General features: G+C 37.4%; 3 protein-coding genes across 10 annotated transcripts; 1 reads left to right on the top strand and 2 right to left on the bottom strand.

Annotated features, from left to right (window-relative positions):
- Positions 1 to 2,597: 2,597 nt before the first annotated feature.
- LOC141401484 (alpha-soluble NSF attachment protein) lies at positions 2,598 to 6,781 on the bottom strand. Its single transcript, XM_073981748.1, has 5 exons — positions 6,522 to 6,781; positions 5,827 to 6,010; positions 5,489 to 5,767; positions 3,221 to 3,394; positions 2,598 to 3,158 (listed from the first exon to the last, which is right to left on the bottom strand). Exons 1-5 carry the CDS (start codon positions 6,611 to 6,613, stop codon positions 3,009 to 3,011), a joined length of 879 nt encoding a protein of 292 aa, XP_073837849.1. The 5' UTR covers positions 6,614 to 6,781; the 3' UTR covers positions 2,598 to 3,008.
- Positions 6,782 to 9,623: 2,842 nt separating this feature from the next.
- On the top strand, positions 9,624 to 119,989 carry Atg1 (serine/threonine-protein kinase unc-51-like protein Atg1). Its single transcript, XM_073987122.1, has 13 exons — positions 9,624 to 10,606; positions 47,419 to 47,592; positions 103,156 to 103,243; positions 103,316 to 103,441; positions 109,031 to 109,104; positions 109,176 to 109,336; positions 109,627 to 109,763; positions 109,832 to 110,026; positions 110,848 to 111,019; positions 111,095 to 112,203; positions 112,261 to 112,397; positions 112,470 to 112,605; positions 119,776 to 119,989. The coding sequence occupies exons 1-13, from the start codon at positions 10,517 to 10,519 to the stop codon at positions 119,850 to 119,852; spliced, it is 2,676 nt and encodes an 891-aa protein (XP_073843223.1). The 5' UTR covers positions 9,624 to 10,516; the 3' UTR covers positions 119,853 to 119,989.
- On the bottom strand, positions 59,280 to 85,964 carry LOC141400737 (uncharacterized). 8 transcript variants are annotated; one of them, XM_073980185.1, is made up of 8 exons: positions 85,872 to 85,964; positions 79,197 to 79,440; positions 62,799 to 63,025; positions 62,462 to 62,718; positions 62,120 to 62,395; positions 61,097 to 61,442; positions 60,821 to 61,015; positions 59,280 to 60,762 (listed from the first exon to the last, which is right to left on the bottom strand). In XM_073980185.1, the coding sequence occupies exons 2-8, from the start codon at positions 79,247 to 79,249 to the stop codon at positions 60,596 to 60,598; spliced, it is 1,521 nt and encodes a 506-aa protein (XP_073836286.1). In that variant the 5' UTR covers positions 79,250 to 79,440; positions 85,872 to 85,964; the 3' UTR covers positions 59,280 to 60,595. The 8 variants fall into 8 exon arrangements, with proteins under 8 accessions (XP_073836286.1, XP_073836287.1, XP_073836289.1 ...); XM_073980186.1 differs by having other exon boundaries at positions 85,450 to 85,943; XM_073980188.1 differs by having other exon boundaries at positions 79,197 to 79,458; positions 85,872 to 85,899.
- Positions 119,990 to 121,896: the final 1,907 nt, after the last annotated feature.

Genomic DNA, 121,896 nt, shown 5'->3' on the forward strand with positions numbered 1-121,896 from the left:
TACTATGGAATATGCGAAGGCACGATTCGATGCCTGCGTAGAAAATTCAAATAATATTGAAGACGCCAACGGCTTATTCTGGGACGAGTTACATTTTCCATATTAAATAAATGCTGGGTTGCTATCTCATAATATCTTGTCCAAACTATGTTTAAAGGCCTGCGTACATAAGCTGCCTTGCCTGATTGCCTTGCTTTTCTGCTTCATTTCTGACATAATAAAAATAAAAGAATAAAGAAGGCCGAGCAAATTTCGAACTGGGTTGCCCATTTCTTATTTATTCTTTTATCAGAAGGTAAGCAGGTAAGGCAGCTTATGTACCCAGGCCTTAAGTCATATGAATTAATTTGTTCAAGTATTATTAGTATATTATTTACTCGTAATTAATTGAAATCGTTCATTTCCGTTTTTCAGATTCAAAAGAAGACATTATGAATGCAATATCAATCAATATCATCCTGGAACGTCATCAGTTTTGCGTCCTGGAACTCCAATTTCCACTCCACTCAATATCAATCCTGGAACGTCATCATCAGTTGTCCCTCGCGGAACGCCATCATCACTTTTGCGTCCTGGAACGCCAACTTCCTCTCGTGGAACGCCAATTTCCACTCCACTCAATACCAATCCTGGAACGTCATCATCAGATGTCCCTCACTCAATATCAATCCTGAAACGTCATCATCAGTTGTCTCTCGTGGAACGTCATCTTCACTTTTGCGTCCTGCAACGTCATCATTTGTTGTCCCTCGTGGAACGTCATCATCAATTTTGCGTCCTGGAACGTCAATTTCCTCTCCTGGAACGCCAGCTTCCTCTCCTGGAACGCCAACTTCCTCTCGTGGAACGCCAATTTCCACTCCACTCAATATCAATCCTGGAACGTCATCATCAGTTGTCCCTCGTGGAACGTCATCATCACTTTTGCGTCCTGGAACGTCAATTTCCTCTCGTGGTATGTTCGTAAGTGATACGGATGAAATTTTTGAACGAAATCCGCAAGCGAAATAACAATAACGGTGCACAAAAAAAACGAAATATCAGTAAAAAAAACGGCGAGGGGGTTACTCAAAAGAAACACTGCAAAAATGCATAGAAAAGTGCTTGACTCGGGAAATGAGTTCCATCATGTGTGAACAAGAATATGGTGTACCTGCTAGGACAATAAGGTCGAAAGTTAAAAAATACGAGAAATGCAAACTCTTGAAAATAAGGCTCCAAGCTCATCAATTACAGGCTAAAAGCCTGTTGATTACGGCGTAGAAGCTGTAATCAAGCACTGATTCAAACGTTTGTTTTTCCCCCTCTGAATAAATAAGTAGTTGTTGTGGTAATGTGGATACCACTACTACTTTAAAGAGTCCAGCTACTCCCCATAGAATGTCTATGAACCTATCTACTTCGTAGTATATGGCCAGTGAACACATCCTTTCCACAGTAGGTTGTTTGGGGAAAAGGTCTTCTATGGCCTGAAAACATTTTAAAGAATTTCTATGGCCTGAATACCTTCCAAAGGGTTTCTATGAGCTATTTAACAAATGGAAGACCCTTCAAAGATGAGGGTCTTCTATAGACAAAAGCCGTTTTCTACAGATAAAAGTCCCTTCTATGGGGCATTCTAAATATTCAGATAGAGGTCTCTTGAAAGGGGGTCTTCTACAGATAAAAATCTTCTACAGATAGAAGCCTCTACCAAGGAGTCCTTTTCTACACATTCTACAGATAGAAGCGTCTTCAAAGCGGTCTTTCACAGATAGAATACCCATTTAATTGATTTCTACAGATAAAAGTCCCTTCAAGGGGATGTTCTAAATATAGAAGGCTTTCCCAAGTGGTCTTTTACAGATAAGTCTCTTGAAAGAGGACTTCCACGGATAGAATTCTTTTGAAAGGGATCTTCTACAGATAGAAACTATTTTGAAGGGAATTTTCTAAAGATAGAAGCCTCTACCAAAGGGATTTTTTACAGATAGAAGTCTCTTCAAAGGGCACTTCTACAGATAGAAGACCCTCCAAAGGCGTCTTCTATAGATAGAAGTGTTTTCAAGGCGGCCTTCTTCAAAGTGAATTCTAATTCCTCCTGAAGTCCTTCAAAAGTCTATAGATTTTTGAGGGGAAGTCCACACTTCCCGAGATATGGGTGTTGTCTTTTAGGAAATCTTTTACTTTTTCATCATCACGTGGCTTAAGGGCTCCCCTCGGATCGATTTGAAATCGTTCTTGTTGTCATCACAACAATATATAGTTTTCTGGGAGAAGAATTCACAGTTCCCGAGATATGGGTCTTGCCCTTTAAAAAATGTTTTACTTCTAACACCATTGCATTGTTTAGGAACACCCTGGGTTCGGTTTGAAATTAGTATCATAGGTAGGCCATGTTATGCTGATCACAACGGGGGAGAACTTCCCATTCCATTAGTTTAGTCATGTTTACTATTTTTACTTTATAAAAATTACCTTTAAAACCAAGCTAAAAATGAATATTTTTTGTTATATTATGCTTATAATAAAAAGCTTTATTATCTACTAAAAATTAATTCACTGAATTATCATTTTATATGCTACTCTATTGTTTTTAGTTCTATATCCATAAATACGTTGTGCGTTTTTTAATTTATTTATTACGATTTTTGTGTAAAAAGTGTAAAAACAATTATACCACATATTTTGTTTTATTCAATAATACATATCAAAAAAGTAATAACAAAAACAAATTAGGAAAAAATAATAAAATTACATTTACCGTTTAGCAATTTTTGAGTAATTGTGTCTTCTTCTGGATATTATTTATTTTTTAAAAAAAGTTAATATAAACTAGTTAGTACCTCTTTTATGGTCTTCATTTACTATAAATGAATATTTCTGTTTTAAATGTTTGTTGTTTTTGTGTTTTCTCTGGCTACAAATAGTTAAAAGGAGGATAAAGAGAATGGAGAACAGCATCATAGATAGACCTTAACAAATAATGAAAAAGAAAGAAACACAGACTATCCCCCTCATCGGGCTTTTTATCGTAGATCAGGACTATCATCTGCGGCCTTTTTAATACGCAACAATATTGTGGTATACCATTGGTCCAAACGTGAGATGCTATCGTAATCCTTAACGGCATCGGTGAAACCATCAATGTTTTGATCTTCCAAATGTTCGCAAAGGACCTGCAATGGAAATTGGAAAGAATTTAAATCAAGCTTTGGGAGTTGCCAATTCTTTTACTGACCTTAATCAATTTATATTCGCGACAATCTTGAAAAGCTGGATATTGTTGACAGTATTTTTCAATGGCATGTTGGGCATTCAACAAGTCAATGCTTAAGTGACACAAGGCGGCACGGAAAAAGTATTCTTTAGCACTGTATTTGAGCAATGAACTATCCAAGGAAGTGGCGGCGACCTAAAAGAAAAATAAATTTGATTATGGGTTTCTTGGATTAGACAGGATTTTCAAGACACGCGTTCAGAGGTTATATTTCAGAGAGTAGATGGGCTCAGAGATGTGGCAGATGGGCTAAAAATTCATCAGTAGAGTGGCATCTTCTCTACAGTAAATGGGCTGAGATGCCATCTTCTCTACAGTAAATGGGATCAGGGGCTATCTTCTCTACAGTAAATGGGCTCAGAGGCCGCCTACTCTACAGTTGATGGGCTCAGAGGCCGCATATTCTACAACAGATGGGCTCAGATGTCGTATAATCGACAGTGGATGGGGTCAGCGGCCATCTACTCCATAGTAGATGGACTCAAAGGCCGTCAACTCAAGAGTAGGTGGGCTCAGAGGCCATCTACTATTTAGTAGATGGGCTCAGCGGCCATCTACTCTATAGTAGATGGGCTCAGAGGCCATCTACTCTGCTATATATACAGGCATGTCACAGAAACGAATTCCGATCGAAAGTGGAATTGATTCCGTATTTAGCTTCTTCAGAAAACGAAAAACGAAGAATTTTTCGGAATGAAACCACTTTTGATTTTTAAAACGGAATTGTATTTTTATTTTGTTTAAATCTGCCACTTTAAAACACTCTAAAAACACTTAGAAATAATTAAAATGTTGTTTTATTAACAAATTTACATTTAATTTCGCATTTAAAATAAATAATTAAGTTTTTTGACTTCACAAAATCGATCGGAATCTAAAGAAGCTAAGACAAAAACGATCGAAATGAAATTTCGGAATTGCAACCATTCCGATCGGAATCTGTGACATGCCTGATAGACTCTAGATGACATCTAGTCTAGAGTAGATGGGCTCAAAGGTCATCTACTACCCAGTAGATGCGCTCAGAGGGCATCTACTATTCAGTAGATGGGCTCAGAGGTCATCTACTCCTCAGTAGATGGGTTCAGAGGGCATCTACTACTCAGTATATGGGCTCAGAGGCCATCTACTCTTTAGTAAATGGGCTCAGAGACCATTTACTGTTTTGTAGATGGGCTCAGAGGCCATCTACTCTGCTATAGATAGACTCTAGATGACATCTAGTATAGAGTAGATGGGCTCAAAGGCCATCTACTACCCAGTAGATGCGCTCAGAGGGCATCTACTACTTAGTAGATGGGCTCAGAGGTCATCTACTCCTCAGTAGATGTGTTCAGAGGGCATCTACTAATCAGTAGATGGGCTCAGAGGCCATCTGCTACTCAGTAGATGGGCTAGGAGGGCATCTACTACTCAATAGATGCGCTCAACGGGCATCATCTACTCAGTAGATGGGCTAGGAGGGCATCTACTACTCAGTAAATGCGCTCAGAGGGCATCTACTACTCAGTAGATGCGCTAAGAGGGCATATACTACTCAGTAGATGCGCTCAGATGTGATCTACTCTAGAGTAGATGGGCTCAGAGGGAATTTACTCTACAATAGATGGGCTCGGAGGGCATTTACTCTACAATAGATGGACTCAAGATGCCATCTACTCCTCAGTAGATAGACTCAGATGCTATCTTCTCTACAGTAAATGGGCTCAAAGGCCATCTACTCTACAGTAAATGTGTTCAGAGGGCATTTACTTTACAGTAGATGGGCTCAGAGGTCATCTACTCTACATGGGCTCAGAGGGCATCTACTACTCAGTAGATGGGCTAGGAGGGCATCTACTACTCAGTAAATGCGCTCAGAGGGCATCTACTACTCAGTAGATGCGCTCAGAAGTCATCTACTCTAAAGAAGATGGGCTCAGAGGGCATTTACTCTACAATAGATGGACTCAAGATGCCATTTACACCTTATGGCATTTACTTTACAGTGGATGGGCTCAGAGGTCATCTACTCTACAGTAAATGGGCTCCGAGGTAATCTACTCTACAGTAGATGGGCTCCGGGGTATCCACTCCTCAGTAGATGGTCTCAGAGGGCATCTACTCTTCAGTAGATGGACTCGCAGGCCACCTACTCTTCATTACATATTCTCAGAGGTCAGAATAGTTTTCAAACTTCTTCTATAGACCTTAACAAATCACAATATAATTCATATTTCAATTCCTTACTTGCTCATAAATATTAATGGCCTTCTCGTAATCCTCCAGTTGAGCAGCATATTGGGCCACCTTCAGCATACATTTGTTAGCCGAACTGGTCGATTCTTCACCCTTAAAGTAATCTGCGGCCTTTTCATATTGTTCGATGGCTTGAGCCAAGGTATTCGGATCACTTTCATACATTTCAGCAATGCTTTGATGGTATTTGGCAGCCATTGTAAATCTACCCATATCGGTATAAATATCAATCGCCTTCAGAAGACATGCCACGGCACTTTCAACATCGACCTAAAAGCAAAGATAACAGATTACTATTTTTCACAATAATTTCGATGGGTAACACTTACCTTCTTATAACAATTGGAGGCATCTACATAGGCAATGCCAGCATCATGACGACTTCCACCACGAGAATGCAAATTGGCGGCTTCACAGAAACACTCACCGGCCTTTGTCCAGTTTTTAGACATTTTAAACATGTTTCCAGCACGTTGATAACATTCGATGGCTTCCTCGACTTTGTTGGAGCCACTGGAAAAAAGAGATAAGAAGGTGTTAATAAATACAGAGGATGGGTTTGAGATAAATATTAGGAATAATATATGCCATTAACGCCTACAATCGTATTTTACTAAGAAAGGTTTACATTTGAAAAATACTTTTTTACTAAACTCTTTTGACCTTTGGCTATATCCAATAATAAATATTCAATAGCCAATAATATTTGTGTAACCAATTGAACATTATTGGGCAAACAGCGCCGTCTTATTTGCATTACAACAATAAATACACCTAATAATGTATGAACTCATATTATCTACCCCCTTCCACCTATTAGTATGACATTTCCTCACAGACAACGAAACCAGACTACATTGTTTCGGGTCATCACTTTGTCTTGCATAAAACCGACAAGTAATTACAACAAATATCCCAATCAATCCCATCTTTTAATACTATATAGAATAATTATTAATCAATAACAAAGCTAATTAAAACATGAATACGACGATAACAAGGGGATAGCAAGTAGTATACAAACCCAAATAACATTCCAAAGAAACTCTTCTGTTGTGTTAATTTCTTTCCAGCCTCGGCCATTAGCTGCAGAGCTTTCTCCTCATTGTCTCCCATTTTTGTTGATTTAAATAGTTATGAATTTTTCTTGATGTAGGCTTTAAAAAATATAAAAATTAAACTTCTTTTTCGACGTTGACGATGACGTTTTTTTCTGGTCTCTACTTGCGAAATATCTTTGTTTTTCTTTTCTCCTCTTTTTGATAGCTGTCAAATAGTTTTCTCATGGTTACTTGGTTATGTGTAATCATTACGGATAGTTAATATGGGTGTTCACATTGATAGGTATTTGGAACAGAAGAGACTTGTTGGATATGCCAATTCTACCATTTGTGAAGGAATTTAATGTGACACTTTTCTAAGATTTGACGTTTAGGTTTAATGAGAATGTGCTATTATTACATAATATGCTGTTTATATTAGAGCTTATTGCAGGGTTAACCTTCTTTATGAAGATTTATTTGAAATATAAGCAATGGAATTGACATTTAAAACCCAGTCGGTTTGTTAAATCCGGTTATATATAAACGGGGTATAAGGCAATGTTTATATTATAGCTTTTTGCAGGATTAACCTTCGTTATGAGGGTTTGTTTGAAATATAAGGCCATGTTTATATTATAGTCTTCTGCAGGGTTAACCTTCTTAATGTGGATTTATTTGACGTATACTCAAAGGAATTGACATTTGAAACCCAGTGGGTTTTTCTAATCAGGTTAAATATAAACGTACTATAAGCAATGAAATTGACATTTGAAAGCCAGTGGGTGTGTTAAATTAATGAATTTTTCCCCCACACCTGTGTTTTACCCGCCAGCGGAAAATACTAGGCGTTTACACCAGACAGTTTGTCTTCAAATACAACTCTGATTTACTAACACATACACACATGTGTCGGCTGTCCATAATTTTGCCACAGACAGTCGGGTTAACAAGTTTTTGACATTTTTGTAAAAATAAGTGAGACAATAATTAAAATTTTTTGAAAACTTTTTATTATTATTGGTATTGTTGAAAACAAAAGAACATGAACAAAAACTAAATATATGAAGGTAAACAAAAACAAATCGACGATATTCATTCATTATTTTACAACTGTTTTAGCAGTTGTATGGACGCCTAATAACATGTTTACATTTACGAAATCCACTCGATTTCAACTGTCAATTCCATTGCTCAAACGTCAAATGAAATCCAATCGAATTCGGATGAGTTCTCATTTGACGTATACGCAAAGGAATTGGCAGTTAAACTCCAGTGGTTTTGGTAAATGTAAACCAAGCATTAAAGGCCTGCGTACATAAGCTGCCTTGCCTGATTGCCTTGCTTTCCTGCTTCATTTCTGACATAATAAAAATAAAAGAATAAAGGAGGCCGAGCAAATTTCGAACTGGGTTGCCCTTTTATTTTTTATTCTTTTATCAGAAGCAGCAAGGCAGCTTATGTACTCACCCCTTAATGTCGATAAAATAATAGCTCTATTCCTTTACGTGCAAGAAACTTCAAGTGTTCCTTTACTTCAGACACCACAATTCATATGAGAGCAGTTTACAATTGTTACTAAATTAGAGGTAGTTTACACTATCTATCAATGTCATATGACATGAAATAAATACTTTCCATATTTACTCACGGAGGCAATGTGGAGACGTAGTTTTTCACATTTTTGCTGGTGTGGACGCACAGAGTAAAGGGCGTAAGGAAAATCTCCAATATTACACATATTAGCGAATATATAACGATGGAAAATTTCATGTCATATGACATTTACATATAGTGTAAACTACCCCTTAGCAGCATGGTACAATAATTTGGAAGGTAGGTCAGGTTGGAACAAATTGTAAGGCCTGGGTGTATGTATTTGCTTATTTTGTCAGAATTACCATAACTGAATACGTAACAGGATGTACTGTTTATTTGATATGTTGGATCATTAACTAAAAACGCGAAAAATGAATGAGAGGCTAATGCTTGATTTACATTTACGAAATCCACTCGATTTGAACTGTCAGTTCCATTGCTTGAACGTCAAATGAAATCCAATGGATTTCATATGGATTTTCATTTGACGTATACGCAAAGGAATTGACAGCTGAAATCGAGTGGATTTCGTAAAAATAAACCAAGCATAAGTTTTCTTTACAGAGTCTGTATATGTTCAAAAGTTTGTTTCATGACAATGTCCCAATTTACATTAGGCGAGTTTACTTGCGGCAATTGTCAGTTTGATGGTGAGAAAGGGGGCTGAGAGGCAAAGGGTTACCATATGCCTCACCTCTCTCTCCATCAAACTGACAATTGCCGCAAGTAAACTCGCCTAATGTAAATTGGGACAATGTTGTAATAAATATTAATAATAAATGTTGTAATAACAATTTTCATTTCGACTGAATTTTAATATGTATAAAATAGTTTGTCATATTTTTCAAAACCATACTCATACATACTCAATTTGTGTATACTGATTTGAAAGAATAAGCAAACCAATAGAAAAAATTGTAATCATTATTATATATTTGCTATGCCCTACCTGGTAATGATTCTACCATGCCTTAGCAGTTTACAACTTTTAATACTTTTGCCGGATTTGCCATTTTCAAAAGTAAAGGAACGGACCAAATCATGGTGGAATAAGAAGGTGTTACATCAAATCATACCAAACGTCAAAAATGTTCACAATAACGTATTACTGTGAATTGCTTGATTACATTCTGCATGTGAATGCATTTTGACAACTAGTGTGATAATCAGCTGTTTTTCCCGTTGGTCCCGGTCCACACTAGAGTGAATTCATTGAAAAAATTGCATGAAATTATGCGTCTCTAGATCGACCTCCATAGTAGAGTAAAATCATAAAATTGCTGTAGTGGGGAATTCGATTTAAGAACACCTAATTTCATGAAATTTTTTAATGTGGACCGGGACTTGTACTTGTATAATTGTACCATGGACCAAATGCATTATTTCAATAAATTTTTGTTTGTAACATATTTTCCAATGGGATCACTCCTACCTTTCATACAAATAAACTCCATTCTATTAGGTTGCACTTGTCTGTCAATATTCCTATTGTCAAAAACGAAAAAGAAATAAGAAGAAGAATGAGAAGTCATCTCATTCACAGGCAAATCAGTCTGTGAGCAATTAATTTATTAAAGTGGAAAGTTAATAACAATAAAACGCAACGCTCGGAAGAAACAAAGAATAATACTTCAACACAAAAAGAAAAATTGAAGTAAATTGTTGTTTTCGGAACGGCAAATGATTTAAATTTTTTAAGTATATTTGATCACGACAAACGAAAGAATCAATAATAGAAAAAAAGTAGACGAAACGAAGTATAAAAAATTACGTAGAAAGAAAAAAGTGTTTTCCAAACAAAAATAATTTATTACAACAAATTACACATAAAGAGAATAGATATTTTTCTACAATTTCATACAATACGTGAAGAAGCTTTCCATAAAAAATTAATCTAAAAACAAAGAAGAAAAAATATATTTTGTATATCATTTCCTTGGCTTATGGTTGGTGGATAACGAACCCTTGAAAATTGATTTTCCCCAACTAACCAACCAAGCAAAGCAACAACAGCTGTAATAGCGAGAAATAAATATAATACATATATACCGACCAACCAATATATAAAGTGTGTGTGCATGTGATTGTGTGTTTTGCTGTTGACGTCCATTCTCATCTGTGTATAGCTCGGGAGTTTATAGTGCATTTGTTTGTTTGCAGAGCTTCTCCAAGCAAAAGAAAATATAGACAACAAAGGCTCCAAAGTAAAAGTGGGGAATTTACAAATAATTTATAATTTTTATTAATAATACATTAGTAAAAAATAAGAATTTTTAACAAAGAAGCAAAAGAATTTGTGTAATATTGAACTGCTGTTGCTGCTGACCGCGACGTTGCTGTCTACTTCTCTGCCAATCACTGTAATTTTCAGTCATATGCAATGAATATTGTCGGCGATTATGAGTATAGTTCGAAGGATATGCTGGGCCATGGCGCCTTTGCTGTTGTCTACAAAGGACGTCATCGCAAGGTAAATAGAAGAAAATGCATAACACTTGTACTCGCTCTACCTTGTCTTCCTTTTTTTCGTCATATTTAGACCCTCTTTAATGTTTCTCCCTCACTAATGAATCCACTCCACTGCATTTTATGTGGTGGAGCTGTTGTTTTTCTTTTCTTTATCGTTTGTATTTTGCCTTGAATATTTGCAAAAATAACTGTAAATTGTTGCTGGGTATTTTATGTATGCAGTTTGCTATTGTTTTTTTTGGTTTGTTAGTTTGTAATGCAAACTTTGCATTGCAATGGGAAAGCTAGACACCTGAATATTGTTTCTTTTGCGAGCTTGCAAGTCATTTGGCTAAATGTCAAAATGCGGCTTATTTGAAGAAAAAATATTAGTTTTTAATTATTTTAGACTGGAATAACAAAATATCAAAAATCCAAGCATTATTGATTGAATTCCATAAAATATGACATGATGATATATGCATCCACCTGATTTATGTAGTTGTTGTGCGTTCTGTAAGAAATAATGGTTCTCTTTGCAAGTCATTAGATAAATGGATTACCTAATGATTACACATGCAAGTAACTTGCAGACAGTTGTGTATACATATTATAGTCGAAACTTCATTTTTTTCGAACTGACACTTGCATGTGTAAACGTTCGGAAAAAAATTGAAGTTACCCAGCAAACCAATCGTACCGAAATCTTAACGAAATCGGAACAAAATTCGGACGATACGTCCGATGTCTGATCCGAAATCGTAACGATATCTTAACGAAAGTTGTATGAAGTGGTTGACATAATTTCGGAACGAAATGTCGGAGCGACATCGTATCGATTTCGATCCGATTTCGTATCGAAATCTGAAGAAAATCCTTGGGAAATTCGGAAAGGAAATTTCCTTCCGACATTCGTTCCGAAATCGAAACGAAATCGGTACAAAATCTGAACTATTTCCGCTCCGAAAAATCGTTTAGAAATCGGAACGAAATCTGAACGACGTTGCTTCCGAAATTGTTCAGACGTGTCGGACATCCGACATTTGGTTTGTTGGGTACTTTCAAAGCACTTACATTGATTACTGACAAGGAAATTTTGTCGGCAGTGAGATTGTTAGTTGGTGTGGCAGTGAATATGTGTGAGTGTATTGGTATTTTTCGAACTGTCACTTGCATGTGTAAACGGGGGGTTAGATAAATGTCAAAATATTGCATTGTCGGTGGGAAATATTCATAGTTTTTAACAATTTTTTAATAGATAAGATGCATATTCCTAAAATATTGATGGAATTTTGATTAAAATGAGAACAAATTGCAATAAATTCACTCACATGTGATGTACAAGTTATGTTTTCTGTTCTCTCTCTCTCTCTCTCTCTTTGCAAGGCTGTAGGCGCCAAATGTCAAAAGCATCTTTGGATGAAATAATTGATAGATTTTACATATTATAGAAAAGAAAACTCTATATTCATATAAATTGGATCAAAGTTTCAACTAAAATGTTATAAGCATCCACGAGAAATTAATAACATAAGAAGTTGCAGATATTTTTTTAATTGAAGGTTCTCTCTGCAAGACTGACTTTTGTAAAATGTCAAAAGTTGGGATTGATGAAAGGCATTTTAACAGATTTTAAGCTCTTTAGACATGAACAACCAGAAAACTTCACATATTAGACAAGGAATGTAACTAAAATTGAGAAAATACTATACAGATCCAAGGGAGATAAGAAAAAATTGTTTTTATGGAATAAAACCAGGTTTTTGCTTGCTTAATCATTGAGAGGAGGGACTTACTACTTACTTAGCTGGCCTTTTACAGAACATTTGTTCCATAAGCCGAACTAAGAAAAAATCTCCAATCCTCTCTGTTTGCTGCTGTATTTTCCCAATCTGGGATATGTAGCTTTGTGATATCTCGTTTCACTTGTTCGCTCCAACGAAGCTTTGGCCTTCCAGATCTGCGAGAACCTCCATGCGGCCCGTATTTGTACGCCTTTTTAGCGGGTTCATCATCACTCATTCTTATAACATGGCCTAGCCATCGCAATCGTTGTATCTCGATTCGTTCAACTATATTAATGTCATTGTATAGTTGATACAGCTCGATGTTCATACGACGCCGATATTCGCCGTCAACACAGATTGGCCCGTAGATCTTTCGAAGAATTTTTCTCTCAAACACACAAAGCACTGCCTTATCTGCTTGAGCAAGTACCCATGCTTCGGAACCATACATTAGCACAGGTAGTATCAGTGTTTTGTACAGTGTTATTTTTGTTTGACGAGAGGTGGCTTTATTCCTAAACTGCTTACTCAGCCCAAAGTAGCATCTGTTAGCCAACACTATTCTTCTTCGTATTTCACAACTGATGTTATTTGTTGTGTTTATGGCGGTGCCGAGGTAGACGAAGTCCTTTACTACCTCAAAATTATAGGTACCAACATTCACAGATGGTGCGGTGTTTATGGACATATTACGCGTCGATACCATCAACTTGGTTTTTACGCCGTTTACTGCCAGACCAACTTTAGCAGATTCTCTTTCGACTTTTGCAAAGGTGTCAGTTAGTTACTACCGATCGACCCATGATGTCAATGTCGTCGGCATAAGCCATAAGGGACTATTGCCCGAAAACTGCATTTCAGGTGACGATTTGTGGAAGAAATTTAGCAGTGTCACAAGTTTAGATATAAAATTATCAAGGTTTATATAAAATGGAATAAAATTACAAAAAAAAAAAAAAAAATAAGAAACCACTCGATTTATCCGGAGATAAGTGTTAGTTATGTTTTATGTGAAAATTATTTATTTTCTTTGCAATTCATTGAGTTTATCATACATAGGTAAATGCCAAAAGGCAGCATCATTGTAAAAAATTTATCGATTTCATGGATTTTTTTTATAAAACTGTATTTCAATTCCTTCAACTTGGTCCGAGAGTATAATAAAAATGGGGAACAAATTGAGTATTCTACCAGCTGGCTGAAAAAATCTGATTTTTTTTTAAATTGTAAGTTTTTTTAAGTAGACGGCATTCGGCCGGGGATTTAAAACTTTCTCCTATGGACAGGAGCCAATTTAGCGCACGGGAACAACATTTCTTTAATTTAATTTTTTTTCTTACGTTAACAAGGGAATTTTTGGAACTTCAGAGGCCCATATCTCGGGAAGTATGGACTTCCCCCCAACAAACTTTATATTTTTGAAATCAGGACGTAAAGATCTACCTGTGGTAAACATATCAGATTTTTCCGCCAGCTGTAGAGTATTCAATTTATGCCAAAAATGGGATTGACCCCAAAGTTAAAATTGAAGCAAGCATTAGGAGCAATGGCCTGCATCAATCAAAAGTTTTGGGAATTAATATGTGAGTGATGCATTTATCGTCCGCCAAAGATCACTATGAAGTAAGTCTATCAATCTAAGCAATTTTATTTTATAATGATTTCCTTATTTTGTAGAAAAGGATGTTTGCGGTTATTCTGCATGGCGTATTAAAAAAACATGTTAAATCAAAACATCCATTAAAAGCAGCAATGAAAATTTATAAGTAAGTTGCGACCACATAACAAGCACGCAACATATCGCTGCTTAATGTACGTCCAAAGAGACACATACATATGTAGGAGGTTAAGGGAGGTGCAGCCACCCAATAATAAGAGACTTTAGAGAATTTATTCGAAGACCTTTTGTTCCATTGTGGTCATACCGGTTATATTTGAAAATAATGGAGAACAGATTTCTTGCTTTTGCTTAGAGACACTTAATGGGCTCAAACATAGAAGGAGAATTTACGTCTGAGTAGACCATCCAACTGCCTATCATCAGCATGTTTTCTCGTAAGCAGCACATAACGACAACAGCGCTGCACGCCATCTTCACACATATTAATTTAATTTAATTTATTTCAATTCTCTTATGCCCAGTCTTTCGACCTTAAGGCTGTACACTACAATATAATGCCATTATAATTTAAAATTAAGTAATTTAAGGGAGGGATAACAATACTACTCCAAAACTCAATTACTATGTATAAAAATATATGTAGTAATTATAATTAATCTATATTGAATATAAAACATTTTGATTGATTGAATTATTATACTCCAGGAAATGAAAGGGATGTTAAACTACTCCATATTAGTCGTTGACTCGACTTCTAAACTCCTATTGGGCAAGGATCGACTTGCAAAATATCTGCTCTGCATGCGGAACATGCCCGCACAACACACGACACATTTTCAATCGAGCAAACATGGTCTAAGGAATTTGTATTGAAAAATGATTTCTAGCGAAGTACCACACACTCAACCACTATGCTACGATCGTTTCGCTGGTGGTTTAGCGTTCTAAGCCACTGCCAACCTATCATATCAACACTTCTTGGTATGATATCAACAAAAACTTCCGAAATGGAGGGCATTACAATTCATGAAGGAAACCCACCTTCGATTGTACATTTGCATGTATTGAGAAAATGATTCCTAGACAATACACTAAGGTGACTTGATATAGAAAAAGACTTCAGAAAATACTTCATATCTACAAATTTCTAAAAATGGTTGTATAAATAGAAGTTATCAAAATTAGCCTTTGTCTTCTAGCCATTTACATTCAAAATATGCCTGATGAGCTGTCCTAAACCAGCAGCGAAACGGTCGGTTGAATGTATGGTACTTCGCTAGAATTAATTTTTCAATACAAATTCCTTAGGCCATGTTGGCTCGATTAATTTAAATAATTAAAAATAAATAATAAATAAAAACTCAGCTTACTGCAGTGAATCTGTGGTTGCATCCAATCGTAGCAACCACATTCCTGGAACTGGAGATTGACCCAGAGCCAGATAAAGCTGAAAAACGAACACACAAACATACAGTAATAAACACAGTTACAACAACAAACCATAGTCAATCTATTGTCTATAGAAGGCCTCAAGATGACTTCGGTTGTCTTCAGAAGACCTCAAGAGACCTTAGAAAATTGTATTTTATCTATTGAAGACCTCAAGATGTCTTCTGTTGCCTATAGAAGACCTGAGATATCTTCTCTTGACTATAAAACGCTGAAGACGTCTTCTTTTACCTTTAGAAGACTTTATGTTGTATGATTTTGTCTATAGAAGACCTCAAAAGTTCTTTGAAGCCCTCAAGTGTTTTTTATTTTTTCTATGGAAGCCCTCAACGTGTCTTCTGTTGTCTATAGATTTTAAAATTTCTTTTTGTTTGTCTGCAGAAGGACTCAAGATGTTTTCTCTTGTCTATAGAATACCCCAAGACGTCAGCTTTTGTCTTTAGAAGATTTCATATTGTATGCTGTTGAAGATCTCAAACGTTCTTTGTTTGTCTATAGAAGACCCCAAGTGTTCCCCTTTGGCTACAGAAGACCTCAGTAGATCTTTTGCTGTCTATAGCAGACCACAATATGTCTTCTATCTTCTATAGGAGTCATCAAAATGTCTTCTATTGCTTATAGAAGACCTTAAGAGGTCTTCTGCTGTATAATGAAGAACTCAAGAGATCTCCTTTCGTCTTTCTTTATACCCTCCGCATATATGCTAAGGAGGGTATATACACTTTCATACGGGCCAAATGTGCCTCATCGAAATAATGGTTTTAGACCCCAAGTATAATTGGAAGAAATGTGTTTCAGACAATTTGGAGTTGATTTAGCAATATCCGTCCGTCTGTCTGTCTGGCTGGCTGGCTGGAGCGCACGATAACTCTCGAACGGATCAACCGATTCGATCCAAAATTTGGCTTTCGTAATATATTTTCCAAACTTAGTTTAAGTTCGAAGACCGTCCACTCTTTCCGGTACTTCCCCCACAAAAGTTTGAAAATTTTCGGAAAATTTGTACGTACGATAACTCTTGAAGAGAGTAACCAATTTTGTCCATACTTTGCAAATCGTGAAATGTCTACCAGGCTTAGATGAGGTTCCAATATGGACACAATCAGCCCACTCCTTCAGGTACCTCCCACACAAAATTTCGGATAAGTTCACTTTAAGACCTGATCTCGAATCGCTTTGATTTTTGGTGCAACAACTTGTATTCACTGCCCCCATACGAAGCTATAAAATTCATCAAGGGCAAGTCCATACTTCTTGAGAAAATAGACTGAAATGTACAAAAAATCCCTCTGACACCGTGTGTAGTGGTTGCAGCGCAAGATAACTCTCGAACGGATCTGCCGATTCGGTCCAAAATGTGGCCTTCGTAATATTTTGCCCAAACTAAGTTTAAGTTCGAAGATAAGCCATATCGGTCCACTCCTTCAGGTACCTTCCCAACAAAAGTTCAAAAATTTTCGGAAAAGTTGTGCGCACGATAACCCTTGAAGGGAGTGACCGGTTTGGTCCATACTTTACACATCCTAATATATCTACCAGATATAGATCAGGTTGGTACTTTTGGTACCTCCCACACACATTTTCGGATAAGTTCACTTTAACACCTGCTCTCGAATCATATTGATTTTTGTTGAAGCAACTTGCATAGGCTGCCTCAATTACGACAGTAAAAGTTTTTTCAGGGGCAAGTCCATACTTCTTGAGAAAACAGCCCGAAAATTGTAAAAAAAACCTCTATGGCACCATATGTAGTGGGTGGAGAGCTCGAACCAAATACTGCTTTCGTCCACACTTTGGATATTATATTTCTTCGAATATTAGACATAGCAACCGATTTGGCCCAAACTTTGTATCTCTAAATATTGTCGAAAATTAGTTTATGTTCAAATTTGGGCCCTATCTGCCCAATGCATATGTTACCATCCACACAAATTTTTGTGTGGTTAGGGGTATGTTCGAGGATCCTTTGGACATTTTTAACAAAGGTTTTCCTAGTGGGCCTGTTTACAGCAATATTATGTTTTTCGTAGGCTAGAGTGATAAAAAAGTCCTATCTATCTTTATCCCCGCAAATTTTTGAGCTTTAATCTTATCCATGCTTTTGTCGGTTCATACGCCCAATATTTTGAAAACCCCCCTAAATAGGTACATACGTTTTTTTTTTTTTTTGGGAAAAAAAGTCCTATCTATCTTTATCCCCGCAAATTTTTGAGCTTTAATCTTATCCATGCTTTTGTCGGTTCATACGCCCAATATTTTGAAAACTCCCCTAAATAGGTACATACGTTTTTTTTGGGAAAAATATTTCAATCCACACAGGCTGAGAGTATATCTCTGTCGGCAAAGCCGACTGATACTTTTTTACTTGTTTTATCTATAGAAGACCTCAATAGGTCTTCACTAGTCTAAAGAAGATTTTAGAGGACTTCTGTTGTCTTAAGGAGCGAGCCATCCATGGTTTTTGGTGTCAATAGAATACCCCAAAAATCGTTTGTTTACTACAGAGATTTCAGGAGGCGACTTTTGCCTATTAAATACCTTAACAGGCCTTATGTTGTCTATAGAAGACCTTAAAACGTTTTATCCAAGAGGTCTATTAGATATCTCAAGGGATCCTTTTTGCGGCAAATAATTCCTATGAACCCTCAAATGAATAACCGATATTGTCCCAGCTTCGATTTAGTGAAACAAAGATGGACTAAATCGCATCATTCCTGGCAACATCGACAAAAAGGTCGAAAATTGTTAACGTATGTGAAATTTAAGGACCTTTCTCAAATCCTTCAGAAAATTTTAGCAGAAATCCAGTTTACTGCTCGATTTACTTAATTAAGTAATTTATTTTTTGGGTCGACATTTACCAAGATAATGAATTTCGATTAAAAACTATCAACATTTTACATTTAGGTTAGAATTCTGTAGTGCGATTCTGCAATTCATTTTTTGAGTTACCGACAAAAATCGGTAAAATAAAAATGCTTATAATTTCGGTAATTAACGATATTTTTCGGTAAGTTAGCGACCAATAAAAAGTTGTCGTAAATTTCTACCGACAGCAAAAGTGTTGTCAACTTTTAATTGAACTTTTCATTACAATTTTGCATTTTAATTTTACCGACATTTGTCGGTAACTCAAAAAATGAGTTAGATAATCGCACTACTGAACCTATATACCAAATAGTCGATGAAAATTTTCGAATTTTGATGAAATTTTCATATTACAACTACAATTCTTTAAATTCAAATATTTGTTCTGTTCCAGTACTGCAAGAATCTACTACTTTTTACTATTTTTTTTCGATAACATAAAAAAAGTCTTATTGTAGTAAAAAATAGTAGCTTCTTGCAGGTTCTGGAACAGAGCAACTGTGGTCGATTTCTAACCTTCCGCAAACTGTTCTATTTCGCTTCCGAAACGTATAACTTGTTAATTGTTTTGAATAATAGCGACATTGCATTTGATTATAGTTTACGTTAATTATGATTCATTATTATTCCGCCCGTTCCTTGATTCGCTAAAAATTGCGCATTTAACCCAAGAGACATTTAAAAGCAAAACAAAAATACACGTTTATTTTTACGCATTCATTTTATTCTTATCTAAATTGCCAATAGTTCACCTTAAATTTATGTCATACTTTTATTTTCTTTAATTAGAATGAATTTTTTGTTTATTTTTATAGTTTAAGGAAAACAAAACAGATTTCTTTACTAATTTTTGTTTTCATTCAATTCATTTTTGATTTTTGTTTATTTTTCTTCTACATTTTTGTTAAACAGTTTCTTTATTGTGTTTGTTTTTTATTATTTTGATTTTTTTTTGTATTACGCTTTGTGATACAAATTCTAAATATTTGCATGAATTAAAAAAGTATATAGAGGTAGAGGTAGATACAATATACTTTTTTATATACATATGTATGTATCTATACCTATACATAATCATGGATACACTGCATGGCTTATGTGGAGGAATATGAATAACCGATTAGAATCCATTTTTTAAGTATAAACAAACAATACTACTTACAACAACAAAAGGCTTTATGTTTGTTATTTTTTTTTTTTTCAAGTGGCATAGCATTCAATAGCAGCGAATGTTTTCTAACCAATCCCAATCTGGCCCGCCAATTGATCGGTTTCTTTATATGGATAAAGCCTGGTGTAGGTGTTACTATGATATAGCAGAGTTTCGTTGAGGTTTGCAAAATACAAATACACCAACAACAAAATTACTTAACGTAATGAATATTAAATAACTATTTGTTGTTAATGAATGTAATTTCAAAAAAGAGTTGTTCCATAAATGGTTAGTAAATAAGCCGGGTATACTTTCATTCGTAATTAATACGCCCTGCGGTTGGTATTCTTGTATATGAGGTATTATTATTTAATAATGTATTAGTTAAAAAAAAAAAACTCTTTGCAAATTATGTAAATTTTGTGGACATTGTATTGGAAGCTTAGAAAACAACGTAAAGAACGTTAAGTTAGGTTATATACTGTCATTTGTTACAGACATGTTCTTTTCTTCACGGTCCATTGTATTGTATTCATACTGAGAAGATAAAAGAAGAGAAAGACAAGTGCAAGAGCAATGTAAATGAATGTTGAGAGAAAAGCTATAGATGATAGTTGGAACTTGAACATTTGAATTTCTTTCATTTAAAGATTATCTGCCAGATTAACCCCATTGTCATTTAAGGTTCCTACAAAAGCAATGTCCTTCATCAATCAATCATTATTGAGGAATAAGACAAAGTCTTAAGACAAATGCCAATCTCTATGCCTTAGATTGGCATTTGATCTAATAATGAATGCCTTTTTTTTTGGCAGTTTTGAATGTTGTTCCACTGCGTAGAACTAACATTTGCGTACTTAGAGACCGAACTATAGCGTTATATGTGGTCAACAAGGTTTCTTTATCTGCAATCCTAGGGACTTGGGAATCGTATTTTTATACCCTCAGCCTTTAGGCTAGAAAGGGTATATACACTTTCATACGGGCAAAATGTGCCTCATCGAAATAATGGTTTTAGCACCAAGTATGTTTGGACAAAATGTGTTTCAGACAATTTGGAGTTTATTTAGCAATGTCCGTCGGTCTGTCTGTCTGGCTGGCTGGTGCGCACGATAACTCTCGAACGGATGAACCGATTCGGTTAAAATTTTGGCTTTCGTAATATTTTGCCCAAACTTAGTTTAAGTTCGTAGATGAGCTATGTCGGTCCACTCCTTCCGGTACCTCCCCCACAAATGTTCCAAAATGTTCGGAAAAATTTTGCGCACGATAACTCTTGAAGGGAGCGACCGATGTAATCCATACTTTGCACATCCTAATATATCTACCAGATATATATGAGGTTCGAATTTCGACTATAAATAAATAATAATATTTGTCGACCCCTTCTGGTACCTCTCACACAAAATTCCGGATAAGTTTACTTTAAGACCTGCTCTCGAATCACTTTGATTTTTGTTAAAGCGATTTGCATTCGCTACCTTCATTACGACGGTAAAAGTTTTTTTCAGGGGCAAGTCCATATTTCTTGGGAAAACAGCCCGAAAGGTGTAAAAATCCCCTATGTCACCATATGTGGCGGTCGGAGAGCACGATAACTCTCGAACTGTTCAACCGATTTGGTCCAACATTTGGCCTTCATCATATTATATCCAAACTTAGTTTCGTGGACAATACCGGTCCACAACCTTCGGTACTTCTCCCCAATATTTTAAAAATGTCACTAAAATGCTAGGACGATATCACTTGAATGGGGCAACCAATTTGGTCCAAACTTTGGATCTCCTAATATTTTAACAAAATTTAGTTTAACTTCTAAAATGGCCCATATCGGTCCTCCCTAAGGGTCCCTGCCCTACAAAAGTTCAATATTTTTTGTCTTAGTGCAGTTATTTCCTAATCCACATTTTTGTCGGCAAGTTCGAATGCTCAAAAAAGGGCAACAAAATTCTGAAGAGACCTTAAATACAATCGATCTGTCCGGATTCATATTAGCTCATTGGGACCTACAGTTTATCGCCGAGTCCGAACGGCGTGTCTAAGACACCACTTTTGTAGAGAAGTTTTATATGGCTGAAATACTCAGGAAATGTCGCCAACATTACTAAGGGGTATTTTGCCACCGTTGAAAAGTGTTTTGATGTTGCCTGGTCGGGGAATCGAACCCACGGCCCTATGTGTGCAAGGCGGGTGTGCATACCATTGCACCACGGTGGCACCCAACTATAGAAATCTCAAAATGTTTCCTTTTGTCTATAGAAGACCTCATAATGTCTTCTTTTGTCTATAAAAGACCTCAGGAGGTCTTCTTTTGTCTATAGGAGACCTCAGGAGGTCTTCTTTTGTCTATAGGAGACCTCAGGAGGTCTTCTTTTGTCTATAGGAGACCTCAGGAAGTCTTCTTTTACCTATAGAAGACCTCAGGAAGTCTTCTTTTGTTTATAGGGGACCTCAAGATGTCTTCTTTTGCCTATAGAGGACCTCAGGAAGTCTTCTTTTGTTTATAGGAGACCTCAGGAGGTCTTCTTTTGTCTATAGAAGACCTCAGGTGGTCTTCTTTTGTCTATAGAAGACCTAAGGAGGTCTTCTTTTGTGTATAGAAGACCTCAAAATGTCTTCTTTTGTCTATAGAAGACCTCAGGATGTCTTCTTTTGCCTATAGAAGACCACAGGAAATGTTCTTTTGTTTATAGGAGACCTCAGGAGGTCTTCTTTTGTCTATAGAAGACCTCAGTTGGTCTTCTTTTGTTTATAGAAGACCTCAGGAGGTCTTGTTTTGTCTATAGAAGACCTCAAGATGTCTCCGTTTGTCTATAGAAGACCTCAATATGTCTCCGTTTGTCTATAGAAAACCTCAATATATCTTCTGTTGTCTATAGAAAAACTCAGAAGATCTTCTTTTATCTGTAGAAATCCTCTAGAGGTCTTTTTTTTTGTCTATAGAAGGCCTCAAGAGGTCTTTTTTTGTCTTTAGAAGATGTCAAGAGACATTCGTTTGTCTATACAAGACATCATGATGTCTTCTGTTGTCTATAGAAAACCTCAATAGTTCTTCTTTTGTTTGTAGAAGACTTCAATATGTCTTCGGTTGTCTATAGAAAACCTCAAGATGTCTTCTTTTACCTATAGAATACCTCTAGAGGTCTTCTTTTGGCTGTAGAAAACCTCAAGAGGTCTTTATTTGTCTATGGAAGACATCAAGAGGTCTTATTTGGTCTACAGAAGACGTCAAGACACCTTCGTTTGTCTATAGAAGAACTCAAGAGACTTTCTTTTGTCTGTAGAAAACCTCATTATGACTTCTGTTGTCTATAGAAGACCTGAAGAGATCTCCGTTTGTCTATTGAAAACCTCAATATGTTTTCTGTTGTCTATAAAAAAAATCCTCAAGCGGTCCTCTTCTGTCTGTAGAAGACCTCAAGAAGCCTCCTTTTATTTATAGAAGACCTCAATAGGTTTTCTTTTGTCTACAGGAGACCTCAAGATGTTTTCTGTTGTCTACGTAGAAATCATAGGATCCTCTTTAACTAGAGGTCATATGATGTTTATATGAGATTTCAAGAGGTCGAATTTTGTCTATTAAAGGCCTCAAGGGGGGATCCCTTTTGTGTCTATAGACGATCTCAAGTGGCCTTCTTTTATCTACCGAAGACCAGGTTTTATTTTGTCTATTGAGGGCCTTTGGAGGCCTTTTTTCTATAGAAGACAACAAGAGCCTCTTGCCAAGAGGTCTCCTTTTGTTTATAGAACTTGGCTGGAGTGTAGTCTGTTCGGTGTCCTCAAACAGTGGAGAGTGCTTGTTGTTGTTGTTATTGTAGCAGCATAGACCCCTACGTAGATGCAGAGGTTTGATGATAGGTTTGATGCTGGGTTGCCAGCCACTGTCCGAAACACTATGGTTTCGGGTCAATCCGGTAGGATAAAAACCGCTGCTGTTGGATTAAGTGGGAAGTGATTGACAGTATCAAAGGTTGAGCGTCACCAACACTGTCCTACCTGGTTGACAGGGTGCCCAAATCTACAGTGGACCATCTACATGAGGAGGCAAAGATTCTTCCAGTACGACAACACAATGAGATGCTATCGTTGCAGTACTTGCTCGGGTGTTACCGTGAGAGCCATCACAATCACCATCTGCTGGCCACCGATACACCCAGGCATATCAAGAAGGATATTCATGCTCTAGAGACGACGGTCCCCCATCTATCGCAGCTGAAGAGCGTCAGCTGCCATGACAACCCAGACTAGTTTTGGCTCAATTACGCTCGGGATATTGCAGTCGCCTAAATTCCTATTGGGCGGGAATCGATCGCACCGTGCAAGGCATCTGCCCTGTATGCGGCATGGGCCCGCACGATACTAAGCACCTATTCAACTGTCCCGCCAAGCCTACTCATCTGACTCCAGTGGATCTTTGGTTACATCCCATCGAAGTAGCCAACTTTCTGGAACTGGAGATAGACCCAGAGCCAGATTGAACAGGAGAACGGACATACAAACATAATAATAAAACACTGTTACAACAACAACAACCTGGTTGAATCCTCGACTAATATGTGTGGAGAAAGCATGTAACTATGTTGTTCTGCTGCTTACGAACTTTTATGGAAAAGGTACCTTAAGCAACTTGAACTAGCTCGGATATTCCCCTCGATAGTTATCGTGTTATCCAACCAGACAGACGGATGGGTCGACCACTGGTCTAACATTTGGAACATTTTAGATCGCAACAAAGTGTATGGGCTCGATTTATAAAAATGTACTATTTTTAAAAAGATGCCCGCCAAGTTCTTTGTAGGTATTTTACTCCACAAATATATTATACGTGGTTGGACCTTTTTCTCTACAATGGCACCTAATACATAACAATTTGTTTCTCCGATTTACTTTGCCAAAAATTCCAGCACCCATCCTCGTACGATTGTGTATCCAATCGACATGTAAACGACATGCTGCTGATTATGCGTAAAGAAGAAAACAAGTTACCAATTTGAAATGTAAACAAAAAACAAAAACAAACCGAAAAAAGAAACCTGGCCATAACAGAGTATCTGGTAGCTGCTGCTGATTATTGCAGCCACATTAAAATACCAACCAACAAATTGTGTTCAGTCACATATGGATGGATGGAAAGGCAAACAGAAGAAAAACTAAAGAAACAGCTGATGATGAACTTGAACAAAGATACGCTCGTTGTTGATCACAACCAAAAACGAGCACCAACAAGTAAATCAATACAAAAAAAAAACAGCAATAAACAAAATGAAACTAAAGACAACAGGAAAATGAACAAGAAAAAGGTTGTATGAAAGTAAAATTTAAAACAGCTGATGAAATTTGTCAACAAAATTAAAACATGTTTTTGGATAAGAAAAAATCTGTAGTATTTTCAGTTTTTTTTTTAAGAAGAAAAGGGAAGAATGAAATATGAGATCTCTTTGTTCGTATATGAGGTGCTTGCTATTGGAAATATTTTTAGATTGTGGTTATGTGTCTTACACTCGGCCAAATATTACAAGCAAAATGTAAAAAATGTGTGAATTATTATAATGAGGGACACTGGTTCACTTTTATCGTACTTCTTCATAAATATCCAGCTTAACCAAAAATATGTACCCTTTAACGCAAATTTAATCCTTTACATTTATGTATTCAAATCAAGTTCAGTAGCTCTTCCAGCATTGGATGTGTTACATTGTGGAAACTTCTAAACTATCCCCCTTTCTACCTTCATGAGCATATCCATCGTCCTCCAAATAGAATAACTATTTGAAGTACTTACAAAGTACTTAGATAACCCTCATCATCGCCATCATTCAAAGTATGCTGCTGCTATACTGCGGTAGTGGTAAACAGGTTCTTTTAAGAGTAAACAAGTTTTGTTTTCTAATGTTTCATTTTCTTTGGTGGTTTGTTTGACAAGATAGAGGGAAAACTTGACACAAGTTTCTCTTTGACTGCAATCATTAATATCTGTGCAGTCATTTATTTGAAAATTAAATAGAACATTGGTGGCGTTTATTTAATTGGGATAGCTGTTACAATTTTGATTTTTCAAAATAGTCTGGCTTAATCCCTTTTGTTGTTTTAATATTTAAAACAACAAGTTTATTAGTGGAGAAGGTTTGGCACTGTTCGCCAAGGGGTAAGGCAAGGAAGACTAGTTTCGATCCACGCCACTGGATCTCATGGGATTAAGCCAGACTATTTTGAAAAATCAAAATTGTAACAGCTATCCCAATTAAATAAACGCCACCAATGTTCTATTTAATTTTCAAATAAATGACTGCACAGATATTAATGATTGCAGTCAAAGAGAAACTTGTGTCAAGTTTTCCCTCTATCTTGTCAAACAAACCACCAAAGAAAATGAAACATTAGAAAACAAAACTTGAGCCAGACTATTTTGAAAAATCAAAATTGAAAATTAAAAAACTATTTGAAAAATCAATAATTAATGCACCAGTTTCAAAAAGCAGGAAATGATGGAAAGCGAATACATAAAGGTTCAAAAGAAATGTATTGCTTTAATCAGGGAAAAACAATGTACTTAAGACTTAAACTGATTCAAAAAGTATAGCAAGTTTCTTTAAGACTCAAATTCGTTCGAAATCAAATATTTTTCAAAAAACAGTGCTTTGGTAGTACTCTGAACGAAATTTATCCGAATCGTCTTATTGAAACTGAATTTAAGTTAAGGGTTGGGTTCGGCAGAAGACTTTTAGAGATTGACTCGTATGTTCACCATAATTCGCAGAATAGCCAGCCACCCTGACTCAGACGTAGGGCCAACGTCTGCTCCAGTATCTCTAGGAGTTCCCGGCTTTGCTTTGTCAAACTGTCAGTGACAGCTCCTAGACAGGCTACCTTATGTTCGTCCCCTCTCGACACTATGAGTTAGAAGAATTAACCTTAGGCACTGCAGTGTTGTCATCAATTGGATTTGTTTTAAGTTTTTTATTTTTTTTTATTTTTGTTCTCCATACGTCACAGATTTAATGGGGGAAGTGAGGTCCACCATGGCATAGCCCTCCTGTACCATGGCAAGGACTTGACAACTAAGTCATTACTGCGTTAGATGCCCAGGTATCAAGGAGGCTCGGTTCTGATACAGTTGGTACCCTAACTGCAAACCTTGATACACCGATGGGCACGAGTTCGCCTGACACCCCGGCGTTAGGGGGTCTCTAATAAGTAGTAGACCGCTACTTGGATAACATTTGGTCGGTCCCAGTTCCCCAACTCAACACTTCCAGAGTGTTGAGTGTGGTAACTGTGACCTTAATCCCCCGCATCGCGCCGGGATTGTTATCCCTGGCACAAGTGTTGACTCCGATCTGCAACGCGCTATTTCATTGGCTATTTCATTTCCTTCGATGTTGCAATGGCCCGGGACCCATGCCTGTGAAGTTATATTGGACATTATATTGGAAAAATTAATTTTTAGCAAAGGCGCAAACCATTCACAGGGTGACTCAGAGAAAACATATTTAACTAAAATTGGAGAACAAATTGAATCGCAAATTATAATTTATGGTCATAACTATTAAAATAACGGTAAAGTATAAACAATTCTGAACAAAATGAATGAAGGAGGCATAAATACGTGTTTAATATATATCAAAGAGCTGTATTGAAAAAGACACTGAACAGAACAGCCCATTGTGCCAAAACTATAAAAGATGGGCGGACGAAACTTGGCTTAAATTAAAGGTCTCTTGAATAGCTATCAGCCAATATATAGATTTTATCCGAAATCAATTTCAGAGATCTGCATTTATGCGATCTACCTTGGGCCCACCTATGAAAAAGACACTAAACAGAACAGCCCATTGTGCAAAAACTATAAAAGATGGGCGGACGAAACTTGGCTTAAATTAAAGGCCTCTTGAATAGCTATCAGCCCATATATAGGTTTTATCCGAAATCAATTTCAGAGATCTGCATTTTGCGATCTACCTTGGGCCCACCTATGAAATATATACTGAACATAATAGCCCACTGTTCCAAAACTATAAAAGATGGGCGGACGAAACTTGGCTTAAATTAAAGGCCTCTTGAATAGCTATCAGCCCATGTATAGGTTTTATCCGAAATCAATTTCAGAGATCTGCATTTTTGCGATCTACCTTGGGCCCACCTATGAAAAAGACACTAAACAGAACAGCCCATTGTGCAAAAACTATAAAAGATGGGCGGACGAAACTTGGCTTAAATTAAAGGCCTCTTGAATAGCTATCAGCCAATATATAGATTTTATCCGAAATCAATTTCAGAGATCTGCATTTTTGCGATCTACCTTGGGCCCACCTATGAAATATATACTGAACATAATAGCCCACTGTTCCAAAACTATAAAAGATGGGCGGACGAAACTTGGCTTAAATTAAAGGCCTCTTGAATAGCTATCAGCCAATATATAGATTTTATCCGAAATCAATTTCAGAGATCTGCATTTTGCGATCTACCTTGGGCCCACCTATGAAAAAGACACTAAACAGAACAGCCCATTGTGCAAAAACTATAAAAGATGGGCGGACGAAACTTGGCTTAAATTAAAGGCCTCTTGAATAGCTATCAGCCAATATATAGATTTTATCCGAAATCAATTTCAGAGATCTGCGTTTTGCGATTTACCTTAGGGCCCACCTATGAAAAAGACACTAAACAGAACAGCCCATTGTGCAAAAACTATAAAAGATGGGCGGACGAAACTTGGCTTAAATTAAAGGCCTCTTGAATAGCTATCAGCCCATATATAGGTTTTATCCGAAATCAATTTCAGAGATCTGCATTTTGCGATTTACCTTGGGCCCACCTCTGAAATATACACTTGACATAATAGCCCACTGTGCCAAAACTATAAAAGATGGGCGGACGAAACTTGGCTTAAATTATATTTCAGAGGTGGGCCCAAGGTAAATCGCAAAATGCAGATCTCTGAAATTGATTTCGGATAAAATCTATATATTGGCTGATAGCTATTCAAGAGGCCTTTAATTTAAGCCAAGTTTCGTCCGCCCATCTTTTATAGTTTTTGCACAATGGGCTGTTCTGTTTAGTGTCTTTTTCATAGGTGGGCCCAAGGTAGATCGCAAAATGCAGATCTCTGAAATTGATTTCGGATAAAATCTATATATTGGCTGATAGCTATTCAAGAGGCCTTTAATTTAAGCCAAGTTTCGTCCGCCCATCTTTTATAGTTTTGGCACAATGGGCTGTTCTGTTCAGTGTCTTTTTCAATACAGCTCTTTGATATATATTAAACACGTATTTATGCCTCCTTCATTCATTTTGTTCAGAATTGTTTATACTTTACCGTTATTTTAATAGTTATGACCATAAATTATAATTTGCGATTCAATTTGTTCTCCAATTTTAGTTAAATATGTTTTCTCTGAGTCACCCTGTGAATGGTTTGCGCCTTTGCTAAAAATTAATTTTTCCAATATAATTTCCAATATAACTTCACAGGCATCCGGGACCCCGGCACTAGGTAACAATTGATTATAGTGTCTCCTAGGCGTTCTTGCCTACTAAACTAACTCCAGTAGTTTTGAGGTTATAACACATTGAAGCAGCCACAACCCTGGACCTGACGAAAAAATTTTTGATTAAGTGCAGTTTAAGGGCTGTTCTTAAAAGCTTTTCGAATTCCTATTAAAGTCAGTCCTTGTTGTCCTGATAACAATGATACCCACTTTTCGTGGGCAAGTTCCTACTTCCTGATATAATGCCACAAAAGTACGAACACTATCTAAAATGACTGATGAGCCTACGAAAACTTACAACAACACTTTTTCAACTGCCCCGCCAAACCTACTCATCTAAAACTCCAGTGGATCTGTGGTTACATCCCATCGAAGCAGCCACTTTCTTAGAACTGGAGATATTACCAGAGCCAGATTGAACAGAAGAACGAACATACAAACAAAATAATAAACACTGTTACAACAACAACAACGATAACTTACCAATTGTGTATTCGGTTTAGCCGAAAATTGGCAAATCGTTGTGTTTCATCCAAACGTACATCAAGAAGGTTATATCGGACAAATCCCTCTAATATATCCCCCACAAAAGTTCACAATTGTTGGCTTCAGTGCAGTTTATGGGTTTTCGAGGGAAAGTCCCTGCTTTCTGACAGGATGACACGAAAGTTCTAAAAAATACTAAGGTGAGCAACTAAAATGGTTAGTGGGCAAGCTATCTATTGAAACAAATGTCTCTCGAAGGTAGATAATGTTCCAAGATGGACTATGAGGTCAATTCCTTCAGGTAACTCAACCATCCATGGAAAACAGGAGACTACTGCCAACAGAAGACCTCTTGAGATCACCTACAGACAGCAGAACATAGCTTGAGATCTTATATAGCCCACAGAAGAACTCCTGAGATCATCTGTAGACAAAAAGAAGACTTTTTGTGGTCATCCGTAGACACCCTGAGGACATCTATAGACCTCTTGTGGTCTTCTATAAGCAAAATAAGGCTTTTTGAGGTCATCTATACACAGCAGAAGTCATCTTGTGGCCATATATGGACAAAAGAATACCTCTTGAGGTCTTCTATAGACAACAGAAGATCTTTGAAGTCTTCTATAGATAAAACTGAGCACTTTTATGGACTAGTAAGCCCTCTTGAGGTCTTCCATAAACAAAAGAAGACCTTTTGAGATCGTCTATAAACCACAGAAGAACTCCTGATGTCATATGTAGACAAAAATAAACATTTTTGAGGTCACCGTAGACATCTTGAGGCCATTTATAGACCTCTTGTGGTATTCTATAAGCAAAAGAAGAATTTTTGAGGTCATCTATACACAATAGAAGTCATCTTGAGGCCATCTATAGACAAAAGAATACCTCTTGAGGTCTTCTATAGACAACAGAAGATCTTTGAGGTTTTCTATAGGCAACCAAAGATCTTTGAGGTCTTCTATAGATAAAACTGAGCACTTTTATGAACAAGTAAGTCCTCTTGATGTCTTCCAAAAATAAAAGAAGACCTTTTGAGACCTTCTATAAACCAAAGAAGAACTTCTGAGGTCATATGTAGACAAATAGAAGCATTTTTGAGGTTATCCCTACACACCCTGAGGACATCTATAGACCTCTTGTGGTCTTCTATAAGCAAAAGAAGGCTTTTTGAGGCCATCTATAGATAACAGAAGTCATCTTGAGGCCATATATGAACAAAAGAATACCTCTTGAGGCCATCTATAGACAAGCGAAGACATCTTGAGGTCATCTATAGACAACAGAAGATCTCTTTAGCGCTTCTATAGGCAAAAGAATTCCGCTAGGTCTTCTGTAGACAAAAGAAGATCTTTTGAGGTTACCTGTAGTTACCTAACCTAACCTAGCCAGAAGACCTATTGAAATCGTATACAGACAAGAGAAGACCTCCTGAGATTTTTTACAGACAACAGAAGGCCTCTTAAAGTCTTCTATAAACAAAAGAAGACATTTTAGTGTCATCTATAGACAACATAAGACATCTTGAGGCCATCTATTGTCAATAAAAGACCTCTTGAGGCCGACTATAGACAAAATAATACCTCTTGAGGTCTTCTATGGACGAAAAAAAGATCTCTGAGTACTTCTTTAGACAAAATAATTACTTTTTAGGTAATCCATAGACAACAGAAAGCTTCTATATATAAAATAAGACTTCTTGATGTCTTCTATAGAAAATAGAAAGCCTTGTGACATCATCTACAGGCAACAGATGGTCTCTTATGGTCTTCTGAAGACAATTAAAGACCTATTGAGGTGTTCTAAGACGTTTTGTCATCGATAGACAACAATAGAGACCTTCTATAAACAAAAGAATATCTCTTGAGGCCTTCTATAGGCAACAAAACACCTATGGAGATCTTCTATAGACAACAGAAAATCACTTGAGTACTTCTATAGACAAAACAAGTAAAAAAGTATCAGTCGGCTTTGCCGACAGAGATATACCCTCAGCCTGTGTAAATTGAAACAGTTTTTTTTTTCAAAAAAAAAAAAAAAAAAAAAAACATATTTATTTCAAAATTTTGGGCGTATGAACCGACAAAAATGACGATTAGGATTAAAGTTCAAAAGTTTTGCGGAGGAAGTACTTAAAGGAATGGACCTACATAGACCATTGGGGTGCCATAGGGGGTTTTTACAACCTTCGGACTGTTTTCTCAAGAAGTATGGACTTTCCCCTGAAAAAAAACGTTTACCATCGTAATTGAGGCAGCGAACGTAAGTTGCTTAAACAAAAATCAAAGTGATTCGATAGCAGGTCTTAAAGTGAACTTATCCGAAATATTGTGTGGGGGTTTTTTGAACTTTCAGGCTATTTTCTCAGGAAGTATGGACTTGCCCCTAATAAAACTTGTACCTTCGTATGGGGGACAGTGAATGCAAGCTGCTACTATAAAAACCAAGGCGATTCGAGAGCAGGTCCTTAACTGAACATTTCCGAAATTTTGTGTGGGAGGTACCCGAAAGAGTTTACTGATTGAGTCCATATTGGAGAGGTTTCACTATGTGCCTTCTTCTGACAACAGAACACCTCTTGAGGCCTTCTACTGACAACAGAAGAACTCCTGAGGCCTTCTAATGACAACAGAAGACCTCGTGAGTTCTTCTACAGGAAACAGAAGGCCACTTATGATCTTCTGTAGACAACAATAGACCTCTTGAGGCCTTCTATAAACAAAGTAAGACTTCTTGAGGTCTACTATAGACAATAAAAGACCTTTTGAGGTCTTCTATAGACAACAGCAGATCCCTTGAGTACTTCTATAGAAAAAAGGTCTTCTATAGATGACGTCAAGGCCTTCTATAGATAAAATAAGACAACTTGAGGCCTTCTATAGATAAAATAAGACCACTTGAGGTCTTCAATAGCCAACAGAAGAACTTTTGAGATCTTTTATAGACATTAGAAGGCCTTCTGTTTACAACAATATACCTCTTGAGGTCTTCTATAGACTACAGAACACCTCTTGAGATCATCTACAGACAACAGAAACTTGTGAGATCTTCTGCAGGCAACAAAAAGCCTCGTAAAATACCTCTTGAGGTCTTCTATAAGCAACAAAGGGCATTTTAGGGGCATCTATGGAAAATAATACCCCTGTTTAGGCCTTTTGTATACAAAATAATACCTCTTGAGGGATTTAGGCGCATCTATATACAATAAACCCCCTGTTGAGGCCTTCTATGGACAAAACTACCTCTTGAGGTATTCCATAGATAACAAAAGACTTCTATCTTTAGTCATAGGCGAAGAGAATTTATTCTTTTCAAAATTCTTGGTCTTCTAGAAAACAGTAGTAATACTATTTCTAAAGTATCCAATTACTTCCTTAAAATTTGTCCATGGATTACAATATGCCCCCATAAAAAATGTATTCCATAGACATGTGTGCACCACTCAAATGACAAATATCCATCTGTCCCTCTGTTTGCACGTGCGAAGAGAGTGAATGAGTGCGGGTTAATGCAAATATAAATTACTTTCAGCACTCATTAAAACAATACATTATGCCCTCGAGATTGCAATGCACACATTCCGTCTGACTGACAGACTGTCGCTCTACGTGTCGTTCCGTATCATATGGAAAGCAACAAATGCGATACCAAGTACTATGGCTCCGTTCAGTTTACTTGCTCGCCACTCGAATGTGTGTATGTATTTTTAAAACGCAAAAAAAAAACAAATAGTTTGTAGACATTATAGTTCACCAGTGTTTTTGTTGTTATTGTTTCGAACACGTGGAGGCTCTTAACAGAATGCGGCGGCGGCACCCTACAACTAACTCTGGCTATGATGCTATGCCATGTGTCTGGTGGCATGTCTGCAGGAATCACAGCGCCACACAATCTATGGGATCCTAATAATAAATATAAGGAAGATGTTTGTCTGTCAGGGTGTCTGTGCATCTTTGAAAAAGATGAATATTTTTAGACAACAACAAAAATCTGTGGCCCATAAATGTTGAAAGCGATGAAGAAGATGGAGAATGTGAAATATAGTATTGAAGGAGTATCTCTTTATTCGTTTTTAAAGTAAAGATCCTTCTTTTGTTTATGGCATCATACAGATAGTGATCTTTGTGTATGCAATACTGTTAAGCTATTTATAACAAATGCTGCTGCTTAAGCTTTTTATAGCTTCTTAGATATTTGTTTTATGGTTGAAATACCCTCCTCCTGGCTATATTTACACTTGCTACTTTGAGGAATTGTTACTCATTGCCAGGCTATTCGTAATGCATTTAAAAGTATGTATTCAACACATGTTGGTTACCCCGCATGTAATTTGGATCTGGTCTGGCAACTTACTTGCATTCATTTGTTGAATATTATTGATAACTATTTTCTTTCAAACACATGACAAAAGACAATGGAGTGACTCGGAAAATTTATGTGAAACAAGTATTTCGAAATCTTATTATTCCAATAAAGCCTACAATAGATTTCTTAATCATACTTCGTCTAGACCTCCTCTATAATTAACCCAGCAAAATAAATTGGAAGTAGTGCAATGTAGACTAGTTCTTTCACGGCATGTTTTTATGCAGTTCAAATCGAGTCGTGAAAAAGGCACTCCATTCCTCACATTTTAACCGCATTTGGATGCAATCCAATGAATCACATCCATTTGTCACATTTTAACAACATCCGGAGGCAGTTCAACGGAGTCGTGAAAAAGGCACTCCAATTCCTCACAATTTAACAGTATCCGGATGCAGTGCAAACGGAGTCGTGAAAAAGGCACACCGTTCACTACATTTTATTAGCAGTTGTTAGAGATCCCTACGTGTACATAAATCAGTTTGTACATCTCTACAGGCAGAGCTAAAAGATATATGGTCTGTTCCTTTACTTTTAAAAGTGGTAACAATGGCAGAAAATGGTAAAAGTGGTGAACTGTTCTCATATAAATTGTATGCTTTTAAAAGTAAGGGAACACTTTGCGGGTAAAAAGTGGTAAAAACTGGTAACCTCTGGCACGTAAAGGAACACGACTATAATCGTGTTAACATTTCCAAACATTTGTTAATACAAACTAAATAATATTTAATTTGTGAACATTTTTCCGGTAACTCACGAGAAGAAAATTCCCCAATGGAGTGCTGTTGGAGTACATGTCGAAATCTTAACTGGTGATGGAAAGACAATATCAAACCCATTTAGCAGATGAAGCAAAAGCACTTAAGCTTGGATTAAATGAAGAGCGGAGGAAACACACATGTTTGCGATTGAATTCAATAGAGAATTTTCATAATTTGTGTTAATTTAATAAAGGTATTAATATTTTTGTTTTACACAAATAATAAATGCATTTTATGTTGTTATTCAAAACACGTGCTCTGGACTGCCTCCTATTCTACCCCAAAGGGTCAGTTAAAATGCAATGCCAAAGGGTCAGTTAAAATGCAATGCCAAAGGATCAGTTAAAATGCAGTGCCAAAGGTTCAGTTAAAATGCAATGCCAAAGGGTCAGTTAAAATGCGGTGCAATGGAGTGCCTCTTTCCGGGGTCACTCCCTTGTAAAAATCATGAGTGAAAATTCATAATTTGATGCACTTCCAAATCACTTGTACATATCATTTAACTGCCTCTTTGGAGGCAAACTTTTCGCTGGGTAACCCCATGTATGACTCTCTTCCACTTCCACTGATTAAATTTGTTAGCTTTGCTTCCACTTTCCATTAGTTCTCCTCTTCTGGCTCCATTACATTGCCATTGAAACAATTAAAATGAAAGTGTTTTGAAAAATAAAAATCTCTCCTTATCAGTTGGAAAAAATATGATTCCCAATGCAAACAATTGCTTCCCATTGTTATCGTCAAATGCCGGTTAAGGCAGCGCCATTACACATTGACCGCGAGGGGGAGTTCAACTAGATTGTTGTGTTGTAGCCTCTGCATCAGTCTGTTGTGATGGCCTCTAGCAAATAAAATCTCTTTCCATGCTTTGCCATCATAAATTCTTATACACAAAGAAAAGATTAGGGTCTTAGTTCACTAGACAACATATAGCACAGGGCTTTTTTTTAGACAAAATAAGAAGACATACAGAGGTCAATAATTTTTCTCTTGTCCATAGAAGACCTCAATAGATTTTCGGCTGTCTACAAAAGACCTCAAGAGATTTTTTTTGTCTATAGAAGACTTCCAGAGAACCTGTTTTTGCTAACAGAAGAACTCAAGATGCCTTCTGTTGTCAATAAAAGACCTCAAGAGGTTTTTTTGTCTATAGATGGTCTTAATTTGTCTATAGAAGACTTCAAGAGGTCTTCTTTTGTCAATAGAAAGCCTCAAGAGGTCTCCTGTTGTCAATAGAAGGCATTAAGAGGTCTTCTGTTGTCTATTGAAGACCTCAAGATGTCTTCTGACTTCATATGAGGCTTTCTGTAGGTCACAGGAGAGGTCTTATGTTGTCTTTAGAAGGCCTCAAGAAGACTTCTGTTGTCAATAGAAGGCCTCAAGAGGTCTTATGTTGTCAATAGAAGGCCTCAAGAGGTCTTCTGTTGTCAATAGAAGGTATCAAGAGGTCTTCTGTTGTCAATCGAAGACCTCAAGGGATCTCCTGTTGTCAATAGAAGGCATTAAGAGGTCTTCTGTTGTCTATTGAAGACCTCAAGATGTCTTGTGACTTCATATGAGGCTTTCTGTAGGTCACAAGAGAGGTCTTATGTTGTCTTTAGAAGGCCTCAAGAAGATTTCTGTTGTCAGTAGAAGGCCTCAAGGGGTTTTCTTTTGTCTATAGAATATCTCAAGAGGTCTTCTGTTGTCAATAGAAGACCTCAAGACATCTCCTGTGGCCTGTAGAAACCCTTTTTTCTTTAGACGACATACATAACTCTTCTTCAGTCTATGGAAAACCTAAAGGGAACTTCTCTTGTCTTTAAAACAATTCAAGAGGTTTTCTGATGTATATAGAAGACCTCAAGAGGTCGTCTTTTGTCTATAGAAGACCTATAGAGGTCTTCTTTGGTATATAGAAGAACTACAGAGGGCTTCTTTGGTATATAGAACACCTACTGAGGTCTTTTTTGGTCTATAGAAGACCTACAGGGGTCTTCTTTGGTATATAGAATAACTCAAAATGTCTCCAGAGGTTTTCTGTTGTGAATAGGATACCTCCAAAGGTCATTTTTTGTCTATAGCAGACTGAAAGAGGGTTTCTTTTGTCTATATTTTTTTCAAAAGACCTCAAGAAGTCTTCTTTTAGCTATAGAAGTCTTCAAGAGGTCTTTCGTTGTCTATAGATGGCCTCAAGAAGTCTTTTGTTGTCTTTAGCAGACTTCAAGAGGTTTTCTGTGCTTTATAGAAGACCTCAAGGGATTTTCTTTTGTCTATAGAAGACATTAAGAGGTCATCTTTTGTCTATAGAAGACATTAAGAGGTCTCATTTTCTCTGTAGAAGGCCTCAAGAGGTCTTCTGTGGTCTGCAGAAAGCCTGCAGAGTTTTTTTAAAGACCTCAAGAGGTCTTCTGTTGTCAATAGAAGATCCCAAGAGGACTTCTTTTGTCTACTATTTTGTTTTCAAAAGACCTCAAGAAGTCTTCTTTTAACTATAGAAGACCTCAAGAGGTCTTTTGTTGTCTATAGAAGGCCTCAAGAAGCCTTTTGTTGTCTTTATCAGACCTCAAGAGGTTTTCTGTGCTCTATAGAAGACCTCAAGGGGATTTCTTTTGTCTATAGAAGACATTAAGAGGTCTTCCTTTGTCGGCAGAAGGCCTGCAGAGGTTTTTTTTCTAAAGAAGAGCTCAAGAGGTCTTCTGTTGTCAATAGAAAATCCCAAGAGGACTTCTTTTGTCTACTGAAGACCTCAAGATGTCTTCTGACTTCATATGAGGTTTTCTATAGATCACAGAAGACCTTCTATAGACGAAAGAAGACTTCTTGAGGTCTTCTATAGACAAAAGAATAAAATTTGAGATTTTCTATTAACAACAGAAGACTCCTTCAGATCTTTGTGATCATAAAATACCTAAAGAGCTCTTCTGTGGTCTATAGAAGACCTGCAGAGTTTTTCTGTGGTTTGTAGAAGTCTTCAAGAAGAGGTCTTTTGTGGTATATAGACGATCTCAAGAGTACATCTGTGGTCTATAAAATACTTGTAGTGGTCTTCTGTGGTCTATAGAAGACTTCTATAGGTCTTATGTTGTCTTTAGAAGGCATCAATAGGTCTTCTGTTGTCTATAAAAAGATTCAAGAAATCTTCTGTGGTCTATTCAAGAAATCTATAGAGGTCTTCTGTTGTCTTTAGAAAGCCTCAATATGTCTTCTGTGGTCTGTAGAAGACTGCAAGAGGTCTTTTGTGGTCTATAGAAGTCCTCAAGAGGTCTTCTGTGGCCTATAAAAGACCTCAAGAACTCTTCTGTGGTCTATAGAAGACCTGCAGAGTTTTTCTGTGGTCTGTAGTGTGGTCTGTATAAAAAAAACGTCTAGAGGCCTTCGGTGGTCTATAGAAGACCTGCAGAGGTATTTTGGTCTATAGAAGACTTCTAGAGGTCTTTTGTGGTATATAGACGATCTCAAGAGGTCTTCTGTGGTCTATAGAAGTCTTGTAGCGGTCTTCTGTGGTCTATAGAAGACTTCTATAGGTCTTATGTTGTCTTTAGAAGGCACTAATGGGTCTTCTGTTGTCTATAAAAAGCTTCAAAAAATCTTCTGCGGTCTATAGAAGACTTCTAGAGGTCTTCTGTTGTCTTTAGAAAGTCTTAATATGTCTTCTGTGGTCTGTAGAAGACTTCTAGAGGTCTTCTGTTGTCTTGAGAAAGTCTTAATATGTCTTCTGTGGTCTGTAGAAGACTTCTAGAGGTCTTCTGTTGTCTTTAGAAAGCCTCAAGAGGTCTTTTGTGGTCGGTCTATAGAAGTCCTCAAGAGGTCTTCTGTGGCCTATAAAAGGTCTCAAGAAATCTTCTGTGGTCTATAGAAGACTTCTAGAGGTCTTCTGTTGCCTTTAGAAAGCCTCAATAGGTCGTCTGTGGTCTGTAGAAGACCTCAAGAGGTCTTTTGTGGTCTATAGAAGTCCTCAAGAGGTCTTCTGTGGCCTATAAAAGGTCTCAAGAAATCTTCTGTGGTCTATAGAAGACTTCTAGAGGTCTTCTGTTGTCTTTAGGTGGCCCCAATAGGTCTTCTGTGGCCTATAAAAGGCCTCAAGAAATCTTCTTTGGTCTATAGAAGACTTCTAGAGGTCTTCTGTTGCCTTTAGAAAGCCTCAATAGGTCGTCTGTGGTCTGTAGAAGACCTCAAGAGGTCTTTTGTGGTCTATAGAAGTCCTCAAGAGGTCTTCTGTGGCCTATAAAAGGCCTCAAGAAATCTTCTGTGGTCTATAGAAGACTTCTAGAGGTCTTCTGTTGCCTTTAGAAAGCCTCAATAGGTCGTCTGTGGCCTGTAGAAGACCTCAAGAAGTCTTTTGTGGTCTATAGAAGTCCTCAAGAGTTCTTCTGTGGCCTATAAAAGACCTCAAGAAAACTTCTGTGGTCTATAGAAGACTTCTAGATGTCTTCTGTTGCCTTTAGAAAGCCTCAATAGGTCGTCTGTGGTCTGTAGAAGACCTCAAGAGGTCTTTTGTGGTCTATAGAAGCCCTCAAGAGGTCTTCTGTGGCCTATAAAAGGAATCAAGAAATATTCTGTGGCCTATAGAAGACTTCTAGAGGTCTTCTGTTGTCTTTAGGTGGCCCCAATATGTCTTCTGTGGCCTATAAAAGGCCTCAAGAAATCTTCTGTGGTCTATAGAAGACTTCTAGAGGTCTTCTGTTGCCTTCAGAAATCCTCAATAGGTCCTCTGTGGTCTGTAGAAGACCTCAAGATGTCTTTTGTGGTCTATAGAAGCCCTCAAGAGGTCTTCTGTGGCCTATAAAAGGCCTCAAGAAATCTTCTGTGGTCTATAGAAGACTTCTAGAGGTCTTCCGTTGTCTTTAGGTTGCCCCAATAGGTCTTCTGCGGTCTAAAGAAGACCTGCAGAGGTCTTCTGTGTTCTGAAGCAGTCCTCAAGAAATCTTCTGTGGCTATAAAAAGAGACGTCTAGAGGTCCTCTGTGGTCTGTAGAAGACCTCAAGAGGTCTTCTTTGGTCTATAGAAGATTTCAAGAGGTCTTCTTTGGTCTATAGAAGACCTCAAGGGGTCTTCTTTTATCTACAGAAGACCTCAAGAGGTCTTCTTTCATCTATAGAAGACATCAAGTGACCTCCTTTTGTCTATAGAAGACCTCCAAAGGTCTTTTTTTCTGTGGTCTATATATGACCACAAAAGGTCTTCAGTTGTTAACAAAAGGCTTCGAAGGGTTTTCTGCGGTGTGTAGAAAGCCTTCAGATCTGCTCTTTTGTCTATAGAAGACCTGCAGAGGTCTTCTGTGGTCTGTAGAAGACCTCAAGAAGTCTTCGGTGGCCTATAGAAGACCTCAAGAGGTCTTTTTTCTATAGCAGATTTCAAGAGGTATTTTTTTGTCTTTTGTTTGTAGAAGACCTCAAGAGGTCTTATGTTGTCTATAGAAGGCCTCAACAGGTTTTCTGTGACCTCAAAGGGTCTTCTTTTGTCTATAAAAGATTCCAAAAGGACTTTTATATACGGAAAACTTCATGAAGTCTTCTGTGGTCTCTAGAAGACCAGAGGTCTTTTGTCCTCAGAAGAGGTTAGCTTTTGTCTATAAAAATCGCAAGAGGTCTTCTGTTGTCTATAGAAGAACTCTAAAGGTCTTCTTTTCATTGTAGTCTTCAAGAGGACTTGTGTGGTCTATATAATACCTCTAGAGGTCTCCTGTGATCTATAGCAAACCTCAAAAAGTTCCTCTTTTGTCTATAGAAGATCTCAAGAGGTTTTCTGTTGTCTATAGAAGAACTCTAGAAGACTTTTTGTCTATTGAAAACTTCATGATATCTTCTGTTGTAAATAGAAGACATCTAAAGGTCTTCTGTTGTCTATGGAATACCCCAAGATACCTTCTATTGTTGTTGTAGAAATCATCATGAGCACTTGATGTATTCTATGGACAGCAGAAAACCTTTTGTGAGGTCTTCTATAGACAGAAGATAATCTGCTGAGGGCAGAAGACCTCTGAGGTATTTGCTGAGGTATCCTATAGACAACATATGACCTCTTGATGTCTTCTATGGACAACGGAAGACCCTTTATGGTCTACTACAGTTAATAGAATGCCTCTTGAGGTCTTATATGGACAACAGAAGCTTCCCGAGGTCTTTTATTGATAACACAAGAACTCTTCAGGTTATCTGTGGACAGCAGAAGACCTATTGTTCTATACAGTCAAAAGAAGACCTCTTGGGGGTTTTTTGTGAACAACTGATGACAACTTAAAGGTCGTGCATGTCCAACAATAGACCTCTTAAGGGCTTCTATGACCAACAGAAGACCATTTGAGGTCTTCTATAGACAACAGAAGATCTCTTAATGTCTTCTACAGATCACATGAGTCATCTAGAGGTCTTCTATAAACAACAGAAGACCTTTTCATTTCTTCTATAGACAACACAAGATCTCAGGAGTCTATATAGACAGATGAAAACATTCTGAGGTCTTCTAAATAGGCAAAAGAATAGCTTCTGACGTCTTCTTTAGGCAAAAGAAGACCTTTTGAGGACTTCTATATAAGGAAATGAAGGCCTTCTGACGTCTTCTTTAGGCAGAAGAAGACCTTCTGAAGTCTTCCTTAGGCAGAAGAAGACCTTCTGAGGTCTTCTATAGGCAGAAGAAGAACCACAGACATCTTCTATATGCATAGAAACATCTCTTGATTTTTTCTACAAATCACAGTAGTTCTCTTGAGGTATTATGTGGACAACAGACGACTTTTTGAGATCTTCTATAGGCAAAAGAAGAGTTCTGAGGTCTTTTATAGGCAAAATGAGACTTCTCAGATCTTCTATTGGCAGAATAAGACTTCTGAGGCTTGTATAGGCAGAAGAAACCCTTCTGAGGTCTTCTACATGCCATAAAAACATCTGATTAGGTTTGCTATAGAAAACAGAAACCCTCTTTAAGACGTTTTAATTTCTTTCAAAATCAACCTCCACGTTTATGCCTACTATAGGGTTCAGTTGCAACTATTTTATTCACCCGCTAATGCGTAAATTGTAATTTTAAAATTAAACATTTGTAAACAGCCATTGAGTAATTTACAATACAACAGGGGGACGACGGACATGTCATTAGACAAAAACCAACAACAACATTGACTACAACAAAATGATGATAAACTAATGAAATTTTTTCCTTGTGTGTTTTTTCGCAATTTCTCATTTTCTGTAGTCCGGTTGCCATTACTTGGCGGAGTGATTGGTGGTTTTGTTCCTATTTCTTCTGCATTGTACATACATATATTCCTACCTATTTACATTACTACGTACATATACATATACTTACGACGCACAGTGGTTCAGAAATTGATTTTCCTGGCCAAAACCTCCATTTTTTGTCGTCACCGATTGTTAATTTCTATATGGGATTCGATAGTAAACATATTGAAACTAGGGAAAACAAAAAATTAGATCAAACTATTGGAAGGTGTGGGCGTGGCTTGCTCCTAAAGCCGAAAAATATTTCCCAATTTTGGAAAATAGGTAATTTTTGCAAATTTCTGAAGAAAGAAACAGCTATTTCTCAGAACTTATAACAGATATTGTGTTCATTGCTTTTTGTTAGGTAGGTAGGTAAGATTGTTGCCTTTAAGAAACGTTTTAATAAGTTACCGTGGCATTTACACGAAGTGAGCTATTTTATTTTTCTTCAGGTATTAAATTTTAGTGAAATTCCAAGTTTAGTGGACTAGAACTTTTAGGGAACAGCTTGGAACAAAGTTTCGTTTTCAAAGAATGATGCCGAGAGAGTCCTCTTTTTTTAATTTTTTTGAAATTACATGGATAAAAATGTGTGTTTTTTCCATACCGATTCCCATATAAATTATAGTTTATTCACACAAATGGACTTTTTTAGTATATGAGCATTTATAAGAGTTTTATGAAAAAACAAAGTATTTTTTCAATTTTGGAAAAAATTTAAATTTTTTTAACAAAAAATTTTGAAACAAATATTCAAAAATATTTAAAAAAAAAAAAAATATTTTTTTTTGTATTTTTGTGGTTTGTTTATTTGGGGTTTGGCCTTTTTTAAATAGTTAGAACATATGAAAAACTCTAAAACGCTCATAATAAAATTTTTAACTTTGACCTTGAATTCCTCTGCAACCGCTAGACCGAATTTGGTGGCATTTAATATGTCGGAAAGCTAAAAGAATTATGAAAATATCTCTATCCATTCAAAAGTTACAGATTTTCTACCAAGAAAAAACGATTCTGAACCACTGTGCGACGTACTCTTTGCTAAACTGTAATTAACAAAAACAAAAAAAGAAAGGTAACCGCGAACAAAGAAAACTGAGACAGAAAAAACGTAGCAAAACGTACTATGTAATAAGTTAAGACAACAAATGGCCAACAATCTCTGACGTCCATCCGCGCAGTAATGGTGCGGTTATAATTTAACATTTAAGCGAATGGAAGATAGGTTAGTTTAATATGTGGGACATGAGAGCAAGTAGAAAGTACAGGTGGAACAAAATTAATATTTTTAAATATCATACTCGTACATGAGTCATCAACAATTCCCGGGTGGTACAATAAATCAAAGAGAAGGCCAAAGTACCAACAAAATTATAAAGAACGGGTTGGTGGAGTGATATCCAATTGTGTTAGAAAAGTTTCTGTAAACTAAATTCATACTTTTTTAATTTGAAGTGAGTCAACAGCAATTTTCTGGTGGAAACACAACTTAGAGGGACGGCTTAAGTGAGTTAGGGAGGTAATATGCGGATATAAGGAACCTGCAAAATGGTTATTGTAGGAAGAAATTACATGAAACTTGATACCGATGAAACTTGATAACAATGTTCCTTATAAACGAAATTTGTCAAGTGAACTTATAAAGTAGCAACTGTTTACGTTAGCCATATCTTACTCTAATTGTTCACATTACCAACAACTTATTGTGCGGCTGGCAAAATAATAACAGAAAATTAATTAGATCTACAATCGACTTATTTTAATAAAAAAAAAGCTCAAATAAATTGCATTAATTTTGTTTGTCGTGCCCATACCCAATACCACCACCGTACCCATACCATTACCCACCATATTTCATTACACTTGACCCACTAACAATGAAACCGATCGAATAAAAGGTTCGGTGCGCTCCTATCAACAATGTTTTGCCACGCCAGCTCGCTTGCACTCTACACACTTGAAAATATGATTCTAAATGAGCAAACATGACGAAATAATGAAAACAAAACAAAATAGACAATGGATGAATTAGTGCGAATATGACAGACGGACAGATAGAATGGTTGACAAAGCAGATTTATAACCGTCTGTCTGGCCCGGCTGTTTTGTTTATTTGGGTGCCTGCCTGTCAATTGTAAAAATAATTGACATGGCAAAAAATGAAACGAAACGAAATGAAACTGAATGCAAAACAATGAAAATGATATGTGATAAAGGTGTGTCCATGAATTCTCTGTCTATCATCATTTTGAAATGTTATCTATTTTGGTTGCATGTTTCAGATTACACATACAAATCGGGGGTTTCACCGAGATCTCTGAAGATGAAAGCTGATATTCAATATACTCCATGAAAATGAAACCTAAATAGATATGATGATTCAGGTGAAGATGATAGTAGTAGATGATTTACGAGCTATTCTGAGAAGCCCCAAGGTTAATCTATCTTCAATACACGAACATAACATCTAGCTATTCTCTATAGCTGACACGGAGGTTAATCTATTCTGCAAAAGATGGTGTTGAGGTACATCTATTCTATAATAGATGACATTGGGGTCAACCTGTTCTATAATAGACAAACCCGGGGTCCACATATTTTGCAGCAGATGACTCCTGGGGGTCTATCTATTCTATAGTGGATGACCCTGTGGTCAATCCGTTCTATTATATATGACCATGGGGTCAATCTATTCTATAAAAGAGGCTTTCTTTTTATACAATTCCTGTTGTCTACAGAAGACCTTAAAAGATCGCCTTTTGTCTGTAGAACTCTTTAAAAGGTCGTCTTTTGTCTACAGAATCCCTGAAGAGATCAACTTTCCTCTATAAAAGACTTCAATAAGTAGGCCTCCGTTTGTCTACAGAAAACATTAAGAGGGCCACGAGAAATTTTGTGTTGTTTATAGAAGACCTCAAGATGTCTTCTGCTGTCTATAGAAGACGCCAGGATGTCTTCTTTTGTCTATAGAAGACCTCAACATGTCTTCTGTGTCTATAGCAGGCCCCAAAAGTCTTCTCTTGTAAATAAAAGACCTCAAAAGGTCTTCGTTGCTCTATAGAACACCTCAAGAGGGCTTATGTTGGCAATAAAAGACTTCTGTTGCCTATAGGAGACCTCTTGAGGTCTTCTGTTATCTATAGAAGACTTCAGGAGATCTTCTGTTGTCCATAGGAAACCTCTAGAAGTCTTCTGTAGGAGACCTCTAGAGGTCTTCTGTTGCCTTTAGAAGGCCTCTAGAGGTATCCTGTTGTCTATATGAGGAGGTCTTCTGTTGTCTATAGAAGACCTCAGGAGGTCTTCTGTTGCCTATAGAAGACCTCAGGAGGTCTTCTGTTGTCCATGGGAGACCTCTAGAGGTCTTCTGTTGCCTTTAGAAGACCTCTAGAGGTCTTCTGTTGTCTATATGAGACCTCAGGAGGTCTTCTGTTGTCCATGGGAGACCGCTGGAGGTCTTCTGTTGTCCATGGGAGACCTCTAGAGGTCTTCTGTTACCTATAGAAGGAGGAGGTCTTCTGTTGTCCATAGGAAACCTCTAGAAATCTTCTGTTGCCTATAGAAGACCTCAGGAGGTCTTCTGTTGTCCATAGGAGACCTCTACAGGTCTTCTGTTGTCCAGAGAAGACCTCAGAAGGTCTTATGTTGTCCAGAGAAGACCTCAGAAGGTCTTCTGTTGTCCCTAGGAAACCTCTAGAGGTCTTCTGTTGTCTATATGAGACCTCAGGAGGTCTTCTGTTGTCCATGGGAGACCTCTGGAGGTCTTCTGTTGCCTATAGAAGACCTCAGGAGGTCTTCTGTTGTCCCTAGGAAACCTGCAGAGGTCTTCTGTTGTCTATATGAGACCTCAGGAGGTCTTCTGTTGTCCATGGAAGACCTCAAGATGTCTTCTGTTGTCCATAGAAGACATCAGGAGGTCTTCTGTTGTCCATAGAAGACCTCCAGAAATCTTCTGTTGCCTATAGAAGACCTCAGGAGGTCTTCTGTTGCCTAAAGCAGACCTCAGGAGGTCTGCTGTTGGCTATAGCAGACCTCAGGAGGTCTTCTGTTGTGCATATTAGACCTCTAGAGGTCTTCTGTGATCTATAGAAGACCTCAGGAGGTCTTCTGTTGTCCATAGGAGACCTCAGGAGGTCTTCTGTTGTCCATAGGAGACCCCAAGAGGTATTCTGTTGTCCTTAGAAAACCTTTAGAGGTCTTCTGATTCCTATTGAAGACCTCAGGAGGTCTTCTGTTGTCCATAGGAGACCTCAAGAAGTCTTTTATTGTCTTTAGAAGATCTCAAGAGGTCATCTGTAGTCTTTAAGAGACCTCTAGTGGTCTTCTGTTGTCCATAGGATACCTCTGGAAGTCTTCTGTTGTCCATAGGAGACCTATAGAGATCTTCGGTTGTCTATAGAAGGTCTCATGTTGCCTCAAGAGGCTTTCAGTTTTCTATAGAAGACTCCTGGAGGCCTTCTGGTGCCTATAGGAGAAATCAAGAAGCCGTTTTTTACGGAAGACCTCTCTTCTCCATTGGAGACATCTTGAGGCCTTATGTTGTCTATTGGAGACCTCAAGAGGTTGTCCATTGTGCATAGAACATCACAAGAGGTCCTGTGCTGTCTATAGGAGACCTCAGGAGGCCTTCGTGTTTGTGCGTAGAAGACTTCAAGAGGCCTTCTGCTTTCTTCAAGCGTTCTGCTTTTGCCTAAAGATAACCGAAACGGTCTTCTTTTGTCAATAGAAAACCTCGAGAGGAAGCTTCCTTTTGTCTGTAAAAGACCTCAAGAGGTTTTTTGTGGGTTATAGAAGACCTCAGGAGGTCTTCTGTTGTCTAAAGAAGACATCGGGAGATCTTCTGGTCTTTATATGTGACCTCAGGAGGCCTTACGTTGTCTATAGAAGACATTAATAGGTATTTTGATGGCTATAAGAGACCTCAGGAGGTCTTCTGTTGTCTATAGAGAAGACCTCGGGAGGTCTTCTTTTGTCTAGAGGAGACCTCAAGATGTCTTCGTTTGTCTAAAGAAAAACTCAAGAGGCTTTCTGTTGTTTGAAGACGATCCCAAGAGCTTCTTAACTGTTCCCTATATAACACTTTCGGCATAAACTGAATATTCTCCCAGCTGGCGGAAAAATTTGACATTTTTACCACAGGTAGATCTTTTGGTGCTGATTACAAAAATATATAGTTCGTTGGTGGAAATCCATACTTCTCGAGATGTGGGCCTTTGAAGTTCCAAAAATTTCCTTGTGTAAAGGCCTGCTACTTGGAAAAAAATGACAATTTCAAAGAATATTTTTTCCCGCACGCGAATATTGTATCTGTCCATAGGAAAATGTCTTAAAACCTCAGCCGAAGGCCGGCTACTTAAAAAATGCAATTTAAACAAATGCAAATTTTTCCGCCAACTGCGAGATTATTCAATTTGTACCTGAAAGCCTTTAGATCCCTTCGATTTTATCTACTGGCCTTTTGAGGGTGTCCAGTATATTGAAAACCTTTTGAGAATCGTCGGTCTTGATAGAAGTTACCCTTGTACTCTTATTTCATATCTATAGAAAATCTTCTGTTTCTGTTTTCATTACTGGCCGTTAAGGAGTATTCTATGGTGCCATTCGTTCTTTTTTGTGCTCATATTTATTTTTATTATTTTCTTTTTCTCTCTTTTTAGAAACATTTCCCGGTCGCCATAAAATGCATTACCAAAAAAGGTCTAATAAAAACTCAAAACCTTTTGGGTAAGGAGATTAAAATTCTAAAAGAACTGACAGAGTTGCATCATGAAAATGTGGTGGCATTGCTGGACTGCAAGGAGTCACAGGATTGTGTCAATTTGGTTATGGAGGTAAGTAGAAAGATTGAACAGATAAAACTATAGCAAGAAGAAAACTATGTAGAAGAAGAACATTTGTATAAGATAAAGAGCAAGTCAAAGCAAAGAGGTGATTCCTTAGATAATCTTAAGGCTACACACATATGGTCTTTTCCAGAACAGCAAGAATCTACACATTTTTACTATTTCTTTGATAACAAGAGACAAATTGTTATTGTAGTAAAAATGTGCAGATTCTTTCAGGTTCTGGATCAGGCATATGTTATTGGTTTTCTCGCATACGACAGTGGACGGATGGCTTGAAATATAAAAGAGTAAATGATTGCCAGATTTGCATTAAGACGGAGACACATATTCTTGCTTAATTCTTTACGGGCAAAAGGATAAAGAAATGTCGAACCAAATTCGAACTAGGTTACGCTTTGCTTTTTATTCTTTTACCATAAATGACTTAGGCCAGAATACCAGTTCATGGTTCAGTTTTATTCTTTTCCACTACAATTTAGCCAATATCATTTGCAACATAGCCAATCGTTTTATGTGTCTCAGCCTTTAGAGCTGAAGTAGCATTCTTAGATGAGAATTAATTTTGTTTAGAGAATATTTCTTGCTCTGATGACCCAGTTCATTGCATTTTTATTGATCTACGTCATTTATATGTCGGTTATTTACCCAAGGAATAGATAAAATGCGAACACATGTTCTGCTGTAACCCTCTTCTTTCTCTTCTTCCTCTATTATGATTCACTTAAAGTAATTTAACAATAAGTAATTAATTAACAACCACACAATTTTCTTACTGTGGGGATTATTTCATTCACAAAGACGACGACGTTGACGACAACGACGAAGAAGAGGTCTGCAACCATTTTGCCCGCTGCATTCATTGTCTTATCGAAATAAACACATCAAGATATACCCATTTTTTTGGTGATTGTTGGCGTATTTCTAGAATTTCATCATATGTGTATAGACCTACTGCATTGTCCATGGAACAACAACTACTCCATATGCAAAGTCTTTGCATTTGTATTGGTTTTCGAAAGATAAATAAACAATTTCGATGCAACAACGACAACGGTGAAAACAGAAGAAGATACACATTTGAAATTCGAAGTGCTTCCAAGTTCGTTGACTTCCTTAAAACCAAAAGGCCATGATACGTTTCTGTTGTTGTTGTTGTTATTATTCTTTATCGTTCACCTCAATTTAAATAAATACAACAAATATCACAAATTTTTAAGTATTCAAATATTGGTACACACAAATTTGTGGTTGGATACATTTCTACTTCTTTGTAAATATTTGGTTTAGAGAATCAATTCCCCCCAACACAATGTGTGGAAGGCGGCGCAATTACATTTTCTCGGTGGACCATATGTTTTCTCACTTGTGCGTTGTACCGCTGCCGTGCCGCCAAAGATGGTCATTGGCTTTTCGTTTTGAAATTTAATTTCCTTATTTCGTTCTTTAGAAGAAAAAAAAAAAAAACACATGACCCATTAATTAAGTGTGGATGTAGATGATTGGGGTAAATACATCCACATGGAGATACAGATGTATGTATGTATATGTGAATATCCATCATTTGCCAATTGCAAAACAATTTTTCGTTTATTTGATGATGTTGTTTTTGTATTGCAATTTTTTTCTTGAAATTGTATAATTTCTTGACCTCATTTTTGGAAAACAGGAAATCTTCTTTAACCTCTCACGATTCTTCGTCATTTTCTTCTATGAAATATGTATTTATTTATTTATTTGTAGCAAATGATTAAATCTCTTCCATGTTGTATTCTTACAATACATATGTGAGAGACATTGAGGATTTTATTCGTATAGATTGTGATGATTGGATCTGTCAATGGAATAATTAGAGCATAGTTTCTGAAGAAGGTTTTAGTCCGATATTGGATTGTTCTGAAAATTAATACCGTAGCCTTTACAATGTTTCAACATTTTATGTGGAACATAGTCTTAACACTTTATGGGCCATTATTATATGTGTTCTTTTACTATCTGATAGATTTGAAAACGCAAAATAAACCAATTTCGAGAAATTAAAAATATAATTTTTACATTAGAAGTTAATCCCAAGAAGCTCCTCCTTGAGATTCAATCATCACTTTTAAATTTAAGCTAACCGGAACGCTATAAATCTGTTCGGTAAATCCAAACTATAACAAAAGAAGACTTATAATAACGGGGGTATGTCCTCTTTAGTGTTTCTATTGAAACTTTTCAAACAATTTCTATATCATTACCCCAGTATTCGTTCTAATGAGTTAATCACATTCGTAATTTATTGTTTGTCTTCTAACATCTCCCAAAAAATGTCTTTAACCTGCATTTCACTTCACTGTTTGTTTTTGCTTTTGTTAAGAAAAAATAAACAATCTTTTTGTGAGTTTTTTCCCGTCTATTTTTTTTAATGGCAATAACAACAAAGTCAATGTTTTCTGCCACCATACATACATATATCAAGGTTATGTTGACATGCATGGATCCACCGCCGCCGCTTATCAATGCTTCCTACTTTTGTTATTTGTGTTTATTGCTTCTGAATAACAAAATGAACAACAAGAAAGTTATCATTTTTATAGATAGAAAGTGGTGTTACCAATAAAATGACAGATCAGACACTTGGAAATGTTAGGCATGGGAGAATTCAGTTCACAGATCAAACGATTAGAAGAGAGATCAGTAAAGTCGGTTATTTGTCGGTAACATCCTTAGATTATGTGATCTAATTCCAAGGCTGATATTTCGAAAATTCCCAACATTTCCCCAAATACTCCACACTTCCTTGTTGAATGATTTCATAACCCGCCAGTCTCATTTCCTTACAATTAAGGACCTAATCGTCATTGGTCTGCTGAAGACAGGTCTGCAGAAATGTACACGAATCACAGGTGAAGGTTGAAATCTCGTAACTGTGTAATAGTATTTGGTAAATGCTTCAAAGAATTGGACAACAACATAAATTTTGTGCCTTTACATGCCTGTGTGTACCACATTTAACCAGAAAAGCGCTGGGAGCATTTTTTAAGAGAGAGCGAACAAAAGCTCATGTCCCTTCTACCTCTGTCTGCTAGACAAAATTTATCGGGTAAAAAATGGTCAAACTGATTTTTTGACATTTGTTTAACTATTATTGACAATGAAGGAAAAAACTAAAGAAAATAGCGCGCTGTGTTCTATCGTATCCATCTCCTTCCGGAACCGAAGTCCACCAGACCCGAAAAACAGCACTCCCCCACAGTCTCTGATGTAGTCAGCACTCTCACCATCAATGGTGAATCGCATCACCATGCCGTCTCTCTCCTTAAAATGCTTGAGAAGCCTCTAGCCGTCAACAGAAAGACCCCTGTTCTGCTTCCTCAGCATCTTGACTACTTCCCCTGCATCAGAGTCAGGAGGAGGCACCCACGTTGTGGCTACGACCCTCCAGGGTATCTCATCAACAGGGACAGCAGCCAGCCTGCAGTCGTCCCAGAGGTCACCAGCACCCTCTATTAACTGTATGAGGAAGTCTCTCGACTCCTCATCCTGACAATAGAGGATTCTGATTCCCCTTTGGATAACCGCCCTGCCGAAGCCGGTCTTACTGGCGTCTACCTCATCGGAGGTGATGGCCTTCCTGAGAAGGCGTTCCACTGCGATCCAGTGTGTGTCGCTGATCCTCCCATCTAGATCAGCCTTATCAACGATCGCCACTCGGAGATTCTCCGGGGCAATCACCTCTTCTAGGCTCGCTGGCTTCAGTGTCCTGTCATTTGAAGACCGTGGGGGAATCAGACCTGGGTCACCTTTACTGGCCTTCCCTGGTTGAGCCCCCACTGTCTTCCTATGACCGGTCCCCTGTGAGTGCGGGTCCATTTGGTTGCTCGGTCGACAATCCACCACCCTCTTGGCAACAGGATGCGGATCCTCAGAAGACCCGACCCTCTTAACGCATTCCTGCGCAGATGTCTTTGAGTATCCGCTCTGTTTAGAGGTCGATGGTCCATCTCCCGCCACCACCCTATGGCCTTTCACAGTGGCAGCGCCGCTCTTGAGGACAGGAGGGTGAGATCTAGTAGGTGTCGATGGCTTTACAGTGGTCTGTTGCCCAGTCCTATGCACAGTCGTCGCCCCTACTAGATCCGCACCTTTGTTTTCCCCGGCAGGTTCGGTGGCAGTCACCGACGAGACGGTCGACATAGGCGGTACCTTTGGCGGCTGTCTGGCTTGTGACTGCAACTTTCCCTGCACCGACTACGAAACGGAATGGATCACACCAGTGTTTCCCTTACGTTCCGTCGTCTTCGGGGCCAGTGGAGCCAACCTGCTCGATCCTACCGCGGTCGTCAAAGACGTCCGCAAAGGACTCGAGTAGTTTGACATAACCGGATCTGCATTTTTCCCTGTAGAGGTTGCCCTTTTCTCAGCCGCTGGGCTGGAAACTGCAGCCTCAACAGGGGTCGGAATTTTGTCAATTGGCAAGAAGATCTTTTCAATGTGAGGGTATTTCCGTTCGAAACGCCTCACAAATCGGATCTTCAGGCCAATTTCCCTAAATTCCGACTGGGTCATCTCGGAGGGGTCTTTGCCAATAAACCTCTGACAGTAGAAGATAGCTCTACGATAATTGTATCTATCTTTCTTCTGCCGAGATCTATTGGCTTTGGTTGAGGAAGACATGGGGGAGGCCGTCGTCGTATCCTCCTCCACAGTATCCTGCCTGTTTAGGGGAGGTTTGTCGGAACCGACCGACAATTCAGCCCCTGAGGGAGCCGGATCCCCGACCGTAAGGTTGGAGCTCTCCAGGGCACAAGAGAGAGAGTAGCGGTGGATGATTGAGATGGGATAATTGTAATATCCATCTCATCATCCTCCCAACTCTCCCAGTCCAATGGAGGTGGGCTCTCCTGACTTAGTCGGAGACTATCACTATCCCTCAGGAGCTCGAGCAATTCCCTGCTCTGCTTGTTTATGGCGTCGCTAACACTGTCCAGTGTCGTTCTATTAACGTCCCCGCCCAGGGATTGGGTATTCGCACGAGGTGCAACATTGTCCGGGTGCATAGCAATGGTCGATGATGAGGGTGAATCGGAATTGGGTTTTTTTGTGTATTTAATTGATTATCCATAAGTAGATGAGTTTATGGGGGAACTGAGGACAGACATGGCATAGCCCTCCACTACCATGACTAGGGCGCTAACTACTCGCTGAGGTGCCCAGGTATCAGCGAGGCTCCGTTCGAATACAGTTGGTACCCTAACTGCAAACCTTGGAACACCGATAGGCACGAGGTCGCTTAACACCCCGGTGTTAGGGGATCTTCCTTGAGGTGGAGGATCAGAGACCTGGGATAACCTTTGGTCGTGCACATCTTCCTATAAGTATAGGCAATGCACCTGGAAGCAGAGTGTGCATTAGAGATACAATGCCCAGACAAAAAGGGGGTGGAAGCGCACTTAAGCCCCCACATCGCTTCAAGATTGTTATCCCCGGTGAGGGAATAACTTAGAAAGAGAATTTAAAGGGGTGCTACGATATTGCTGGGCAATCAGTTTTGACAATGTAGACTCACTTAACCAAATTTTATGCAAAAAAGTTTGTCGAGATCTTCAGCGAAGTGACACAAAGTTATCTAAATACTTACGAATTCGTTTCCCACAATATTGTAGTGCCCAGAAATTCAGCAAAGTTCAACTGTGTTTAGTATAGTCTCAAGTAGGTATCTGCATCTACTGCAAAACCTCAGATTAAATTGAAAATGTCTTAAGTGCTCTAACAGTTACCTGACTGTCAACAATCAAAGCGATTTGCCTATTCCCACTTACTTTACTGTTGCCTTTTAACTGAAGAGCCTTCAATATAGGGAAAATCATCGCCTGAAAAGCCTACAGTTATGTTGAGCTCTTTAATAAATAGCGGTTGCGAAGCTATCGCTGTAGATGAACAATCTGTCATTCCTCTGTGTGATAAAGTGAGGGACTTGTACGAAATATTTGCTATGTTGCCCTAAGCGCGATGAGCGCCACGCCTTATCCTCATTGAACCAAGAAATCGAATGGTTGGAGATTTGGCATTACATTCGAGATTTGCGAGATACTTCTGTGACACTTTACAACTTGTCAGGTATGTAGAAGACATCTATAGTCTAGGACAGACCATAGTTCATAATAGGTGAAGTCTTATGTATGGTTTAAGGTCCCCAGTTTAGTCGATTGGGCGTCGTATCATATTTTTTGATCTCTCTTGAGGCTTTCTATAGACAACAAAGGACTCCTTGAAGTCTTCTGTAGATAGCAGAAGGCCTATTGAGGGCTTCTATAGTCAAAATAAGGCTTTCTGGGGTCATCCATGGATAAAAGAGGACCTCTTGGGGTCTTCTGTGGATAACATAAGACATCTTGAGATTTTCTTTAGACAACAGGAGACCTGTTGAGGTCTTTCTTGGACAACAGAAGACATCTTATGATGTCATCCATGGATAAAAGAGGACTTCAAAACAGGAGACCTGTTGAGGTCTTTCTTGGACAACAGAAGACATCTTATGAGGTCATCCATGGATAAAAGAGGACCTCTTGGGGTCTTCTGTGGATAACATAAGACATCTTGAGATTTCCTTTAGACAATAGGAGACCTGTCGGGGTCTTTCTTGGACAACAGAAGACATCCTTGAGGTCTTCTGTAGATAGCAGAAGGCCTATTGAGGGCTTCTATAGTCAAAATAAGGCTTTATGAGGTAATCCATGGATAAAAGAAGACCTTTCGGGGTCTTCTGTGGACAACATAAGACATCTTGAGATTTTCTTTAGACAACAGGAGACCTGTTGAGGTCTTTCTTGGACAACAAAAGACATCTTATGAGGTCATCCATGGATAAAAGAAGACCTCTTGGGGTCTTCTGTGGATAACATAAGACATCTTGAGATTTTCTTTAGACAACAGGAGACCTGTTGGGGTCTTTCTTGGACAACAGAAGACATCCTTTAGGTCTTCTGTAGATAGCAGAAGGCCTATTGAGGGCTTCTATAGTCAAAATAAGGCTTTATGAGGTCATCCATGGATAAAAGAAGACCTTTTGGGGTCTTCTGTGGACAACATAAGACATCTTGAGATTTTCTTTAGACAACAGGAGACCTGTTGAGGTCTTTCTTGGACAACAGAAGACATCTTATGAGGTCATCCATGAATAAAAGAAGACCTCTTGGGGTTTTCTGTGGATAACATAAGACATCTTGAGATTTTCTTTAGACAACAGGAGACCTGTTGGGGCCTTTCTTGGACAACAGAAGACATCTTATGAGGTCATCCATGGATGAAAGAAGACCTCTTGTGGTCTTTTGTGGACAACATAAGACATCTTGAGATTTTCTTTAGACAACAGGAGACCTGTTGGGGTCTTTCTTGGACAACAGAAGACATCCTTTAGGTCTTCTGTAGATAGCAGAAGGCCTATTGAGGGCTTCTATAGTCAAAATAAGGCTTTATGAGGTCATCCATGGATAAAAGAAGACCTTTTGGGGTCTTCTGTGGACAACATAAGACATCTTGAGATTTTCTTTAGACAACAGGAGACCTGTTGAGGTCTTTCTTGGACAACAGAAGACATCTTATGAGGTCATCCATGGATAAAAGAAGACCTCTCGGGGTTTTCTGTGGATAACATAAGACATCTTGAGATTTTCTTTAGACAACAGGAGACCTGTTGGGGCCTTTCTTGGACAACAGAAGACATCTTATGAGGTCATCCATGGATAAAAGAAGACCTCTTGTGGTCTTTTGTGGACAACATAAGACATCTTGAGATTTTCTTTAGACAACAGGAGACCTGTTGGGGTCTTTCTTGGACAACAGAAGACATCTTATGAGGTCATCCATGGATAAAAGAAGACCTCTTGGGGTCTTATGTGGACAACATAAGACATCTTGAGATTTTCTTTAGACAATAGTAGACCTGTTGGGGTCTTTCTTGGACAACAGAAGACATCCTTGAGGTCTTCTGTAGATAGCAGAAGGCCTATTGAGGGCTTCTATAGTCAAAATAAGGCTTTATGAGGTCATCCATGGATAAAAGAAGACCTCTTGGGGTCTTCTGTGGACAACATAAGGCATCTTAGATTTTCTTTAGACAACAGGAGACCTGTTGGGGTCTTCGTTGGACAACAGAAGACATCTTATGGTCTTCTATAGTCAACAAGATACCTGTAGAGGCATTCTATAAACAAAAAAACATTCTGAAGTATTTTATAAAAACATATTGAAATGTCCTATAGACATAAGACCTCTTCAGGTCTTTTGTAGAAAAAAGAAGACCTCTTTAGGTCTATTAAAGTCAAAGAAAGTCTTTTTGAGGTATTTTATAGACTACAGAAGACATGTTTAGACAACAGAGCACATATTGAGGTTTTCTATAGACAAGCAAAGGTCCCGAAGCCTTTTTTAGACTAAAGAAGATCTATTAAAGTCTTCTATAGACAAAAGAAGAACTTCTCAGGTCTTTTGTAGAAAAAAAAGTAAAAAAGTATCAGTCGGCTTTGCCGACAGAGATATACCCTCAGCCTATGTGAATTGGAACTTTCATCTACGCACAGATCGAATGTATTTAGGGACTTTTCAGAATTTTGTGGCACTTTTTGGAAATTTGAACTTGCCGACAAAAATGTGGATTAGGAAAACATAATATGGCTGTACATCATCGGTATAAATTTCCAAAGGATGTCCGAACAGACCATAAACTGCATTGGAACACAAATGTTAAACTTTTGTGGGGGAGGTATCCTAAGGAGAGGACCGATATGGGCCATTTTTGAAGTTAAACTAAGTTTGGACAAAATATGACGAAGGCCAACTTTTGGACCAAATCTGTCTATCAGTTCGAGAGTTATTGTGCTCTCCAACCACTACATATGGTGCCATAGGGGTTTTTTACAACTTTCGGGCTGTTTTCCCAACATGTATGGACTTGCCACTAAAAAACGTTTACCGTTGTAATTGAGACAGCGATTGCAAGTTTCTTTAACAGAAATCAAAGTTAGTCAAGAGCAGGTCTTAAAGTGAACTTATCCGAAATTTTGTGTGGGAGGTACCCGAAGGAATGGGCAAATATAGTCCATATTCAAACCTGATCTATATCTGGTAGATATATTAGGATGCGTAAAGATGGACCAAATCGGTCAGTCCCTTAAATAGTTACCGTGCGCATAATTTTTCCGAACATTGTTGAACTTTTGTGGGGGAGGTACCGTATGAAAGTGTATATACCCTCGTTAGCATAAATGCTGAGGGTATAATAAGACCTCTTTAGGTCTACCACAGACAATGGAAAACTTCTTGAGGTCTTCTATAGGCATCGGAAGACAGGTTATGACCTACAGACAACAGAAAGCATGTTGACATATTCTATAGACAAACGAAGATCTCCTGAAGTCTTCTGTAGACAAAAGAAGATCTGTTGAGGTCTTCAATAGACAAGAGAAGATCTATTGAGGTCTTCAATAGAGAAAACAAGATCTTTTGAGGTCTTCTATAGACAACAGAAGACATCTTGAGGTGTTCTGCAGACATACGAAGGCCTCTTGAAGTTTTCTATAGACTAAATAAGATCTCTTGGGGTCTTCAATAGACAACGCAAGATATCTTGAGGTCTTCCACAGACAAACGAAGTTCTCTTAAGTCTTCTATAGACAAAAGAAGATGCCTTTAAGTCTTCTATGGACAATATAAGACTTCTTGAAGTCTTCTATAGACAAACGAATATCTCTTGAAGTCTTTTATAGACAAAGAAGACCTCTTGAGGTTTTTAATTGAAAACGCAACATATGTTGAGGTCTTCTACACACAAATGAAGGTCTATATATACTGTAGACAAAAGAAGATCTTTTGAAGGCTTCTGTGGACAAGATAAGAGCTCTTGAGGTCTGCAATAGACGTCTTGAAGTATTCGAAAGACAACATAAGACCTCTTATTGTCTTCTATAGACAATAGATAGTTGTATAGGTTTTTATTGTAAAAAAAAATTCATAACTTTATTAGATGTGAAGGAGCTAGCCTGTAAATTTATATAAAGATTACAAACAAACTATTTCCTGGAGAGAATTCTCATTTCAGAGCCAGATTTTATTTTAGCACAATCATAAGGATCATACTTTTTATTGCCAAATACGAATGGACATTGCAAAAAATGTGACTATCCGCTGGATGACGAGTATGCTAAGCATTGCTCTTTCTACAAAAGAGGGTTATGATATTTCTGGGGATAGCAAGAGGTGTTGAAAGAGGATTAAAAAAGTCGTTGGGTACGCCTACATTATTGGCCAGTAAAATGATAATGTATCTCTCTTGATTTATTGATTGCATTTCCCCCTGTCTTTAATTGCTGTTCGTTGATGTAGCCGCTTCGTGGAAGACTTTTAGTGGTGCATGAGGGTCCATATAGTACCACTTTCAGTCAAGGTTGCGCCTAATAGATGACTCGAGTCAATTTTTTTCACTTCAATATAACAGTTGTCAATGCTTCAAGCTCAACATTCTGATTGTCGTCCTAACTAACTCCGAAGTTGAATGGCTGTTTTCTTTGTACTGTCCTTATTTAGCCTATAATTGATAGTTTTCAAAGATTTGTGTCGAATATTTTTATAGACAAGCAAAGGGCGAGGGCCCTTATACATAAAAAAATAAAAAAAAATCGATCCCCACCCCCCGCGGATGACTGGTTTTTACAGGACATTGTTTTATAATAGTACGGAGCATACAATTTTCTAACACTATAGCTAGATATAATTGTCGCAGCCTAGATTTTAGGTTTCCAGGCATCTTTACATGGTTCTGTTGGGACATAATTACAAGATCCCGTCGATGCCTGGTTCCTTTTCTATGTATTGAACGGTTTTTTCTTTTCATGGAGGATCTTTAAAAGGGTTTCAAGGTATACTATATCCAATTTGCTCAGGAGGTTTGAAGATAAACGTAAACGTTGTAAATGTCTGAGATCTTCAAACACCTGCAAATAAGAACCGCAAATTTAAATGCTAATAAAAACATTTTAAAAATGTTTAGGTCACCTATCTCTTCGTTAATGGTTTCTATTAAAATTATTACTTAAATTAATTTCTTGCAATTTGATGCGATGTGCAGAATCTCGTGTTTTAATTTTATGGCTTTAATCTAGAATAACAACAGTAATCGGTAGGTCAGGTCCACTTGAACAGTCAATGTACTTTGTAATCTTTCAGACATAGACAGGTTTTGGTGCTTGCAGAGGTGCCACCACATAACTGGTTCCTTTGGGGTGGATGTTCTAAAGGATGAGAGGAGAGAGAATAAATGTCAATATTTAGTTACATTTTCAGACATTTTACTAAACGGTATATTACCTGCTTTAATAACATCTCCTGTTGTTGTAGCATTAGGAGATTCTATTTATAACATACTTTAAAAGGACTTCATTTACCTTCTTTTATTTTCTATAAATGACCGATGTTCCAATCAAAGGTATTTGTTGAATCATCGGCACTAATCAAAACATTTTTGATCCACGGTGAATTCAAAAAATTCCGGCTAAAAATGACATTCTAAGTCATCCCCACCTAAGATAGTTTTTTTTTTCAGGACAAATACCACTTTCCATGTATAAAGCGAAAGATGCTCCCGCTAGTAGACTCTGGGGGTTTGATTGAAAATTGTGATTCTAGAAACTCTGCAATTGGTCTCTAATATTTTTCAATGAAAAATCTTTATTTTTGTTTCTTCCCTATAACTTACAATTGTGCTAAGTTTTACGTTTAAATAGTAAATGTTTACATACATATATAACTTGTTTAAATATTAGGAAAAAATTGTGTGTGTTTGTGTCACTGTGGAAGTCTAGGTATTAAAAGATAGACATTTTTAAAAAGAAAAAATTACAAGACTAGTTAATACACCAACAAATCTACGAGAAAAACTTAAAATATGTAGCATTTGGTAAAATTGGTAAAAAGAATTAACTTATACAGACTTACAAATTAACAAATAATTTTAAATATATAGTCATTTAGTTTTTGTTCAATAAAAAGATCACTTATAAAATTTAATTATAAATTTTATAAAAAAAAATTAAAAATAAGAAAAACAAAATTTGTTCTTTACACACAAACCACTACTTCTTGGAGTTTCTAGTAGAGTCGGCTTGGATTTGGATTTACTTCAGATAAAAATTCTGAAAAGTATTTAATTGCCGGCACTAAATGGCAAATGGAAATAATAAAATATTTTTAATAGTTTTTTTAAGCAAATTATTTTTTGCTAAAATCGAATGTGTTTTTTACGTGATTAACAATAAGTTATCTTCATTTGTGTTGATATTTTTGGCAAGGTTTTTTTTTGTTTCATTCATTATAAACAACAATTTTACCATCCACAAAATTTTTTTTTAAAGATTGTTTTTTCTACAAAAGAGGGTTCTGGGGATAGCAAGAGGTGTTGAAAGAGGATTAAAAAAGTAGTTGGGTACGCCTGCATTAGTGGCCAGTAAAATGATAATGTATCTCTCTTGATTTACTTGACATATAATGCCTGTATAATAAACCTGCAAGAATCTACAAATTTTTACTACGATAAAAAATTATCCTTTTCCTTTATGTTATCGAAAAGAATAGCAAAAAGTTGTAGATTCATGGAGTTCTGGAACAGCCCAATAGTTTTATAAATTTTACATCAAATAAATCAAGAAAGAGGTGTTTATCATGCTAATAAACCCTAGTGTAAACGTAGTTTATTACTTAAGTTTTCATCTTTTATCAAATGGTAAAATTGATTGTTAATTTATAATTATTTTAAAAATAATAAATATGTATTTACAATTCATTTTTTGGGGGGGTTTGTCTTGTTTACTAATTTTTAGAATGGAATAAATACATTTCTCTGTAATATTTTCAAAGAAGAAGAAGAAGTTCCTCTGGCTTCTATCCTAAAATATCTTATTTAAAGATATTTGGTCATTTGGAAGAAACGACTTCTTCTCTCCGGCTATCCCTTAATCTAAGATATTTTATTCAAGGGTATTTCCTCGGGTGTTTGGCCATTGCCTTCAATGTTTTTGTTTTCCTCCGGTTTCTTGGTGCGACAGCATTTTGTTTTAATACCCCAAACATCTTTGCGACACAAAATGCCAATAATAATGCCAATGACAGAAATAATCATGAGACCTAATCATGGGAAAAAAGTTTAATTAGAGTTTATAACAACTACTTTAAATTTACTTACCAATCAACATTTGATTAATGGCCTCCTGTGATATGGGCACTTTATAGGGTTCCTCTTCACCTTTAACATTTGATTGGGTGGCTGTTGCCGCCTCATTTCCAGTTAAACCCACAGAGGCATTTATTAATTCGGTTTCATTGTCAGCTGCCACCACAACATCGGGTGTTAATGTTGTAGATGCCATTGTCTTGATATCTAATGTGGGAGAAAGGCAAACAAATAGATTAACACTTAAGCAAATAAAACTTCTCTAAATTGTTTTATTTTTTCACTTACCAGTTGCCACTACTCCAACAGCAGCAGTCGTTGTTGTAGTAGCTGTAGTTGTGGACGTTTTTATATTACTGCCTCCAACTGTGGTTGTCGATGCAATTGTCGTAGTACTCGTTTCAATTTCCACTGTTGTTGGCTCTCTATATGGCGGATCTGTCATCAATATTATACTCTCATTATATGATGTCCCCGATATTATCATAAAACAACTGACATCGAAGCGTGTGAAGCTAATGTTGTCAATGGATTTTAGCAAATTGCATAGTTCCTCTATGCTGTTTTGATCCAATTCTGGAACTCGTAGTTTCAGTAGACTTTTCAATGGTATAAATGCACGGATATTGATTTTCTGTTTATGGTTGGATGCCAAGCAAAGGGCAATTGTATTGGGAAAGATAGACAGAATAGAGAAAAAAAATTGAGAAATGTCGGAATGGAAACAAAACAAGAATGACTTAAACAAGGCACAAATGAACAACAAAATGTCAAACGAAGCAGCGAAGTACACAAAACGAAACAAAACAATACGGGTGGTAAGCTTTTATCAAATAAACAGATGTGAAAAAGCTTTATTTTTATCGTATCGTATGTGAATGGCATTGCCAGATGTGAATTTAGATATACAGTTGAGGCATTGCCAAAAGGGTTGTTTTTTGGGCATTGGCAATAATGATAATAACAACGTCTGGATAGAGTGACATTTTCAGTCGATTTTGTTACCAATGTGTATCATTACATGGTACAAATACACAGGTAGCCGCATCGGCAATTGTTGGTAACATAAGATGTCAAAATTTGACATTAATTCAATGCAATTGACACATTATGTTACCATCAGATGGCTTGATAATGCTACCTGTATTATTGTACCATGTATCATTGGGATTATTTTGGACTTCATTTGAAGATGAAATTAGAAAAAGGTGTTTATAAAAATGTAATTTCAAATTTAGTGCTTATCTATATGCTTGTTGTTTATATTGCCCCCACTTTTGACCTTTATGATTTACAAATTTTCAAACTCACCTTATTAAAGTCATTATTATCTATTCTCAAGGCAGTCAAACGGGGAGTATTCTTAAAGGTATCCTCATAGATTTCAGTCCATGAACAATTGCGGCAATTCAATTCCAACAGAGAAGGTTGATTAAGAAATGATGTATCCGATGGTAACTTTATGGGGTTATTACTTAAATCCAATATACTTAAATCACTGGCACCACGGAATGTATCGGGATCCACTTCACTCAGTTTGTTTGAAGATAAACGCAAACGTTGTAAATGGGGTAGATCTTCAAACATCTGCAAAAAACATCACAATACAATTTATTGGAATAAAAAATTTAAAGACATTTTAAAGCTGCTTACCTCCTCGTTAACACTTTCTATTAAATTATTACTTAAATTAATTTCTTGCAATTTAATGCGATGTGCAAAATCTTGTGTTTTAATTTCCTTAATACGATTGTGGCTTAAATCTATAATAACAGCAGTAATTGGTAGGTCATGGGGCACCTCGGTTAAACGGCCATTGGAGCAATCAATGTATTTGTAATCTTCCAGGCAGAGGCAGGTTTTGGGACATACTGGTTCCACCACATGATTACTGCGTTGCGGTGGGTGATCTAAAGGAAGAGGGGAAAGAGAATAAAAGTCAATATTTAGTAATATTTTAAGAAATTTTAGTAAGTGGGTTATTTATTACCTCCTTTTTCCTCATTTCCTGAATTGAATAAACTAAATAACGAATTTGCCAAATTAACGGCTGTTGATGTCATTGTCGATGGCGATTCGGGTGCTTGTGCTACTGCGGCTGCTTGTTTCGCCTGATATTCTGCATCATCATAATAGTCATCATAATCATCATCGGGATATTCGTCCTGATTTGTTGATGTTTGATTTTGTGCGGGGGCAGCTCGGGTGTGGCAAAAACTAAAAAAAGAAAAAAAAATAAAATAATAAATAAATTAGAATTGGAATGAAATAAGTTAAAACTAATAACAAAAAATATTTAAACAAAATTGAAAAAAAAAAAAACAATTTGCAAAATAAATATTATTGAAATAAAAATATAAAAAATATGATTAAAAATATATTAATAAATATTATATTACTGATGAATATTAAATAATGAATATAAATAAAAATGAAAAGAGATCAATGAAATAAATAAATAAATACTACAAATAAATAAAAAAATCAAGTCAATAAAAATTAAAAAAAAAAAATACAAAAAAATGAATGTGAATGAATATAAATAAATAAAAATTAATATAATATTAATATAAAAATGAATATAAATAAATAAATTAAAATAAATAAATAATATAAAAAATTGATAAATTAGTATTTGAATGAAATAAACTGGAACTAAAAACAAACTTTATAAACAAAATTAAAAAAAATAATACAATTTGCAAAATAAATACTATTGAAATAAAAAATATAATTAAAAATATATTAATAAATATTATATTACTGATGAATATTAAATAATGAATATAAACAAAAAATGAAAAGAGCTCAAAGAAATAATAAATAAAAAAATACTACAAATAACTAAAAAATTAAGTCAATTAAAAAAATAAAATAAAAAATTAAAAAAAAAACACACACAAAAAAAGTTATTGGGGGTTATCATGAACGGCAATTCCCCGTGAATTGTTTCACTTTCTCCCTTAAGTTGCAACGGCGGAAAGACGAAACTCACGGGGAAATTTCATTCATGATAAACCCCCATTGTGAATAATGTTATAAATGTTTGTTTTGTTTTTTGTTGAAGTTCAATCTCAATGTTATAAATTTTATCAAATAAATAAAATTAATAATTAATAATTAAAAATAAAATAAATAGTACAATTTGCAAAATAAATATTATTAAAATAAAAACAAAAATAAATTAATAAATATTATATAATATAAATATTATTAAATAATAAATAAAAAATGAAAAGAAATCAATGAAATAATAAATAAAAAAAATAATAAATAAAAATAATTAAAAAGCCCTCATAAATAAAAAACTGCAAATAAAAAGAACAATTCAAATCAATAAAATTTAAAAAAATACATAAAAAATTGGATGTAAATAGAAATTAAATATGTATTAAAAAATAAATTTGCGAATAAAGTTATATATTTTATCAAATAAATAAAAATTAATAATTATTAATTAATACTGAAGAAAAGAACTTAAAAATAATTAATAAAAATGAAAATTATATATAAATAAAGATTACATAAAACTACATAAATAACTAAAAAACCAATACAATGAAAATGATATAAATTTAAAATCATAAGATAGATAAAAATGCGAAATTTCTTTAAATATTTTGCATGGATATATAAATTTAATAAATAAAAAGGTAAATAAAAAATAATGAGACAAGAAATATAATATATATATATAATTGTTCCACAAAAATCCCATATGGGACAAGGGAGACTTCTCTCATATCAATGAGTGCACCCCGATTCATATTAGCTCAATGATACGGGACCTACTGTTTATCGCCGAGTCCGAACGGCGTGTCTTAAGACACCACTTTGTAGAGAAGTTTTACAAGGCTGAAGTACTCAGGAAATGTCGCCAACATTACTGAGGGGTATTTTGCCACCGTTGAAAATGTTGATGTTGGCTGGCCGGGGAATCGAACCCACGACCTTCAGCGTGCAAGGCGGGTGTGCATACCATTGCACCACGGTGGCAAGAAATATAAATAATAATAATAAAAATTAAATATAAATTACAAAAAGAAACAAATAATATTGACAACTTACAAATTGAAACAAAAAAAAAAAAAAAATATAAAAGTAATTATGAAGAAAATAAAGATAACTAAAAACAAGTAAAAAAGTGTCAGTCGGCTTTGCCGACAGATATATACCCTCAGCCAAAGTGAAGCGAAACTTTTACCTCCGGACAGATAGAATGTATTTCAGGTCTCTTCAGAATTTTGCCCTTTTTGGACATTTGAACTTGCCGACAATAATGTGGAATAGGAATTAACTGCGCTAAGACACAAATGTTGAACTTTTGTAGGGCAGGTACTCTTAGGGAGGACCTATATTGGCCATTTTAGAAGTTTAACTAAATTTTGATAAAATATTAGGAGATCCAAAGTGATATATTTTAAATATTGGGGAGAAGTACAGAAAGTTGTGGACCGGTATTGCCCATGTGACTAAGTTTGGATATAATATGACGAAGACCAAATGTTGGACCAAATCGGTTGAACATTTCGAGAGTTATCGTGTTCTTCGACCGCCACATATGGTGACATAGGGGTTTTTACACCTTTCGGACTGTTTTCGCAAGAAATATGGACTTACCCCTGAAAAAACTTTTACCGTCGTAATGGTGGTAGCGTATGCAAATAGCTTCAACAAAAATCCAAGTGATTCGATAGCAGGTCTTAAAGTGAACTTATCCGAAATTTTGTGTGAGAGGTACCAGAAGGAGTAGACAAATTTAGTCCATATTCGAACCTGATCTATATCTGGTAGATATATTAGGATGTGCAAAGTATGGATTACATCGGTCACTCCCTTCAAGAGTTATCGTGCGCAAAATTTTTCCGAACATTTCTGACGTTCTGTGGGGGAGGTACCTGAAGGAGTGGACCGATAAAGCCCATCTTCGAATTTAAACTATGTTTTGGTAAAATATTACGAAGGCCAAATTTTGGACCGTATCGACAGATCCGTTCGAGAGTTATCTTGCGCTCCTACCACTACACAAGGTGTCGTAGGGGCTTTTTGCAAATTTCCGGCCATTTTCTCGGGAAGTATGGACTTGCCCCTGATGAAACTTGTACCTTCGTATAGGGAACAGTGGATACAAGATGTTACAACAAAAACCAAGGCGATTCGAGAGCAGGTCCTAAACTGAACTTTTCCGACATTTTGTGTGGGAGGTACTCGAAGGAGTTTACCGATTGAGTCCATATTGGAACCTCATCTAAGTCCGGTGGAAATTTCATAATGTGCAAAGGATGGACCAAATCGGTAACTCCCTTCAAGAGTTATCGTACGCACAATTGTTCCGAATATTTTCGAACTTTTGTGGGGGAGGTACCGGAAGGAGTGGACCGATATAATCCATCTTTGAACTTGAACTAAGTTTGGACAAAATATTACGAAAGTCAAATTTTGGACCGAATCGGCAGATCCGTTCGAAAGTTATCTTGCGCTCCAACCACTACACACGGTGTCATAGGGTTTTTTGTAACTTTCAGGCTATTTTCTTAGGAAGTATGGACTTGCCCCTAATAAAACTTACAGCGTCGTATAGAGGACAGCGAATACAACTTGCGTAAACAAAAATCAAAGCGATTCGAGACCAGGTCCTAAACTGAACTTTTCCGAAATTTTGTGTGGGAGGTACCCGAAGGAGTGGACCGATTGAGTCCATATTGGAACCTCATCTAAGTTTGGTAGAAATTACACGATGTGCAAAGTATGGACCAAATCGGTTATTCCCTACAAGAGTTATCGCGCGCACAAGTTTTGCGACAATTTTTGAACATTTGTGGGGGAGGTACCTGAAGGAGTGGACCTATATGGCCCATCTTCGAACTTAAATCGAATCTGGACAAAATAATTCGATACCCAAAATTTGAACCGAATCGATTGATCCTTTCGAGAGTTATCGTGCGCACCAGCCAGCCAGACAGACAGACGGACGGACATTGCTAGATCTACTCAAAATTGTCTGAAACGGATATCGTACAAACATACTTGGGGTCTAAAACCATTATTTCGATGAGGCACATTTTTGGTCGTATCAAAGTGTAAATACCCTCTTTAGCCTAAAGGCTGAGGGTATAATTAAAAAAAAAACGAATAATATTAAAAATATCGCCAATTTTTCCCACTAATAAATTTAAGTTTTTTTATTAAAATATTAAAACAACGACTATGGGATTAAGCCAGACTATTTTGAAAAACAAAATAGAAGTCGTAATCCCAAATATAAAAACGCCAATATAAATATAAATAAAAATTAAAAAATATACAAGTAATATTTAAAGTTGTATAAATTTACAATTTTTAAAATAAATTAAAATATTAATAAATTAATATTGATATATATTAAAAATAATAAAGAACAAATAAATAACTAAAAATCACACATATTATTAAAAAATTATAAATAAAAATTAAAAAATACACAAATAATATTAATAATAATATAAGTTTAACATTAAAAAAAAAAACAAGTAAATAAAAATATAAAAAACGAATATTGATATATCTTAAAAAAAATAACCAATAAAGAAATTATAAATAAAGGACAAATAAAAAAACTAAAAATCACAAATAATATAAAAAAATATATATTAATAAAATTAAAAAAAAAATACCTAAATAATACTGACAATTATATTTAAATTAGTTTTTAATTAACAAACTAAAAAATAAATACATTAAAAATTTCATTACATAAAAAAAAACAAATAATAGAAAAGAAAATATAAAGGAGACCAGATAAATTAAAATTTAAAAATAACATTTTAAATATATATAAATAAAGTAAATAAAAATATTAAAAATTAATATTGATATATTATTAAAAATAAAAAAAAAAAACAAACAAAGAACAAATAAATAAAAACTAAAAATCACAAATAATATTAAAAAATATATATTAATAAAAATTAAAAAAATACCCAACTAATTCTAACAATTATATTCGATTTAGTTTTTAATTAACAAATTAAAAAATAAATACTTTAAAAATTGCATTAGATATACACACATTAAAAAAAAACAAATAATAGAAAAGAAAATATAACTGAGATCAGATAAATTAAAATTTAAAAATAACATTTAAAATATATAAATATAAATCAATAAATAAAAATTACACAAATAACAATAGAAAATATAATAACAAAATCAAAAATAAATATTTTAAAAAATTAATAATAAATATTATAATGGAGAAAATAAAGAAAAAAATAATATAAATAAAAATATATAAATAAACCCAAAAAATGCACAAATAACGATAAAAAAACCAGTAAGGAAAGGATCAAAGTCGGGCGGGGCCGACTATATAATACCCTACACCACTGTGAACATGTAAAATATATGGGAGCTAAATGCAAATCAGAACAAATATCGATATAATTTTTCACATTTATTTGTAGACCAAATTCCGTCACATAGTCCAAATTTCATCAAAATTGGACATATATAGGATGTTTCGTGCATCAAATACCTCAAATCGGTCGAAAATATATATAAGAGCTATATCCAAATCTGAACCGATTTCGATATAATTTGGCACACTTATTTCTAGGCCAAATCCCGGCAAATATTCCAAATTTTATTGAAATCGGACATATACAGCGTGTTTCGTGCATCAAATACCTAAAATCGGCCGAGAATATATATGGGAGCTATATCGAAATTTGAATCGATTTCTATATAATTTGGCACACTTATTTCTAAACTAAATATCGTCGCGCATTCCAAATTTAATTGAAATCGGACATATATAGCATGTTTCGTGCACCAAATGCCTTAAATCGGGCGAAGATATATATGGGGGCTATATCCAAATCTGAACCGATTTTTACCAAAATAAGTAGCGTTCGTCCTTTGGCCAAAAAAACTATCTTCCCCAATTTTCATGCGAATCGGACAATAAATGCGACCTGTACTTTGTTTACAAAAATACATAGACAGACGGTCAGACGGACAGACAGACGGACAGGCGAAAATCGACTCAGAAAGTGATTCTATGTATATCCCTAAAAGGAACTATGGGTCTATCTCGTTTCCTTTTGCATGTTACAAACTAATGCACAATGACATAATACCCCTTACCACAAGGTGGTGTAGGGTATAAATATTTTGTAAACTAATTATATCCCAGCAAAATTTATTTGAAGTTGTTCCTTGTGAAGTAGTGATTGAATAGCTTTTTTTGAAGCAGTCCACGCAGAGTCATGAAAAATGCAGTCCGTTCTTCACATTTTGACAATGTCCGATTTGAATCCATTTCATAAAGTTTTCACATTTTAGAAATTTCAAAATTTTGCAAAAAAAAAAAAAAAACTTAAAAAGACAAAGAACATAATTTGTTTCTTGTTAATTCTAATAACAGCAATATGTTTGCATCCATAAAAAGTAATTTGTATACAAAAAATAATAAAAGTGATTTCGAACTGCATCTTTGTTTGTAGCCAAAGAAGTAGTTGAATCGTATGTTGTTGTGATTTATTCTCTACAAAGAAGTAATGCAAAATGTGTGCTTAAGAAGTAAATTAGACAGTATCCTCACTGCACCATGCCCTTGTAAAAATCATGACTTCTTTCACGTAAAAAGATGTAGTCCGAAATCACTTGCACTCATGATTTAACTACTTCTTTGGCTACAAACATTTTGCTGGGATTATATATAGAAAATAATAGAGAAGAAAATATAATTGAAGAACAGATAAATACAAATTTAAAAATAATAATAAAAATGTATAAATAAAAATTAAAAACAAAATACACAGATAACAATAAAAATATATATAAGTTAATTAATTAAAAAATAAATATTTTAATAAATTCATAAAAAAATATAATAATAATAAAAATATATAAACACAAATTAAAAAAATACACAAATAACAATAAAAAAAATATATATTAATTATCTAACAAATTAAAAAAAAATATTTTGTAAACTAATAAGATATTAAATAAATTAAAAAAAATTGAAAAAAAATTATTAAAATTCAAAAATAAGAATTGAACTAAGTAAAAATATATAATAAAAAAACAACAAAAACAAATAACAATAAAAAATATATAAATTGTTAAACTAAAAAATAAATATTAAAAAATAATTTAATTTATTTTTATTTAGCATAAAAAAACTATAATAATGGAGAAAATAAAATAATATTAAAAAGCATATAAATAAAAATTAAAAAATACACAAATAACCATAAAAATATAAATAACTTAATACATACGTTTATACTAATAAAATAATTAATATATAAAAAAACAAAAATAATTATATGAAAATAAAAGTAAAATTTGTTAACAAAAAATACAAATAAATAAAATGATGTGAAAATTAAAAAATATATTAAATGAAATAAATATTAATAAATATATTAAATTAATATTAAAAAAATAAAAATAATAAAGAAAATATAAATAAAAAAAAAAATAAATACAAATTTTAAAAATAATACTAAAAATATAAATAAATATAAATTAACAAATAGAAATAATAATATAGATACATATACACTGGTGTGCGAAATAATAGAGCCACAGAAGTTACAACACATTAAACGTTTCCAAATCACTTCTGAAAAGTGTTTATGACGCAAATTGTATTTTAATGGTGGAACATTATCCCATAAATAAAATGCAGTCAACATTTGTCCAATTTGGGGGTTGACCTTGTATTAGGCAGGGCAGAGCCTGTAAAGAGCTGTGCAAAATAATAGAGCCATTTTAGGTAAATAAGACAATTTCTTAAGGAAATTTAAACTTGACCGTCAAAATCATAGGGAAAACTTTAGTTTTCCTTCCTAACATAATTTTCCTGAATGAACCTGCACCAAAAATTAAAATTGTAATTCCCCTTCTAGAGTTAATGAGGCTGAAAACCCATATGGACCCATAATCAAAGATAATGCCCCATAAAGACCTCCAATATATTGCAAATATCAATAATATTTGTGACTGTGAAGAAAATGTGCTAAACTACTTTCAAAAATAAGAAAACATCAAAAACAGGTCGAAAAAAGTTAATACTTTTATTATTTTAGAGCAAAAAATGTGGAGGTCCTGTAAGGAATATTACGCTTTGTAGCTCCTCTGCTCCAATAAACGAGTAAATAATGGATCATTATCAACTCTAACAGATCTTAGGTGTTATTTAAGAACAGCCTAAAACAATTTATGGGTACAGAAATCACGAATCTTAAACATAAAGACAGAATATGTTTATAACAGTTCTCGAAGAATATCCATCTCTGGCTACCTCCTTTATTGCTTAGTAATTTCAGGCCTTATAAAACATCGACGTTAGCTTTATTAAATGTCCAGGCTACCAGTGGTGAATGAAAATGATATCCGTACCTGTCCGTTCAAATTAAATAAATTTTATATCACCTGTCAAAGAAAATGTTCAGCCATAGGCCAACCCACGCGTTCATCTACGATCATGTGTAAACATATTCTGTCTTTATGTTAAAGATTCGTTATTTCTGTACCCATACATTGTTTTAGGCTGTTCTTAAATAACACCTAAGATCTGTTAGAGTTGATAATAATCCATTATTTACTCGTTTATTGGAGCAGAGGTGCTACAAAGCGTAATATTCCTTACAGGACCTCCCATTTTTTTTATTTAAAATCATAAAAATATTAACTTTTTTCGACGGGTTTTTGATGTTTCCTTATTTTTGATAGTAGTTTAGCACATTTTCTTCACAATCACAAATATTATTGATATTTGCAATATATTCGAGGTCTTTATGGGACAGTATCTTTGATTCTGGGTCCATATGGGTTTTGAGCCCCATTAACTCTAGAAGGGGAATTACAATTTTAATTTTTGGTGCAGTTTCATTCAGGAAAAAAATGTTAGGAAGGAAAACTAAAGTTTTCCCTATGATTTTGACGGTCAAGTTTAAATTTCCTTAAGAAATTGTCTTATTTACCAAAAGTGGCTCTATTATTTCGCACAGCTCTTTACAGGCTCTGCCCTGCCTAATACAAGGTCAACCCCCAAATTGGACAAATGTTAACTGCACTTTGTTTATAGGATAATGTTCCACTATAAAAATGCAAGTTGCGCCATAAAACACTTTTCAGAAGTGATTTAGAAACGTTTAATGCGTTGTAACTTCAGTGGCTCTATTATTTCGCACACCAGTGTATATTACAAAATACAATAATTAATAAAAACCAATAAATTAGTATAAACATATATTACAAATAATATCGTATTATTATTTTATAAAATATTATTTTTATTAAAAGGCGACAACAACAACAAAAAATTAATAAAAAAATAAAAATAATTTTATGAAAATGAAAGTAAAATTAATTAACAAAAAATACAAATAAATAAAATGATGTGCAAATAAATGCATAAAACAAAAACCTTTGACAAATCATCTATCAAATTGTCAACAAAATTCTTTCAATTAATTTCAAACATTCAAACGGTATTAATAAACGTTATGCTGCAAACAAGTTTTTTTTTTTCTAAAAAATTGCCAAGTCTATGAATTTATTGAAGAATTATACAAAATTTCCATCTATTTCTTAATTGCAATTGCCGGCATGTTGTGAATATTCAAAAATTAATTTCAAGTTTTAAAGTCAAGTTCTGTACGAGCGAAAGGATTGATATTTTAGAAATGCATTTCCACTGTTAAATTTGAAATTTGTCAACCCTAACCTCAATTCCATTCAAAATATCAGTCAAGTGCAGTGAAAACAAAAAATCTAATAATCGAGTAACTATTACAAATTTGACATTTCTTTCGCATATGTCATTGTAGTGTTGTTCTTGCTTTGGTGTTGTTATGACAAATTCAAATAAAATTCTTTTTAAATGTTACCGCAAACCATTTTTTTCTATTGGTTAAGACATTTCATCATAAAACGAAACCAACAACAAATAAATAAACAATTGCGAAGGTATGAAAATCGCTCGATAAGTGGTTAATAACATGGAAAATTTCACATACAAAAAATTAGAAATTATTTCAAAATTTCAAAACGCCGGACACATGAAAGATAAACCTGAACTTGAATGTGGTATTTCACTAACAAAATAATAAATTTGAAATAATTATTATTATGATAATAAATTCACACACAACATAGGTGGTACTTTGATAGAATGCCATTTTTATGACTCAAAGCAATGAGGTTGTGGAAGCTAAAACAAAAACAATTTGTAGAGTGTAAAAAAAACACAAATTAATGTTCGATCCAAAGTCCATAAGTAATTGTTGCTGTTAGTGGTGATATTATTTTTCAAGTAAATAAATGTTTTCTTGATATCAAACCTTAGCTACCACCGCAGGCGTTGTTGTTGTTATTGTTAGAAGTCAAATAAAAATGCGATATAAATTTTCTAATTTTAAAATGAAATTTCATGGAATAATAACAATTGTTGTGTTTCAACTTTGGCATGACGTTTCACAAATGACAGAGAACAGCCCTTTGGACTTTGGTGTAAATAAAATTACCTACAACGAATTTTATGTGAATGCGAATTCTATTAAAAAAGTTCAAATGACTTGAACCTACACGTATGTGTACAAATGCCAATGACTGACAGGTTGACACCACATACATACATGCAAACAATCCGTCATGAAAGTGTTGAAGGCCCGGGGAATTTTCGATAAGAAAACATTTTTCTAGGAAATATATTAATACAATGTTTTACATATTTCTGAATAAGAAATTAATTTATGCAAAATTAATTTCGCTCTAAAAAGTTAAAATTTGTTTTAAAAATTAAAATTTCCCTTCATAGGATTTTTTTTTTTTTTTTGAAAAATATTTTTATTTTTGCTAATTTTTAAAGGAGTTAAACCATTTAAAGTGAAAATATAAAAAAATTTCCTTTTTTCCATTTGAGAAATTTTAAGGGAAATTTTTATTTTGTTTGGAAATTGTTTGTTTTCATTAAGATATAATAAAATATATACAACATCTTGAATTATAAACACAAATAATTTTTTCCACAAAGTGTAATTTCCGGTTCTGAGGATTTTTTCCCACGAGATTTTTTTTCATTTTACTCAAAATGGCCTTATTTAAAATTCTTATCTCTTCAAACAAAAGTTATTCATCATGACACGGATATTTTTACTTTATCATCTTAAATTTCCATATAAAAAAGAAGACTTGAGACTGAATCATCATCATCATCACTATTCATTCAAACATTGAATTGTTAAATTCTAAAGAAAAAAACTAATAGCTAATTAAAATTCACGCAATGCATTGAATATTCTATTCACATTTCACATGTCTAGTAGCCCTTCTTCTGCTCCTCAAAACACTCCTTAGAATATTACCTACGTCATTTCCAATAGTTTTTCCTTTTTTGTTTTTTCATTCATTGACTTGGTCGTCTTATCTTTAAGAATTTTGTTATTTGGTCTTCTTTCTTCCTATGTCCTCTTTGAAGGTCCTTAAGGCCACAACAAATGCCAGCTAATGAAATATGTTGTTCCTTCATTTTTTTTTGTCTATTTCCATTTCTATTTCTTTACTTTTACACACACTTATGACGGCGGATTATTTCAAATATTTACAAATGAGCAGCTACACAGAGATTGTTTGGAGACAACAATTTTTATGCGGAAAGACATTAAATATTTTCTTCATAAAAATATTGTAAGAAATATTTAAAGACAAGCGCCAGGCATTCGGGAAAGAATAACATTTAGAGATTTTTATTACATTTTGGAAGAAGGATTTCTCTCTCATTTCAGTCTTAAAATAATTTTCAAAATAAAACTACTAATTCCCACCAATATAAATTTGTTGGAAATGTGAAATATGTTAGTATTTGACATGGCATAAGAGGCTACATATATTAGGTTAGATGGGCCGTCTACAGTGGAGTAGATGTTCTTAGGATAATCTGGCCATTTACGGTGGAGTAGATGGGCTCATAGGCCATCTACGGTAGAGTAGATAGGCTCATAGGTTATCTACGGTAGAGTAGATGGGCTCATAGGCCATCTACGGTAGAGTAGATGGGCTCATAGGCCATCTACGGTAGAGTAGATGGGCTCATAGGCCATCTACGATAGAGTATATGGGCTCATAGGCCATCTACGGTAGAGTATATGGGCTCATAGGCCATCTACGGTAGAGTATATGGGCTCATAGGCCATCTACGGTAGAGTAGATGGGCTCATAGGCCATCTACGGTAGAGTAGATGGGCTCATAGACCATCTACGGTAGAGTAGATGGGCTCATAGGCCATCTACGGTAGAGTAGATGGGCTCATAGGCCATCTACAGTGGAGTAGATGGGCTCATAGGCCATCTACGGTAGAGCATATGGGATCATAGGCCATCTACGGTACAGTAGATGGGCTCATAGGCCATCTACGGTAGAGTAGATGGGCTCAGTGGTCATCTATGGTATAGCGGATAGGCTTAGTGTCATCTACATTGGAGTAGATGGACTCATTGTCCAACTACGGTATAGTTATGGCCTCAGTGGCCATCTACGGCTGAGTAGATGGGCTCAGTGGCCATCTACGGTAGAGTAGATGGGCTCAGTGGCAATCTACGGTAGAGTAGATGGGCTCAGTGGCCACCTACGGTGGAGTAGATGGGTTCAGTGACCATCTACAGTGGAGTAGATGGGCTCAGTGGTCATCTACGGTAGAGTAGATGGGCTCTACGGTAGTGTATATGGGCTCAGTGGCCATCTACGGTAGAGTAGGTGGGCTCAGTGGCCATCTACGGTAGAGTAGATGGGCTCAGTGGCCATCTACGGTAGAATAGATGGGCTCAGTGGCCATCTACGGTAGAGTAGATGGGCTCAGTGGCCATCTACGGTAGAGTAGATGGGCTCAGTGGCCGTCTACGGTAGAGTAGATGGGCTTAGTGGCCATCTACGGTAGAGTAGATGGGCTCATTGGCCATCTACGGTAGAATAGATGGGCTCATTGGCCATCTACGGTAGAGTAGATGGGCTCAGTGGCCATCTACGGTGGAGTAGATGGGCTCAGTGGCCATCTACGGTAGAGTAGATGACCTCAGTGTCCATCTACGGTTGCAGATGGCCTCAGTGGCCATCTACGTTGAAGTCGATGGGCTCAGTGGCCATCTACAGTTGGGTAGATGAGCTCAGTGGACATCTACGGCAGAATAGATGGGCTCAATGGTCATCTGCGGTAGAGTAGATGGGCTCAGTGGCCGTCTACGGTGCAGTAGATGGGCTCAGTGGCCATCTACGTTGCAGTAGATGGGCTCAGTGGCCATCTACGTTGCAGTAGATGGGCTCAGTGGCCATCTACGTTGCAGTAGATGGGCTCAGTGGCCATCTACGTTGCAGTAGATGGGCTCAGTGGCCATCTACGGTGGAGTAGATGGGCTCAGTGGCCATCTACGGTGGAGTAGATGTGCTCAGTGGCCATCTACGGTGCAGTAGATGAGCTCAGTGGCCATCTACAGTGGAGTATATGGGCTCAGTGGTCATCTACAGTGGAGTAGATGAGCTCAGTTGTCATCTACAGTAGAGTAGATGGACTCATTGTCCAACTACGGTATAGTATATGGCCTCAGTGGCCATCTACAGTAGGGTAGATGAGCTCAGTGACCATCTACGGTGAAGTCGATGGGCTCAGTGGCCATCTACGGTAGAGTAGATGGGCTCAGTGGTCATCTACTGTAGAGTAGATGGGCTCAGTGGCCATCTACGGTGGAGTAGATGGGCTCAGTGGCCATCTACGGTGGAGTAGATGGGCTCAGTGGCCATCTACGGTGGAGTAGATGGGCTCAGTGGCCATCTACGGTGCAGTAGATGGGCTCAGTGGCCATCTACGGTGCAGTAGATGGGCTCAGTGGCCATCTACGGTGCAGTAGATGGGCTCAGTGACCATCTACGGTGCAGTAGATGGGCTCAGTGGCCAGTGGAGTAGACGGGCTCAGTGGCTATCAGTTGTCATCTACAGTGGAGTAGATGGACTCATTGTCCAACTACGGTATAGTATATGGCCTCAGTGGCCATCTACGGCAGAATATATGGGCTCAGTGGCCATCTACGGTAGAGTAGATGGGCTCAGAGGCCATCTACAGTGGAGTAGATGGGCTCAGTGGTCATCTACGGTATAGCGGATAGGCTTAGTGTCATCTACTGTAGAGTAGAAGGGCTCAGAGGCCATCTACAGTGGAGTAGATGGGCTCAGTGGTCATCTACAGTGGAGTAGATGGACTCATTGTCCAAGTACGGTGAAGTCGATGGACTCAGTGGCCATCTACGTAGAGTAGGTGGGATCAGTGTCCATCTATGGTAGAGTATATGGGTTCAGTGGCCGTCTACAGTGGAGTGGATGGGCTCAGTCGCCATCAACGGTAGAGTAGAATGGCTTAGAGGTCATCTAAAGTAGAGTAGAAGGACACAGAGGTCATTTTCTGTAGAGTAGAAGGGCTCAGAGGCCATCTACTGTAGAGTAGAAGGGCTCAGAGGCCATCTACTGTAGAGTAGAAGGGCTCAGATGCCATCTACTGTAGAGTAGATGGACCTAGAGGATACCTAAAGTAGAGTGTGGATAGCTCACAGACCATCTATAGTATAGTAGATGGATCCAGTACCCATTAACTTCAGAATAGATGGCCGCAGTGGCCATCTACTGAAGAGTAGATGAGCTCAGCGGCCATCTATTGCAGAGTAAAAGGGCTCAGTGGCCATTTACTTCGAAGTAGATGGACCTATAGGATATCTAAAGTAGAGTGAATAACTCAGTGATCATCTACAGTATAGTAGATGGGTTCAGCGGCCGCCTAGATGGGTTCAGTGGTGAACTGCTGCAGAATAAATAGGCTCTGTGTCCACCTACTGCAATGTATATTGACTCAGTGACCATTTGCCTTTTTTTGTCCGAACCTAGTTTTAGTTCGAAGATGAGCCATATCGGTCCACTCCTACGGGTACCTCCCGCACAAAAGTTCGGAGATGTTCGCAATTTTTCTTCCTGACATGTCCAAGGTGCCCACACCTTCAGATACTTTTGAACATTTTGCGCTTTATTTTAAATAAATTGTTTTTGCAAAACGTCTGTATTCGGATCGTCTACCAAGATAAATACCCGAAAACATTCTATATTTCTCTCCCCCCCAATTACAAAATTTTTGGTGAAAGGATTTCGGTTGTGTAGTCTTAATTCACACAGGCTAAGGACATAGGTTAGGTTTAGATTAGGCTTAAGGATGCGCAGCCCTCTATTAGAATAGGTGACTGCTTCACTCGGAGACCGTTGGCCCATTGTGTTCATCCTGTGTAGGCTATTTAAAGATGATGGGGTGTGTTGCTGAGATGATTTAAGATGAAGGAGATGATAGAATGTTGATGCAGCTTGATGAGATGAGGATGATAGGATAGAGATGATGAGATGATGGTGAATGTGGGAGATGTAGAGATTGACGCCAAGGAGTTATCTGGAAAGGTGAAAAGAGTCTGAGTCTAGATGTCTGGCAAAGTTGAGTAGGACGATTGGATCTATGTTAGACAGGAAGGTTAAAGTGCCTATCTCATATCTGCCTAATGTACGGTATCTCCTAGTTTGCAACATGGGACACCTACAAAGCAGATGTTCGACAGTCTCTATCTCCTCCGCATCTTCACATAGTCTGCAGTAGTCAATGCCACTGTCGTCCCATTTTGAAGTTAGGGACCTCACTCTGCAGTGACCTGTTATAAGTCCCACCGCGATTTTCATCCCTAACATATCAAGTGGGAGTAGGGAAGCTGTTCTTCGACGAGAAACCACAGGCCAGATTACCTTGGATACCCTACAACCAAGTTCCAATAGCCATCTTTGATGTGCTGTCTCATTGAAGATCTCCCGAAGTTAGCCGATGTAATGGCACATCGGTGGCCGGAAGGTTTCATCAACTGATAAGTCGATAGACCTAGAGCCAGTTCATCTGCTACCTCGTTTCCCATGATGTTGATATGACCCGGAACCCAACATAGCTTTACGATATCGTGTATATCCTGCAGAGCTCTCCTACATTCAAGAATAGCTCTTGAATTTATGGCTAAGGACATATCTCTGTCGGCAAAGTCGACTGATACTTTTTTACTTGCTCTTAAAATGAAGAATTTACCAATTTTTACTAGTTTTCCCGATATCATAATTGAAAGTTTGAAACAAACATAAATAAATTTTGAGTTGTTTTCAAACCGAATCTCTGTTTTGCATTTTAATAAAAATAATTCGTTGCTAAATTTTCATAAAAGGGGTTTGGAAAAAAGGGGGTTTCATATTTATCATATCCTGTAAAAGAAGTAACATTTTTAATAATTTGTTTTCGTTGTTGTTAATGTTTTTGTTTCCATTGTACTGTCAATACCAACCTTAAACTTATAATAAATATTAAAAATAATCCAAATTTATATGAAATATGCATTTTGTTATTTGTTTATTTTCGCTCTCTTCCGAACGTTTCCTTTTGTAATTTGAAATGGTTTTGTTTTGGTTTTATTTGTGCAATTATATTTTGTGTTAATTATTTTTTTTTTATTTTGTTTGTTTTTAAATATGTTTCTTTATTTATTTAATTTTGCAAACATTTTTCTGTGTGTCTTCATGTCATCATCACTGCAAGGCAAAAATACACTTATTTGGTATTTAGTTTTATTTTTTTATTTTATTTATTTCACTTATTAGGTATTTTTCAGTTTATTTTTATTTATTTATTTATTTTATATTTATTTTTATATATTTTATATTTATTTTTATATTTATTTTTACAATTTTTTAGTATTTAATTTTTATTTATTTACTATTTTATTTATATATTTTGCTGTGCTTGTTTTATTTTATTTATTTTCTAATATTTATTGTTTGATTTCCAAACAAAACACCAACACACTTTTTTTACTTCATAATCATATTTGGTCGTTTTTTAGGGCCGTTTTCTTTCTTTTTATGTAATTAGCGGATATTTAAATTTTCGTTTTTTTATTGTCGACAGTTATTTCGTTTCATTTCAATTGTTTTAATGTAGTCGCATTTTAATTGACGTGCTGTTATTTTTTGGTTGCTCTTTTGTTTATTAATTATGTTTTTTTTTCGTTTTTGTTTCTTGTTCAACCTGCCCGTTTGCCTGCTATTATTAAACTAACATTTTTTATTCGTTCTGTTGAATATCTTGACCAGCCAGGCAGCCGGCCAGCCACAGCATATGTTAGACGACCGACTAAATGACAGCGGTGAGAGTCGAAGTGAGTGTCCAACAAACCACACACCACAATCTAACCTTTCATATTTTCCATTTGATTTGTCTACGCAAGGTCCCCCTATTTTCCCTTCTTTCCTATTTATTGGCTCAATGAGTGAGTGCTGCCTCTCTGAACACGTAATTGCTGGCACCACAAGTAATAATAACTTGGGCGGTCATCACAGTAAATATTGATGTTTTCTCCCCTTTTGATTGTAATTTCCACACACTCTCTCTCCATCTCTCGTTTTGCGTTTCCCCATTTCTCCACATTAAACTTTTCATTCATAAAACTCTTTTCTATAGAATTTCTCTGGTATTGCCACTCTCCCTAACAGAAAAATTGTCTCCATAACCCCCTCTTTTTTGGCGGTTTTTATTTTATGACAGTTATGCATTGTTTCTTTTTTTATTGTTTATGTTGATTGTTTTACACAGAGTGATAATCTTTTTCGCCTCCATAATCTTATCAGAATATTAGCAGGAGGTTAGTAATGTTTCTTTTTGTTCATAGTTATGTGTAGGTTATTGTTGTTGTTTTTGTTGTTTGTGCTGACATTTTAATCACTTTTTTCAGTTTCTTTTTGCCCGGGAAAATGTTTGCCATTATCTCTTTCTTAATGGCAGCAAATGACTGATTTGAATTTGCCATTATTTTTGAGGTTTGTTTGTTGCTGTTTAAGAAGAAGAAGAAAAACGGCACCTAAATACTGTTTACATTTGGAGAGATTATCTATTAAATCTCTCATAGTTTACATGGTGAAATCTTGGTTATACAGATTAAACATTGCTAATTTTTTGGATATCAGGCTAAATAAATGAAAATAGAGATAAAATAAATAGCTATCTGAACACCTAAAATGATTCTTAAACCTACATTTCACTAAAATAAATTATCTCTTAAATCTCTCATCGTTTACACGGTGAAATCTTGGTTATACTAAATAAAAAAATGAAAATAGAGCTAAAATTAATATCTGAACACTTAAAAAATCATTTTAAAATGTAAATCCCACATTTCACTAAAATAAATTATCGAATACATTTCACGTCGTTTACATCGTGAAATCTTGATCTAATTCTTCTTAATGATCTGATTAAAAAAAATAAATGATTTGTGATACCTAGTAAATAAACAATATAGAAAAATTCTTATAATTTTTTATATAATAAAATATTTAAACACATTAAAATAATATTAATAAATAATTTTCTCAAAAAAAAAAAATAAATAAATAAATAAATTAAATAGCTATTGACCTGTTGTCAGATAACGAATTGCTATAATAAATATCATAATTTTAAACGTTAATATTACAAAATTTGGACATTTTGAGAATAGAATTTAGTCTAAATTTTGATTGTTGCGAAAATTATAAATGGGATTTCTTGAAAATTTAATGATTTGGAAAATTCCAAAAATAATTTTTGAAGACAAAATCTGGAAATTAGATGTCGATCAACCCAAAAATAACCTCTGCGAACATGACAAAAATGTCATTATTGGTATTATTTTAATTCCCATCAAATTAAATACTTTCAACATTTACTCCGTTCTTTTTTTTTTTTTTTTTTTTTTTTGTTCTAGCAAAATTATCAATTTAGGTGATAAGAACAATAAATAGCTTTTTCTTCTCCCCTTTTCGATTTGATTGAGGCGATTTAAACAAAGCCAATTAGAATTATGATTAATCGAATCTTCTTCGCAAATTAAATGAGTGTGGTTTTTGACCAGAAGTTGGGGGTTCTAAAGACGGAAAACCATACGGGTATGTTCTGCGGCACACTTCACCTCTCACTTCACGCCTCAAGCATTTTTTTCATCCCATTTACTCCTATTTTTTTCGAATTTTTTGGGGCTAAGAATCATTAGGGAATTTAAAAAGAAGAGTACACCCTCCCTCCATAAAACACTCGAAAAATAACCGTAAATGATGTAAACGGAATACTTGAGGCGTGAAGGGGTTTTTCCGAGGAGTTGCCATTGTATATTTTAGGCACTATGGGTTCATGAGATCTAAAGACGAGTAGATGGGTGGAGATACCATAAGTAGTGGTCTACAATGAAGTGGATGGGATCAGATGGCAAACATTTTAGAGACAATGAGCGAAGACTCCCCACTATCAACCTAGATTGATTTTACTTGGCCTCTAAACAAGTGTACTGTACCGCAGAGGGCTAATAGGTCATTTTCTTTAGAGTATAATGGCTCAAAAGTCTTCTATTGAAGAGTACAGGGCAGGGGCACAAATGTCATATGCTGCAGATAAGATGTGATCAATAAAAGCTACCTACTGCAGATCAGATGAACTCAACCATCTATTGCAGAGTATATGGCCTTAAAACCCATCTACTGCAGAGAGCTTGTGCCCACAAGTCATCTATTGAGTACTGTAGAGTATATGGGATTAAGGGCCATTTACTGCAGAGTAGATGGAATCAAAGCCCATATACAGCAGAGTAGACGGACTCAAAAGCCATCTACTATCAAGTAGATAGGCCCAAAATACATCTTGAAGTCTTCTTTGGACAACAGATGGCCTCTTGAGGTCTTCTATAAGCAGAAATACCTCTTGAGGTTCTCCAGAGACAACAGAAGATCCCTTGAGCTCTTCTATAGACAACAGAATATCTTTTGAGGTGCCCTAAAGAAAACAGATGACCTCTTGAGGTTCTCTAGACACCACAGACGTCCTCTTGAGCTATTCTTTAGACAACAAAAGACCTCTTGAGGTCTCCTAGAGATAACGAAAAACTTCTTGATGTCTTCTAGAGACAAGAGAAGGCCTCTTGGATCATCCAGAGACAAGAAAAGATCTCTTGAAGTTCTCTAGAGGTAACAGAAGACCTCTCAAGACTGTCTAGACACAACAGAAGACATCTTGAGCTATTCTATAGACAACATATGACCACTAAAGGTCTCCTAGAGACAAAAAAGGCTTCTTGATGTCTTCTAGAAACAAGGGAAGGCCTCTTGGATCATCCAGAGACAAGAAAATATATTTTGAAGTTCTCCAGAGTTAACCGAAGACCTCTTGAGGTTCCCTAGAGACAACAGAAGACCTCTTGAGAGCTTCTATAGAGACCAGAAGACCTTTTGTGAACACATTTCGATGTCTTCTAGAGACAACAGAAGACCTCTTAGATCATCTAGAGACAAGAAAAGACCTCTTGAGGCCATCTAAAGGCAACAGAAAACCTCGTGAGGTCCTCTAGAGACTACAGACGACCTCGTGAAGCCATGTTGAAGTCTTCTTTATACAACAAAAGACCTCTTAAGGTTCTATATAATTAAAGATACCGATGTTAACTGAAACCGGAAACCATTTATTTCGGCATTTCTTCATTTTTTCAGTCTGAAATGACCGGCTCTGATTTTTATACCCTCCACCATAGGATGGGGGTATATTAAGTTTGTCACTACGTTTGTAACTACTCGATATAATCATTGTAGACCGGACAAACTATATATATTCTTGATCAGCGTGCAATTCTACATCGATATAGCCATGTCCGTCCGTCTGTGGAAATCACTCTGGCGTCCGAACGGATTGACGTAGGTGAATGGAATTTTGGGAAAATCTATTATATGTACGTAGGACTTTTGGTATTGAAAGCGGGCTATGTAGGTCCTCGATTTCGTATAGCCCCCATACAAAATGACGCGTGACTCGTCGTCGTTTTAAGGAATTTTTAAGATATTTGTCCCATTCTACCACCGAATTGGTTGTAACTTTGTATTTTGTGTCTCCAGAGGCCAAAAAACATTCCTACCAAAGTTGGTTTATATAGGTCCACGTTTTGAATAGCCCCCATAGGACGATATCTCCCGATTTTCGGTATTTTGAAGGTTTTGGCCTCATTATCACACCGAGATGGCTGAAATTTGGTATTAAGACTTCGTTTGGGGGTATAAAACTTTCCCCCAGAAATTTGTAGGTATAGATCCACGCCATCATATAGCCCTCATAGAACGGTACCTTCCGATTTTCGGTATTTTGAAGGTTGTGTCCACATTAATCCACCGAAATGGCTGAAATTTGTGGTGGAGGGTATAAAAAGTTCGGCCCGACCGAACTTAACGCTTTTCCTACTTGTTTTCCCCTACAAATATTTCAATGCCTTATTATTACCGAACGAAATGACCGCTCTGTTTTTTTACACTTCCTTTTTATGGCCCAATTTTTGATAAAAGGTTCCCTATTTAAAATCATATAAACCATTTATTTTGCTACTTCTTATTTTTATTTATTTATTTATTATTTTTTTTTTTTTTTGGTCGGCTCTTGTCTCTTATTACACTGCCCTTTTTTATTTTTGTTTCCCTGGATAATAAAACTTTGCTGAAATTATTATGCAAACGAATTCTAGACATTATGTAGTCTATTGTTTAATTAATCATTAACATTAACCGGAGCCGGTCAAAAGTGTCATCTTACAGTGTTTATTTTCTTTATTGTTTATCGAAGAATTTCCATTGACTATTCATGGAATTTTAATGCATTTTTTTAAATTTAATTCGAAATGATTTTGCAATAAACTTTATTTTTATTACTTGTTTTATTTTGGAAGTAAAGTGGCTTGATTCTTGCTATTATTCACCACGAATTTGTATTTGTCAATATATTGACAAATATATATATTTGCATATATGCAAATTCCTATGGAGAGAGTGACAAAATAAAACAACAGAGAAATAGAATTGTCAAGAGAGATTTATGAAGGGGAGCAGGGTTTTTGTAACCAAAATAAAACTTCTTTTGGCGCCTTGTATTTTTGTGACGACATTTAGTCATTTTGTTCCCTTTGTGTTCTTATTGTTTGTGGCATTTTTATTTGTTTTTTTTACAAAATCTTTATTTCCCTGTGACCGGAGCAAGTCATACTCTGAGAGAGGCAGAGTTATGTTATTAAAAACTAATTTCCTTTGTTGTTTTTATTATAAATCCTTTGTATGTTCATTCTTCTTTATAGAATATTTATTTAATGTTGTTTTTTTTTGTTACAAAAAGTAAATTCCTTTTTCACTATGCAAATTTCCTTTCCAATTTATTGCGTGAGAATATTAAGGGAAAGGAACAACTATTTGTTACTAAAAATCATTTGCAGTTGTTGTTGTTGGTGTTTTGTAAAGTTTAATCATTTCACTTTTATTTGAATATAGTTTTTTTTTCTTCATAAAGTTTGTTTCTTTCCAATATGCCAAATCCTATTGGGAGAGTGACAGACTACTTAATACACTGGGAGATAGAGGAGCGCAATTTTTCTTATAAAACAAAAAACAAACAACTCCCTTTGTTTTACGGTTTTTGTGCCATTAAATCATTAAATCATTTCGTTTTAATTTATTTTGTTCTTGTTGTTTTTTTGCATTGATTTTATTGACCTTTGCTACGAATTTTAATTAAAGGCCGTTGTCAGATATCAGATTGCAAATGAAAACGGAATAAAACACGTTTTGCTGCGAAACATCAATCTCAACGGTGTTGTGGTATTGTGTTGTTGTTCTATTTGTTGCAGTAATTTCTAATGACGTTTGCATTTGCAATGCCATTTTCTTCATATTGATTTTGTAATTTTAATGTTATTGGATTTTGTTGAATTTTTCCTTTTCTTTGGTATTTGATAATTATTTTGCAATTTCTTGTTAATTGTGTTGCATTTATTTTCTGTTTTCTTCTTTTAATATTTGTTATTTATTGAGAGTGAGAGTTTTTTTGTACACATAAGAAAGATCTTTTCTGTTATAATCATTCTCTCCTCTATTTGCTTGTCAATTGTGAAAGCGCTCCGCCGTCAAAATATTACCGTTGTGGTCTAAAGTTAAAACAAAACTGTTGTTCATTTTCAATTCGTTTAAGCGGTTTTTGCACCAGCACTGAAATATTGTTGTTTTATTTCAGTTGGGGCCAGCGTTGCCAGTATTTTTTAGACTCTTTTCCCCAACTTGCCCAAAACTTTTCCCCAAAATTCCCCAGATTTTATTGAATTTCCTCAAAAAAATCCCCAAAATTTTTTTAACAAATATGCTCTGTTCCATAACCTGCAAGAGGCTACTATTTTTTACTACGATAACATTTTTTCCTTTATGTTATCGGAAGAAATAGTAAAAATTAGTAGATTCTTGCAGTTCTGGAACAGGCCAATAATTACAAAAAAATCGAAAGTAGTTTTAATTTACTATTGAAATTCATATCATTAAACTTGTAAATTATTCTATAGACTTATATATGAATTAAATTAACGATATTGAAAACTTCACTTTCAAGCGATTCAGAATCATTAGTCTCATTGGATTTATGTATATACATTTGTATAATGAAAGAGTTGTAACATTTCTTTAGGTGGGTCAAAATTTCTACAACAAATGGAGTTGTTAGAAAATTGATTATTTATTCTAGTAACTTGTACTGCATTTTGAGAATTACTTGTTGGAACGGAAAGCCTATTTTGTCCCGGCCCACACTAGAGTAATTTCAATGAAATTTTGACTTGAAACTTTGCATTTTTTGGGGAAAAAGCATAATTTCAAGAAAACAGTGTACACGGTTTCATGTGTTCTGCAGTTTTGCTTTGTTGCAATATTCGTATGAAACAAACAGATCGTTTTATTTTACATTTTCTTTTACTTTCATGTCAAAATTTCAGTGAAATTACTCTTAGTGTGGCCCGGGACTTAATACCATTTCCAATTTACGAATGATAACTTTCTCCATTGCGATTCTTAAACAATCGTGGAGACTTTTGTGTTGACAACTGGTTCTAAAAAGGTTCGTATAGAGCTAAAATTGTGTTAACCCAGTGAATTGCTGCAAATATTGGGGTATAATTGCTTTTAAGTTTAATAATTGCATATTTGTAGGCATCGGTTACAGCATTTGTATTAACAGCGTTTAAGATATTCGGCACTGGTCTTTTTAACTTTAATAATTGTTTACCCAAAAAAGTACAAGTCAAAATTAAAGCCTTTCTATCGATTCCACTATTTTTTCAATATCTTCTTAATTTTTTTATAAATGGTTTCAATATTCGAGTGTACAGGGAAAAATGCATATTAGCAGTGTGCATCGGTTTGAAAACTTAGATTAAGGCCCGTTCTTATATCTTTTCTTTAAAATCCCTTTTTGTTATACCTTACTTTAAGAAAAATAAGGAATAAAGTTCGCATTACCAGGAATTTGTTATTACATCTTCCATTCCAGTTCAAGCAAAACAGTCTGTATACATAAAATTTACTCAAATCGGATTGGTTGATTTGAATTTGTTCTCAATTTTTTCTTGTTTTTGGGCGCACTTTAAATTTTAAAAGGAACACAAAGTTGCTTTTATTTTATCTGACTCTTATTATTAAAGCAAACTTGTAGGAATATAAAACGGGTTATCTGTCCGATATCGGCTAACATTTAACTACAAAAAAGGATATAATAACGGGCCTAAGCATATTTATCTCTTTTATAATTGGAGCCATGAATGTTAAATAAAGTTTAATTTTATCATTGCCCATCAATCTAGAAATTATTTCTGCAGTTAAGTCCCCGCAGTAGAAATGATAGAAAATGTTATTTAAATTCAACCCACTGTTCTAGTACGCTGTCAGTCGTCGAACCGCATGATAACTTTTCAAATCTGTCATAAATTATTACAGCTGCGACCAGTTAGTATATGATGCTACTACTATTCACATACTGAAATTAAAAAAGATCAGTTAATCTGAAGTAATTAGTCTAAAAAGAAATTCCCCAAAAATCCCCAAAGATTTTTCAGATTTCCTCAACATTTTCCCAATTCCCCAAGTCGAAATTTTTTTCCCCATTTCAAAAAAAAATTCCCCAATTTGGGGAAAAATCCCCAATACTGACAACGCTGGTTGGGGCTCTGGGGGTTTTTTGTTTTATTTCTTGGTACTCTCTCTCTCCACTATCGTTTGCCTCCGCCGACATGTAATACCCATAAAAAACTTGTTTCACTTGTATGAAAACAACAATCAATGCTGTTGCTCTTTTTGTTTGTTGTATATGGGTGATTCCATGGCGGGGTTATATTTGAAATAAAATATTGGAAATTGAATTTCCTTTTCGTAAACAACGTGGACTTTTTAAACCATATATTCACACCAGCGTGAATGTACACATGTGTTCAATACAGACCTATCTCGCTTGAGCCTGCCTCTAACGACCCGTACATGGAATGTATGGGGTAGCAGTCAGGTGTGGAACTGGCGTGATAGGGTTGCTGAACGTATACATCCTGCCGAGAAATAGCTGTATCTCAGATTATAAGCCTGATATTAGCCCGCTTTTGGAAGGTCATAATCGTCTGGTCTTGGGGGACTTTAATGGGCATCATGAGATGTGGCATTCGGCCCTCGGAAACGACCAGAGGGATATAGCGCTGGCTGAGCAGATTGATAGCTCTTACTTCCTCTTACTCGGTCAATGAGGACGCCCCTACCAGAATTAGATGAGCGTGTCACAGTTCGCCAGACATAACCATCGTGTCACCTGGTCTGACAAATGACGTCACCTGGCAACCCGTCATTTCCCTTGGATCAGACCATCTCCCCATAATTGTCTCCATCAGCAGACCACGCGATTTCATCATTGGCAGAGATTCAGAGAGTTCACCAATCACCGCTTCAGAGAATTGTCCAATCCTTCGGATGTTCGGGTAGCGGAAAGGACGTTTCGAGACATCATCAATGCTGCAGCCGCTCGCCATATACCTGCTGGTTGAATACCCGAAGTAACACCAAATTTCCCAGCAGAGGCGACGGTATTAGCAAATGAGCCTGATGAGCTCCGTCGAACCAACCCCGTCGACCCCAGAGTCAGGGAGCTGACACTGGAAGTTAACAGGCTGGTCAGTGAACATAAGCGGAACAAGTGGCTAAATCATCTGAATAGTTGTAACATTGGAGCCGGTATATGTTAATTGTGGTCAACGGTTAAGTCACTCTCGAACCCCGGAAGAAGGGATGGCAGGACCTCAGTAACGCTTGGCGACGTTACGTTGACCCGAAGAGGTGTGCAAATTACTTCAATCGACAGTTTGTCGAGTAACTCGAAAGTGACAGGGCAAAGAGTAGAGTGTTACGTCGCATTAGATCTCTTCCTACCACAGTTTACAATGGATGATGTTGCGAATGCCATCAGGAACGCTAAATCATCCAAAGCTGACGGAATTTCCATTGTAATGTTGAAACAGCTGGATGAGCCGGGAGTGGAGTATCTCACTAAAGTTCTCAGCCTGTCGCTAGCCACCCTTATTGTTGCTGAAGCCTGGAAAATGGGCAGGTGATCTCGCTATTGAAGCCAGGCAATGATGTCAGCTAAGGTGAATCGTACAGGCCGATTACGATTTTGTCACCTGTAACGAAGACCCTTGAGGCCTTAGTCCTCCCCAGCATTAGAAATTGCTATCAAGTTGCCGATCATCAGCATGGATTCCGTAAGCAGCACACCATGACAACAGCGCTGCACGCCATCTCCACACATATTTGTCCAGGACTCAACCAGGATCGGTCGTGTGATAGAATAGTGATAGTGGCGCTTGACTTATCAAAAGCCTTTGATACTGTCAAGCACTCCACGCTATTCGAGGACATCGAGCAGACAACCCTCCGGCCAAGTCTGAAACGTTGGACAATCAACTATATATGTGGTCCACAGTCGTATGTGGAATTCAGGAACAAGAAATCCAAGCCCCGTGCCCCCTCCAGACGGCATCGAGAAGGTAACGTATGCGGATGATTGCACGATCCTGGCATCAGGTACCTACCCTGATGGCATCTGTGAGAGACTGAACTCCTATTTAACCGATCTTTCCACCTTTTTCCACTCGAGGAATATGCAGATATCCGCCACTAATTCGACGGCCACTCTGTTCACCACATGGACGGCACAGTATAGAAGAGAGTTGAATATCAGGGTCGATGGTAGCAGAATTCCGACCACAAACTGCCCCAAAATTCTGGGGGTCACATTCGACACCACTTTCACGTCGTTCTCGCATGTCACAGCTATCTGCGATAAACTGATATGTAGGAACAAGTCAAGTCCCTAGCCGGCAGCACTTGGGGTGCAGATAAAGAAACCTTGTTGACCATGTATAAAGCGATAGGTCGGTCTGTGGTAAACTATGCGGCGGCAGTTTGGTCCCCGAATTTATGTGACACGCAGTGGGATAAGATTCAAATTTTTGTCAGAACCCCGTCCTGAGAACCGCAACAGGGTGCCTCCTCAAATCTACGGTGGACCATCGACATGAGGATGCAAAGATCCTTCGAGTACGGAAACATAATGAGATGCTATCGTTGCAGTACTTGCTCGGGTGTTACGGTTAGAGCCATCCCAATCACCATCTGCTGGCCACCGATACACCCAGACATATCAGGAAGGATATTCATCCTCTAGAGACGGAGGTCCAGCAATATAGGAGAGAACTTCTAGATCAACAGGCATATTAGGCAGGTTTGAACAGCATTCACACGGACACAGTTGCCAAGGCCATAAGCAATTATTGTGTGAATGCAGTCATCGGAGTACATCCCCCATCTATCGCAGCTGAAGAGCGTCAGCTGCCACGACAAACCAGAGTAGTTTTGGCTCAATTACGCTCGGAATATTGCAGTCGCCTAAATTCCTATTGGGCGGGAATTGACCGCACCGTGCAAGACATCTGCCCAGTATGCGGCATGGGCCCTTTGGATACTAAGCACCTATGGTCTTTGAGCCCATCTACTATGCCTTAGATTGCCTTTGAGCCTATTTACTCTGCTGTAAATGGCCTTTGAGCCCATCTACTCTGCCGTATATGACCTTTGAGCCCATCTACTCTGCCGTAGATGGTCTTTGAGCCCATCAACTATGACATAGATTGCCTTTGAGCTCATCTACTCTGCTGTAGATGGCCTTTGATCCCATCTACTCTGCCGTATATGACCTTTGAGCCCATCTACTCTGCCGTAGATGGTCTTTGAGCCCATCTACTACACCGTATATTGCATTTGAGCTCATCTACTGCACCGTAGATGGCCTTCGAGCCCATCTACTCATGGATTTTGAGCCCATCTACTACACCGTAGATGGCTTTTGAGCCCATCTACTACACCGTAGATGGCCTTTGACCCCATCTACTGCACCGTAGATGGCCTTTGAGCCCATCTACTGCACCGTAGATGGCCTTTGAGCCCATCTACTGCACCGTAGATGGCCTTTGAGCCCATCTACTACACCGTAGATGGCCTTTGAGCCCATATACTACACCGTAGATGGCCTTTGAGCCCATCTACTGCACCGTAGATGGCCTTTGAGCCCATCTACTACACCGTAGATGGCCTTTGTGCTCATTTACAACACCGAAGATGGCCCATCTACTACACCGTAGATGGCCTTTGAGCCCATCTTCTACACCGTAGATGACCTTTGAACCCCTCTACTACACCGTAGATGGCCTTTGAGCCCATCTACTACACCGTAGATAGCCTTTGAGCCCATATACTACACCGTAGATGGCCACTGAGCCCATCTACTACATCGTAGCTGGCCTTTGAGCCCATATACTGCATCGTAGATGACCTTTGAGCCCATATACTGCACCGTATATGGCCTTTGAGCCCATCTACTACAGCCCATCTACTACGCACCGCAGATGGCCTTTGAGCCCATCCACCGCACCGTAGATGGCCTTTGAGCCCATCTACTACACCGTAGATGGCCTTTGAGCCCATCTACTACACCGTAGATGGCCTTTGAGCCCATCTACTACACCGTAGATGGCCTTTGAGCCCATCTACTACACCGTAGATGGCCTTTGAGCACATCTACTACACCGTAGATGGCCTTTGAGCACATCTACTACACCGTAGATGGCCTTTGAGCCCATCTACTACAACGTGAGCCCATCTACTACACCGTAGATGGCCTTTGAGCTCATCTACTACACCGTAGATGGCCTTTGAGCTCATCTACTACACCGTAGATGGCCTTTGAGCTCATCTACTACACCGTAGATGGCCTTTGAGCTCATCTACTACACCGTAGATGGCCTTTGAGCACATCTACTACACCGTAGATGGCCTCTGAGCCCATCTACTACAACGTGAGCCAATCTACTACACCGTAGGTGGCCTTTGAGCCTATATACTACACCGTAGATGGCCTTTGTGCTCATTTACAACACCGAAGATGGCCCATCTACTACACCGTAGATGGCTGTTGAGCCCATCCACTACACCGTAGATGGCCTTTGAGGCCATCTACTACACCGTAGATGGCCTTTGAGCCCATCTACTACACCGTAGATGGCCTTTGAGCCCATCTACTACACCGTAGATGGCCTTTTAGCCTATCCACTACACCGTAGATGGCCTTTGAGCCTATCCACTACACCGTAGATGGCTTTTGAGCCCATCTACTACACCGTAGATGGCTTTTGAGCCCATCTACTACACCGTAGATGGCCTTTGAGCCCATCTACTACACCGTAAATAGCCTGTATGGCCTTTGATCCCTTCTACACCATAGATGTCCTTTGACCCCATCTGCTACACCGAAGATAACATCTGCTCTAGCGTAGATGTCCTTTAGGGTCATATATTCTACCGTATATGGCCTTTAGGTCCATTTACTACACCGTAGATGGCTCAAAGGTCATCTATAACACCCATAGAAACACACACAAATTGTATCATGTACCACTGTATCATGCTTATTATTATACCCAATGACTCGGTATTATGGAAAACCCCATATGTATTTATTGCAACAAAGAGGACAAAGAAAACGAGACAAATTTAAATCTCAAATAAACCTGCTTATCATTTATTGAGACCCCAATATGCAACTACTCTCTCCCTCGCTCACTCAGATTCTCATTCTCCCCCAAATCCATGTACTCACTTTGTTGTTTTGGGATGTTGATAACCTTGTCTATTCTCAGTAATTAAAATCATTATGTCTCTCATCTGTCAATCGGTGAGACATCTTCTCATTACAAGTATTTGTCTTCTTGTTCAGACGAAAAAAAAAATCGATCTCATTAAAAAGTGATAACAATAGGAAATAAGATGTCTGATAATGGCCGTATGCCGCCACTCACTCGACTTTACTCCCTCCATGGATTATCTCCATAATTCGTCGTCGTTGTCTTCTTTTTTTTCGGGTTGATTCGTTTCGTCGTTTTTGTCTTCTTGTTTATAATTGTTATAATCATCAATTGACTTCCGATGTGGTGGTGGTTGTGGTCAGTAATTGTTGTTTTTGTTGGCGCGTTGGGGTTTTCTTTTGTTGTTGGTTGCAGTTCTTTTGTTTAAAAACAAATGAATGCTATGCCTGCTGAACATCAATTGCATTCTAAATAATGACCAACGAGACAGACCAACAAATGACAGATAGATAGACAAAACGAAACGCCAACAACATCAGACAGGCTGGGCCCATTACAAGAACAATAACAAAAACAAATAAAAGTCATTGACATGATTATCAATGATAAGAGATACTACTCTCTGAACATCTGTCAAATCGAAGTAAAACAAGAGCTTGAATGACACGCATATTGGAAGTTGAGAGGTAATTTTACAATCTTGGAGGAAATCATTTCATCTTTTAAACACTTTCAAGTGATTTATGTTGTAATAAAAAAAGACCACCGTTGTTGTTTATAGGTATTTCCTTTCCTTTTCATGTGAAACCACCGCAATACGCAAATTAGTTGAATACAAATGTCACACAACAACAAAAAACCACCGGGCTTTTTACACAAATTGTCAATTAAAATCATCGGCCGAACAATCACTCATCCGTCGTCATTCATGTTTACATTACCTACAAACAGACGATCTTTGTTTGCCTTGTCATTCGCCGCACAAAAAGAAATATGACTACAAAAATTACAAAATTTATTACCTAAATACCCACAGCGATTTAAACAATTGAAATATGAAAAATGAGAGCACAACAACAACGTTTTAATTAGTTGAGTTGCCTTTATGAAGAGCTTTAACCTTTGCCTTGCATATGTGACAGGTAAGCATACAAATTCATAACATAGTGTGTGGAAATACCCATATAACCACTTCTTTGAAATCATTCGATAGGTCAATGTCGTTTCCGGCAAAACGGAGTTTCTCAAAAAAATAATATTTTTATTTGTTTTGTATGTGTGTGAGTGCTAGTGTGTCATCCATCATTACCAAATATAAGTAAACAAATTAAACATCAAAACAACATTGAAGGCGACTCCTTCAATGTGAGCAATGTTGTCTTAAGGAGCGAAAGGAGAAATAGGACAATAAAAAACTGTGGATATTTTTTATAGAGGGGCTCCATCACTGAAATATGTTACGAAGTTTAGAAAATTATGAAAATGTAGGTAGGAGAATGTACTTTTGTAACAATTACAAAATCAGAAATGGCGCCAAGTTAAAACGATATCTATTTGAAACACCACAGTGTAATTGGGACAAAACTCTTTCCAAGCGAAATGGTCTTCTATAAAATGGGCTCAAGGCAATGTAAACTGTCTAAAACTCCATCTACGGCAGAGTAGATGGACTCAAAGGCCATATACGGTGGAGTAGGTGGGGTTACAGCAGAGTAGATGGGTTCAAAGGCATCTATGACAGGGTAGATGACATCAAAGGCCATCTACAGTAAAGTATATGGGCTCAAAGTTCACCTACAGTAAAGTAAATGCGCTCGAATGCCATCTACGGTAGAATAGATGGGCTCAAAGGTCATCTACAATACAGTATATGGGCTCAAAGGTCATCTATAATACAGTAGATGGGCTTAAAAGTCATCTACAATTCAGTATATGGGCTCAAAGGCCATCTACGGTATAGTAGATGGGCTCAAAGGCCATGTACGGTAGAGTAGATGGGCTCTAAGTCCATCTACGGTAGAGTAGATGGGCTCAAAGACCATCTACGGTAGAGTAGATGGGCTCAAAGGCCATCTACTGTGGAGTAGATTGACTCAAAGGCCATCTACGGTAGAGTGGATGGACTCAAAGGCCATCTACGGTAGAGTGGATGGACTCAAAGGCCATCTACGGTAGAGCAGATGGGCTCAAAGGTAATCTACGGTAGGGTAGATGGGCTCAAAGGCCATCTAAGGTAGAGTAAATGGACTCAAAGGCCATCTACGGTAGAGTGGATGGGCTCAAAGGCCATCTACGGTAGAGTGGATGGGCTCAAAGCCCATCTACGGTAGAGTAGATGGGCTCAAAGGTAGAGTAGATGGACTCAAAGGCCATCTACGGTAGAGTAGATGGACTCAAAGGTCATCTACAATACAGTAGATGGGCTTAAAAGTCATCTACAATTCAGTATATGGGCTCAAAGGCCATCTACGGTATAGTAGATGGGCTCAAAGGCCATGTACGGTAGAGTAGATGGGCTCTAAGTCCATCTACGGTAGAGTAGATGGGCTCAAAGGCCATCTACGGTAGAGTAGCTGGGCTCAAAGGCCATCTACGGTAGAGTAGATGGGCTCAAAGGCCATCTACGGTAGAGTGGATGGGCTCAAAGGCCATCTACTGTGGAGTAGATGAACTCAAAGGCCATCTACGGTAGAGTGGATGGACTAAAAGGCCATCTATAGTAGAGTAGATGGGCTCAAAGGCCATCTACGGAAGAGTAGATGGGCTCAAAGGCAATCTACGGTAGAGTAGCTGGGCTCTAAGACCATCTACGGTAGAGTAGATGGACTCAAAGGCCATCTACGGTAGAGTGGATGGACTGAAAGGCCATCTGTGGTAGAGTAGATGGGCTCAAAGGCCATCTACGGTAGAGTAGATGGGCTCAAAGGCAATCTACGGTAGAGTAGCTGGGCTCTAAGACCATCTACGGTAGAGTAGATGGGCTCAAAGGCCATCTACGGTAGAGTAGCCGGGCTCTAAGACCATCTACGGTAGAGTAGATGGACTCAAAGGCCATCTCCGGTAGAGTATATGGACTCAAAGGCCATCTACTGTAGAGTAGATGGGCTCAAAGGCCATCTACTGTAGAGTAGATGGGCTCAAAGGTCATCTACTGTAGAGTAGATGGGCTCAAAGGCCATCTACTGTAGAGTAGATGGGCTCAAAGGCCATCTACTGTAGAGTAGATGGGCTCAAAGGCCATCTACTGTAGAGTAGATGGGCTCAAAGGCCATCTACTGTAGAGTAGATGGGCTCAAAGGCCATCTACTGTAGAGTAGATGGGCTCAAAGGCCATCTACGGTAGCGTAGATGGGCTCAAAGGCCATCTACGGTAGTGTAGATGGGCTCAAAGGCCATCTACGGTGGAGTAGATGGGCTCAAAGGCCATCTACGGTAGAGTAGATGGGCTCAAAGGCCATCTACGGTAGAGTAGGTGGGCTCAAAGGCCATCTACGGTAGAGTAGATGGGCTCAAAGGCCATCTACGGTAGAGTAGGTGGGCTCAAAGGCCATCTACGGTAGAGTTGATGGGCTCAAAGTCCATCTACGGTAGAGTAGATGGGCTCAAAGGCCATCTACGGTAGAGTAGATGGGCTCAAAGGCCATCTACGGTAGAGTATATGGGCTCAAAGGCCATCTACGGTAGAGTATATGGGCTCAAAGGCCATCTACGGTAGAGTATATGGGCTCAAAGGCCATCTACGGTAGAGTAGATGGGCTCAAAGGCCATCTACGGTAGAGTAGATGGGCTCAAAGGCCATCTACGGTAGAGTAGGTGGGCTCAAAGGCCATCTACGGTAGAGTAGGTGGGCTCAAAGGCCATCTACGGTAGAGTAGGTGGGCTCAAAGGCCATCTACGGTAGAGTAGATGGGCTCAAAGGCCATCTACGGTAGAGTAGATGGGCTCAAAGGCCATCTACGGTAGAGTAGATGGGCTCAAAGGCCATCTACGGTAGAGTAGATGGGCTCCAAGGCTATCTACGGTAGAGTAGATGCTCTCCATGACCATCTACGGCAGAGTAGATGCTTTCAAATGTCACCTAAAATAGAGGATATGGGCTCAAAGGTCATCTACGGTAGAGTAGATGGGCTCAAAGGTCATCTACGGTAGAGTAGATGGGCTCAAAGGTCATCTACGGTAGAGTAGATGGGCTCAAAGACCATATACGGTAGAGTAGATGGGCTCAAAGACCATATACGGTAGAGTAGATGGCTCAAAGGCCATCTACGGTGTAGTAGATGGGCTCAAAGGCCATCTACGGTGTAGTAGATAGACTCAAAGGCCATCTACGGTGTAGTAGATGGGCTCAAAGGCCATCTACGGTGTAGTAGATGGGCTCAAAGGCCATGTACGGTGTAGTAGACGGACTCAAAGGAAATCTACGGTAGAGTAGATGGACTTAAAGGCCATCTACGGTAGAGTAGATGGGCTCAAAGGCCATCTACGGTAGAGTAGATGGGCTCAAAGTCCATCTACGGTAGAGTGGATGGACTCAAAGGTCATTAACAATACAGTAAATGGGCTTAAAAGCCATCTACGGTAGAGTAGATGGGTTCAAAGGCCATCTACGGTAGAGTAGATGGGCTCCAAGGCTATCTACGGTAGAGTAGATGCTCTCCAAGACCATCTACGGCAGAGTAGATGCTTTCAAATGTCACCTAAAATAGAGGACATGGGCTCAAAGGTCATCTACGATAGAGTAGATGGGCTCAAAGGTCATATACGGTAGAGTAGATGGGCTCAAAGGCCATATACGGTAGAGTAGATGGCTCAGAGGCCATCTACGGTGTAGTAGACGGACTCAAATTACATCTACGGTGTAGTAGATGGGCTCAAAGGCCATCTACGGTAGAGTAGATGGGCTCAAAGGCCATCTACGGTAGAGTAGGTGGGCTCAAAGGCCATCTACGGTAGAGTAGGTGGGCTCAAAGGCCATCTACGGTAGAGTAGGTGGGCTCAAAGGCCATCTACGGTAGAGTAGGTGGGCTCAAAGGCCATCTACGGTAGAGTTGATGGGCTCAAAGTCCATCTACGGTAGAGTAGATGGGCTCAAAGTCCATCTACGGTAGAGTAGATGGGCTCAAAGGCCATCTACGGTAGAGTAGATGGGCTCAAATGCCATCTACGGCAGAGTAGATGGGCTCAAAGGCCATCTACGGAGTGTAGATGAACTCAAAGGTCATTTACAATACAATTGATTGGCTTAAAAACCATCTACAATTCGGTAGATGGGCTCAAAAGTCATCTACAATACTTTAGATGTGCTCAAAGGCCATCTACGGAAGATTTGACGCTTTGAAAGGTCACCTACAATAGAGGAGTTGGACTGGAAGGCCATTTCAATGCAGTAGCTGTGCTCAAAGGCCATCTACGGTAGAGTAGATGGGCTCCAAGGCCATCTATGGCAGAGTAGATGCTTTCAAATGACACCTACAATAGAGGATATGGACTAGAAGGCCATTTCAATGCAGTAGATGGGCTCAAAGGCCATATACGGTAGAGTAGATGGGCTCAAAGTTCACCTACAATAAAGTAAATGGGCTCGAATGACATCTACGGTAGAATAGATGGGCTCATAAGTCATCTACAATACAGTAGATGTGCTCAAAGGCCATCTACGGAAGATTAGATGCTTTCAAAGGTCACATCCAATAGAGGAGATGGACTAGAAGGCCATCGACAATGCAGTAGATGGGCTCAAAGGCCATCTACGGTGGAGTGGATGGGGTCAAAGGCCATTTACGGTAGAGTGGATGGACTCAAAGGCCATCTACGGTAGAGTAGATGAACTCAAAGGTCATTTACAATAGAGTAGATGGGCTTAAAAGTCATCTACAATACAGTAGATGTGCTCAAAGGCCATCTCCGGTAGAGTAGATGGACTCAAAGGCCATCTACGGTAGAGTAGATGCCCTCAATGTCATTTACAATACAGTAGTTGGGCTTAAATGTCATCTACAATTCATTAGATGGGCTCAAAGGCCATCTACGCTAGAGTAGCTGGGCTCTAAGGCCATCTACCGTAAAGTAGATGGGCTCCAAGACCATCTACGGCAGAGTAGATGCTTTCAAATGTCACCTACAATAGAGGATATGGACTCAGAGGCCATCTACTATACAGTAGATGGACTCAAAGGTTATCTACAATTCAGTACATGGGCTCAAAGGCCATCTACGGTAGAGAATATGCTTTCAAAGGTCGCCTACAATAGAGGAGATGGGCTCAAACGCCATGGGTTCAAAGGCCACATACGGCACAGTAGTTAGGCTCAAAGTCTACCTACGGTAGAATAGATGGACTCAAAGTTCATCTACCGTAGAGTAGGTTGGCTCAGAAGTCATTTACCGCAGTGTATAGGGGTTCATAGGAAATCTACCGCTGGTCATTTATAAGAAGACTAACTGGACACCTATATGAACTTATAATTTATGGGATGACCAAGTGGTCTTCAATCGGAAGGATGAGTGGTCTCCTATGAACAAAATATCTTGTCATCTATGGAATGTGGATCTAGTCTTCTTTGGCTCGTTTCTTACGAGAGAAGATCTTTTCGAAGAAGACCAAGTGGTATTTTTTATGCAGACGTGCTGATCTACTACGAACTAAGGTGATTTTTTGGTCTTCTACGAGATCAACTGATCTTCCAAGAGAAGAAGGACTGATCTCCTGTAAGAAGAACGACTGATCTTCTGTAATAAGATCGACTGATTTTCTAGGAGAACATCGACTGAGTTTCTATGAGAAATTCGACTGATGTTTCTATGAGAATATCGACTGATCTTCTATGAGAGGATCGACTGATTTTCTAGGAGAAATTCGACTGATGTTTTTATGAGAATATGAGCTGATCTTCTATGAGAGAATCGACTAACCTTTGATGAGAGGATCTACTGATCTTCTATGGGAAGATCTACTGATATTCTGGGAAAAGATCTACCAATATTGACTGATTTTCTTTAAGAAGATGGACTGATCTTCTTTTAGAAAATCTACCTGTCTTCCATGAGAACATCTACTGATCTTTCACGAAAAGACTGATCTTATATGAGATCTACTGATAGTTTATGAGAAGATTTACTGATCTTCTATGGGAAGATCGACTGATATTTTATGGGAAGATATACTTTACTTCTTTGAAAAGATCAACTGATCTTCTAAAAGAAGATCGTCTGATATTCTATGAGAAGATGGTCTGATTTTTTGTGAGATGATCAACTGATCTGATTGGATGATCGAGTAATCTTCTATAGGAAGATTAACTGATCTTCCATGAGATGATCTTCCACGATCTTCTATGAGAAGATCTACTGATTTTCTATGAGATAATCGACAGATTTTCTATGACAAGATCTACTGATCTTCTAGGGGAAGATCAACTGATCGACAGAACTTTTATGAGAAGATCGACTGATTGTCTAGGAGAAGTTCGATAGATATTCCATGAGAAGATCTACTGACCTTCTATGAGAAGATGAACTGTTTTTTTTTTTTTGAGAAGTTCAATTGATCTACCATGAGAAGATCTACTGATCTTCTTTTGGAAGACCTACTGCTCTTCCATGAGAAGATCTACTGATTTTCTACGGGAGGATCTAAAGCTCTTCTATGAGAAGATCGACTGATCTTCTATGAGATGATCGATTGACCTTTCTTGAGAAGATCGTCCGATCTTCTATGAAAATATTGACTGATTTTTGTAAAAAGGTCGAATGATCTTCTATTGGAAAATCGAGTGATCTTTTATTGGAATATTAATTGATCTTCTTTTGGGAGAATAACTGATCTTACATGAGAAAATTCACTAATCTTCCATACAAAGATCGACTGATCTTCCATGAGATGACCTACTAATCTTTTATGAGAATATCTACTGATTTCCTATGAGAAGACCTATCTATAAATTCAATGAGAAGACCGATTGATCTTTTGTGAGAAGATCATCTGATCTTTTATGGGAAGATCGATTGATTTTCTACAATATCGACAGATTTTTTATGGGAAGTTCTTCTTATTTTCTATGAAAAGATCAACTGATCTTCTATGAGAAAATCTACTGATCTTGAGAACATCGACTGATCTTTTAGGAGAACATTGAATAATTTTTAACGAAAGAGTGGAATGATCTTCTTTGTGTAGATTGACTGATATTGATGAAAAGATCGATTCGTCTATTTGAAGTTTTACTGATTATTAGTATTTAGAGTCCCAAAATTGGCTTATCTGGGGAATTTGTTTTTGTTATTTCTAGTTATTTTTTCTTTTCCTTTCTTTCAATATATTCGACACGTTTTTTCTAAACTAATTTTTGTGGTTTCCTAAAGTTGTTGGGCTTTGAAAGGTATATACGATAAGATTACTATCCGTTTGAAAACACTTTTGCGGTTACAAAAACAAAATGTATTTGTATTTTACATCCGCCAACACCAGGAATTCGTGCTTTTTAGGTGTATTTTCTTGTAAAAATATTCGACACGTTCTTCTTGTGGTTTGGAAAAAAGTTAGACTTTGAACGGGTTCTCGTATACAGGGTGTAAGTTTTTTGGAAATTAAAGAGGAATTTTTGACAGGGTTTAAGGAACATTTTAGACGATTTTTTACATAAATCCTAACAGAAAGTAGAAAGGAGGAACATTTGAAATTATCTTATAGTCTCTTAGGATACATTTATAGCATCAACAATTCGAGGTTATGAACGAATTTTGTGTATATTACCTCTTAGATTATTAAAATCCATATTATTATTGCTATAGCCGAATTGAGTGTCTATGCTATTCCGAAAATTATTAAGATAAATAGGGCAACCATAAATAAAATTGCATGCGGAAATTCAAAATTTTATTTTTATATTTTTTTTTATTTTCATATTTACGCCCAAAAAGGCAGTATTTTTGTCGATTGGATTCGGAATTTGTTCTCTTTCCCAATTTCAAAATAATTGTATTTCCATATTTATGTCCAAAAAGGGAGTATTTTTGTCGATTCGGGGGAGAATATTCCATAATTAGGTGATGCTAGTAGATGCCAACGTTTCAAAACATTGATTTTTTAAGGATTTCACTTTTTAAAATAATTTTCTATGCGGAAAATATCGAGAGAAATATTCATGATTGCCCTGAAAGAAGTCTCTATACATTCTTAAAGACATTTTTCAATAAGCCAATAATATTTAAACGGATATAACTGGCCATTGAAATTTTATTTGGCGAAAAAGTGAGTTATGGACAACATTTATGTCTCATATCATCATTATTTCATATATCCTTTCGGTCATTATGGGTTACCCTTTGTAATAGCCTAATGTTTTCCCGGATTAAGTGTTCCTCTACCCTCTTGCTCTACTAATAAAATCACTAAATACGTATTATTTACACATAAGTAGTCAGTCAAATCGTAACAACAACGATAATTACAATCTTTCAAGTTAAATGCTGCTGTGCGAACAACGACGAGCATTAGCAATCTCTCTACCCCACCCCCATCCCCACCATTGCCATAATCGTCGTAATCATTCTCAATTTATGTGAGACGTATTTTAATTTATTCGCATTCAACAGACAAATTTGTAGAATAAAAATCATAAAATGCCCAGCAGCAGGCCAATCGGCTGCTTATCCAGCTATCCACATGGGACAACAAAACGACAAAACAAACCAACCGAGCGAGCAGACAGACACATTTCAAGTCATTGCTACTTGAGAGTCAAGCTTCTGCTGTTACTAATGTTGCTGATAATAAGCCAAATGCGCGAGCATTATGTGATAATAAAATTTGTCGGCAAGCCTCCTGCACGCTTTGACATTATGATTTGTTTTAAGGCGGGTGTGTGTCGGTGTGCGTTATGGAAATCACCCGGCATATTGTAACTGTCATCCGTTATGTTTTCTGATATTCTCCTAGTTGTCTCGTAACGAAGACAGATGGATGCCTGCCTTGCCGACTAATTTACACTCTTTAATTTGTGCCGTGATTTATGTCAAACTTACAGGTCAAGTTCCAAATGATTCTCTACTACTTAATCTTGAGGAATTTTTGAAGATGAAGATCATAGTTTAGGAATCATCGTTTTGACATTGTTCTAAATTACATATTTTTATTATATTTTGCATATTTTTTGTTTATTTATTATTAAATTGTTGTCTAACGTTTTTGTTGTTGTTGTAATTTCAGTATTGCAATGGTGGAGATTTAGCTGATTATTTGAGTGTCAAGGGTACCTTAAGTGAGGACACTGTGAGGTTATTTTTAATCCAATTAGGTAAGTAATTGAGAGACACTGCAGCAAGATCATATTTTAATCATTGTATTCTCCTCTTCTATTCCATTGCAGCTGGTGCCATGAAAGCTTTATATACCAAAGGAATTGTCCATCGTGATCTGAAACCACAAAATATTTTATTATCGCACAACTATGGCAAAACACTGCCAGCACCATCGAAAATAACATTGAAAATAGGTAAGGAACTAAATGCAAAACAGACATTGTGATGCAACAAAAGACCATCGAAAGAATGATAAAAAATAAGCCTTAACTGATTACGTTACCTTTTAAAAAGTGAGGTTATAGTTGAGTTATTTTTCATGGTCTAAAAGACCTATTTAAGATCTAAAACCCAAGATTCTTCCTTAAAGTTGTTCTCAGGGCCCATATGGAAGGCTTTTTAACGATTACAATGGCATGTTGTGGGTTTTATAAAGAGGTTATGGCCAAAGATTTCATTACGGCCCATCTAAAATACTTTCTGATCAAAAAAATAAAATAAAAACTTCAAAAGGACGTCCTGTATATAAGTATAGTATACCCTAAAAACACGTTGAAACTTCTTAGAATTAAAAATTAATACCCTTTGAATTGATATCGGCATGTATTGGACTGTTATGAAGTGAGCTAATGTTCAAAGACTTTTTGTAGTCCATCTAAAGGTATTAGACGTGACATAGCCATAACGCCATAACCTAGAAAACCAAAACCCAATTGGTTCTTATGGTTATGGTTATGGCTATGGCATTATGTTATGTTGCTACTAATCGAATACATTGATTTCCACAGGTTTGGTTCAATCAGCCGATTGCTATGGCCTTATGACGTTATGGTTATGTCACGTCTAATTCTACCTTAAAACACCTTCTGAGGATTTTCTTAAAGCTCTTCTCTTTAATGTATTTTCTCTTGATCGACTATTTGTTATCGAAAGAAAAAACCTCAAAGTCTATTTTATGACAGTCAAAGTGTGAGGTTATGGCCAATTTATATTAATCAAAAAAGTAATTAAGTTTTATCTTTGTAGAATTCTGAAATACTGCATATAAACAGAAAACTTATCGAGGTCTTCTATGAACAGAAGAATTTTCGAGATTTTCTTTAGACAGAAAACCTTTCAAGTTCTTTTTTATACAGGTCTTCTAAAGACAGAAGACCTCATAACGTTCCTTTTAAGGGTCTAAAGAGATACACTTTCATTCAGAAAGGGACTTAGAAGCATACTTTCTATTAGAAAGGTTCTATAGAAGCATCCTTTCTTTTAAAAAGGTTCTACAGAAGCACTCTTTCGTTTAGAAAGGGTCTATAAAAGTTCAGAAAGGGTCTATAGAAGCATCCTTTCGTTCGGAAAGGGTCTATGGAAACATCCTTTCGTTCAGAAAGGATCTGTAGAACACCCTTTCGTTCAGAAAGGATCTGCAGAACACCCTTTCGTTCAGAAAGGATCTATAGAAGCACCCTTTCGTCCAGGAAGGGTCTGTGAAGGCACCCTTTCGTTCTGAATGGGTCTGAAGAAGCACCCCTTTGTTCAGGAAGGTTCTGTAAAGGCACCACTTTTTTCAGGAAGGGTCTGTAAAGGTACCCTTTCGTCCTGAATGGGTCTAAAGAAGCACCCCTTTGTTCAGGAAGGTTCTGTAAAGGCACCCCTTTTTTCAGGAAGGGTCTGTAAAGGTACCCCTTTCGTCCTGAATGGGTCTAAAGAACACTCCTTTGTTCGTTCTGAATGGGTCTGAAGAAGCACCCCCTTTGTTCAGGAAGGTTCTGTAAAGGCACCCCTTTTTCAGGAAGGGTCTGTAAAGGTACCCTTTCGTCCTGAATGGGTCTAAAGAAGCACTCCTTTGTTCGTTCGGAATGGGTCTGAAGAAGCACTCCTTTTTTCAGGAAGGTTCTGTAAAATCACCCCTTTGTTCAGGAAGGGTCTGTAAAGGCACCCCTTTGTTCAGGAAGGGTCTGTAAAGGTACCCTTTTGTTCTGAATGGGTCTAAAGATGCACCCCTTTGTTCAGGAAGGGTCTGTAAAGGTACCCTTTCGTTCTGAATGAGTCTGTAAAGGTACCCTTTCGTTCTGAATGGGTCTAAAGAAGCACCCCTTTGTTCAGGAAGGTTCTGTAAAGGCACCCCTTTGTTCAGGAAGGGTCTGTAAAGGTACCCTTTCGTCCGGAACTGGTGTAAAGGCACCCCTTTGTTCAGGAAGAATCTGTACAAACACCCTTTCGTTCAGAAAGGATGTATAGAAGCACCCTTCGTCCACGAAGGGTCTGTGAAGGCACCCTTTGTTCAGGAAGGGTCTGTAAAGGCACCCCTTTGTTCAAGAAGGGTCTGTAAAGGCACCCCTTTGTTCAGGAAGGGTCTGTAAAGGTACCCTTTCGTCCTGAATGGGACTAAAGAAACACTCCTTTGTTCGTTCTGAATGGGTCTGAAGAAGCACCCCTTTGTTCAGGAAGGTTCTGTAAAGGCACCCCTTTTTTTCAGGAAGGGTCTGTAAAGGTACCCTTTCGTCCTGAATGGGTCTAAAGAAGCACCCCTTTGTTCAGGAAGGTTCTGTAAAGCCACCCCTTTGTTCAGGAAGGGTCTGTAAAGGCACCCCTTTGTTCAGGAAGGGTCTGTAAAGGTACCCTTTTGTTCTGAATGGGTCTAAAGAAGCACCCCTTTGTTCAGGAAGGGTTTGTAAAGGTACCCTTTCGTTCTGAATGGGTCTGTAAAGGTACCCTTTCGTTCTGAATGGGTCTGTAAAGGTACCCTTTCGTTCTGAATGGGTCTAAAGAAGCACCCCTTTGTTCAGGAAGGTTCTGTAAAGGCACCCCTTTTTTCAGGAAGGGTCTGTAAAGGTACCCTTTCGTCCTGAACAGGTGTAAAGGCACCCCTTTGTTCAGGAAGGTTCTGTAAAGGTACCCTTTCGTCCTGAACAGGTGTAAAGGCACCCCTTTGTTCAGGAAGGTTCTGTAAAGGTACCCTTTCGTCCTGAACGGGTGTAAAGGCACCCCTTTGTTCAGAAAGGATGTATAGAAGCACCCTTCGTCCACGAAGGGTCTGTGAAGGCACCCTTTGTTCAGGAAGGGTCTGTAAAGGCACCCCTTTGTTCAAGAAGGGTCTGTAAAGGCACCCCTTTGTTCAGGAAGGGTCTGTAAAGGTACCCCTTCGTTCTGAATGGGTATAAAGAATCGCCACTTTGTTCAGGAAGGGTCTATAGAAGCACACTCTTCAGAAGGGTCTGTAAAGGCATCTATTTGTTCAGGATGGGTCTATAAAGGCACCTCGTTCTTCAGGAAGGGTCTGTAAAGGTACCCCTGTGTTCAGGAAGGGTCTATAAAGTCACCTCTTTCTTCAGGAAGGGTCTGTGAAGGCACCCTTTCGTCCAGGAAGGGCCTGTGAAGGCACCCTTTCGTTCTGGATGGGTCTAAAGAAGCACCCCTTTGTTCAGGAAGGGTCTGTAAAGGCACCCCTTTGTTCAGGAAGGGTCTGTAAAGGCACCCCTTTGCTCAGGAAGGGTATGTTAAGGTACCCTTTCGTTCTGAATGGGTCTAAAGAAGCACCACTTTTTTCAGGAAGGGTCTGTGGGTACCCTTTCTTCCTGAATGGGTCTAAAGAAGCACCCCTTTGTTCAGGAAGGGTCTAAGAAACTCCCCTTTGTTCAGGAAGGCTCTATAGAAGCATCCTACTGTTCAGAAAGGGTCTGAAAGTAAGATCTCGAGATCTTCTAATATAGACCGAAGACCTCTTGAGTTCTCCTACAGACAGAATACCTCTTGACATATTCTATATAGGCAGAAATCCTCTTGAGTTAATCTAAAATAGACAGTATACCTCTTGAGGTCTTCTAATATAGACAGAGGACCCTTCAGGTCTTCTCATACAGACAGACGATCTGTTAAGTTCTTCTTATTTAGACAGAAGACCTCTTGAGGTATTCCAATATAGATAAAAGACCTTTTGCGGTCTTCTTATGTAGACAGAAGACCCCCTGAAGGCCTGCCCTTTTATTGTCTATTCTTTTATCAAAAGCAAGCAAAAGGCGAGGCAGCTTATGTACCCAGGCCTTAAGCTCTTCTAATATAGACAGAAGACCCTTCTATAGACAGAATAGCTTTTGAGGTCTTCTACCGGCTGAAGAAAATCTTCCAAATACAAAAGTCCCTTTGAGGTCTTCTATAGACAGAGCCCATAGTAGGTCTTCTCATAGAGGATCAGTTGTTCTACTTATATTGGATCGGTAGATCTTCTCATAGAAGACCGGTTGAGACCAGTTGAGCTTCTTATAGAAGATCAATTGATCTTCTCATAGAAGATCTGACATCCTTCTCATGGAAGATTAGTAGATCTTGCCAAAGAAGAACTGTAGATCTTCCCATAGAAAATCAGTTGATTTTCTCCTTGAATATCAGTCAATCTTCTCATAGAAGATCAGCTAATCTTCTCATAGAGTATCAGACGTCCTTCTCATGGAAGATCAGTATATCTTCCCATGGAAGATCAGTAGATCTTGCCATAGAAGATCTGACATCCTTCTTATGGAAGATTAGTAGATCTTGCCAAAGAAGATCTGTAGATTTTCCCATAGAAGATCAGTTGATTTTCTCCTTGAAGATCATCTGTAGATCTCATAGAAGATCAGTAGATTTGTTCATAGAGGATCAGTTGATCTTCTAATAGAATGTGCGTAGATCTTCACACAGAAGATGCGTAGATCTTCTCACAAAAGATACGTATATCTTCTCATAAAATATCTGTGAATCTTCTCATAGAAGATCTGTGGACCTTCAGAAGATCTTCTGATAGAAGATAAGTTGTTCCACTTTTATTAGATCGGTAAATCTTCTGATAGATGATCAGTTGATCTTCTCATAGAGTATCAGACGTCCTTCTCATGAAAGATCAGTATATCTTCCCATGGAAGATCAGTAGATCTTGCCATAGAAGATCTGTAGATTTTCTCATAGAAGATCAGCCGATTTTCTCCTTGAAGATCTGTCAATCTTCTCATAGAAGAACAGTAGATCTTCTCGTAGAAGATCAGTAGATCTTCTCGTAGAAGATCAGTAGATCTTCTCATAGAAGATCAGTAGATCTTCTCATAGAAGATCAGTAGATTTTCTTATAAAAGATCGGTAGATTTTCTTATAGACAATCAGTAGATCTTCTCATGGAAGATCAGTAGATTTTCTTATAAAAGATCGGTAGATTTTCTCATAGAGAATCAGTAGATCTTCTCATAGAATGCACGTAGATCTTCTCTCAGAAGATCAGTTCATCCTTTAACGAGATGGTTAATCGAAGCAGAGTAGATCTTTTCATAGAATATCAGTAGATATTCTCATAGAAGATCAGTCAACCATCTCATAGAAGATCTGTGAATCTTCTCATAAAAGGTCCGTCGACCTTCTCGTAGATTAGTTTATCTTCTCCTCGAAAATTAGTAGGTAATCTTATGGAAGAGCAGTAGGTCGTTTCCAAGAAGACCAGAAGTTTTTCTCATAGGGCTTCAATAAGTATTCATAGAACGGTAGTTGGTATTCTCGTAGAAGTTCTGTTGGTCTTCGCATAGATTGCTAGAGTTTATTCTCTAAGAAGATCATTTTGTGTCCTCGCTAAACTTCAGTTGATCTTTTGAAACAAGATAATTTGGTCTTTACATAGAAGTCCAATGGGTCATCTCATACAAGGGATTTCTCTTGAAGATCTTCTCATTGAAGACGACTAGGTTTTCATACACAATTCTAGTTGTTGCACAGTGTAAATAAGAAGATTTTCTCCACACTAATCTTATTCTCTTTCCCTCTCATTGCAGCCGATTTTGGTTTTGCTCGTTTCCTTAATGAAGGCGTTATGGCAGCCACCTTGTGTGGCTCTCCCATGTATATGGTAAGTTGTTTTTCCCCAATTTTAGTAAATATTTTTTTTTCTAATGCTTGTCCTTCTTGTTCCTCCCATAGGCTCCCGAGGTGATAATGTCTTTGCAATATGACGCTAAAGCCGATTTGTGGTCATTGGGTACCATTGTTTATCAATGCCTAACGGGCAAGGCACCATTCTATGCACAGACACCAAATGAATTGAAATTCTATTACGAACAAAATGCTAATTTGGCACCAAAGTAAGTCTAGAGAGCACCTTCTCTTCCACCTTCCTTAGGTGAACATATGTTTATACTCAATCACAAGCATAAATGAATGTCTGAACGTCATTCAAAGCAACGAAATAGTTGCGCTACTAAAAATAATGATTTATAATGCGAACATTTTTCATTCATTCATTATTTTTCGTGTGTTTGATAGTTTGTTGTTGTTTATTTGCTTGAATTTTGCATTTACGTCTTGTTTTTTTGTTATCGTTTTTCTTCCTCTTTTTCTTCTCCTTCTGTTATGTTTGTTCTCCTTGATCTAGAATACCCAACGGAGTGTCAACCGAATTACGTGATCTGTTATTGTGCCTGTTGCGGCGCAATGCCAAGGACAGAATTTCTTTTGAAAGTTTCTTCAATCATCGTTTCTTGCAGGGTAAAAAAGCGGCCACATCACCAGGTAAGTGGAAAGAATTTTTTCTTCGCAAAATTCCGTTAAATGTAATGATTTTTGTTCGGAAATTTTAGCGGATATACCAGCTTCATTGGCTATGGGTACCACACCACCTACCAAAGCGAAAAGTCCACTACAGCAACAACTTGAACAACAACAACAGCAGCAACAGCAACATTTACAACAACAGTTACAGCAGCAAAAGCAACAGCACCAGCTGCAGCATCAACGTTCCGATGCCGATGATGATTTGCAAGATGAAAATGCAGGTAGGTTTTAATAAGGACCTAATTCAGTCCTTCTATAGATAGAAGATGTCAGTCAGGTCTTCTAAGAATAGAGGATATCATACAGTTCTCCAATAGAAGGAAGACCTCATTCAGGCCTTCTAAAGATAGAAGACCTTATACAGTTCTCCAATAGAAAGAAGACCTCATTCAGGACTTCTTAAGATACAAGACCTCTCTAATAGAAGGAAGACCTCATTCAGGCCTTCCAAAGATAGAAGACCTCATACAGTTCTCCAATAGAAGGAAGGCCTCATTCAGTCCTTCTATAGATAGAAGACTTCATTCAGGTCTTCTAAGAATAGAGGACCTCATACAGTTCTCCAATAGAAGGAAGACCTCATTCAGACCTTCTAAAGATAGAAGACCTCATACAGTTCTCCAATAGAAAGAAGACCTCATTCAGGCCTTCTAAAGATAGAGGACCTCATACAGTTCTCCAATAGAAAGAAGACCTCATTCAGGCCTTCTGAAGATAGAAGACAACATACAGTTCTCCAATAGAAGGAAAACCTGATTCAGGCCTTCTAAAGATAGAAGACCTCATATAGGACTTCTAAAGATAGAATACATTATATAGATCTTCTATAAAAGAAAGACCTCATTCAGACCTTCTATAAATGGACGACCTCATTCAGGCCTTCTATAGATAGAATACCTCATACAATTCTTCTATAGAAAGAAGACCTCATACAGGCCTTCAAAGAAGAAAAATCTGATAGATACCCTTTACAGAAAAATTACTCCTACAAAATATATCCGACCTCAATTTTTAAAATTCTCCTTTTCTCCTTCTTTTCCAGTCTCTGTCGTTGAAAATCCCGCCATATGTGCCACCATTACCAATGTCGGCATTTTATGTGAAAGTGAAAACAACACCGAAGATTCATCGGGATCCCACGAGGATTCGGATGATTTCGTTTTAGTACCCAAAAATCTTCCAGAAGATCAAAATGTTATAGACTATGAAAAGAAGTAAGTGGCACAATTTCCACATACACACACGTAACAGAAGATCTAATCTCTCTCACTCTCTCTCTCCCTTTCCAGGCATTCCAATAAACAACAGACGACTGCAGATAAAAATGCTGCAGCTGGTCAAAATCAATCCAGTCCTCCAAGACCTAGCACTTTACCAATTTCCGAACCCAAACCAGTACCAGCCCCGGTACGTCGTTACTCCTCGAATAACACCAACAATGTGGCGGCAGCAGCAAATACAGCCCCCGGCACCTCACCCATAGACAAGAATCATGTACGCTACAGGGCCGATAGCGATCAAATATCATCACCAAAACTATCCACAACCGCACCGGCAACGGCAGCCCAACCCATACCACGTTCTCAGCCCATTAGTGTAAAACAAAGACCAGATCATCGCAAGAATAGTGTCAGCAGTGATATTAACTCAATATCACCACCGGCGGTGCAATTTGCCATTGGCACACCACCCCAGGGACGTCACCGTTCCACTTCGGGTGGTTCGCTATCGGAAACCCCACCACCATCGGCACCCTGCACATGGCAAGTTAGCCCCGGTGGTCAAACCCAATCGCCTCTTAGACGCTCCGGACATAGTTCACCCGTTCTTCCGTCCGCATTAACAAAACTACCCACATTGGGAAGTCCCACCTTGATGGTGGCACCCGGTTCGGTTGGTTCCCTGGGTTCCGGTAATGGCTCCTCTTCGGAGAATAACAATCAACATCCCATGTTGGGACCACGAGCATTCACCTTACCCGAATTGGGGGCGACTGGGGGTTTACAAAGTCTCTTAGATACAAATGCCGCTGGCGGTGTGGGGGGCAATTCATCTGATGTCCACCATCATTTGCATGCATTCCATGCTCCCGAACTGTCAGAGGAAACTCTAATGGATCGTGAACACAATGAAACTCTGTCGAAATTGAATTTTGTTTTGGCCCTAACCGATTGCATACAAGAAGTGGCTGATTCGCGTTGCGCCCCGCTGTCGGCATTGATGGCTGCCGCCTCCAATGATCAAACACAAATCCCACCGCATGCCCCAGAACACTGTAAGAGGGCGGAACGTTTGGTATTGCTGGTGAGAGCTTTGCAGCTGCTGTCATCGGGTCTCAATTTGGCCTCACAGCAGTTGAGAAGTGGCAATTTGAAACCTTCATCGAATGTTAAGAATGGTAAGTTTAGGAAAAATTTTGACTGGAGCCGAATAAATAAATATTTTTTTCTTACAGCTCTTCTCACCATGAACTCCAAATATCGCAGCATTTTATTTGAATCGAAAAAATTAAATGGCACTGGTCTTCTGCAAAAAGCCAATGCATTTAACATCACCGCCGATAAGATTTTATACGATTATGCTTTAGATATGGTAAGCTATATAATATATTTGTAAGCTATTTGCCAGTTTTTATAATTATTTATTTCTCTTTGTTTTTTGCAGTGTCAAGCGGCGGCCTTAGATGAGCTGCTGAGTAATACCAAAAATTGCTTTGAACGCTACAATACCGCTCATATTCTATTACATTCTTTGGTACAGAAATGTAATCATCCACAAGATAAAATGCTTTTAAATAAATGTAAGTACCACGCCGCACAATATTTTGGACACTACTAGATAACCCTTTCCTTAAAAGGAAGATGCTCAGTCAGGCCGAATAGAAGTTTACCTATGGAAACCTCTTTTCAACCAAGTTGTATAGACTTATATCTATGAAAACCTCTATTCAGCCAGGCCGAAAAGAAGTTTAGATATGAAAACCTCTATTCAGCCAGGCTGAATAGAAGTTTACCTATGGAAACCTCTATTCAGCCAGGCTGAATAGAAGTTTACCTATGGAAACCTCTATTCAGCCAGGCTGAATAGAAGTTTACCTATGGAAACCTCTATTCAGCCAGGCTGAATAGAAGTTTACCTATGGAAACCTCTATTCAGCCAGGCTGAATAGAAGTTTACCTATGGAAACCTCTATTCAGCCAGGCTGAATAGAAGTTTACCTATGGAAACCTCTATTCAGCCTATGGAAACATCTATTCAGCCAAGCTGAATAGAAGTTTACCTATGAAAACCTCTATTCAGCCAGGATGAATAGAAGTTTACCTATGGAAAACTCTATTCAGCTAGGGGTCTATAGAAGCTCCCATTTTTTCTGGAAGGGTCTATAGAAGCTCCCATTCTTTTAGGAAGGGTCTATAGAAGCACCCATTCCTTCAGGAAAGGTCTATAGAAGCACCCATTCTTTCTGGAAGGGTCTATAGAAGCACCCATTCTTTCAGGAAGGGTCTATAGAAGCATCCATTCTTTCAGGAAGGGCCTATAGAAGAATCCATTCTTTCAGGAAGGGTCTTTAGAAGCACGCATTCTTTCAGGAAGGGCCTATAGAAGCACTAATTCTTTCAGGAAGCAACCATTCTTTCGGGAAGGGTCTATAGAAGCACCCATTCATTCAGAAAGGGGCTATAGAAGCACTCATTCTTTCAGGAAGGGTCTTTAGAAGCACCCATTCTTTCAGGAAGGGTCTATAGAAGCACTCATTCTTTCAGGAAGGGTCTATAGAAGCATCCATTCTTTCAGGAAAGGTCTATAGAGGCACCCATTCTTTCAGGAAGGGTCTATAGAAGCATCCATTCTTTCAGGAAGGGTCTTTAGAAGCTCCCATTCTTTCACGAAGGGTCTATAGAAGCACCCATTCTTTCAGGAAGGGTCTATAGAAGCACCCATTCTTTCAGGAAGAGTCTATAGAAGCTCCTATTCTTTCAGGAAGGGTCTATAGAAGCACCCATTCTTTCAGGAAGGGTCTATAGAAGCACTCATTCTTTCAGGAAGAGTCTATAGAAGCTCCCATTCTTTCAGGAAGGGTCTATAGAAGCACCCATTCTTTCAGGAAGGGTCTATAGAAGCACTCATTCTTTCAGGAAGGGTCTATAGAAGCACCCATTCTTTCAAGAACGGTCTATAGAAGCATCCATTCTCTCAGGAAGGGTCTATAGAAACACCCATTCTTTCACGAAGGGTCTATAGAAGCACCCATTCTTTCCAAAAGGGTCAATAGAAGCACCCATTCTTTCCGGAAGGGTCTATAGAAGCACCCATTCTTTCCCGAAGGATCTATAGAAGCACCCATTCTTTCAGGAACGGTCTATAGAAGCATCCATTCTCTCAGGAAGGGTCTATAGAAGCACCCATTCTTTCAGGAAGGGTCTATAGAAGTACCATTCTTTAGGAAGGGTCTATAGAAGCACTCATTCCTTCAGGAAAGGTCTACGGAAATATCACTCTTTCAGGAAGGGCCTATAGAAGCACTCATTCTTTCTGAAAGCACCCATTCTTTCAGGAAAGATCTATAGAAGCACCCATTCTTTCAGGAAGGATCTATAGAAGCACCCATTCTTTCAGGAAGGGTTTATATATGTACCATTCTTTCAGGAAGGATCTGTAGAAGCACTCATTATTTCATAAAGCACCCATTCTTTTAGGAAGGATCTATAGAAGCACCCATTCTTTCAGGAAGGGTCTATAGAAGCATCCATTCTTTCAGAAAGGGTCTACAGAAGCACCTATTCCTTCAGGAAGGGTCTATAGAAGCATCCATTCTTTCAGGAAGGGCCTATAGAAGCACTCATTCTTTCAGGAAGCACCCATTCTTTCAGGAAGGGTCTATAGAAGCATCCATTCTTTCAGGAAGGGCCTATAGAAGCACTCATTCTTTCAGGAAGCACCCATTCTTTCAGGAGGGATCTTTAGAAGCACCCTTTCTTTGACAAAGGGTCTTTAGAAGCACACTTTCTTTGACAAAGGGTCTTTAGAAGCACCCTTTCTCTGACAAAGGGTGTTTAGAAGCAAAGGGTCTTTAGAAGCACCCTTTCTCTGACAAAGGGTGTTTAGAAGCAAAGGGTCTTTAGAAGCACCCTTTCTCTGACAAAGGGTGTTTAGAAGCAAAGGGTCTTTAGAAGCACCCTTTCTCTGACAAAGGGTGTTTAGAAGCAAAGGGTCTTTAGAAGCACCCTTTCTTTGACAAAGGGTCTTTAGAAGCACCCTTTCTTTGACAAAGGGTCTTTAGAAGCACCCTTTCTTTGACAAAGGGTCTTTAGAAGCACCCTTTCTTTGACAAAGGGTCTTTAGAAGCACCCTTTCTTTGACAAAGGGTCTTTAGAAGCACCCTTTCTTTGACAAAGGGTCTTTAGAAGCACCCTTTCTTTGACAAAGGGTCTTTAGAAGCACCCTTTTTTGACAAAGGGTCTTTAGAAGCACCCTTTCTTTGACAAAGGGTCTTTAGAAGCACCCTCTCTTTTTGACAAGGGGTCTTTAGAAGCACCCTTTCTTTGACAAAGGGTCTTTAGAAGCACCCTTTCTTTGACAAAGGGTCTTTAGAAGCACCCTTTCTTTGACAAAGGGTCTTTAGAAGCACCCTTTCTTTGACAAAGGATCTTTAGAAGCACCCTTTCTTTGACAAAGGGTCTTTAGAAGCACCGTTTCTTTGACAAAGGGTCTTTAGAAGCACCTTTTCTTTGACAAAGGGTCTTTAGAAGCACCCTTTCTTTGACAAAGGGTCTTTAGAAGCACCCTTTCTTTGACAAAGGGTCTTTAGAAGCACCCTTTCTTTGACAAAGGGTCTTTAGAAGCACCCTTTCTTTGACAAAGGGTCTTTAGAAGCACCCTTTCTTTGACAAAGGGTCTTTAGAAGCACCCTTTCTTTGACAAAGGGTCTTTAGAAGCACCCTTTCTTTGAGAAAGGGTCTTTAGAAGCACCCTTTCTTTGAGAAAGGGTCTTTAGAAGCACCCTTTCTTTGAGAAAGGGTCTTTAGAAGCACCCTTTCTTTGAGAAAGGGTCTTTAGAAGCATCCATTCTCTCAGGAAGGGTCTATAGAAGCACCCATTCTTTCCAAAAGGGTCAATAGAAGCACCCATTCTTTCCGGAAGGGTCTATAGAAGCACCCATTCTTTCCCGAAGGATCTATAGAAGCACCCATTCTTTCAGGAACGGTCTATAGAAGCATCCATTCTCTCAGGAAGGGTCTATAGAAGCACCCATTCTTTCAGGAAGGGTCTATAGAAGTACCATTCTTTAGGAAGGGTCTATAGAAGCACTCATTCCTTCAGGAAAGGTCTACGGAAATATCACTCTTTCAGGAAGGGCCTATAGAAGCACTCATTCTTTCTGAAAGCACCCATTCTTTCAGGAAAGATCTATAGAAGCACCCATTCTTTCAGGAAGGATCTATAGAAGCACCCATTCTTTCAGGAAGGGTTTATATATGTACCATTCTTTCAGGAAGGATCTGTAGAAGCACTCATTATTTCATAAAGCACCCATTCTTTTAGGAAGGATCTATAGAAGCACCCATTCTTTCAGGAAGGGTCTATAGAAGCATCCATTCTTTCAGAAAGGGTCTACAGAAGCACCTATTCCTTCAGGAAGGGTCTATAGAAGCATCCATTCTTTCAGGAAGGGCCTATAGAAGCACTCATTCTTTCAGGAAGCACCCATTCTTTCAGGAAGGGTCTATAGAAGCATCCATTCTTTCAGGAAGGGCCTATAGAAGCACTCATTCTTTCAGGAAGCACCCATTCTTTCAGGAGGGATCTTTAGAAGCACCCTTTCTTTGACAAAGGGTCTTTAGAAGCACCCTTTCTTTGACAAAGGGTCTTTAGAAGCACCCTTTCTCTGACAAAGGGTGTTTAGAAGCAAAGGGTCTTTAGAAGCACCCTTTCTCTGACAAAGGGTGTTTAGAAGCAAAGGGTCTTTAGAAGCACCCTTTCTCTGACAAAGGGTGTTTAGAAGCAAAGGGTCTTTAGAAGCACCCTTTCTCTGACAAAGGGTGTTTAGAAGCAAAGGGTCTTTAGAAGCACCCTTTCTCTGACAAAGGGTCTTTAGAAGCACCCTTTCTCTGACAAAGGGTGTTTAGAAGCAAAGGGTCTTTAGAAGCACCCTTTCTCTGACAAAGGGTGTTTAGAAGCAAAGGGTCTTTAGAAGCACCCTTTCTCTGACAAAGGGTGTTTAGAAGCAAAGGGTCTTTAGAAGCACCCTTTCTTTGACAAAGGGTCTTTAGAAGCACCCTTTCTTTGACAAAGGGTCTTTAGAAGCACCCTTTCTTTGACAAAGGGTCTTTAGAAGCACCCTTTCTTTGACAAAGGGTCTTTAGAAGCACCCTTTCTTTGACAAAGGGTCTTTACAAGCACCCTTTCTTTGAGAAAGGGTCTTTAGAAGCACCCTTTCTTTGAGAAAGGGTCTTTAGAAGCACCCTTTCTTTGAGAAAGGGTCTTTAGAAGCACCCTTTCTTTGAGAAAGGGTCTTTAGAAGCACCCTTTCTTTGAGAAAGGGTCTTTAGAAGCACCCTTTCTTTGACAAAGGGTCTTTAGAAGCACCCTTTCTTTGAGAAAGGGTCTTTAGAAGCACCCTTTCTTTGAGAAAGGGTCTTTAGAAGCACCCTTTCTTTGAGAAAGGGTCTTTAGAAGCACCCTTTCTTTGAGAAAGGGTCTTTAGAAGCACCCTTTCTTTGAGAAAGGGTCTTTAGAAGCACCCTTTCTTTGACAAAGGGTCTTTAGAAGCACCCTTTCTTTGACAAAGGGTCTTTAGAAGCACCCTTTCTTTGACAAAGGGTGTTTAGAAGCACCCTTTCTTTGACAAAGGGTCTTTAGAAGCACCCTTTCTTTGAGAAAGGGTCTTTAGAAGCACCCTTTCTTTGAGAAAGGGTCTTTAGAAGCACCCTTTCTTTGACAAAGGGTGTTTAGAAGCACCCTTTCTTTGAGAAAGGGTTTTTAGAAGCACCCTTTCTTTGAGAAAGGGTGTTTAGAAGCACCCTTTCTTTGAGAAAGGGTCTTTAGAAGCACCCTTTCTTTGACAAAGGGTCTTTAGAAGCACCCTTTCTTTGACAAAGGGTCTTTAGAAGCACCCTTTCTTTGACAAAGGGTCTTTAGAAGCACCCTTTCTTTGACAAAGGGTCTTTAGAAGCACCCTTTCTTTGACAAAGGGTGTTTAGAAGCACCCTTTCTTTGACAAAGGGTGTTTAGAAGCACCCTTTCTTTGACAAAGGGTCTTTAGAAGCACCCTTTCTTTGAGAAAGGGTCTTTAGAAGCACCCTTTCTTTGAGGTCTTTAGAAGCACCCTTTCTTTGAGAAAGGGTCTTTAGAAGCACCCTTTCTTTGACAAAGGGTCTTTAGAAGCACCCTTTCTTTGACAAAGGGTCTTTAGAAGCACCCTTTCTTTGACAAAGGGTCTTTAGAAGCACCCTTTCTTTGACAAAGGGTCTTTAGAAGCACCCTTTCTTTGACAAAGGGTGTTTAGAAGCACCCTTTCTTTGAGAAAGGGTCTTTAGAAGCACCCTTTCTTTGAGAAAGGGTCTTTAGAAGCACCCTTTCTTTGACAAAGGGTCTTTAGAAGCACCCTTTCTTTGACAAAGGGTCTTTAGAAGCACCCTTTCTTTGACAAAGGGTCTTTAGAAGCACCCTTTCTTTGACAAAGGGTCTTTAGAAGCACCCTTTCTTTGACAAAGGGTGTTTAGAAGCACCCTTTCTTTGACAAAGGGTCTTTAGAAGCACCCTTTCTTTGAGAAAGGGTCTTTAGAAGCACCCTTTCTTTGAGAAAGGGTCTTTAGAAGCACCCTTTCTTTGAGAAAGGGTCTTTAGAAGCACCCTTTCTTTGACAAAGGGTCTTTAGAAGCACCCTTTCTTTGACAAAGGGTCTTTAGAAGCACCCTTTCTTTGACAAAGGGTCTTTAGAAGCACCCTTTCTTTGACAAAGGGTGTTTAGAAGCACCCTTTCTTTGACAAAGGGTGTTTAGAAGCACCCTTTCTTTGAGAAAGGGTCTTTAGAAGCACCCTTTCTTTGAGAAAGGGTCTTTAGAAGCACCCTTTCTTTGACAAAGGGTCTTTAGAAGCACCCTTTCTTTGACAAAGGGTCTTTAGAAGCACCCTTTCTTTGACAAAGGGTCTTTAGAAGCACCCTTTCTTTGACAAAGGGTCTTTAGAAGCACCCTTTCTTTGACAAAGGGTCTTTAGAAGCACCCTTTCTTTGACAAAGGGTGTTTAGAAGCACCCTTTCTTTGACAAAGGGTCTTTAGAAGCACCCTTTCTTTGAGAAAGGGTCTTTAGAAGCACCCTTTCTTTGAGAAAGGGTCTTTAGAAGCACCCTTTCTTTGAGAAAGGGTCTTTAGAAGCACAATTTCTTTCTGGATATGTATAAAAGAATCACCCATTCTTTCTGGAAGGGTCTATAGAAGCACCCATTCTTTCTGGATTGGTCTATAGAAACATCCATTCTTTCTGGAAGGGTCTATAGAAGCACCCATTCTTTCAGGAAGGGTCTTTAGAAGCACCCATTTCTTTGAGAAGGGGTCTTTAGGAGCACCCATTTCTTTGAGAAGGGGTCTTTAGGAGCACCCCTTCTTTGAAAAAGGGTCTTTAGAAGCACCCCTTCTTTGAGAAAGGGTCTTTAGAAGCACCCCTTCTTTGAGAAAGGCTCTTTAGAAGCACCCCTTCTTTGAGAAAGGATCTTTAGAAGCACCCTTTCTTTGACAAATGGTCTTTAGAAGCACCCATTCTTTCAGAAAGGTTGTATAGAAGCACTCTTTCTTCTAAAAAGGGTCTATAGCAGCATCCTTTCTTTCAGAAAGGGTCTATAGAAGCACCCTTAATTTGGAATTTGGAGTTTCCAGTGGTCAAAGCCACCTATTTTTTTAATTATTTAATGTGAACCTAACCTTTAAAAGTAACTAATTGATTTTTTCCACATCTTTTTTCTATATTCCAGATCGTGATGCTGTGGAAAAGCGTTTAAATATTCTACAACAACAGGGCTATATTTATGTAACCGATGAAAATTCGTAAATGGAATTTACGAGTTTTTTAAGCAAACGGAAAACGTAACACAAGAGACACAAATTTAATCCAAATGCATCAAAATTTGATTATGTTTAAGAGAACAAAAAAGCCCCACATCCTTCCCACAAATAGCAAAGGAAAAAGCTCCAAACACTCTTAACAAGAACAAGAAGAAACTAAACTGAAATTAGAAAATGAAGGAAGTAAAAACGCAAAGGAATAATTTCTGTAATGTCACGTTTCTTTTTGGCATTATTTCATCATCAAAAGCTACATAAACATAACATTAACTTTATGTGTAATTTTATTAGTAGAACATTTTAATTTTTTATATATATATAAATTATTATTATTATAATGTGTTTTTGGCTAATTGTTTCTAATACAAAGTTAGGAATTAGAGACAAGAAAAGTGAAAAAAAACTGGACACACACACGTGCGTGTGGGGAACAGTATGTAAATATATTTAGATTTCAATACAAAACTAATATTTAAAGAATTTCTCAAGTATTTTTTATAAATTTCCCTAAAAATTAAATGCAAATGCTGCTAAGGCATGAAACAAAAGGTGAGGTTTAGAATATCAAAAAATGTCTTCTACGAACCAAGAATTGGCAAAATTTCTCTTAATTTTTTCTCCCCCCGAACATGGATATGTATTTAATTATTAAGTATCAAAAGAAAAGAAAAAAATGAGATTTATAATGTAGTAAGTCTTTCATTATTTAATAATCATTAATAATAACAACAACAAAGAAAACGACAACTTTAAAATCTTAAAAAGTTGAAAATTTAAAACAAAACAGAAATGCACACTCACTCTGCAAAGAACCACCCCCAATGAATAACAAAAAATAATTTGAAATCTTGGATTTAGATGAAGCAAAGAAAAACTTCATAATATGTCTTGGAAAATCATCTTTTGTTTTATTTCTTTTATTTTTTATTTACATATATGTGTTTTTATATTATCCCCACTTTCTTCCCCTTTATCTATTTGCTAACTCCCTTTTTGTTATTAAGTGAAATATTTGTATTTCTCCAAAAAAATTTAAATAATTTAAACTTTATGTTGCAATATTTAAACTTAGTTTATTTTCATTTTTGTTTTGTGTTTTTTATTAATTAAATGAATGAATAAAATATGAAGAGAATTTCGTACTTTATAAAGCTCTTAGTACATACTATTATTATATACATACATATATAGAAAAACAACAACTGATAACATAAAAAGAATGAATGAGATAAAATATTAAAAATAAAAATAAATCATAAATATTATTACAAAAGAAAATAGAAAAACAAATCTCTGTTTATTGGTCAAAATGGGTTTATTTTGTTTTGGATGGATTTTTGAGGTGATTTGAGGTTTTGGAAAAATTATTAAAATAAAATATTGAAAATAAAAATAAAGCATAAATATTATTACAAAAAATGAACACAAAACAAATCTGTGTTTATTGCCACAATGGGTTTAAATTTTTTTGATGTGTTTTTAGTTTTGAAGCCATTTGAGGTTTTGGTAAAAATCAAAATAAATCAAAAATATTATAACAACAAAAAATTGAAAGAATCAAATGCTCTGTTCCAGAACCTGTAAGAATCTACTAATTTTTACTACTATAAGAATTTTCCCTTTATGTTATCGAAGAAAATAGTAAAAATTAGTAGATTCTTGCAGTTCTGGAACAGACCATCTGTTTATTGATCAAAAAGTTGACTAATTTTGTTTTTGGTGGTTTTTTAGCATTGGGGCAATTTGAGGTTTTGGTAAATAAAAAGCCAGGGCATTTTTGATATCTTTCTATTATCTCAAAACCTCAAACCTTATAAGCCACAAAAATAACCCAGATATGCGCAAGGCTTGATAATGATCATGACCATTTTTATACGTTTTTTGTATATTTTTCACAAAAATTAAAATTATGTCTACTCGGCCCCTCCAAAATAATGTCGAGATGTATTTCCTTGCTATATCCTTGATGTCAACGGTACTTTGATAAAGCTTATATATGATGAAAAGAATTTGTCATATATATAAAACAT

The sequence above is a fragment of the Musca autumnalis genome, unplaced genomic scaffold (assembly GCF_047663935.1).
Source record: "Musca autumnalis isolate F117 unplaced genomic scaffold, ASM4766393v1 scaffold_4, whole genome shotgun sequence".
NCBI classification, from domain to species: domain Eukaryota; kingdom Metazoa; phylum Arthropoda; class Insecta; order Diptera; family Muscidae; genus Musca; species Musca autumnalis.

What these genes read in the sequence shown, in the direction of transcription:
- LOC141401484 (XM_073981748.1), bottom strand. Translation starts at nt 6,613, where the DNA reads ATGGGAGACAATGAGGAGAAAGCTCTGCAGCTAATGGCCGAGGCTGGA. An exon ending in CCATTAATATTTATGAGCAA is followed by an intron (nt 3,395 to 5,488) that starts GTAAGGAATTGA and finishes TTTTTCTTTTAG; the next exon opens with GTCGCCGCCACTTCCTTGGA. An exon ending in GCGAATATAAATTGATTAAG is followed by an intron (nt 3,159 to 3,220) that starts GTCAGTAAAAGA and finishes TTTCCATTGCAG; the next exon opens with GTCCTTTGCGAACATTTGGA.
- Atg1 (XM_073987122.1), top strand. Translation starts at nt 10,517, where the DNA reads ATGAATATTGTCGGCGATTATGAGTATAGTTCGAAGGATATGCTGGGC. An exon ending in GTGTCAATTTGGTTATGGAG is followed by an intron (nt 47,593 to 103,155) that starts GTAAGTAGAAAG and finishes TTGTAATTTCAG; the next exon opens with TATTGCAATGGTGGAGATTT. An exon ending in GTTATTTTTAATCCAATTAG is followed by an intron (nt 103,244 to 103,315) that starts GTAAGTAATTGA and finishes ATTCCATTGCAG; the next exon opens with CTGGTGCCATGAAAGCTTTA.
- LOC141400737 (XM_073980185.1), bottom strand. Translation starts at nt 79,249, where the DNA reads ATGCATATTTCATATAAATTTGGATTATTTTTAATATTTATTATAAGT. An exon ending in ATATTTATTATAAGTTTAAG is followed by an intron (nt 63,026 to 79,196) that starts GTTGGTATTGAC and finishes TTCTTTTTTTAG; the next exon opens with TTTTTGCCACACCCGAGCTG. An exon ending in CATTAATCAAATGTTGATTG is followed by an intron (nt 60,763 to 60,820) that starts GTAAGTAAATTT and finishes TCCCATGATTAG; the next exon opens with GTCTCATGATTATTTCTGTC.